Genomic DNA, 103,781 nt, shown 5'->3' with positions numbered 1-103,781 from the left:
ACCTTCCTTTTCATCCAAATAATTGAAATCTAATCCCTTCCCATATATTAAGAGGATCCACCTGTACTCAGTACTTAGCGCTAACTTTACGGACCTGGAAAGGAATTTTAGCCACTGCAAACTGCTTCATATGGTCTCCAATATAGGAGCAAATATCTCTAGTGCGTGTTTATTTTTACAGTGCTATTTTTTGGCAAGGAAGTATCTCCATAGCCGATATACTCGAGAGTTCTTCAACTCCAATGTCTGAAGGCCAAGAGAGTGCCAACATTTTGACCAACTGAGAGGCACTGCATGTTTAGGATGTCAATGGAAAATTGTAAGGCTTCCTATGACAGGAACATCTTAGAAGAACCTTCAACATGAAACTACATCATAAGGCCTTTTAGATCAGGTAAGAAGAGGAAGGCATTAAAACTGATATTGTCTTATAAGAAATAATTTATAGACCTGTATAAAAAAAAAATATTCTACAAGTCAAAATCACTAGACAGTTGATGTTCTTTTTAACATAGGAAGGGGGGGGGGGGTGACCCAATAGCTCACAGAACAATGAGCAGGTTTGCCTGCCACAGGTTAAATGATACAGTCCCTGTAAATGTAGAAATAGGCGGCAACACCATCGGCCAGGCATGCACAACGGAATCCTTCTTCCATCCAGGGCTTTGGAGCTAGAATGGAACCTGATTTTCAGTGGAGTCTGAGTCGGTAGAAATGTACACACTTCTGCTTAAAGGGGTTGTCCGGGTTCAGAGCTGAACCCGGACATACCCTTATTTTCATCCAGGCAGCCCCCCTAAGGCTAGCATCGGAGCATCTCATGCTCTGATGCGCTCCCTTGCCCTGTGCTAAATCGCGCAGGGCAAGGGCTCTTTTGTTTATCATAACACATTGCCGGGCGGCAGTGTGTTCGGTGACGTCACTGGCTCTGATGGGCGGGCTTTATCGCTGCCCTAGCCGTTTTACTGGCTAGGGCAGCGCTAAATCCCTCCTATCAGTGCCGGTGACATCATCGGGCTCACTGGCAGCCCCATGGAGAGCCCCAGTACGTCACCAGATCTCCAAAAAATGCTTTTGCCCTGTGCGATTTACAAAGGGCAAAGGAGAGCATCGGAGCATGAACTGCTCCGATGCTCAAGTCAGGGGGGCTGGCTGGGTGAAAATGGAGGTATGTCCGGGTTCAGCTCTGAACCCGGACAACCCCTTTAATATCTGTTATTAATATGATATAATAGCTTTCATAGGAATTACAACAGTTTAGAAATGTTATTCATAAATATATTTTATGTTCTATCAATCTAAGGCCCTTATTTATCTAGCACAGTGATAAGTGGTAATACTGTAGATCAGGGATGGCCAACCTGAGGCTCTCCAGCTGTTGCAAAACTACAACTCCCATCATGCCCAGACTGCTAACAGCTATCAGCTTACAGCAGGGCATTGTGGGAGTTGTAGTTTTACAACAGCTGGAGAGCCGCAGGTTGGCCAGCCCTGCTGTAGATGATCAATTCTCGCCTCTCCTGTTCTCCCCTGTCTTCTATACTATAAACAGTGATAAGCAGGGTGTTCTAGTGGTGATGGATAATCAGTTCTCACCTCTCCTGTCCCTTATACTATATACAGTGATAAGCAGGGTGTTCTAGTGGTGATAGATAATCAGTTCTCACCTCTCCTGTCCCTTATACTATATACAGTGATAAGCAGGGTGTTCTAGTGGTGATAATCAGTTCTCACCTCTCCTGGGTTCTCTCCTGTCCTTATACTATAAACAGTGATAAGCAGGGTGTTCTAGTTGTAATAGTGTTGACCGAGGCTTCGGTCAAAACTTTGTATGAATGCTGTACGGAGTTTCGTCTCTGTACAGCATTCAAATGTGTGGGCTCCGACAAGGCAAATTCGTTGAATAACTTCGGGATTTCATTTTTAAACTTTAAAATTATTTTAAAGGATTGGATCCAAAGTCTGCTTTGGGACCGTGGTACCAGTTGGTACTGAAGCCGACTTCATGTTTTAAAATGGTTTTAAATGTTAAAAATTGATGGCCAAAGTTATCCCCCGAAGTCTTGCCAGATTTCGTGAATAACTCATTTCGTCTCGCAGGAGCCCATACATTTTCATGCTGTATGGAGACCCTTAAAACGAAGTTTGGAGCAAATCGACTTTGGATCTAGGATCCAATGCTCGATTCACTCAACACTAGTAATAGGTGGAGTTATAGTCAGAACTTTGCCTTACTGCTCCACAGCACCACCCACAAGGACTCCACAACCCTTCTCAAATCACCACCCAGGCCAAGATGTGTGTTTTAGCCATCCCCTTGTCCATAAGACAGCCTGAGGCTCCACCTTCAACCTGCACCATCTGTCTAGTGGACTATTTAGCTGAAGAGCAAGGCAATCACACTGAGTGCTCCCACTTCTTCCATACTACCTCATTGTCAAATGGCTACAGGCTAAAAATGCCTATCTTTCCTGGAGGTATAGTACCAATCTGATGTTGGGTTCCTCCCTGTGTACCTAGAAGACAGTGGAAAGATTATTGTAATCACCACGGCCCCCATGATGCCCCCCTTCATTTGTCATGTTTACATTCGACAAATGGAGCAATTTTGCATTTTATGGAGGAGATGTGATATATTTCCAGTGGTGACAGCGCAACAGGGAGTATTCTTTACTACGTAATAATAAATTATGATTTTTGAGTGTTACGCTGCCATGTAACTTTCTATAAGAGAATGCCACAAGTAACATCTGCACGTGTTTTATAGGAACATAAACGCCATAACTGGATTGAGGTGTACAGCTTAAGGTGCTGTAAAGTCTATCATGTGCAAGCAGAGGGTCAGCAGCTAATTTGAGCTGTAGCCTTTTCCTAAGCAAAAATATACAAGTGAGTATGTACATATAGCTGATATTTCTATTTTATGTAGGTCACAGCTACGGTATCTTAGTTAAAGAGGACCTTTCATGGGTCCCGGACATTATCATATAACTAGTGCATTATGTGGGTCATACTTACGGCATATTACAGTGCTTATTATTTTCTATATGCGCTGCTCCGTTCGCCCGCTACAGGAAGAGACTGCCCTGTTTCTCAATGGGTGTCTCCTCCCTGGCTGTGAGCTGTCCAAACGCAGAGGAGAGCGTCACTGCCAGGGAGAAGGTGAGCTTTTTTTCTCCGTGATGCTCTCCGCTGCGATTGGACAGCTCACAGCCAGGGAGAAGGAGACACCGCCGTCTCCTCCTCTCTGTACCGATGCTGTGAATTTACATGCCAGGCAGGAAAAGTGAACGGGGGCAAAGCGGGCAAACGGAGCAGAAAATGGTAAAGCGTTGTAATCAGCGCCGTGGCTTGGATGTTAAGAACCCGGGGCAGATTCTTTCTCTGGCACCTCCTTCCCCCCCATACTTAAAAAAATTGTGCCACCTCACAATAACATTGCCCTCATTATACAACCTTCACAATAGTTATGTCCAGATATGTGCCCCCCTTAAAGTACTTATCCCTTCATTGTGCTCATTTCATTTGGAATTTACTAGATACAGGTGTATGCCTTTCCTAGTTAGAGATTGAGTATAAGGGTCAGACCAGCAAGGGACAATAAGGTGGCTAATGGGAGCATCTCTGGTGTTGGTGCATGTGGCATGTATTTTTTTGCATCTAACTGTTATGACCAACATGGATCTCTCTGTTACTTTATGTTCACCTAGTTACTAACTTTACTTGGACAGTTGCTATTCAACTGATTTGCAGCTGAATTTGGGTTTGGTTATCACTTAGCTTTGCTGGGTTGATTAGGGTGGAGTTGCTGATTGGTGAGCCTTTATATATCCAGGCTTTGCTCCATTTTGGTTGTTGGGTATAGTGTTTAAGTGCATTCCCTTCCAGACATTTTGTATAGGCTTGAGCGAATCGAGCTTCAGATCATAGCTCCGAAGTCAATTTGTTCATAAACTTCATTTTAATGCTGTATGGAGACGTATCGGCAGGTGCAGGGACGTTACACTTTAATAGCATAAGGTATACATTTCTGTTCTTGCTACTTTATTATTTTTTTTTAAAAGGGACACTAAACCTGAGGCTGTTATTGCTAAATGTTATGCCTGTGTCAAATTCTGGAAGTGCTGGTAAAACTTCAGTTATCCAGTGCCATTAAAGGGGTTGTCCGAGTGATGAAAAAAAAAAATATATAGCACTGAAAATCTGATGGGCAGCAATATATAACTAAGCTAAGCAAGTTTTATGCAAAAAAAAATATATATATTTCCTCATTTCCCTGGTTCTTTTCTGGCCATTTGTTTACATGCAATAAAAACAATCTCTGCCCCTCCCCCTGCACTGCTAAGGGAGTGAATACAAGTGCTGCCCTGAGTGACATGTCTGCCTGCTGGGAGACTCAGCAGCATGTTGTATGTGTAGGACTACAAGTCCCAGCTGTACAATTACACTGCTAAGGGAGTGGATACAAGAGCTGCCCTGAGTGCTGGGAGAATCAACAGCAACTTGTAAGTGTAGAACTACAAGTCCCACCTGTATAATGACACTGCTAATACACACAGGATCTTCCCCCTACCTTCTTGTGCAATGCTCTCTCTAGTCTGTCAGCTCCCGTGCCCAGAATTGTCACTGCTGCAGATACCCAGTCTGTGCAGCAGAAGGGGTTAAGAATCCTAGGAGAGAGCAGCCCGGCAGTGAAGGGGGCGTGGCCAGCACAGTGAAGTCTAGTTTACAGGCTTGTAAACGACCTTTATCAGAGCAGGGATCTCTCTCAACCCCAGTCAGAAATTATAGTTATGCTATAATTCTCAGTACACAAAATATGAGTTTGAGTCACACAGATACAAAAATGCCATAATGATCTGCTACATGAGCATTATTACAGTAGACATAAATAGCAAAATCAGCAGTACCAACCCTGTATTACTTCAGTAATGAAAGATTGCAAAGAGATGTCCTTGCTCCCTGAACAGCGGAATGAAGAAAATTGCAGCACTCTAGATATTAAGTCTAGGTTTATTTACATAAACGACCTTATATCTGGAGTGCTGCAATGTTCTCTATTATAATAGGACTATTTAAAGTAGTCTTTCCATGACTGGATCCATTTCCCCTTGCTTGCCATTTTCGGATTGTTCATCTAGCCTCTTCCTCTTGGCAGAAACAGTCCTCGCTGCATGCTCACTCCATGAGGGTACAGCTGTACAAACAAGCCTCAGTTAGTACACTCTTCTTCCAGTTGGGTGATGTCTGATGCAGCTCGGCATCCTTGTAAGGCTATCCATTCTACATCAGAAGTCTAGTGAACTACAGTTGCAAGAAAAAGTATGTGAACCCTTTGCAATTACCGTATTTATCGGCGTATAACACGCACTTTTTCCCCCTGAAAATAGGGGGCAAATTATGTATGCGTGTTATATACCGATATAATGTTAAGAAGCCATGTTTTTACATACCGAATGTATAACATTAAGACGGCGCAGCGCCTGCCGCAGCTCCCTCCTCATGCGCCGCCTGTCCCAGCTCCCTCTGTCATGCGGCGCCTGCCCCAGCTCACTATGTCATGCGCCGCTTGCCTGTTCATTCATAAAGTGAGATAAGCAGGCAGGCGGCGCATGAGGAGGGAGCTGGGGCAGGCGGCGCATGAGGAGGGAGCTGGGGCAGGCGGCGCATGAGGAGGGAGCTGGGGCAGGCGGCGCATGAGGAAGGAGCTGGGGCAGGCGGCGCATGAGGAGGGAGCTGGGGCAGGCGGCGCATGAGGAGGGAGCTGGGGCAGGCAGCGCATCAGGAGGGAGCTGAGACAGGCGGCGCATGACCGAGGGAGATGCCGGTCTGCGCCGTCTTAATGTTATACCTCTGGTACTACAGTAAGTACCGTACAATTAGATATAGAGTCAGATTGAATGTTTAATAGTTGCGGGGCCCGGTGTATTAGAATAGAGTCACTGCACCGGGCCCCGCCATGAGTGTTCCCGCCTCCTCTCTCCACACTTATCCATCTGATGGGGGATCTGTAGATGACACTTATGGGGATCTGTGGATGACATAAGTGTCATCCACAGAGCCCCATAAGTGTCATCCTTTTACATTATTTACCTTATAAGTGGTATTAATATTAATAAAAAAAAGTTCTGAGCTACCCTTTTTTTCCTGAAATTTCCCTCTTAAAATGAAGGTGCGTGTTATACGCCTGTGCGTGTTATACGCCGATAAATACGGTATATGGATTTCTGCACAAATTGGTCATAGATGAAGATCAGATCACATTTTAAGTCACAACAATAGACAATCACAGTCTGCTTAAACTAATAACACACACAGAATTAAATGTTACCATGTTTTTATTGAACACACCATGTAAACATTCACAGTGCAGGTTGAAAAAGTATGTGAACCCTTGGATTTAATAACTGGTTGAACCTCCTTTGGCAGCAATAACTTCAACCAAACGTTTCCTGTAGTTGCAGATCAGACGTGCACAACGGTCAGGAGTAATTCTTGACCATTCCTCTTTTCAGAACTGTTTCAGTTCAGCAATATTCTTGGGATGTCTGGTGTGAATCGCTTTCTTGAGGTCATGCCACAGCATCTCAATCGGGTTGAGGTCAGGACTCTGACTGGGCCACTCCAGAAGGCGTATTTTCTTCTGTTTAAGCCATTCTTTTGTTGATTTACTTCTATTCTTTGGATCGTTGTCCTGTTGCAACACCCATCTTTTGTTGAATTTATCAAAATGTCTTGATAAACTTGGGAATTCATTTTTCCTTCGATGATAGCAATCCGTCCAGGTCCTGACGTAGCAAAGCAGCCCCTAATCATGATGCCCCTACCACCATACTTCAGTTGGGATGAGGTTTTGATGTTGGTGTACTGTGCCTCTTTTTCTCCACACATAGTGTTGTTTTTCTTCCAAACAACTCGACTTTGGTTTCATCTGTCCACAGAATATTTTGCCAGTACTGCTGTGGAACATCCAGGTGCTCTTGTGCAAACTGTAAACGTGCAGCAATGTTGTTTTTTTTGGACAGCAGTGGCTTCCTCTGTGGTATCATCCCATGAAATCCATTCTTGTTTAGTGTTTTACGTATCGTAGATTTTCTAACAGGGATGTTGGCATATGCCAGAGACTTTTGTTAGTCTTTAGTTGACACTCTAGGATTCTTCTTCACCTCATTGAGCAGTCTGTGCTGTTCTCTTGCAGTCATCTTTACAGGATGGCCACTCCTAGGGAGAGTAGCAGCAGTGCTGAACTTTCTCCATTTATAGACAATTTGTCTTACCGTGGATAGATGAACAGCAAGGCTTTTGGAGATACTTTTATAATCCTTTCCAGCTTTATGCAAGTCAACAATTTTTAATCGTAGGTCTTCTGAGAGCTCTTTTGTGCGAGGCATCATTCACATCAGGCAATGCTTCTTGTGAAAAGCAAACCCAGAACTGGTGTGTGTTTTTTATAGGTCAGGGCAGCTGTAACCAACACCTCCAGTCTCATCTCATTGATTGGACTCCAGATGGCTGACACCTTACTCCAATTAGCTCTTGGAGATGTCATTAGTCTAGGGGTTCACATATGTGAATGTTTACATGGTGTGTCCAATAAAAACATGGTAACATTTTAATTATTTGTGTGTTATTAGTTGATGCTAAGGCTACTTGAATTATTACAGCTGAGGAGTATGCCTTCCTCTACACTGCGCATCCTCGCAGATCTACTTTCTATGGTCTCCCCAAAATCCACAAAGGGGTGTCCCCCCTTAAAGGGAGACCCATAGACTCAGGTGTAGGCAACCTCAATCAGAATTTGGGATTATACATTGACTAGGTTTTGGCACCCTTTGTGACCGCATTGCCATCCCATGTAAGGGACACTACAGACCTTAAATGTTTAGAGGGTCTGGTATTGGAGGAGACTTGCCTTTTATCAAGTGTTGATGTGGAGGCCTTGTATTCCTCCATACCTCATAGGCTTGGCCTGATAGCTGTTGAACACTTTCTCAGGTCCCGTGGCTGTCAATATCGCGCCCACAGCCAATTTGTCCTCCGTATCCTTGAATTTACCCTGACCAGAAATTTCTTCTCTTTTGACAACAAACTGTACCACCAGCTCAGGGGTACTGGGATGGGGAGTCCTTGTGCCCCATCGTATGCAAAATTATTCCTGGGCTGGTGGGAGGAGACTCTGGTATTCAGGGATGAGGAGTCGGAGGATATATCCAAAATTGGTCTGTGGGCGCGATATATTGATTATATCTTTATTTTATGGAATGATGACCGAGTTGGGTTTGAGTCCTTTGTGTTGCATCTCAATCAAAATGAGATTGGGATGCATTTCACTTGTGAGTCACACCCTACCAGCCTACCGTTTCTGGATATCAGGATTACTAAAAATACCAGGGGTGAATTAGACACCTCCATCCACAGGAAACCAAACTCTATGAATTCCCTCTTGAGATGGGAGAGTAGTCAGGAGGGGGATTCCAAGGGGTCAATATCTCTGATTTGAGGCAGATTTGTTCAAATAAGCAAGAATTTATCACCCAGGCAGCTGACCGGAGGACAAGGTTTCAACAAAGGGGATACCCCGAACATGTCCTCAGATACGCATATAAGGCAGCTTTGTCTCGTCCGAGATCTTCCCTGCTAACCTCCAATCAAACTTGTAGCCCACAGGCTAAAGTGTTACGAATTGTCACCAATTTTGATAGGGGATCTAAACAGGTTAAACAGATTGTACAACATCATTGGGAGGTCCTTAAAATGGACCCTGATTTAGATGAGGTATAAGGGGAACACCCCCAGATCACCTATAGACAGGGGCGTAATCTGGGCGACAAGCTTGTGCATAGCCACTTCTCCAATGTGATGCAATCCACCTGGCTGTGGTCTAACATTGTTGGGTGTCATAGATGCAGCAATTGTGTAGCCTGCAAACACATTCAGACAACCAAATCCTTCATGAGCTCAGTTACAGGTAAACAGTACTTCATCTTACATTTCATTAACCGAAGGTCAAAGGGAGTGATATACCGCATACAGTGTAAATGTGGGATGGAGTACATAGGTAAAACCATACGTGAGTTCAGAAGGAGGGTAGGTGAACACCTGGGGGACATCTCGCACAAACGAGATACCCCGGTGTCGAAACATGTACATATACAGTCCATAATGGTAGAGCCCAATTGATGTTTATGGGCATTGATCTTGTCAAACCCCCATTTAGGGGAGGTGACTGGGATAGGAGTCTTCTCTAGCGCGAATCGCGCTGGTTATTCTCCCTTAAGACATCTGCCCCTTTTGGCCTCAATGAGAGGCTTGATTATAGCTGCTTTATTTAAAACCCCCCATAGGTTTTCTTTATTGGGGGGACAGAACAGTAACCTCTTGAATTGTTGTATCATAACCAGATGGTATGTTACTTCATGCATCTAGATCTCTCCTATGTGAGCCCTGTTCTTTGTTATCTTGCAAAAAATGTCAATATAATCTTGCTGCGATTTTGTTTGTGGCGTAACTAAGGATGCGCCAGATCCAGCGCGCCCTGCATAGTTTCCTGTTTATCGGTCTCTAGGCAACCACCATAGCCGCTTCCCTGCATCTGAGATTGGCCGCCTGTATCATGTGATGGCGGCGCCTGGGTCTGATGTCGAGCGCGGCGCTTGCGTGTGACGTCAGAGGCCAAAGCTGACGATCGCAGGGCGGTCCCTCTAGGAAAGGCGCGCTTAGGTACTATTTAAATCGCACATATGTATGTATCCTTGCAGCTGGTAGATTGTTACTTTATCTCCCCAAACTATAGGGACACTACCTAATTAAGGATTATCACACCCTCATATACCGACCAGCATAGGAGTATTATCTCCTCTGCAGAACTGCATCCTACCACCGTAGGGTGACGGTATACAAGATTTTTTTTTACTTGTACCAGTTATTGCTGCGTTTTTTTGTTTTAGTTTTCCCTCTTTGTACCACCTTTTCCCCTGAAGAGTCGACACGACAGAAACGTGCCACGTCGGGAGGTCTAAAGGAATTGGAACTGGCAATATTTGTTATTTTTCAGCACTAGGGATCAGGTCCTGGATAGGGACAGGTATCCGGATGGGGTCGCCCTTTTCAGGGCGGGTGCTCTGTATAGATAGGCAGAATGGAAACAGTCCCCTTCCCCTAGGTTCATATATGGCACAGCTTCAAATCGCCTCTGCAGACACCATGCCCCCACAGGACGACCTCCAATCCGATGTATACCCAATCCAAGCAGATAGTCCCTCAGTGTTGATCCTAGTAGCCTGTTTGGTCTGGTAAAACTGCTTGCACCCTCACAGGTGGAGCAGATTTTCTTTATTTCACTACCAGCATTGGGGTACCAGGCTTGGACCCCCTTTTTTATGTTTGTTATGTCGATGCATCTTAGTGGTGTGTTTTAACTGCATATCAAAAGGAGATTTTTTTGTGAAGCTCACCTGTAAAATCTTTTTCTCGTCTTTTCCATTGGGGGACACAGACCATGGGTATAGCTTAGGCCATTACTAGGAGGAAACACTATGCAAATAATAAAAAACAGCTCCTCCTCCACTGGCTATACCCCCATGCTCCAACAGGAGGACCTCAGTGCGTGCAAAAGCAGTAGAAGATCAGAGACCAAATATTAACAAAGAAAAGCAGAACCAAGGAACACCGCCATCAAGCTGGTAACCATAAGGTCCCACTAGAATAGAACCAACCCCTCCTGCAACAGACAAGAATGGGTGGGAGCTGTGTCCCCCAATGGAAAAGACGAGAAAAAGATTTTACAGGTGAGCTTCACAAAAAAAATCTCCTTTTCTCGCCCATTCCATTGGGGGACATAGACCATGGGACGTCCTAGAGCAGTCCATGGGGTGGGAAGACCAGCACCTCTAGAGGGAAAACGTCCAACAGTTAAACAGGAACCACAGCCTGCAATACCTTGCGCCCTAGGGCAGCATCAGCCGACGCCAAAGAGTGCAGCTGGTAGAACTTTGTAAAGGTATGTAAGGATGACCAGGTGGCTGCCTTACAAAGATGTGATGTAGAAGCTCGATTGCGCCTGGCCCAGGAGGCCCCCACCGCCCTGGTGGAGTGCGCGGTAACCCCCGCTGGGGGAACCCTACCCCGGGATCGATAGGTCATGGTAATAGTCGACCGAATCCACCGAGCCACAGTGACCTTGGAGGCCGCCAGACCATTACGAGGCCCCTCAGGAACCACAAAAAGGGAGTCCAAGCGGCGAAATGGGGCAGTAACCAACAGGTACACCTGTAAAGCACGGACAACATCCAGAGAACGGAGAGCGCGCTCCTTGGAGTTCGCCAGAGCGGGGCAAAAGGATGGCAGGACTATGTCCTCATTAAGGTGGAAGGCGGAGACCACCTTGGCCAAAAAGGAAGGGACAGGGCGCAGTACCACCTTGTCCTTGTGGAAGACCAAAAAGGGCTCCTTAGAGGAAAGGGCGGCCAGCTCCGATACCCTCCTGATAGAGGTGATGGCCACCAAAAAGACCACCTTCCAGGTGAGAAAATTCAGGGAAATGTCCCTCAGGGGCTCAAAAGGAGCCGCCTGGAGAGAAGACAGAACCAGGTTCAAATCCCAGGGGGGCAGAGGAGGGACCAAATGCGCCACCCCCTGCAGGAAGGTCCTAACCGGACCTAGCAGAGTCAGAGAGCGCTGAAAGAAAATGGCCAGAGCGGAGACCTGACCCTTCAGAGAGCTCAGGGACATTCCCATCTCAAGACCCGACTGGAGAAAGGAGAGGACCACCGGAACAGAGAAATGAAGGGGGAAAAAAGCGCATCTCACAAAAGGCAAGAAAGGCCTTCCAGGTACGATAGTATATCTGGGAGGAAGCTGGTTTCCTGGCTTTGATCATGGTCTTCACAACAGAGTCTGAGAAGCCCCTCTTCTTCAAGATGGTGGTCTCAACAGCCACGCCGTTAAACGAAGTGGTTGTAAATTCTGGTGGAAGAGAGGTCCTTGAGACAGTAGGTCCTCCCTGAGAGGAAGAGGCCACGGAACGTCCGCCAGCATCCGAGTGACCTCCGAGAACCAGCCGCGGTGAGGCCAATCGGGGGCGATGAGGATGGTCATGATTCCTTCTGCCGCGACCCTGCGAAGAACCTTTGGGAGTAGAGGCAATGGTGGGAAGACAGATGAGTGCGAAGTCTTGCCATGGAGACACCAGAGCATCCACCCCGTACGCCTCCGGATCCCGAGCTCGGGCCAGGAACATGGGAACCTTGTTGTTGAGCCTGGACGCCATCAAGTCCACGTCCGGGCGGCCCCAACGGCGACAGAGGTCCTCGAATACGCCCGGATCCACCCTGTTGCAGCTGAGAAAATCCGCTGTCTAGTTTTCGACCCCTGGGATGTATACTGCAGACAATATTGGAACGTGAGCCTCTGCCCACTGGAGGATCCTCTTCACCTCCTGCATCACTGGCCGGCTGCGGGTTCCGCCCTGATGATTGATGTAGGCCACGGCTGTGGCATGGTCCGACTGGATCCTTACTGGGAGACCTGTTAGGAGGAGGGTCCAATGAGACAGAGAGAGGAAAATTGCTCTGAGCTCCAATATGTTGATCGGAAGGCGGGTTTCCACTTCTGACCACACCCCCTGAACCGTCCAAGCCTGGAGAACCCCGCCCCAACCCAGGAGACTGGCATCGGTGGTGACTACTGTCCACAAAGTTGGGAGGAAGGATTTCCCCGAAGTCCGATTCTGAGGGGACAGCCACCACGGGAGTTCCATGCGAACCCGAGGAGGAAGGCGGATCCGAGAGTCCAGACCCCTTGATGGATCTCCTGCTGCAGAGGCCGAGTGTGAAACTGGGCAAAAGGGACTGCCTCGAAGGAGGCCACCATAAGCCCCAGAACCTGCATGCACTCCCGGATGGAGAGACACGGGGAATGTAGAAGGCGAGACACCGACTCCCGTATCCGTGAGAACTTGCAATCGGGGAGGAATACCCAGGCTGCAGTAGTGTACATAATCATCCCCAGGAAGGTCACCCTCTGGGAAGGTTGGAGAGAGGACTTTGGGAAGTTGATCAGCCAGCCAAACTGTTGCAGCGTCTGAACAGTGATCCTGATGCTGTCTTCGGCCTGGGGACGAGCGGGAGCCTTTATCAGAATGCCGTCCAGATAGGGCAGCAGAGATATGCTCCTGGTACAGAGAAGCGCCATAATTGGCGCCAAGATCTTTGTGAATACCCGCGGGGCTGTTGCCAGCCCAAAGGGAAGGGCAACGAACTGATAATGACGGTCGCTAATGGCAAAGCGCAGGAACCTGTGGTGAGATTCTGTGATAGGGACATGCAGATAGGCGTCCCGGATGTCCACCGACGCGAGGAACTCCCCTGGAAGAAGAGAAGCAATAACGGAGCAGAGGGATTCCATCCGGAACCTCTGCACCCGCAGGGATTTGTTTAACAGCTTCAGGTCTAGGACCGGACGCACTTATCCCTTCTTCTTTGGCACTACAAGTGGCACTTTGAGTAAAAACCTGCCCCCTGTTCCTCCAGCGGAACTGGGACAACTACTCCCCTGACCAGAAAGTAAGAAACCGCTTGTAAAAGGGCCGAGGCTCGGGCCGGATCCCCCGGAACACGAGACTGAAAGAAACGTTCCAGAGGTCTGGAAACTAATTCTATCTTGTAACCGGAAGTGGGGGCGGTGCCCCTTCAGACGGAAGACTGCTTGAGAACCGCGGGGCGGGCAGAACTCCCCTGGAACTGTACCCGTGGGCACCAGGAACGTTGAGGCTTAAAGGAAGGCTTCTTGCGGGAGTCTTGAGAGCCGCCAGAGGAGGGGGCTGTCGCAGACCTGGAGGAGGGGAAGCGCTGAAAGGACTGGTTTCTAGAGCCAGAGGGGCAAGCTCTGAAGGCGCACTTGGATCTAGATTGGGGCAGGTGTGTACTCTTGCCCCCTGTAGCGTCAGAGATAATCCAGCTTAGCACCGAAGAGCCTGGAGCCCGCAAAGGGGAGGTTAGTGAGGGAGCGCTGGGAGAAAGCGTCGGCGTCCCAGACCTTCCTGCGCTGCGTGACCGAGAGGGCCGAAATCCGCACAAAGAGAGTGCTGACGTCCAATGAGGACTCACAGAGGAATGTTGTCGCCTGGGACATCTGGAGGATGAAGTTTAGGGTGTCTGCAGAGGCATCCTGCTCCGCGAGGTCCTGATGATGGCGCTGCAACCACACCGAAAGCGCCCTTGCTAACCAGGCCGAGGCGAAAGCGGGCCGCAGACCTGTGCCCGCCAGAGAGAAGATGGCTTTGGAAAGAGAGTCCAAACGCCTGTCAACGGAGTCCTGTAGGGAGGACCCGTCCAGGACTGGTATTGCCGTATTCTTAGCCAATCTGGCCACCGGCGGGTCGACCTTAGGAGGAGAAAACGACTGCTGCACGTTATCTGCCGGGAAAGGATAAAGAGTATCCATGCGCCTTGTAGCAGAAAACCGGTGATTAGGGCGTTCCCAAGCCTTAGAAATGACCTTGGCGAACTCGCCATGAATGGGGAATGTGACAACCTCTGGTTTTCTGGAGTGGAAGAGGAGGAATTCCTGGCTACTAGTAGAAGGAGGTTCCCCCTGGATGTCAAAGGTGTCACGTACCGCCGTGACCAAGTCTGCCACCATGGTGGAGAGCTTAGGTGAGGGTTGATCCTGTCCCAAGGCAAGGCAAGACTCACAGGAGCCTGTAACCGATAGTGGCAAGCAGCGGACCTTACAGGATCCCAGTGGGACCTGAAGTGTCGCTTTTGATTTTTGGGAGACCCCAGGTCTTGGCATGATGGCAGCAATCCCGGAGTCAGGGTCTCCTAAAGTTTTGCAGAACACTATCAGTCCTACCGTGACCTGTGAGGAGCTGGAGTAGCAGTCAAGCGTGGAAAGGCGCTGATGCAACGTGGAAGTGTCGGAGCTGATGTGATAGGCTCCGCCCCCCAGTCACGTCACAGTAATCGCAGGGAAAAAATAAAAAATAAATCACATGCGTGCGGGAATATGAATAAAGGCAGACCCCGGCTCTGAAAATGGCACCCACCACCAGGATACAGGGGGCAAGAAGGAATCCCTCCTCCCTCTCAACCAGCCAGCCCTCTCACAGGTAAGCCCTAAACAACCATGGTACAGTGTGAGCACAGGGGGAGGGGAAGCTGCAGGAGAGCCGATGTACTTATCCGAGTCCTGCAGTCTTCACCCTCTGTTCCGGACCATCTTGTACCATCTGTCATCTGGTACAAGGAGTGGCAGTGCACTGGATAGAGAGCAGGACAAGGTGACACCAGATCTGGTAGGCCACCAGAGCTGCAGGTCAAGCCCGGTTCCACTTATCTTCTGGGGAGGAAAAGGAGGTAGCCGGGGACGGCTATTCGACCCCAGCGCTCGCTCCACTGAGAGACCAGGGACGCACCATGCGACCCTGCGTCCTCTGTTTTGAAAAAAAAAAAACTAATAAGAGAAGAAAAAACTACAGGGACAAGCCTGCAGGAGCAGGAGTGTCACCTCCTTATCCGACACTAAGCTAAAACTGAGATCCTCCTGTTGGAGCATGTGGGTATAGCTAGTGGAGGAGGAGCTGTTTTTTTTATTATTTGCATAGTGTCTCCTCCTAGTAATGGCCTAAGCTATACCCATGGTCTGTGTCCCCCAATGGAATGGGCGAGAAATTAAAAGCTATAAAAAGCTCTCTCTCTCTCTCTCTCATTGCCTTATAATAACAGCTTTCATTAATGTCCCTTTAAACTGCTCCCTTAAAAGACCGTGGCTAGGGCTTGTCTGTCTTCCTTTTAGTGTAAACACAAGACGGAGGGGCGGTCCTTCACACTGCATGCCTGCATTAGGCTTCAGAGTGAGGAGGCGTGTCTCAGTAATCCAATCTGATTGGCTGGCAGGGAGCTGATGGCTACAGCAAGTGTGTATGGGAAGTGAGGGAAAGCAGTTTTGGCCTCAGAGAACTGGCAGAAGAGCCATCTTGAGAAGGTCCTCATATTATAAAAACAGCTGTAACTAAGGGAAAAACCTCAAGGAAAACTGGTATGTGAAGAAACTAAAGATTGCTTTATGCATAATGCAGCTGCAATTTGTTATGAAAACATGACAGTTACCCTTTAAATACTAACTGTACATGTGCATTAGTCAAGAAAATGCACCTACACATATAAAAGCATCATCTCATGAACACAACCCGAACATAAGATTTTTTGTGGGCTTATAGTACCCCAGTAAACACAAAGATCTCTTATAAAATAAGACTACAAATATGTTTGTGTATTACAGGTTTAGAACAGATTAACAATAAAACAAAACAAAAAAAAAAGTTGTAGATTTATCAACAATTGTACAAAGTTACAATACACTCCAGGCCAGCATCGTTAGCACATTGTGTAAAGTTATATGGACATTCTGCAACAACTCTTGCTTCTTCTGGCTCGGTTTTTAGAAAGTTCTGTCCAGAGGGTGAGAACACGTATAAGCACGGTTTTCTAGAACATGCTTTGCTATTTTCTTAATACTTTCATCCTGATTTTCTGGACAATCTGATGAGAAAATAAAAATAAAAATGTATCAGGTGTAACAGGGTACAAAAAGCAAGAGAAAGCATTCCATATTATATCTCAAGCCCAGAACACGGGGCTTTCTCCGGAGATAAATATTTCCACCAATGAATTTACACCAGTTTTCTGGCGTACATACAGTGGAAAACTATGGCATTGACGCTGGGTTCAGACCTGAGCGTACTTGAACGTACGCTCTGTATGCACGATTGTACGGGCGTTTGCAATCGCGCATACAGAGACAAGCAAACGCCCATTGTCGCGCGTTCCCGCTGAAGTCTATGTACGGGAACGCGCGACAAGACGCCCCAAAGAAGCTCATGTACTTCTTGGGGCGTCGGGCGTTTTACAGCGTGATCGTACGCGCTGTAAACCGCTCAGGTGAGAACCATTCCCATAGGGAATCATTGGTTCTTGCCTGTTGAGCGTTTTACAGCGCGTAGGAACGCGCTGTAAAACGCTCAGGTCTGAGCCCAGCCTTAGGCCCTTGAAGCTGCAGTTGACTTTTGTCAAGCCTTATGAATGTGTCGAAGAAAAAAAGGGAGCAGTGTTTCAGAGTTGCACCCCAGACATCTCATTTATGCTACGTGTGTGTGTGTGTTTGCCGTTTTAAAAGCAGCACCTGGATCTGAATTATTTTGTAATTGCATGTAATTAAAAGTTTTGCATAGCCACTGAGTTATTGAATAAAATGTATCTGTATAGCGCCATTTGCTCTCTCTCTCTCTCTCTCTCTTATTTCTTTGTCCTCCTCACAGAGATGGCCGCACAAACGGCCTCCTGAGCTGTGATGGGGAGAGCTGAGACACTACCCCTGAGCTGTAGCAGAAAGGACACTATCCTTGAGCTGCCAACTTGATATAAATCTAGCAAAGCAATGAATGGAGTCATCTTTGGATCCATGTGCGTTACAGGTCTGGTTCTAAGTTTCTTAGAAATAGATTGTCATGTACTATATATGATGTTATTTTCATTTTTCACATTAGTCATGGGATAACCCCTTTAAGAGGTGTGACTCCAGCAAAGAATATATTAAGACCGGCGTCTCAATGCCCCCATTTTTAGCCTACACTAGATTCCTTAACAGGGTGCACATCCTATTGATGAATCTGGTGAAGGTCATCTCCCTCAAAGTGTTTTTGTCTATGTGGTTTTATATCTTACATTTTCCCAGCTGAGACATCATGTAGCAGTTCTTGAAATAAGCTTCAGAGCAGAACATATTTGCAATCAGCACCTACAGTAAAAAAGAAAAAATATATTATAAGTAGACATTGTCTACTTTGTGACTATTATCACATATATTACAACATAAGGGCCAATTAGTAGTTACACAAACATTAAAAGGGTATTTCTCATCCGTATTATTGGGGGACCCAGGCAAGACCACCACTAGGAGGCAGACACTAAGCAAAAAGTGTTCTCCTCCCACAGGGCCTAAACTAAGACAGTTTTAGCTTAGTGTCTGTAGGAGGCGGCATATCTGCCAATTTTTTTTCTTTCTTCTAGTTATTTTTATGGGTCTATGAGTGGTCACAGCCACCTGTCATCCCAAAAATGAGGAGGGAGACCAGCAGGTCTCCTGCTTGTTCCCTCCATTGCCCATCAGCAATTGGGTCACCTTATCTACCAAGTACCCCCTTTTCTAGTCTAGCTCCCCTCCCCAAGGAGAGCACATCAAAAAAGGTGACTTAGCTGGACAGGGTGGAGCCGAAAACTGTGGAAAGGTATGTATTACCAGGCAGTCAGTGAAAACAGATGAGATAGAACAGGTTTCATTTTTTGAAGACCGTTATTCACTGGCCATCAAAAAAAAACTGCTGTGTGAATAACCCCATAGACTACCATTGTTCTTAAAACTGACGTGTGACAGCCATTAAAGAAGTTGGAAGAGAGAGAGATTGTGATCATGCTGTATAGAGCACTAGTGAGACCTCATCTGGAATATTGTGTCCAGTTCCGGAGGCCCCATTTACAAAAAGTTATAGTTAAAATGGAATGGTGCAAAGGCATGGTAAAAAAAACGGCAGAGGGTCTCATGCATAAAATATATCAGGAAAGCCTTAAAGAACTTAATAACCTTGAGGAAAGAAGGGAAAGGGCAACATGACAGAAATTTTAATTATGTTAAAGGTGTAAAAGTTCAGGAGGGAAGTGAAGTGTAACTGCCATTAAATTTGTATTTATTTTTTTGCTAATGTGAAGGGAAAGTGACAGGGAACATTTTTGTAATATACTTAATTTAGGCAAAACGTTTATTTATGCTAGATTACTTGGGCTGAAATGTCCCTTAGCAGCTCTCTTTCAAATGAGCGTTGCTAAGGGACATCCATCTTCTATCAGCATAGTACGGTGCTGAATAGAGACGGGCTGTGCTGGGAGCTGCGGGCCTCTGCCTGCCCTGCTCGCTCACAGCCTGATGGGGACAGGAGCCTGATATGTTTAAATTAAAGAGGTTGTCCGGGTTCAGAGCTGAACCTGGACATACCCATACTTTCACCGAGGAAGCACCCGCACCCCATGCCCCCCCCCCCCGGCGAATAGCCACTGACAGGGCTGACGAGTGAGCCATAAACCTGGCCGCATCCAAACATTCTTCACAAGTATATGCACTGGCATGTGAGAGCTGCAGGGCCACATCTGCAAGTTCCTCCGAGGGGACCCCCGACTCAACACCCTGACGCTCGGGCGCAGACTACTGTGTACAATGCACCTGCGCGAGATTACGGCGCTTGGAAGGAATGACGTCAGGGCAAGTGCAGTGAATAAATTAACTGGTAGGCGGTGCTGGGCTCCGGAACGATGGGCGCGGCCGGGCTCCAACAGATCATGGGACAACCCCTTGTGCTCCTTATCAAGGTAATTTACATAGCAATAAAATAGCTTTTTTGATGAATAAAAGACACACAGAGCAGTAAGAGTGGGATCATTTAATACAAAACAAGGAGACTGATGGGCACATATGAATATCTCTGTAGGATAAATCCTGGTGACAGAATCCCTTTAAAGGAGATTGCTGCCCAAGTCCACATGTGGGGGGAGGGAATACTGGCCGGGGTCCTGGAGGGAGGGTGGAGGGGAGCACTGCTCCTACTCACCTGTCCGACGTCTTCTGCCCCCCCTGACTCCAGCCGGATCACCACCTTCGGTATGTGGCCCCTTGGTCAGGGACGCTTTACCGAAAGAGAGGGGACTTTCGCTGGGGCGGCCGTGGTGATGCACTTTCTGGTGGGAGACACAGGTCTTTACAGGGACCTCTGGTCCTCCTTTTCTTCTAGAGAGCGGGAACGAATTTTAGTAACGCAGGAAGGTCTGCCTCCTACAGACACTAAGCTAAAAACGTATTAGCTTGGTCCATGCAGGAAGGGATATAGCTGAAGAGGGAGGAGCTTACACTTTGTGTGCTTAGTGTCCGCCTTCTAGCGGCAACAGCTATACCCATGGTCAATACCTGTGTCCCCCAATGAGACGGATGAGAAAATGTTTTGCTTAGTGCCACCTTCTAGTGGCAGCAGTTATACCCATAGTTTCCGCCTAGCAGTGTGAGAATGTAAACAAACAGCCCTTGCCCTGCGCTATGCCCCTCAGCTCTGAACCCAGACAATTAACCCATATGAAACATAACCCAGAGTAGTCCAGGGTGTAAAATTAATGAGTATTTGAAACTTACTTCATGATCATGGTTGCGCAGGCCAATGCTGATAGAACGACTCGCTCTAGATATTACCGCAGTCATGGCATACAGATTAATAAGAATATCTGCCACTCGCTTCAGTGCAAGCTGCTCATCTACAATTGTCTGCAAAAAAAAATAAAAAATTATTGAGAAAGGATTTGGCCCATCTCAGACATTGATGGAATATCCCTAGATATACCTTCAGATAGGAATGAGTCCCAGAGGAAGGGCGAACTGGCATAGCCCCTACAGGGAAATTTCCTTGTGGGCCGAAGCCCAGAGGCCACCCAAACCCTCCTCAAAGACATCGGCCAGGTACATAACGATCTGATGATCCCAGTATTAATTAACGTAAGAGCACCATGCACTTATGCACCTGGCCAGTGGCCTCAAGTATGCTCCTGAATTCAACTGTATTGCTATGCTTAGGACGGTGATAAAGTTGAATACTGCAGCACTGTGGTATTTGGTTCTGCACTACAGTATTGCTGGCATTGCCTACTTGTGTTGTCCCACCTTCTGTCAATTTTGATCCACCTACAACTTTTTTCGCAGGCGCAGTGAGGAAGCTGGCAGCCTGCGAGCGTCTTTCCCTCACAGCGCCTGCGCCAAATGCTAAACGGCGCAAGGTTTCACCAGGGCTGGCGGACAGATGTAAGCGCTGCCTGGCCCTGTCAATCAGGACTTGGAGGGAGGCGACAAAGATGGGAGAACGGAGCCTCTAGAAGCAGGAACAACAAGGAAGATTCCACAATTTTAATATTTATGGCTTATCCTCAGCATAGGCTATCAACATCAGATCAGTGGGGCTCCGATACTCTGCCCATCCCATCAGTTTTTTCAAAGTAGCCCCAGAACTACACCGCTCCATCCTTTCTGTAGTGAACAGATCTGGCAACCCCAGCGCTGCTCCCATTGAAGTGAATGGGAGCCGTGCGGCAGTTACAAGCAGTGTCCACTGCACAATGGGTGGTGTAGTTTTGACACCAACACTTCTCTGAAACAGCTGTTTGGAGGGAGTGCAGGGTGCTAGAACTCAGCTGATATTGATAGCCAGTCCTAAAGACAGGACCCAATCCTTAAGGGGTTAACTAGTAAGAAATAATCATGAAACATAGCAATAATGAAAACAAAGTTCTTACCTTACCAAACCTGTACAGCAGACTCTCCACTGCGCTGCCAAAATTATATGTATTCTCCTCCAGTTTCTGTGCACTTTCCTGTCAATTTAAAAAGAGTAAATCCTAGAAAGTTACTGATATCTCAGCGAAAGTGGTCAGAGAAGCAATAATTAACAAAATGGTGTCTAGGGAGCAGGACAGTTACAATACTAAGTCATATATTAAATGGGTCTACCCATCTTAGGATATTCTTTTATCTTGCTAGGATAAGCCGTAACATTATGATCACAGAACTTGAGAACAAGGGGACACAGTTTTGCATGAGACTCAAGTGAAGGGAAGCTAGAGTGTGTGTAATCAGGAAGCCATTGACATTTCCTAGCAATATGCCGTTACTTTTTGCAAAGTAATAAAAAACATTTAATGTAAAGAATCACTCACTTCAAGGCTTGGGTGCACGACTCCATCTTTTCCAGTTAACCCTAATTTGACTTTCCTCCTCATTGAGCTTCCTAATCTCTTGCCTATCATTTCAAAGGCCACAGAAAGACTCCCCTTTCTCAATTCCCTGATAAAAAAAAATAATAATTATAATATATATATATATATATATATATATATATATATATATAGATATAGATATAGAGAGAAACCAAAATGCGGGTCTCAGCAGCACAAGACAAAAATATATAGGTGCACGTCCTCTCAGCCGTGGGCTCAAGCGGCTATAAATGGATAGGCATCAAAAGGATGAGGCAGCACTCCAGGTAAAGTGAAAATGGTGGATCTTTTATTCCCTCTGCAACGTTTCAACCGTCTCAATGCGGTCTTTCTCAAGCCCAGAAAGACCGCATTGAGACGGTTGAAACGTTGCAGAGGGAATAAAAGATCCACCATTTTCACTTTACCTGGAGTGCTGCCTCATCCTTTTGATGTATATATATAATTATAATAAAAAAATTTTTTTAAAAAGGAGAGCCCACATGCATTACCACAGTATGAATGCAGACAGAATTTACATATAATACATATTACCAACTCAATACATTTCTCGACCACAAATTCCACCTAAAGGGGTCGTCTCATCATGGACAATGCCCCCATTGTCTTAAAGGTGTGGGTCCAGCACCTATACAGAGAACAGAGCTCCGCAAGTGAAGGATGTGCAGTCGCCCTCCGTTCATTTTCTATGGGGCCGGCGAAAACAGCAGAGTGCTGGCACGGCCATTTCCGTCGGCCCCATAGAAATGAATGGGAGCGAGGGGCGTGTGCGCGGTACACTCCCATTCGCTTCTATGGGGAGCCATCTTGGTGGTGGCCGGACCGGAGTCCTCCAGCCACCACCTTGCCAGGCTCTATTCTCGATATAGGTGTGGGTCCCAGCGGTGGGACCCGCACCTATAAGACAATGGGGGCATATCCTAGCGATATGCCCCCATTGTCTATTTAATAGGGGTTGTCCCACTTCAGCAAAAGGCATTTATCTTGTAGACTAATGTACTGTGATTGTCCACATTGCTTCCTTTGCTGGCTGGATTCATTTTTCCGCCACATTATACACTGCTTGTTTCCATGGTTACAGATCACCCTGTAATCCAGCAGTGGTGGGTGTGCTTGCACACTATAGGAAAAAGCACTGACTTCTCTGGTGGCTGGGACCGTGGGAGCGCACATAGGCTGGCACTTTTTCCTATAGTGATAGTGTGCAAGCACGGCCACCGCTAATGGATTGCAGGGTGGTCATAACTATGGAAACTAGACGTGTATAATTTGATGGAAAACTGAATGAAGCCAGCAAAGGAAGCAATATGGACAATCACAATACATTAGTAAGTGCCTTGTATTAACGGTCTCTACATAATAAATTCCACTTGCTGAAGTGAGAGAACCCCTTTAAAGTGTAACTGGCATTTATTTTTCTTCTTCTAAGGTCTCATGCACACGACCGTTGTTGTGTTCCGTTCCGCAAAATGGGGTTCCGTTGTTCCGTGATCCGTTTCCGTGTGTCTGCCTTTATTTTTGGAGGATCACCAGACATGAAGGAAAGTAAAAAAATAAATAAAATCTAAGACAGGTTTGCCATGCAAATGATAAGAAAAAAAAAAAAAACGGACGCGGATAACAATCTTGTGTGCCTCCGTGTTTTTTAGCGGTCCCATTGACTTGGGTCCACAAACTGTTTTCCGCGAAAATAATAGGACAGGTAATATTTTTTGGGACGGACTGGAATCACGGAAGCAGATGACAAACGGTACATTAGCCGAGTTTTCAATGGACCAATTGAAAGTCAATGGGTCCACAGAAAATCACGAAAAACGGAACAACGGACACGGAATAAAACGGTCGTGTGCATGAGGCCTAATGTGTATGGACAGTGATCGGGAACATTCTTCTAATACACTTTATTAAGTGAAGTTGTACATTTATAGTAGAAAATTTGCCATAAAATGTCCCTCATCAGCGCTGTCTAAACGAGCGTTCCTAAGGCATTCCTAATACAATACAGTGCAGTTCTAACTGTGAAAACGACTGGGCTCTTACCTGCTGCCCTCACTGCTCCCTCATATACAGTACATTATATTACTAGGTGTACCCAAAATATGTGTTCACACCCCTGCTATTTTTATACTGATCAGCGTGGCCAGCATTGACATCGAACAATCCTGCTGTATCCCCGGCGCGCTGAATAACTAACCAGCCAAGAGATACATGAGAGAGAGCAGTAAGCATTTACTATTGTGAATGCAGGGAGAGGGCTATAGGCAGGGCCGGCCTTTGGGGTGGCGCCATAGCAACAGGGGGCGCCGGCGGCCGACAGCCCGCAGTGTAATGGCGGCGGCGGCTGGGCACAGGGAGATGAGCTCTTCCATTGTGGAAGCGCTCATCTCCAGTCATCTGTATCGCCGTCCTCAGGACAGCGATACAGATGCCTGCCTGTGCTGCGGTAGGGGAGGGAGAGGCGTGTCCCTTTCACTTCTTCTGATAGGCTGTAGGCACTAGGCCGGCAGCCTATCAGAGGCCGGCGCAGGCGGCGCGATGACGTCATCGCGCCGCCTGCGCCATACAGCGTGGGACACAGGCCAGAAGAGGCCTGCATCGCATCACTGACATGGTGGTAGGTATGTGTTTTTTTTATTTATTTTTATTATGTACAATACTATTACTGGCAAAGGGTGGGGGGCTGTTATTACTGGCAAGGGTGGGGGGCTGTTATTACTGGCAAGGGGGGGGGGGCTGTTATTACTGGCAAAGGGGGGGGGCTGTTATTACTGGCAAAGGGGGGGGCTATTACTGGCAAAGGGGGGGGCTATTACTGGCAAAGGGGGGGGCCATTACTGGCAAAGGGGGGGGCCATTACTGGCAAAGGGGGGGGCCATTACTGGCAAAGGGGGGGGCCATTACTGGCAAAGGGGGGGGCCATTACTGGCAAAGGGGGGGGCCATTACTGGCAAAGGGGGGGGCCATTACTGGCAAAGGGGGGGGCCATTACTGGCAAAGGGGGGGGCCATTACTGGCAAAGGGGGGGGCCATTACTGGCAAAGGGGGGGCCATTACTGGCAAAGGGGGGGCCCATTACTGGCAAAGGGGGGGCCCATTACTGGCAAAGGGGGGGGGCTATTACTGGCAAGGGGGGGGGCTATTACTGGCAAGGGGGGGGGCTATTACTGGCAAAGGGGGGGGCTGTTATTACTGGCAAAGGGGGGGGGGCTGTTATTACTGGCAAAGGGGGGGGGGCTGTTATTACTGACAGAGGGGCTGTTATTACTGGGGGCTGTTATTACTGACACAGAGGGGCTCTTATTACTGGGGGCTGTTATTACTGGCACAGAGGAGCTGTTATTACTGGGGGCTGTTATTACTGGCACAGAGGAGCTGTTATTACTGGGGGCTGTTATTACTGGCACAGAGGGGCTCTTATTACTGGGGGCTGTTATTACTGGCACGGGGGGGGGGGCTGTTAATACTGGCACATGATTGGGGGCACTATAGGGGCATCTACTGAGGCCACAAAGGGGGGGTATTTTATATGGGCTCTCTGTACAGTACAATTTAATACTGGGACACATGGTGGGTACTATGGGGAAGGGGGGAGAGGAGTACTATGGGGTCATCTACGGGGGGCACTAAGGGGTATTTTATACTTTCAAATTATGGGGGACACTGAGGGCATCTACTGGAGCATTTTATACTGGTACATTATGGGGGGCACTAGGAGGGTGTGGAGCACTATGGGGTCATTTATTAGGGGCACTATATAGGGGTATTTTATACTGGCACATTATGGGGGCACTATGAGGACATTAGCTCAAATGGGGGCATTACAAGGGGGTATTTTTTGCACTGTCACATTATAAGGAGAATTATTACTACTGGAGGGGGCATTATTACTCCCCTATGGTATGACCCCCTAGTAGCAGCACCAGCCTCTCCCTGCTCTGCTATCCCTCTGCCCCTTCTCCAAATACTTATTATGAAATCTTTCTCATTAGGATAAACCCAACATCAGCTCCACCGAGCCCCCGGCCAAAGTGTGGAAGTGGCGTCCGAGATCCCCAAGGGCCAAGCCAAGTAACTGTAAGTTTCCATGTGAAATATGTTTGTTATACACATATAGCCTACACTGTGCCACAAGGTTAGCTCGCACAGGGCGCCTGAACACCTAAGGCCGGCCCTGGCTATAGGGACAGCTATACCATGTCACTGTCTCTATATACTGTAGAAGAGCGCTCTAAGGGACATTTCAGGGCAAGCTTTAAAGTATATCAGAAGAATGTTCCCCCTTAAATGTCCCTACACATTAGAAGAAAAATTAATTAATCGCAGTTACACTTTAAAGGAATTTTTTAAGCTTAAAAAAAATACAAAAAAAGTACCTTTGTGTGTGCATGCTTGTGATGCCACTAGGAATTATTATTCATCTTCCTGCCCAGTTGTTTTAATGCTGACAGATTTGCCGTGGGCAGAATTACCAATGTAAAGTACTACAGTTCAATACTAAGACACAGCTCTGCTACTAAGACAATTTTCTGTCTAGTATATCGTTCACTAATCATTGTAACAAGACATGTATTTCATGTTGTGGAATGCCTATACTAGAACCACTAGTGAAGAATACAAGGATTTTACATTCGTTTCTTTTAAAGGGGTTGTGCAAGAATGGTTGTTTTTTTTTGGAACCCCCTCCCCATTCCATCATACCAGTAGATGGAAGATTACTTACCTGCCTTCGAGTGCTGGCTCCCTGCTCCTTCTTCCGACCTGCTGGATCCCCTTGGACCATGTGACCATTTGTCATGAGGTAAGGGGAACCAGTCACTGCCTCGGCCAGTGATTGGCTGCACTGATGTCAAACTGGATGTTTACGGTGAGGTTGCCCCAGCGGAGCATCGCAGGCCGGAAGGAAAAGGAGCAGGGAGCCATCAACAAAAAGCAGGTAAGTAATCTTCCCTTTACTGATCCTCACCGGGGGAGCCGGAGCACGGCCAAGAGCGCTAGCACCCGGTTTTTATACTCACATTTGCTGTGATTAATGTTGTAGTTGATTGCATACATTAGCCCTGGGAGCCTGCTGTTTAAAACAGCAGGTACCCGTGGCTATGGCGGCTGCTGCACTTGCGAGCATGTGACATATTTAAAGTCCTGACCGCCGATGTACATAGTCGTAGGGCGGCCAGAAACAGGTTAAAAAAGGATTAATGATTGCACTTACTTTAATTTATCAGTCAAAATCCTTCCTGCATGCTGCATCCCTGTAAGGGCAATATACATCCGCAGGATTTCATTGGTCCCCTGAAACCAAGGAAGCATACAGAGTTACAATGCACTGGGTATTAGCAATGCTGATAATTGTCAGCAAAAGAGAGTCAAATGGGAAAAAAAAAGGACAATGGTCCATGTATAAGACCAATAAAACTTGTGTGATTTGAAAGCTTTTACTCCAAAGTTGCACTATATATGCATGCACTGCATGACATTGTAAAATACAGCCTACAATACTAATGATGTCACATCAAAGAAGCTGAATCTCCGTAGGTAATTGTCCGGAATAAACAAATCAAAACTCACCTCAAAAATAAGAAGAATGCGACTGTCTCGTAGATAACGTTCGTATGGATAATCCTTCATATATCCCAAGCCCCCAAGGATTTGCAGTGCCTCGCTGACACACTGCCATGCCCCTTCAGAGCTGAACACCTAACACAAAAAAAGAAGAAGCAGCTGGAGAGTTACCTGGACTTCTAGGTTGCCAGAATAACATGGACTAGTAACAAATTCATATACACAGAGTGCAGTAAGCTCCCTCTAGTGGTGAAAAAACACAGCTAGAATTGTCTCATCACTGACCGTGCATATGGTGATCTGTATCACAGACTCAAAGCTCTAACAGATGTATAGATTATGAATTAAATATACACAGAAGACCTCTCTGACCAACCTCTAATATTAAAGACCAGATTTTCCTGACAATTGGCAAACTGCTTACAAGAGTCTGCTAACATGCAGAGAGCCTGTCCGTGTACTGGGGGGGGGATTTCAACCAAAGCCAATCTGTCTTTTATGGGTTTGCTTTATAGCAACCCTTTTGATGTAACTTTTATAACATGCAAATTAGTTGGTAAGATTTACCCGATTTTGTCTGCAACCACCTTTACTAATGTGTACTGTAATAGGATGCTGACAGAAAAGATAGTAATGATCCTTCTCAGCCTTTGCTATTTTTTTCTGGCAGCAGTGATGTGAGATAAGGATTTTCACGTCTGAAACTTACCTTAACCATGGCTGCTTCAACTGAGCAATCTGGAAACCCAGGTCGGTCCATCATCCCAGCTGTGAGGTACGCCATGCTTTCCATCACATAAGCCTTCTCAGCCATGACAGCAAATTTCTCCTACAGAATAAAAATTATTACAAATAAACATGGAGGATGTCATCTCCATTGATTCACAGCATGTAGTTGCCATTATATTACATTTCTCATATATTGGGTATATAACTATTTGTCTAGTACATTTGAACGTTAGATGTAAGCACTACATTTACATTGAAACCTCTCTTACCATTTTTTATGTGTATAAATTACAATTATTTCATTAATAAAATCCCCTATTCTGAAGTCTCTTAACTAAAGCTGCATAAGGCAGATCACAGAACGTTCTAGAACGGCTGCCATAAAGACATGTTCCTGCAAAAAAGGAGAGCTGCCCCCCCCCCCCCCCCACCCCACAACTTACTAGAATTAGCTAAGTTTTTTTCCGTTGTAGAAGCAGCTCCTTGTGACAATAACTAGTTCTGCCATGTTGTCAAAGAGCTAGGGCTGGAGAGAGACACTAAAAGTACAATATTTTAGACTATAAGACACACCTAGGTTTGGACAACAGCAATCCGAAAAAAATATCTTCTTCCCTGGTGGTTTAGTGAATGACAATGACAAACATTTGTAATGTGCTTTTCTCACAGGGGTGCAAAGCTCAGGGATAGTTGTGCGGCGGGGGAGACTCCTTGGGAAGCCAATGGCTGCCATATACGCACTAAGAAACCTGAGCACCCGGCGGCAACCCATGGAGAGACCATATAATGTGCCGGACATTTGCACAACTCTATTTGGTGAGTGCATCTACCACCAACGCTTTCCTATCTAATGTAAGGTTTGAAACGATGGAGCACCTTTTTGTGTTGTTTTATTCTATAGCATTAGCATAGAGAGGACTTTGTTTTTCACTGCCCTCTCCGTGATCGCTCACCCTCCACTCCTGCCTGCACTGATCATACAGATTGTTGTCAGGCAGGGAAGGAGGTGTCCAGATACACACCTCTCTGTATGAGCGCTGTGCCTGATCATTAAGGAAGCAGTCAGGGAAGTCTGGCACTGCTGGACCACCGTAACTGCAGACTACATAGGCACTTTTAAGCCAGAATTTTTCTTGCCAAAATAGCACATCGTATAATTCAAAAAATACAGTACTTCCCGTCCCAGCAAGATTAAAGTGGCCGCCAAGACTCTGTATTGAATGTGGATTGCAACGGTACTTTCATATTTCAGTTGCCTCCTCAGTATTGACACAATTAATGGTAAAAATGGATTCTGAAGACTGCTTACCTGTATAAGTTCAAAGTCACTGAGTTTCTTGTTAAACTGTTTCCTTGTGCAGGCATATTCTGCTGTCATTTCTAGATTACAAAAAAAAAAAAAAAAAAAGAGAAAATGACCATGAAATAAAAAAATAAAACTCTTAAAAGAGGAATGGAACGTATTGATAAAATGATGCAAAGTAAACTGATATAACATTCAGTATTACAAATAACCAAAATCAGACTAAACATTAGGCAGCCAAATCTCACTCACTCAGGTCTTCTAAAGAGAAAAACTCATCACTTATGTTTTGATGATTATATTTTCAGGAAGTTTAAAGTTACCGACAACATAAAACAAATATTTGCTTCAGCAAATCTCTACATGGTCCTTTTGTGTACACAGTCTGAATTTTATGTCACGACCCGGAGGCTCCTATTGCATTCTCAATCTTTACTGAAAACCATAGCAGCAAAGAGAAAAAATACACCAAATCCAGCAAACCATCCCACCAGGATAACCCCTCCCATAGTCCAGTCCATAAATAGAACCTCCCACCGGAAATCTTCCTCTTTCTTTGCTGCTTCCATAGCAAGATAAGTGTGGTGTTTTGTGACTGATATTAGTTTTAATTTCTTAGATTTTTGTTTTTTTTCCCCTTATATTTTAGTACCTGCTTTTCATATGTCTTGTTGGGTGATTTATATTTGTATTTATATGTGTATTTATAGATATATTCGCCTACTGCCGTTGGGGTAGTTGTTTATCATCCTGCTCGTTTTTTGAGGGGTAGCTCTGGTGTTGCCTGGGCTTGTGCCGCTACGCCCTTCTCTTCCCCCTGTACATCCCCCCCCCCCTTGTTCTCCTGTACCTCGTTCGCGCCGGCGCCATTTTCCTGTGCGCTTCTTCTCTTCTTCTCCCGAGATCTCACGATACGAGATCTCGGCGTCTGCGGCTTATCCCGGCATCCCCGAGATTCTCGGCCGCCATCTTGCGCCTCCCTCCGGCCGGCTTCATTGGCCGGATCAGAGGTGTGTCACTTCTGTCGTGCGCGCGATTCGGGGGCGGAGTTTCTTCGGCCGTTCGCCGCCATCAGCCAGCGTTCTTTCTGCTCCACAGGTCTGTGTCTACCGGAGTGACTAACTCCCACCATGTCCCTGCCTCAACAGAACCCTGCCTCTATTCAGCTAGCTTCTGATGCCCCCAGCCCATCTATATTGCCTACTCCTGCCCCTACTGCTACACCACCATGCCCTTCACCGGCCTTACCTCAGGCCAGTTTACAACAATCCATTGCGGAGGCCATTAATAACGCCATGGGCTCCATGTCCTCAGTTATCTTGCAGTCCATTGCTCAGGCGCTAAGGGCTCAGAACCCTGCCCCTAATCCCTCTGCTGCTACTGCCTCCAGAATTAATGATTCAGATAGCTTAGTTCTATCACAAGAACGCGTGCCTAGTTCACGCAAACGAGCCTGCACGCGCCAGGCAGAAAAAGCGCGCCCTTGGAAGTCAGCACGGGCTCAGCCCGTCCCCAGTTCAGACTCAGAGTTGGAGTCCGAGGAGGAGGCTTATAGTGATAGCCATTGTGCTTCTTAACCAGACCTACAAGAGGTACTGGTAGAGGATGAGGATTTTGATCCGGAAATTCCTTTGTCACGCCCATCTACTAGTTCGGCCCCAGAGGCCCAAGGGTCAGCTGCAGTCCTTACGGACCCTCTGGGCGAACCTTTGTTCGACCCGGATTCTCTACACCATCCGCGGTCAGCTGAGTGGTTACCCTCACCACATGTGGCCCAGTATTTGGAGGACAGGGTTAGAAAACCCCTCTCTAAGGAGACGCGCAGTAAACTTAAAGCCGAGTGCCCGCGCCCCTTAGTCCCTAACAAAGTTTGCGAAACCCCCAATGTGGATCCGAAAATGATCCAATTCTTATCCAAGGTAGGCTTTAATCCTCGCAGGGGACTTGACTCGGCACTGCGTGCCTGCCAAGATAAATTGCTGGATAGCTTAGGCCCATTAACGAAAATTTTCGAACTGGCGGAGTCTGCCAGGTCCGACGGCACCCCCATTGACCCAGATGAACTGCGCGGCTGGGCTCAGCGCGCCATCTGCATGGTAGGAAATGTGAATGCTTCACTTTCCATGGAACGGAGGAAAGCTATCCTCATAAAAATTGAGCCGAAGTTGTCCAACATGGCTCTTACGGAATCGGGCAAGGAGGCGCAGGGCCTCTTATTTGGTGATACTTTCAAAGATCTGGGCAAGTTTGTCGGGGCCTTCACCGCATTGGATAAGGCCCAAAGCTCCATGCGGAAGGTTTTTCACGGGCGAGTCTCTTCCAGGGCCGGCAGCTTCAGGGGCCGTCTGTCCGGCCGTGCCCATTTCCAGACCCGTGGTGGCGGTCGAGGCTCCTTTAACCAGCGGCAGTCGTTCCAGGACCAGAGGCCGCATTCCTCCTTTTTCCCTTCCAGAGGTTCATCCGCTAGATCCCGGTCCTTCAGAGGATTCTCAGGAGCTAGACGTCCCCTCGGTAAGTTACCAGGACCGAACGTGTTTTTCCAACCATTGCATAGGGGGCAGACTCCAGCATTTTTTGGATGCTTGGTCGCGCATCACGTCCGACCCCTGGATCCTGTCCACGGTCCGGGGGTTTCACATAGAGCTGACCGTGTCTCCTCTGTTCCTCCCCTACCCGCGGCCGAGGGTACTTTCAAGTCAATCCCTAAGGTATCTGAACGCAGAGTTGTTCTCTCTCCATATGAAGGGGGCGATAGAGCGTGCTCCTCACCCAGATGGAGGAATCGTCAGCGACGTTTTCTTGGTGGAGAAAAAAGGAGGACTGTTTCGGCCAGTCATAAACCTGAGTCGTCTCAACCACTTCGTGCGATACCGCCATTTCAAAATGGAGGGTATCCATCTACTCAGGGACCTTCTGGTTCCGGACGATTGGATGGTGAAGCTGGACTTGAAGGACGCGTACCTGACGGTTCCCATTGCTCCGGACTCCAGGGACCTCCTTCGATTCCTGTGGGACGGTCAGGTTTGGCGTTTCACCTGCCTTCCCTTTGGTCTGTCATCGGCCCCTTGGTGCTTCACCAAGCTGATGAAACCGGTGGTAGCTTGGCTCCGCCTCCAGGGGGTGCGTCTGATAATTTATTTGGACGACATCCTGATTCTGGCCCAATCCCCCGACACCCTCCGGTCTCACTTACGGATGTCAATTTCCTTACTCACGGACCTGGGGTTTATCATCAACACCGAGAAGTCATCCCTTCAGCCTGCCAAGTCCTTGGAATATTTGGGGTTTGTGGTGGATTCGTCCACTCAGAGTCTCTGTCTTCCGGGTTCCAAGGTCAGGTCTATCCGCAAGGAATTACGTCATACTCTACGTCTTCCCCAGGTCTCACTCCGTCATTTAGCCCGGGTTATAGGCCTTTTGTCTTCCTCCATCCAGGCGATTTTCCCGACTCCGTTGCACTATCGAGCCCTTCAACGGCTGAAGATCGCTCACCTTCAGTCGGGAGCAGCGTATGCAGACTTGGTGACCCTGGATCAGGAGACGAGAGACGAGCTGGTGTGGTGGATCTCCAACCTCGATGCCTGGAACGGCAGAGCCATCGTGGGTCCTCAGCCGGACCTCATCATAGAGGCGGATGCCAGCCTTTTCGGCTGGGGCGCCCATTGCGAGGGAGTCTCCACGGGGGGTCCGTGGGCGGCGGACGAGTCATTACTGCACATAAATGCTCTGGAACTCTTGGCAGGATCGTTTGCCATTCGCAGCTTTGCTAGCAACAAGATCACGGCTTGCATCAAGCTCCGGATGGACAACGTGTCGGCGGTCCGTTACGTCAACGCCATGGGAGGTACTCACTCGGCGGTTTTAACTCATTTGGCAAAAAAGAGTTCTGGACGTATTGCCTGGACAAGGGATTCAAGGTGGTCGCGGAATATATCCCGGGTCTTCACAATACCTTCGCGGATTGGAGTTCGCGGTACACCTCGGATTTCAGCGATTGGAGGTTGAATCCGGCGGTGTTTGCCTCTATCGCTTCTCTTTGGGGCCCATTTGCCCTAGACCTCTTCGCGTCTCGTTGGAATTCCCACCTCCCCCGGTTCTACAGCTGGAGACCGGACCCACTGTCAGAGGCCGTGGACGCCCTACTGCAGGACTGGTCAGGGAGCCTTTCGTACGCCTTTCCTCCTTTCATGCTGATCCCTCGGGTTCTGTCTCAAATTCGTCGCCAAATGGCAGAGGTGGTCCTGGTAGTTCCCTTCTGGCGGGCTCAGGTATGGTTTCCTCAACTCCTGGAACTCCTGACGGAGGATCCTCGCCTCCTCCCGTTTTCTCAGAGTCTTCTCCTCGGCCCGACGGGCCAGCTTCATCCTCTCGTATTGGACGGCTCCCTCCGTCTCCTGGGTTGCAGGATATCGGGCCGCATTGGGAGGTCACTGGAATATCGGGAACGGCTAAGTTCCTCTTGGAGAGTGCTTGGGCGCCCGGTACCAGGAGAGCATATCGATCAGCCTGGGGCATCTGGTCTCGTTGGTGCGCTGGACGGAGTTTGGATGCCGTTTCGGCCCCTGTGACCGACGTTCTTCTGTTCTTATCCTCTCTCTTTGACGAGGGCAAGGCTTACAGGACTATGAATGTCTTCCGGTCGGCTATCTCTTCTCGTCACCAGGGTGTTGCTGGTTGTCAGATTGGCCAGCATCCCCTAGTTTGTCGGCTCCTCAAAGGCTCTCGCCTTTCTCGGCCCCCTCAACCCCGTTTCTCCTCTTCTTGGGATGTCCGTTTGGTTCTGGATTTCTTTGCACAGTGGCCTACCAATTCGGATCTTTCTCTCAGACAGCTGTCTGCCAAACTGGTGTCGTTGTTCTGTCTCGTTTCTTGCAAGAGTTTCGGACGTCAGGGCGCTAGACTTTAATGCTCTCTCTTTTACCCCGCATGGAGTGTCCTTCAACATTTCCCGCCGTACTAAAACTAACATAAAGTCGGTCTCTTATCCGGAGTTCCCCAATTCTCCGGCCCTTTGCCCGGTGGGTTGCCTGAAGGAGTACTTATCTCGCACTTCGGTCCTCCGTTCGTCTTCTTTTCCTCAATTGTTCATTTCTTTTCGTAAGCCGTTCCGCCCGGTCACTAGTGTCACCCTGTCCCGTTGGGTGAAATGGATCCTTACCTTATCCGGGGTGGACACTGCTGTGTTTTCGGCCCATTCGGTTCGAGGTGCCTCTGCTACTTCTATGGCAATAGCGGGGGCTCGCTTGGAGGATATCATGAGATTGGCGGACTGGTCTAGATCGTCCACATTCCGGGAGTTTTATTTTCGGCCAACTCCTCACGCTTTTGAGTCTGTTATCTCTGCACTTTGAACTTGCAATAGGAGCCTCCGGGTCGTGACATAAAATTACATGATTTTCCTAGTTTATGACGTAAAGTCATGATTTTATGAACGACACGGAGGCGAGTATTGCCCCTCCCTACTTGGCTTATCTTTATTGCTATGTACATTAATAAAGTTTTGTTCCCTCCCTGCTGGTGTACAGTGGTTATTTTTATTGTTTTTATTGTTATTATTATTATGATTATTATTAGTATTATTGTTATTTATCGGTTGTCTATTACTTACGGTCATTCTATGTTACCGATATCCTTTTGATTTCTGCCTGATTACCATGTGCCTTTTGATTTCTCCCTCTTAGGTTGAGGTCCTGCCTTGCGGTTACCTAGTGTTTTTCCTGTGGCGGTTTTTTCTACAGCCTCCAAGGGTTGTCGTTTACGGCGTTGTTCCGGATGGATCCTGTTTCGTTCCTGCCCGGCTCGGTTGAGTTTTCCTGTTGGACCAGAGTTGAAGGTGGTTCCGGTCCGGTTTTTCTGTTTGGGAGTTCTTCATGACAAAGAAAGAGGAAGATTTCCGGTGGGAGGTTCTATTTATGGACTGGACTATGGGAGGGGTTATCCTGGTGGGATGGTTTGCTGGATTTGGTGTATTTTTTCTCTTTGCTGCTATGGTTTTCAGTAAAGATTGAGAATGCAATACTCGCCTCCGTGTCGTTCATAAAATCATGACTTTACGTCATAAACTAGGAAAATCATGTAATTGTATGCTGAGAAATACTAGTATTAGGTTACAAAAAGCTGGAGCTGCACTAGCCACATATTCTGGTCACAACATGTCCCCTTATGGTTCTGTCAAGACCAGCTTTAGTATGGATAATGGGTCCATGGTCTACATTTTGCAGGCAAGTATAGGAAATATTCTATCTTTTTGCAGAACGGAGGTACGGCTGCAGAAAGCACAAGCATGATCCCTGTGCTTTCCACATCAGTATGCCCATTCTGCAAAAATAATAAGTCTGCAAGATGCGAACCGTGGACCCATTGAATTTAATGGGTCCGCAAAAAAACGTAGACGGCACACAGACTGCACCCGTATTTTGCAGATCAGTGGTTTGTGGATCGCAAAACAGACACAGCCGTGTGCATGAAGCATAAGTGAGCTGGGACTACCACTTTTCTCTAGAGAGCAATTAACTCAGCTACGTGTAGCGTACTATATAGGAGATGGAAGGCTTACAGCTGAATGACAAACATCCTGAGCTGCTCTTAATTGGAGGACCACTTGTCCTTAAAAGATGACTATTTCATCCTTATATGCGGGTTGATATCGTGCTTTCAGCAGGGTATTACAGGACTACCGCCACCTGCTTTCAGTGGGAGTACCAGGGATTTTGTGATATTTATTTCATAAAGTGTATTACAAAAAGGTGTTCATTTTATTTGGCACCATAATTTTTATTTGCAATTACTCAAAAATATATAAAATACCTCTTTATCCCTTATAAAAACATAACCATATACTGTACTGGCATACATAGATATAGCTATAGATATCAGTACATTATGCATGTGAACAATAGTACTGAGCTGGAACATGTGGCTCACTGATAGTTTCTGCTTCCCTCACACCAAGCCCAGGGTTTGAGACTTGGCAGAACCAATCCAAAGAAACTTACAGGACTCCATAGAGCAGAGCAAGGACTCCTAAGCAGAGCAACATTACTGGTACAACGGACACAACCCCGCAGATTAGTACTGAAATACTGGCAATGTCAGCACTGAATGGATTGAGGTATCGATATTCTGATGCATGGTGCGACTGTAAACACTAAATAAACTGATGGAAGAATGATGGCTGTGTTAGAAATAGGTCACATTACCTATCAATTTCTTAATTATTCCTGCCGAGGCACTGCCCATACTGAAGCGACCACTATTCAGAATATTCATAGCTACCTGAAATACAAAAAATATTTTTTTTTTTTTAAACATTTGAAAAAATACATTTAGTTGAAAAAGAGCAGATGATGTATGTGACAAACAGTGGAGTATGAGATGGAGAAAAGTTTACATTATAAAAAGGGAACCCAGAATGAATAATTCGAATATGGACAGAAAAAGGAACCGCTAATCATGAGGATAGAAAGAAGTAAAACTCACTTTAAAGCCTCCTCCAACTTCACCGATGACATTCTCAATAGGAATCCTAGTGTTCTCAAAATGAAGCTCACAAGCTGTAAGATTCAAGTAAATGAGGAGAAAGTCACAAAAGAGCAGCATATTACCAATAGTCGTACAAGGTACAGTCCTAGTGGGAAGAGCATTGATTGACTTTTAAGACCTGGTTTATCTAACAGACATTATTCCAAAGGCACCTCTGCAACTGGTTTAAAGGGACTGAAAAACTCAGGACAAGCAAACTGAGCCAGAGTTCTGATAAATGTACCTTCATGAATCTCCTCCATTGTTCCGGGGGCTCCCCCTAGAGGGCGTATGGGGGCTCCCCCTAGAGGGCGTATGGGGGCTCCCCATGATTTCACATTGAACTAAAAAAGGACAGTATTTAATTGCTCCCTCTAGTGGCAGCAAGAACATTGAGGGTCATTTACTATTATCCCTACACCAGAAACTGTCGTAAAAAAGTCAAACAGGGGGTTCCTACGTTTTTAAACATCATTGCGCCAAAATTTAGGATCAAGTGGCGTTTCTTAGCTGCACTCACCACTTTCCGAAAAGATGGCATGGAGGGGGACAGGCCCATCGCCCCACACATTTGTTATTATTGACACCAGTTTTCAGGTATAAATGATGACTGAAATCAATGCTATCTTCGAGCTGGTGTAGATTTAAATCTAGGTGCATGGACTGTAGGATGATGCGCTTAACTTATGATAAATTGTGCCCCTTGTCATAAATTAAGTGCATCCTCCCACGGCACAGGGGGTGTCAAAACCGGCATAGCAAACGCCAGTCTTTGATAAATGACCCCCACTATGTTTTGAATCCATGTCTACGCAGTTGAACTGGATCGCAGAGTCAGAAAACAAAATTCTGACATCTATAAAGATATATTCAGAAATTAATGTTAAAACGATGACTCTAAAAGCTGGATTCTAACAGGGAGGTTTTGATGCTTTTTTTTTTTTTTTTTTTGGATCAAACAAGGGTGGATACAAAAGAGAAGTACGAAAAAAAAAAAAAAAAAAAAAAAGCCTAAATATTACTGATCAATTTGTGTTATTCAGGTATGTACATGGTGAGGACATGTACAGTTACATGGCTCAGTTTTCGACCACCACCAATATGCACAGGCAGACTAGTGCCAAGACTCCACAAACCAGCTTCCACATCAGTGACGTCACAAGCTGCAGGACTGTATGTTCTTCTCATAGGGATGAGATGGGAAAGGAGTCCAGATTATTATGTAGCCCTATTCCTTGTACTGAACAGTCAGAATGTCACACTGATGAGAGAGAAATGCTCTTACTGTTTGATCCTCTGATTCCTAACTTATCCTCAGGCTTTCCATGAGTGACCCCACCAAACGCCCGCTCCACGATGAAGGCTGTTATTTTATCCTTTGTAGTTCCATCTTTATCTACAACATCTGTCCTTGCAAATACGGTAAATATGTCTGCCAGGCCTCCATTAGATATCCAGATCTGGAAAGTGGATACAATTTTAACATCCAACACAAAGAAACACACACATTTAACATGACGTGAATGTCTAAACTACTGATTAGGGATGAAACATCTGATGTCGATTCGCATAAAACTTTGTTTCAATACTGTACGTAGCGAGTGCTCAGTACAGTATTAGAATGTATTGGCTTCGATGAGCCAAAGTTATTACTTTGCAAAGTCTCGCAAGACTTCGGGTAATAACTTCAGAAATACATTTCTACTGTTAAAAACCCTTTACCGAACTCTGTTTCGGTTCCAAGTGGTAGACTCGCTGCTCACTGGATGTGTAGCACAGGACCTGCACTCCTGCGTAATGATGTTACACAGCCCTGACTGGAAGCAGCAGGACCTGTAAAACGTCCTCACGCTGGAGTGCAGATCCTGTCCTGTGCATCCAGTGAGCAGCAAGTGTTCCCCGCGATGCAATAAAATGGATGAGGAGAGGTTTTTTTTTTTTTTGCACAAGAAGAGTGGGGAAAGGGGGCATTAATAATACTGTGGTCTCTAATTAGGGCCTTATTAATACTGGGGGCCACTAATGGGGCATTACCAATACTGGGGGCCACTAAATGGTACATTTTTAATACTAGGGGCCACTAATGGTACATTTTTAATACTAGGGACACTAATGGGACATTTTTAATACTAAGGGGCACTAACGGGGGCATTCATTTTACTGGGGCCTGTGTTAAGCCACACACCCATGGATACACATAGGTCTGAATTCGAGCTGCTGATGCAAAAGGTAGGACATTTTTAACTAAGGGCACTTTCACATTTGCGTCAGAGTATTCCGGCAGGCAGTTCCGTCGCAGGAACTGCCTGCCGGGTCCATCAAAACGTATGCCAACTGATGCCATTTTAAGACTGATCAGAATCCTGATCCGTCTTACAAATGTACTGAAATGCCGGATCCATCTTTCCGATGTCCTCAGGAAAAACGGATCCGGCATTTTATTTTTTTTACAAGTGTTCCGGATTTTTGGCCGGAGATAAAACCGTAGCATGCTGCGGTATTATCTCCTTCCTGATCAGTCAAAAAGACTGAACTGAAGACATCCTGATGCATCCTGAACGGATTGCTCTCCATTCAGAATGCATGGGGATAAAACTGATCAGTTCTTTTCCAGTATAGAGCCCCTAGGATGGAACCCCTAGAAAAACGCAAGTGTGAAAGTACCCTTTGTTAATTGCTTCTTTTATTTCTGGTTGCAAAAATGGATATAGGTTTTAAGTAAGGCAAATGTATACACTCCATGAAAATACAATGTGTTAAACTTAGAGATGAGCGAATCGAATCCCACGAAGTAGAATTCGATACGAATTTCAGGATAAATTCGATTTGCCTCGAAGCCGAATTTCCTCGTGCTTCGTGTAAATCAATTTAACCTGAAATAGTATAAAAAACAATTTGCTCACAATGGGCTGCCAGCCGCCATCTTGATTGAAGAGCTCGGCCAAAATCCCGTGCGTGGTGACGTATAACGTGCGTGGTCGGCGAATCAGCCAAATCGAACTTTAGAAAAATTCGCTCATCTCTAGTTATACTGAAGAGGCAGCACATGACTTCTGTCTTTGATACACTGTAAGGCACAGGACCTCCGTTTTTCCAGGAGTGTTCCTTTAAATTGACATTTGTGATTGTGAAGGATTTAACCTAGAACTTTTTATGAACAAATATTACTTCTCTGTTCCTAATCAGATACAGTTATAATCAATTTCATTTCTATTTACCGTCAAAGTCTAAGGGTATACACAGCGATTTTGGGAGCGAATATGAATTGTGTTGCAGTCCGACTTGTACGTTCGCTGTGACCGTGACATGCAAATTGCAAAAAATCCAGCACTGCTGGATTTTTTTTGTGACTTGCATGTCGCAGCCAACGTGCGAGTTGCGCTGCAACCCCATTCATTCCTATGCCCTGCTATAGTGTCATCTGTGGTCGATAATTCTAATGTGTTGGCATTTGGTTGTTGCAGGTTCTATAAAACTGCTGGCATTTCAGAAAACGGGGCAATGATGTGTAATATTCAGTATTAATTAATCCATATTTTACCTTTGAGCCATTGAGGATATAATGTTTTCCATCTTCACTTAAAGTGGCTCTAGATTTTATTGAAGCAGCATCGCTCCCACTGGATAGGGAAATAAATTATTAGTATTGGCACCAGTAATGACAGATTGCCTATTATGCTCACTCTGATAATCCATATCAACCTATAGCTGAACTTTGGAATAAAAAGCATTTATCAGCTCAGTAACTCTTGAGCCTCGGGTGGCCCTGGCTTCTGTGACACAATCTTTATAATGTAGGGAATGATCAAAGGTAAGGGACCTGATAAAGCAGGACATTAGTGGGGAGAGCAGAGTCCTGCAATCCATTAGCATGGTAACGGTCTTTCCTTGGACTCGTACTCTTACAATCAAAAACTTGTATACTGAGCGCCCTAGGCCTAGAAATTGCTACCCATAGGGAATTCATTGAGTAGCCTGAAAAATCGCTTCCAAATAGCTGAAGCCAAGTGATTATCTGGAGTGATCTAACTGCAGCGATTTCACAGATATTTTATTGGCAAGAGATTTTCATGTGAGGAAAAAAAAAAAAAAAGCTAGCTATCGACTTATTCACGTCTGTATTCACGTCTGCAACGATTTCACGGCAACTTTATTATTCCAGCGATGCTTACTTTGCTGCGATTCTGAAGCTACTCAATGCATTCCCTATAGACAGTGACTTTAAAACAATCTCACAGTAATTTTTTTTGGTATTGTTAAAATAAATAAAAATCTAGGTGTAGCCTCAGTCTTAAAGGGTTTCTGTCACCTGAAAAATGAGTATTAGGCTGGCTGACATTAGAGATGTGCTAATGTCAGCTGAACATAACTATATTAGTGCCATCTCACTGCCTGCCGCAGTTATTGAGAAAAACAAACGTTTATATTATGCTAATTAGCCTCTAGGAGTATGGGGAGCGTTGCACCTAGAGGCTCCGTTCTCCCACCTCTTTTCACGCCCTTCTTCTCTTGATTGACAGGGCCAGGTAGCACTGCTCTCCTCCCACCGGCCGTGTCTGCAGTGTAAATCTCGCACCGTTCAGTATTCGGCGCAGGCGCAGTGAGGAAGCCAGCAGCCGTCGAGTGTCCTTCCCCTCACTGCACCTGCGGCGAATACTGAACGGTGCGAGATTTACACTGCAGACACGGCCGGCGGGAGGAGAGCAGCGCTGCCCTGGCCCTATCAATCAAGAGAAGAAGGGCGTGGAGCATGGACGTGTGAGCAGCCTGTGTACAGAGCTCCCGGATGCTGGGCCCTCTTAAATACCTTTTGCAAGTCTCTGTGGCCCTTCTCTCCTCTTTTGGGCATGGTGGAACGCTCTGGAAGCCGAGGGACCCGCTTCATGCCAGCAGATAGCCCGGTATTTCTCCCAGCAGCCGTCTCCCGTGCCACACGCTGGCGCCACCAAGATGGCGCCGATGGGAAGCAACGGGGCCGGACGCGTTATAGACCCGCTGACCTTCTCGGACCACGCGATGCTTCACGTTTCCTTGAATTCCCCCCTCCCTGCTCCGAAATCTTGGCAGTGGCGATTAAATTAATCCTTACTGCAAGATCTCAGTACTTTGAACCCAAATAAACTGATGATATGTTACCTATCTCGGTTGGGGCAGTTCACAAATGTGTAATCCGTGGGGAATTCATCAAGCATTGAGCGAGACGCAAGAAAGAAAGGGCAGCTGAAATCTCTCAGCTTTTAGCGGAAATAGTCACCCTTGAACAGGCCCATAAAAAGTTGCATGCGATGGCTGCACGCACTACCCTCCTTTTAGCCTGAAATAAGCTCAAGGAGAAGTTGGATTTACGTACGAAAACCATTCTAGCTAATGGCCGCAGGTACTTCTTTAAGTTCGCAAACAAAAGTGGCAAATTGCTAGCCAGATTACTCAGAGAGCAAAGAGCAAGAAATTATGTTCCCCGTATAGCCACTGCCCGAGGACCACTCCTTATTGACCCAGCCGCTATTGCAGAAGCCTTTGCTCAGTATTACCAATTCTTATACAATCTCTCACAGCCCAACGACACTACTGGGTCTCTGCACTCTGTGATGAACAAGTATCGGGTACGCCAAAGATACCTACAGACTCCCTCCTAGACTTAGAAAGGCCAATTTCTACCGAGGAAATAGCAGAGGCTTTAAAAACTATGCAACCCAGTAAGGCCCCAGGTCCTGACGGCCTCCCTGCCTCCTATTACAAGAGATACTTACCTCTTCTCCAGGCCCCACTAGCTAAAGCACTCAACGTACTCAGCACAGAGCATCCACTCCCTGCAGACATGTCACATGCTCATATCACAGTAATACATAAGGAAGGAAAGGATCCCACCCTCTGCGGCAACTATCGTCCCATTTCACTCTTAAACGTGGACCTTAAATTGTTCGCAAAAATCCTGGCCACACGGGTGGTTCGGCTGCTATCTAATCTCATACACAATGACCAGGTGGGTTTCATTCCGTCGCGTGAGGCGAGAGATAACACCACTAAGGTTCTCAATCTGATTCACCATGCCAGGATCCGAGATGCCCCACTCTGTCTCTTGTCCACGGATGCTGAAAAAGTCTTGGACAAGGTGGGGTGGCTTTCGTTGTTTGCGGTATTGCGCTACGTTGGCATCACCGGTCCTTTGGCGACATGAATCCGAGCTCTACGAGTCTCCGTCTGCGGACACGAAGGTGAATGGTGTGCGCTCTCCGTCACCCGCCAGGGGTGCCCCCTCTCCCCACTGATCTTTGTTCTTACTCTGGAACCGCTCCTGAGGGCAATCCGACAGAACCTGAATATATCGGGACTCTCAGTTGAGGGCAAAGAATTTAAGATAGCAGCTAATGCGGATGATCTGATGTTCACGCTTACTAACCCCAAGATTTATTTTCCGAACTTGATGGCGGAATTTCACACATTTCACGGCCTCTCTAATCTGAAGATTAACTGTCAGAAATCAGAGGCCTTGAATATTTCTCTACCGGACTTAGTCGCTTCCTTCCCATTCAAGTGGGCTTCCGGAGCAGTGAAATATCTGGGCACGTTTATCCCCCCCCCCCCGATCACTGGTAAAAACTATTCTGCCTGCTCTACAGGTCATGTATGGCGAGTAGGTTCCAGGAGGCGGGATATAAGATAATGTCCAGATGGTACCATGTTCCGGTCAGATTACAGAAAAATGTTCCCATCTGCGTCCCCTGTTTGCTGGCGTTGTGACCCCATGGGTTCAATGCTACACATTTTTGGGGAATGCCCAAAAATCAGTCCTTTTTGGCAGTCGATCCATAAAACATTGTCCTCAATTTTCCGGTTTAAGGTACCGAATACACCTGGTTTATTTTTATTATTCCTATCGGATCTCCCAATGAGTGTGCTTTGTAAGTCCTGTCTGTGCTCCTTGGTGATAGCGGCTTGGTCATGCATCCCTGCGAGGTGGAAGCTCTCCTTGCCTCCGATAATTAGCTGCTGGATCCAAAAGGTGGAGGAGATCCGGAGAATGGAGGAACTTACTTTGCAGCTATGAGCTAAGCATAAAGCTTTCCTTGATGCTTGGGCCCTACTGTCCTGAGAAGCTGAACTTATCAACCTTGTACTCTTTTGTTCTCCCCCCTTCCCCCAGTGTTCATTGTCCGTCAAAGTTTTGTTCTCCTTATATCATGATAAGTTTGTTGGAAGCACCTTTCAATATGTTTACAAGTATGACATCTCATTCTTCCTGGGCATTTTTGTTACGTTCATCAATATCTCCCGGCAAGGTTCCTGCTTAGACAAATCAGATCCTTTTTCAATGGGGTTCTTCACCCCATATTACAGTTGCCAGCAGGCTTTATTAAGATGACTGTAAAATGATGACCTCATTATAGTGCATCATCTTTGAAGTACTCAATGTATTCTATCTACTTTGCTGATGCACGGTTTGTTATCCGTATATATTTAAATAAAGAATTAAAATATAATTTTTTTTATTTTTTTTTTAAAAAAGGGCATGACATGAGGTGGGAAAACAAAGCCTCTAGGAGCAGGTGCAAGCCCCCCCCCCCCCCCCTGCTCCGTTTTACTCAATAAAGGCTTCAGGCAGTGAGATGGCACTAATATGGTTATGTTCAGCTGACATTAGCACATATCGCTGATGTCAGACAGCTTAATACCCATTTATCAGGTGACAGAAACCCTTTAAACCTCAGAAAGCAATTTACTGGAAAAAAAAATTGGGAAGATACGGTCAGGAAGCATCTAGGTACCATGACCGTTGCACCCAGTGACAGGCCTCACAAGCGGTCACATAAGCTTGAATGGTACTTCACAACTGTGACATTCAAGCTAATAAATCTACTGAGGCCTGTGAACGGCCACAGCAGTCATGGGACCCAGTCATAGCCGGAACCAAAAGCAGCCTGGAACATGGTAGTGGTAGGACTGCAGGCAAGTCATTTTTTTATCGAAATTTTCGAGGCATTTGCATTTTTGTGTCAGAAAGTAATAGTAAGTGGTATGAAAAAGGAGGGCGCATGCGCAGCTGCCCTCTATTCATTCCTGTGTGTGTGCACTGAAAATAGCCGAGCACTGGCTCGGCTATTTCCATCAGCCCCATAGAAGTGAATGGAGCGGTGGCCACGCTTGCGTGGTACAATTCCCATTTGTTTCAATGGAACTGCTGAAAATAGTCGGCGCTCCCTTAGGAATGAATGGAGGGGCGGCGTTCTTGCAGGCTCCGTTCTAAAGATACCCTAGCGATATGCCCCCAATGTCTGAGTGTGACAACCCCTTTAGCTCCCTAACACTTCCTATGGTGTTGACCACAATCTTTCACTTTCATGCACATAGTTGTTCTCTGTGGCTACTTCCAGCGTTCAACTCTACTGTACCTTCCTACTTACTCTTTTGGCAATTATTCCCAATATCTCTTTGCCCCACAATTTCTGGACGGCCCTTCTAAAATTACCCTTCTATATTAAGGCAACTCTGTGTGGAAGGCATTATTTTCCCTCCATTCTTCTCTTAGATAAGATAACCCCTCGATGTACCCTATAACTACATTTTATATAGGGGATGACACCTGGAGGGCATGGTGTGACCATGTGTCATCTGTCACTTCTGGAAAGCCCTATTAAAAGGGGTTGCCCCATTAATATTCTACAGTTTTCAAACCAGCACCTGGATCTGAATACTTTGGTAATTGCATGTAATTAAAACTTTATTACAGCTACCGAGTTATTCAATTAAAGCTATCTTTACAGCGCCACCTGCTGCTTCCTCTTTTTCTAATTTCTTTGACCTGCTCACTGAGATGGAAGCACATGCTCAGTTCTATCCTTCAACTGCCACCCGCTGCAGCAGAATGAACACTCCCCTTGAGCTTTCAGCTTGGTATAAATCTATCAGAGCAATGAATGAGGAGATCTCTGGATCCATGTGAGGTACAGGGCTGGTTCTAGCTTGGTTAGGGACAGGTTGTCATGTACTTGACTATGTGGGATTCTAATTTTTGACAATAACCATGGGGTAACCCCTTTAGGTACTATAATACATGTAAAGAACATATGTTGCTGGCTACAGATCAGTAATTTGTATGTTGATACTCACACCCATTCCCCCACACATCAGCAGTGGAATGCATAGAGAGGCCTTCTCCTGGAGTCCTCTCCATTATGTGTGCATGCACAGGAGTCCTTTCAATGCATTCCACTGGCGGGGAATGGTGGTACTATCAAGATACAAAATTACTATCTGAAGTCCATGGTAGGCCTATACAAGTATTACTGTAATTATTAGGGCTTTGCGGAGGTGGAGGTTCTCACAGTAATTCCCACCATTCAGCTCAAAGCAGAAAAAGCTACTGAATAAAATCAAGTTGGCCTGGCTGTAAAGTGTGAATTTAACATTTGTACATTAAAGGGGTTGTCTCATCATGGACAATGGGGGCATATCGCTTCTATGGGGAGCCAGGTTGGTGGTGGCCAGACCGGAGTCCGCCAGCCAGCAACTTGCGGGGCTCCGTTCTCGATATAGGTGCAGGTCCCAGCAGTGGGACCCGCAACTATAAGACAATGGGGGCATATTCTAGCGAAATTCCCCCATTGTCCATGACGTGACAACCCCTTTAACTACGCCTGCTACTAAATTGGGTGGGTTCCAATAACATATAGGAAGGCTATAACATATCAGTGGCAAGAAATTTCCTGTACACGCCAGTCCCCCAGCAAATTCTACTACAATTATCCAAATTTACTGAGGAGTCCTAGAAATGAAACGGTCCTGTAAATTCTTCCTTATTTTGTAGTCAAACATTCAGGGGGGAAAAAAAAAGAAATATGTAAAACCGAGCAAAGGCAACATTACCTTCCAGGCTCTGTGAGGCAAAACGCAGCAATGTGTTCTCCAGATGCCAGTTTAGGCAGATATTTTGCTTTTTGCTCGTCATTACCAGCAATCAGTATTCCCTGAAGAAAAGACAATAAAGCAGAAGTAGGTCTACAAATCTTCACACGGGATAATCTCCCATCCCTCGGCCAATCATAATAAAATCAAATGTCTGTGTTATTAGAGAAGACAAGCGAGAGGAATATCGCATTTCCATCAGCCCATCGTCATAACCCAACACATGAATGACAAGGTGAACACAGGCACATCAACGAAACAGAGAGAAGGGCTATTAACTGCCTCCAGGACCGGTCTGAAGGGCGTTGTAGTCATTATCATTTAGGCCTCAGCTATACTTGGAGATTGGTTTTCCCCATTATGAACAATGTAATACACGTAGGACACTAAGATAGTAGTAATGTAGAAAGCCGAAAATTGGTTCCAGTGCAGGCAATCAATTGGATGTGATTTCAATAGCACAAATAAAAGGATGATGGGAATACGGCTTATTAATTCACCACGGAGCAGATATCACACAGGCATGCTGGGCTTCATTTAGGAACAGTAATGCAGAAAGAAAACATTAGAGGAGCTGCCCATGGAAACCAACATCTCATCAGCAATAAAAATAAAAGGACTCATTATGAGTAAGACTCTGTTCACATCTGTTTGGAGTCTAGGTCAAATTTGACAAGAACAGCACTACATGCGGCATTATTTTCCCATCAAATCATGGGCATCATGGAGGAGCCCAGAAAAACGTCGATGGGATCTGTCAGGAACCAATGCTATTCACTGTCTGATGTATCCAGCACTGCAGAGCAAAACCTTCTCTTGTCAAAATTGAAACTCCTCTTGATTTTAAAGGGGTTGTCTGCTTTTTTAATATTGATGACTAGAGATGAGCGAACCTCTGTTTTAAAGAGGACCTTTCACTACTCTACAAATGAAAAACTAACTATACCTGTGGGCAGAGCGGCGCCCAGGGGTCCCCCTGCACTTACTAGTAAGTCTGGGCGCCGCTCCGTTCGCCCGGTATAGGCTCCGGTGTCTGCGCTCCCTCTGACTGATTTCTTGTAGGAGGCGTGTCCCTTGCTGCACTGCTGGCCAATCGCAGCGCACAGCTCATAGCCATGGCTATGAGCTGTGCGCTGCGATTGGCCAGCAGTGCAGCAAGGGACACACCTCCTACAAGAAATCAGTCAGAGGGAGCGCAGACACCGGAGCCTATACCGGGCGAACGGAGCGGCGCCCAGACTTACTAGTAAGTGCAGGGGGACCCCTGGGCGCCGCTCTGCCCACAGGTATAGTTAGTTTTTCATTTGTAGAGTAGGGAAAGGTCCTCTTTAAGTTCGGCGTCTAAAGTTCGGGTTTGGATTAGCGGAGAATCCCGATCTGGAACCGGATATGGATTCCGACTTCCGTTGTGGTCCGTGGTAGCGGAATCAATAATCGGCCATTATTGATTCCGCTACCACGGACCACAACGGAAGTCGGAATCCATATCCGGTTCCAGATCGGGATTCTCCGCTAATCCAAACCCGAACTTTAGACGCCGAACTTAAAACAGAGGTTCGCTCATCTCTATTGATGACCTATCCTCAGGATAGGTCATCAATATCAGATCAGTGGGGGCTGACTGCTGGCACTAGGGATCGACCGATATAGATTTTTTTTTTTTAGAGCCGATACCAATAACCTGTGAACGAACTTTCAGGCCGATAGCTTATACCAATATTCTGTGCATTTTCATTTTTGGAAGGATAAAAAATAAATAAATACATTTCTACACAAATCTGCTGTTAAATGAACATGTTTTATAATATAAATCGAATGCAAACAATTATGCCCAGAGCTTTATTATAATATATAGTGCCAGCACCCCCCCCCCCCCCCCCCACTGACTACCATGTCCTGCTTGCTTATTAGATCTGATATTGATGATCTAGTCTGAAGGTAGGTTATTTAACATGGGAAACCGGCCAACCCCTTTAACAACCTGCCAACTCTCAGCTATTTTCTGTAATACATTAGGGGACTGGTTACTATTGACTTTTTTTCAGATAGTATAGCTTAATGGTCATGTGTGTCTTCATTGCCATTCATCCAGCACACCCCACATTCTAAATTGTATATAAGCAGACTATTCAATCAAAGACAGCCTGAAAATATGTTAAAGAGACTCTGTTACCAGTTTATGCTGCGCTGGACTCCACACAATACACTGAATGTGCTTCTGGGACAGGTAGAATCGGGAGCTCATGAATGTGAGGACTCCTGTGCTCAGGCAGTGTAAAGACTCCAGTGCTCGGCTCTGTATACTCATTTTATAAAATACCTGGGTAAATTCAATTAAATGACCCGGTCTTTTGCTCAAGGTCTGCGTCATCAATTTATGATTCCCTCAGAAAAGGCAGCATAAAACAAGCGACAGGTTCCCTTTAATTAAAATTTACATTCGGTCAACTTGAATTCTATTGGTGATTTTGCTGGGGCTGAAGTTCACCTTGGTCGCCCAAGCAACCATGACACTCTCTGAAGAGAGCGCTCAGTGTCAGGCAGCAGGGCGAGGACCGCTTTAAACACTCATGCCTCCGAATTGGAACAGCTATAGACATGGGTCAGAAATGATAGCAGATTTCCCCTGCTTTCATTCCCAACTCAATTTTAACCAGCTATATCTCCTGATAAGTGAAGATAAAGCTATGGTTCTAATCCTGTTTTAAAGCTTAAACCAGGCATCCTCAAACTGCGGCCCTCCAGCTGTTGTAAAACTACAACTCCCACAATGCCCTGCTGTAGGCGGATACCTGTAGGCTGTTCGGGCATGCTGGGAGTTGTAGTTTTGCAACAGCTGGAGGGCCGCAGTTTGAGGATGACTGGCTTAGACTGTCATCTTTCAAACAAGACCATGTCTATACTTGGTCCCAATACAGAGATATGAGTGGTTAAAGCATCCCTCCACTTCAACTGTCTGTGACCTAGCCAGCTGGAAAGCGATTAATGCAAACCTTCCCTGAGAGTTTCCTCATATTCTAGGCACTTATGGGGTACACTGGGTGGCTCTCTATTAGAATGTTTTTTTTGTTTGTTTTTTTTCTCCTCTTTATTACTTTTACAAGCATGACTTACATGTTATTACCTTGTGCTTACTTGAAAGAACTTAAAGGGATTCTGTCACCTCGTTTTAGTTTACAGAGATCGCCGCTAGCATGTCCGCAATATACCTGTCCTATAGGGCTGTGTGCTTTTATTGTGTTTAAAAATGATTTTATAGATATGTAAATTACCCTGGTAAGGTACCCAAGGGGCTGCACTAACCTTCTTGGAGCCCAGCCACACGCAATTTAACTGTGAGCTAGGAGGACATTCGGAGGATGCAGGCGTGGCTGGGCACCAAGACGGTTAGTACAGCCCCTTGGGCACCTTATCAGGGTCATTTACATATCTATAAAATCATTTTTTAAACACAATAAAAAGCACACAGCCCTATAGGACAGGTATATTGTGGACATGCTAGCCGTGCATGTCCGCATCTCTATAACCTAAAACGAGGTGACAGAATCCCTTTAATCACCTGTGACCCAGGGAGCAAAGGGTAGCTGGGTGGGTGGGTGGGTGTGTGTGTGTGCGCGCGCGCGCACACACACACACACACACACACACACACAGACGCAGTTGAATTAACAGTAATAACGCATTAACTAGATGTGATAACTCCAAGTGTGACTGTTAACTCTGTAATATCCGTACTTTTTTTTTTTGTTTGTTTTTTTTTTTTTACTGTTGTGGAAGGTCCCTTCATCAGGCCATACACCTCATTAAACCACAGAGAATGTTGAATAAGTAGAAATGTATTTATTTTTTCGGATTTTCTAAACCTGTGGTGTGTCTTATAGTCGGAACAATACGGTATCTCATATTAAAAGGGTTGAATTTGGAGGCTGGGAATTGAAGATGTGACGTTACATTTGGAATTACAATTCCACTGTATTAATTTCTAGAACAAAAGTGCTACAATCAGATGTAACAGAGCGATATGGTTCTGACATTAGTACCAATTGCTTGGTATCCCTGGTGCCACTAATGCAAAACAGTATCTTTAGCTGCCAACAGCTGTAAAGCCACAACCAGGAGCGGACATGTAACTGCTGAGTCACTGGTTTCTTATTTTACCTTAAAGAGGACCTGTCACCACTCCTGACATTCCCGTGTTAATAGCTTCATGCATTCCCCGTGTAATAACAATTCTAGAGCCTATATTCTTATGGCTCTATGTTGTGCCATTCCTTTTTTATTTATACTAGAAGTTATGAATGAATTGCTAGCAACCTGCAGTAAGGGTACAGAGGGGAGGTAACCAAATGGGGGGGGGGGGGGGTGTATCTGCACAGACTCACTATCTAAATCAGTGCTGCCATTTTCAGACTGTGCAGGTACACCCCCCCCCCCCCCCCCCCCAACTGGTTACCTCCCCTCTGTACCCTTACTGAAAGCTAATAGCAATTCATTCATAACTTCTAGTAGAAATAAGAAAGAAATGGCACAACATAGAGCCATAAGAATAGATGTTCCAGAATTGTTAGTACGTGGGGAATGCATGAAGCTATTAACACAGGCATGTCAGGGGTGGTGAAAGGTCCTCTGTAAATGCACAAATCACTAGGCAAGTTACATTCAAAATCAAATAAATCTATGTCTTAGTGCAGTCTCTCCAGGGCACCAGACAAGATGCCAGTTAGGTCCACTGAGGTCATAGCATTTCATTTATATCGTACCTTCAGCCCTATGGCTTGGTGAGCGGCCAGAGTTACAGCTATTGAACCGTCCAGCGACGTGATCTCTCCTAGTCGAGCATACATTGTGTTTGATAACCCTAGGCCTCCTGCATGACATAACACATACACAAGGTGTCATGACACACTTGAAATAGTTTTTATACATTTGTTAAAGTTAAAAGTGTATATATATTTATTTATTTAGTGGCAAGTTGCATTTCAATGTTTAGAACAGGTATGGCCAACTTGCGGCTCTCCAGCTGTTGAAAAACTACAACTCCCAGCATGCCCAGACGGCCTACAGCTATCAGCTTACACACAGCTGGAAAGCCACAGGTTGGCCATCCCTGGTTTAAAAAGGAATATGAAGAAGAAAAGTTATAAAATGGGAAGATATATTTACTAGAATCTCCTGAACTGAAGAGGGAGGAGTGGAAGGGGAGATGAAACTGGAAGACATGGATGCAGGTGGAAGACATCTGAATGGTCCACACTAGGAAGAGTCTACCCACACAGCCCAGTTATAGAAAGAAACCTGGCATTTACAGAAATATTAGAAACTGATAATATCCTAAAGGAGATGTAAAGAGGTTAGACTCCCAAATTATGAATACACTTTACCTAATACATATCTACTCCTGCCTAAGAAGTGATTGAAATATTTTGTGATGAGAGGTTTCCTTCATAAGTCCACAAGAGATACACTGCACTAAATGATAAAATGAGCCATCATTTCAGATGAAAAAATAAATTAAAAACCTAAAATTAAATAAAAACTGGAGGATCTGGTAACAGATCTTTGAAATGCATGAGCAAATCTTACAGTAAGGTTATGACAGGTGTGTACTGGGGCATGCTGTTCTATACTCCAGTGAGGAGATAAATTACATTACGTCCCGAGACAAACCTCTAATTTGCATATACATCATCCGAATAAATGTTTAGAACCAGGACTGTAACATGGGGAAAGAAGAAATTATTAGAGGAGCTGCATATAGACCCAAGTGAATCCTCTACTTACCATACTCCTCAGGAATCTGCATGCCAAACAGCCCAAGGTCCTTCAATCCTTTCAGTGTTTCAGGAGGTATTTTGGCATTTTGATCAATCGCTTTAGAATCAACTGCAAAATACAAAATAGAACATTAAATGAAAACCACTTTAAGCACATGAGAGGCACAGAGGTTATTAAAGGAGTACATTTATTTTAAACATTTATGATGTCCGACTGCTTGTCCACCTCTACACTGTATTCTGTCACAGTGGCCATAATTATTATTGCTCAAACTGCTTTTTTTAAACAATTAACAAAAAGGAAATGTTAGCTGTAAAAGTAGGATTTTTGTCTTGCCTGTAAAATCCTTTTCTCGCTGAGTTTATTGGGGGAGACAGAAGACCACTAGTAGGCAACACTAACAAAAAAGTGTTCGCTCCTCCTCTCGGCTATACCCCTCCTGCACACAGAAGACCATGGGACGTTAAAGAGCAGTACCATGCGGAGGGAACAAGGCCCCACATAGAATTGCAGGAGGAGGACACATCCGGACCTCTGAAAAAAAGGACAGGGAGAGCCATGCCCAGGAAGGCCAGCCAGAGAGCGGCTGAACACCCAGATGCCCCAGCTGGGCAGAAGAACAGCTCCGGGGACATAAGCCACGGCTTAGGAGAATTCAGAAGAAGTGGAGAGCAGACCGAATATCCACAAGATGGACAAGAATGAAAACAAGTCAGGCGCCAGAGCAAACGGAGCAACTACGGAATATACCGGAGACATAAAACATAGCCTGGGACCAGAAGACTTCTAAGGAAGCTGATCCCAAAGGATCAACACCCCAGGAAAAGACCCCTCTGAAAACAAACTGAAAAAAGTGTCTGGATACCAAGAACCAGAGAACTGAGGACATGACCAATCTTGCCCCGCCCCCCCCCCATGGGAAAGAAGTAGTGGTGTCAGAAGGCGACAACCCCCAACTCCATACCAGGCTATCAAAGCACTCCAGCAGAACCATTAACAAATCACGGCAAGAGAACCTGGATGTCAGGGATGACCATGGCCCACAAGAAAAGAATATTGAGGGAGAGAAGAGACACAATAGGAACAAGGCAGTGGAAAAGACCCCAAAAAACGCAAACAAATTGGGTAATAACCTGGTAGGAAAAGAGTGTCCTCAGGGATCAAAAAAGTCCTGTTTAGACCTACAGCTTTGGCTCATAAGAATGTTCCTCAAGGTGAATGACAATGTGGTAAGCAGAGACATGGAGGAGGATGGCCCTTAAGCTCCATAACAAGAGAAGAGAGAAGCAGTCTGATACCTATGGAAGGGTGCCTGAACTGGCAGACCTAACCGAAGGCTAAAGAAAAAGTACTGAGGCCAAGGGAACAGGTAGAAGCAACATACATGTCTGAAAACATTAAAGTTGCGCAAACCCATCAGACACTAATCGACCGCCACTGCAGACCAACTCCGCCTAAAGAAGAAGAGAAGGAGGCTATGAGAGGAATGTATAAAATGGCCAGACCGGAACCAGATATGGGATAAATACTGCGGCAGGAATGTAGCGCGGACATCGAACGCCAAAGTCCCAGAAAAATAATGGTAACGGAACCATACTACCGGCGCAGATACTCCACAGCAGAAAGGGGGCCTACAAGAACCAAACGGCTATGGAAACAAGCAAACAGAAACAGTATCTGGATAAGTAGAAGAGGATGATACAGTTCAGTAGATCTATCAGTCACCGCCTCAGGAACACCATACATACCATGCCTGGTAAATGTATTGCAGAAAACTAGGGGTGCACCGAAATTCCGGCGTCCGAAAATGGGCCTAATCCATTTCGGCCGATATTGGTACATATCGGCAGAAAATATGGTTGGTTATATACGTTCGGGCGGCGGCGCCCCTCATGCTGTGCCTCCTAAACGCTTGCCGCTCTAAAGAATCTCCGGCTCAGTGCTGCGCAGCCTGCTGTGTCTGCTCTGTGCTTCTGCTGTTGTTAGTGTAGCGTGGCCGAGCTCTGTTCGTTCCGCGGTACAGGAGCTTTTGTTTCCTGTACCCGGCCGGACTGACAGGAAGTGCTCACTTAGTGTGCACTTCCTTTCAGTTCGGCCGGGTACAAGAAACAAATGCTCCTGTACCGCGGAACGAACAGAGCTCGGCCACGCTACACAGGCTACACTAGAGGTGACAAGGGAGGGGGAGGGGGGGGGTAGAATGAGAGTGACAAAGGAGGGAGGGAGGGGGAGAGTGACAAAGGAGGGAGGGAGGGAGGGAGGGAGGGGGAGAGTGACAAAGGAGGGAGGGAGGGGGAGAGTGACAAAGGAGGGAGGGAGGGAGGGAGGGAGGGGAGAGTGCAAGGAGGGAGGGAGGGGAGAGTGACAAAGGAGGGAGGGAGGGAGGGAGGGAGGGGAGAGTGACAAAGGAGGGAGGGAGGGAGGGAGGGGAGAGTGACAAAGGAGGGAGGGAGGGAGGGAGGGGGAGAGTGACAAAGGAGGGAGGGAGGGAGGGAGGGGGAGAGTGACAAAGGAGGGAGGGAGGGAGGGGGAGGAGAGTGACAAAGGAGGGAGGGAGGGAGGGGGAGAGTGACAAGGAGGAGGGAGGGGGAGAGTGACAAAGGAGGGAGGGAGGGGGAGAGTGACAAAGGAGGGAGGGAGGGAGGGAGGGAGGGGGAGAGTGACAAAGGAGGGAGGGAGGGAGGGGGGAGAGTGACAAAGGAGGGAGGGAGGGAGGGGGAGAGTGACGAGGGAGGGGGAGGGAGGGGAGGGGGGGGAGGAGTGACGAGGGAGGTAGGGAGGGAGGGGGAGAGTGACGAGGGAGGGAGGGAGGGAGGGAGGAGAGAGTGACAAAGGAGGGAGGGAGGGAGGGAGAGAGAGAGTGACAAAGGAGGGAGGGAGGGAGGGAGAGAGAGAGTGACAAAGGAGGGAGGGAGGGAGGGAGAGAGTAGAGTGACAAAGGAGGGAGGGAGGGAGGGAGAGAGAGAGTGACAAGGAGGGAGGGAGGGAGGGAGGGAGGGGAGAGTGACAAAGGAGGGAGGGAGGGAGGGAGGGAGGGGGAGAGTGACAAAGGAGGGAGGGAGGGAGGGAGGGAGGGGGAGAGTGACAAAGGAGGGAGGGAGGGAGGGAGGGAGGGAGGGGGGAGAGTGACAAAGGAGGGAGGGAGGGAGGGAGGGAGGGGGAGAGTGACAAAGGAGGGAGGGAGGGAGGGAGGGAGGGGGAGAGTGACAAAGGAGGGAGGGAGGGAGGGAGGGAGGGGGAGAGTGACAAAGGAGGGAGGGATGGGAGGGAGGGAGGGAGGGGGAGGGAGGAGGGAGGGAGGGAGGAGGGAGGGAGGAGGGAGGGGGAGAGTGACAAAGGAGGGAGGGAGGGAGGGAGGGGGAGAGTGACGAGGGAGGGAGGGAGGGAGGGGGAGAGTGACAAGGGAGGGAGGGAGGGGGAGAGTGACAAGGGAGGGAGGGGGGGGAGTGACTTTTTTTTTAAAATAACCACTTTGGGTGGCATTGTGTGTATAATATCTATGTATCTGTTTAACTTTATATTTTAATTCCCTTTTCTTTTTTTTAAATCTATAGCTGAGGCATAGTCCTCTTTCAGTGACTTTACAATGTCAGCGGTTTGGAAATATTTATTAAATTCATGAAAAAGAATTATTAATAAACCATCATTAAAAAAAAAAGTATTTTAAAAGTATTTGGGCAAAAAGGCAGTTTCGGTTTTCGGTCAAGGGCATCCTGAATTTTCGGTTTCGGACCAGAATTTTCATTTCGGTGCACCCCTACAGAAAACCGCACGAAATGCCAGGGTTGATACCCCACATGGAGGAAGGGGATGCAGCAAGAACTGCCAGTGCCACGCCCACTGACAATGTATCCTGTAAGCCAGAACCAGTGACTGTTATCCCACTTCGTCTTTTCATACTTACCTGCTGCCAGCGTGCCGTTCACTTTCTGGATTCTGGCTGGGGGCGGCCTTCATCTTGATTGAAGTCTTCTCCCGGCCAGGCCGCACGCTAGACTGAACGCGCACGCCGCCGCGCATGTGCCATGGTGACTTATTTCTGGCCAGTATAGTACAGAGCCGGAGTGCGCGTTCGCGGCTCTGTACTATTCTGGCGGGAAGTAGTCACCATCGCGCATGCTCGGCAGCGTGCGTGTTCAGGACAGCGAGCGGCCCGGCCGGGAGAAAAGAAGGAGTCTTCTGCACAAGCGTGGCCACCGGGATTCTGGAGAAGAGCGGTGGCCGTAACCAGGGGAGACCGAATGACAACAATGAGGTAAGTGGGGATGAATTTTATCCTAAACGGTGGGAATTTGTTAATCAAATATATTTACAAAAAAGATCACTGTCAAATGATTTAACAGTGATCATTATGATGGGAATAACCCCTTTAAAGGAAGAATGCAAAAACTCCCCCTGGGAAGAGGGTCACACAGTAGTAGCCACAAAACAGGAGTAGCCCAAAAATCTACTGCCAGCCTCATAGGGAGAGGCCATACCAGCACCCATGGCCTCTCCAGAGGGGACTCCACCTGAAAATCAGGTCAAACAGCAGTAGCCAACATGAACGGTCGGTAGCGCAAAACTCCACCAGTAAAAAGAAAACTGGCAACCCATGCAGACGTTTCACCTACTGAAAGAGTGTGGACGCCGAGCATACCAAGGAAAAACAACAAAATTAGAATGCTCCGCGTGGGGACTCAAGGCACGAGGACAGGCAGGTCATGGGTCAACACCTTGGAAAGATAGAGGCTGCCACGTAGGCAGAGAGGGAAACCCGACAGATGTACAGGGTCCACGGGTAGTGCAGAAACTACTGGTTGTGCAACTACTCCGTTAATAGAAGGAGGGTAATACAACAGGACCTACAGTATGCGATTGTGGTGCAACTAGTCCACCTATAGAAGGTGGAAATTCAACAGGACACAAGATAACCGGGATTAGTGCAGGTATGGGGTAATGCGACAGAACATATGGTCTCAGGTGGAAGTGCGATTACTCCACCTAAGGAAGGAGAGTAATGCTACAGTCTGTATAGGATCCAGTGGTAGCACAACTACTCCATGGAATGAGGATAATGTCACAGAATGTACAGTACCCAGTGGAAGTGTAAATACACCTACTATGGAAGGAGGGCAATGCTACCGGGAAGATATGATCCAGTGGTAGTGCCAATACTCTGCCTATGGAAGAAGGGTTATGGTACAGGACTTACAGCATGTCCAGTGGTGAAGTAAATACTCCGCCTATGGAAAGAGGCCTTGCTACCGGATGTATAGGGTCCCATGTGCAAATACCCTGCCTATGAAAAAAGAGCAATGATACAGAATGAATAAGATCCAGTGGTAGCACAAATACTCCACCTAAGAAAGGAGGGTAATGCTACAAGCTGTACAGTATCCAGTGGAATTACTCTGCCCAAGGAAGGCGAGCAATGCTACAGGCTGTACATTATACCGTGGTAGTGCAATTACTCCACCTATGGAAGGGGGTAATGCTACAGGATGTACAGTATCCTAGTCGTAAGTAGCTAGTGGTAGGGCAAGCATGCCGCCTATCCATTGCGCCACTGGCTCCGCTGTAGATGAGAGGACACAGTCTAAGCCTGAACGTGGGGCACTACAAGCACTAAAATAACAAGCTGGTCACACACTGCTATAGGGCAATGGGAACCAAGCCCAAAATAGAGGCGGGGCTTCAAGGGTTAATAAATAATAATAATAGCTGTGGCAATTACATGTAGCCCCAATCAACCCTTTTAAGAGTGATAGGTAATTATTTTTCCCCCAACCACAGAAGCACTGGGACAAGGAAAGGGGGTTAAGTAGGTTGAGGGCAGAGCTCAGTGGGCCGAAGATATGGGTGCAAAAATTTCGCGCTCTGAGGGTACAGTCCCCGCCCCCCAAACACTCTGGGAGAACACGGCATAGTAGACTGCAGAGCCAGGGCCTCGCATACAGGTGGGGCCGACTGGAAGAACTTCAATCTGGGAGAGCAGAGCATGGAGGAGCGGGAGAGTCAGGGGGATCTTTCCCTCCGAACAAAGGAGGTCGGGAACAGGCGTACCGACGCCCAGTGAGAGAAAACAGCGGCCGTCCAAGGAGGCTTGCGAGCGCTGGGGTACCGCCAGGCCTGGTGGAAGGTGAGGGGGCTTGGGACCGGAGCCGGACTGAGGCCTGATGTGAGGCCAAGGTTTTAGAGAACACAGGAGAAGGGGACCGAGCAGAAGGTTAACCCCTAGAACCCAGTAAAGGGAAGAGAGGGGGGGGGGGGAGGTTAACCCCTGGGGGAAGGGGGGTGACAGGGGCCAGCAGGGAACGGTAAGCAATACTTACCTAGATGGTTTTTGCTCACCCCGATTCCAGCAGTGTCACCTTCCTCAGTGTGCTGCCCCTTGGGGAGGGTGGCTACACCGCCAACAGGGGGGACTTATGGAAGTAGCAGCAAGGTGGCACTGTACCTGGCGGGTAACAGAGGATCCACTGTTCCTCCTGGTCTTCCAGAAGTGGGGAACAAGCAGCAGGCTTGAAGACCCACTGGTCTCCCCCCTCAAGTCTGGGGAAAACAGGTTGTTGGAGGCCACCTGTAGTCCGATCGGAAAAAGAAGAAAGAAAAAATCTTTGGCAGACCTGCAGGAAAACATGTCTGCCTCCTACGGACACTAAGCTAAAACTGATTGGCTCAGTGTCTGCAGGAGGGGTATAGCTGAGAGGAGGAGCTAACACTTTTTTGCTTAGTGTCGCCTCATAGTGGCAGTAGCTATACCCATGGTCTTCTGTGTCCCCCAATGATACGAGCGAGAAATGTGATTTAAAGAGCCTCTGTCAGCATGATCAACCCCATTAAAACAAGGCATACTACCTGATAGGTATCATTTTAATCAGCATCATCAATCCTTTCTTTTGCCTGCATGGTAAACAGCTGCAGACATATATGTGTTCTATTGATATGCAAAAGAGCACATTCAGCACCAGGGGGCAGGACTGAGTCCCTGGAGCACTGCTTTTGTATTGCTCCTGCACACTCCCCTCTCCTTGACTGACCGGGATAGACATCAAGCAGCAGATGCAACCATGTTTCTCATCTACAGGTCCTTCTAAAAAAAAATAGCATATTGTGATAAAGTTCATTATTTTCTGTAATGTACTGATAAACATTAGACTTTCATATATTTTAGATTCATTACACACAACTGAAGTAGTTCAAGCCTTTTATTGTTTTAATATTGATGATTTTGGCATACAGCTCATGAAAACCCAAAATTCCTATCTAAAAAAATTAGCATATCATGAAAAGGTTCTCTAAACGAGCTATTAACCTAATCATCTGAATCAACTAATTAACTCTAAACACCTGCAAAAGATTCCTGAGGCTTTTAAAAACTCCCAGCCTGGTTCATTACTCAAAACCGCAATCATGGGTAAGGCCTCTTTCACACGGGCGTCAGTTTTTTTGCCCGGATAAGAGCCGGGTGCGTTGCAGGAAAATGCGCGATTTTCCCGCGCGAGTGAAAAATCGCGCATGTTTGGTACCCAAACCCGAACTTCTTCATAGAAGTTCGGGCTTGGGATTGATGTTCTGAAGATTGTATTATTTTCCCTTATAACATGGTTATAAGGGAAAATAATAGCATTCTGAATACAGAATGCATAGTAAACCAGCGCTAGAGGGGTTAAATAAAAATAAAAAATAATTTAACTCACCTTAGTCCACTTGATCGCGAAGCTGGCATCTCCTTGTGTCTCCTCTGCGCTGAGCGGCTGAACAGGACCTGGGGTGAGCTGCTCCATTAAATACAGGTTAAGGACCTTCGATGACATCACTCCGGTCATCACATGGTACGTCACATGATCTTTTACCATGGTGATTCACCATGATAAAAGACCATGTGATGACCGGAGTGACGTCATCGAAGGTCCTTAAGCGATATTTAATGGAGCAGCTCACCCCAGGTCCTGTTCATCAGCAGAGGAGACACAAGGAGATGCCGGGCTTCGTGATCAAGTGGACTAAGGTGAGTTAAATTTTATTTTTTTTATTTATTTTTTTAACCCCTCTAGCGCTGGTTCACTATGCATTCTGTATTCAGAATGCTATTATTTTCCCTTATAACCATGTTATAAGGGAAAATAATAATGATCGGGTCTCCATCCCGATCGTCTCCTAGCAACAGTGCGTGAAAATCGCACGGCATCCGTACTTGCTTGCGGATGCCATCCGATTTTCACACACCCCATTCATTTCTATGGGGCCTGCGTCACGTCGAAATCGGACAATATAGAGCATGCTGCGATTTCAACTGAACGCACAAGTGATGCGTTAAAAACAACGCTCATGTGCACAGCCCCATAGAAATGAATGGGTCAGGATTTAGTGCGGGTGCCATACGTTCACCGCACGGATCGCACCCGCACGGAAAACTCGCCCGTGTGAAAGGGGCCCAAGACTGCCGACCTGACTGCTGTCCAGAAGGCCATCATTGACACCCTCAAGCAAGAGTGTAAGACACAGAAAGAAATTTCTGAACGAATAGGCTGTTCCCAGAGTGCTGTATCAAGGCACCTCAGTGGGAAGTCTGTGGGAAGGAAAAAGCGTGGCAGAAAACGCTGCACAACGAGAAGAGGTGACCGGACCCTGAGGAAGATTGTGGAGAAGGACCGATTCCAGACCTTGGGGGACCTGCGGAAGCAGTGGACTGAGTTTGGAGTAGGAACATCCAGAGCCACCGTGTACAGGCGTGTGCAGGAAATGGGCTACAGGTGCCGCATTCCCCAGGTCAAGCCACTTTTGAACCAGAAACAGCGGCAGAAGCGCCTGACCTGGGCTACAGAGAAGCAGCACTGGACTGTTGCTCAGTGGTCCAAAGTACTTTTTTCGGATGAAAGCAAATTTTGCATGTCATTCGGAAATCAAGGTGCCAGAGTCTGGAGGAAGACTGGGGAGAGGGAAATGCCAAAATGCCTGAAGTCCAGTGTCAAGTACCCACAGTCAGTGATGGTCTGGGGTGCCATGTCAGCTGCTGGTGTTGGTCCACTGTGTTTTATCACGGGCAGGGTCAATGCAACTAGCTATCAGGAGATTTTGGAGCACTTCATGCTTCCATCTGCTGAAAAGCTTTATGGAGATGAAGATTTCATTTTTCAGCACGACCTGGCACCTGCTCACAGTGCCAAAACCACTGGTAAATGGTTTACTGACCATGGTATTACTGGGCTCAATTGGCCTGCCAACTCTCCTGACCTGAACCCCATAGAGAATCTGTGGGATATTGGGAAGAGAAAGTTGAGAGACGCAAGACCCAACACTCTGGATGAGCTTAAGGCCGCTATCGAAGCATCCTGGGCCTCCATAACACCTCAGCAGTGCCACAGGCTGATTGCCTCCATGCCACGCCGCATTGAAGCAGTCATTTCTGCAAAAGGATTCCCGACTAAGTATTGAGGGCATAACTGAACATAATTATTTGAAGGTTGACTTTTTTTGTATTAAAAACACTTTTCTTTTATTGGTCGGATGAAATATGCTAATTTTTTTAGATAGGAATTTGGGGTTTTCATGAGCTGTATGCCAAAATCATCAATATTAAAACAATAAAAGGCTTGAACTACTTCAGTTGTGTGTAATGAATCTAAAATATATGAAAGTCTAATGTTTATCAGTACATTACAGAAAATAATGAACTTTATCACAATATGCTAATTTTTTGAGAAGGACCTGTATACCTGAGAAAGCAGTATTAGCTTTCTAAGCTAACAGGTCTATAGCCTGGAGGTATACGTGTTCTTCCTTCCATATAGAAGGTCTCAGGTTCAAATCCCAAAAGAGACTTGTAAACTTTTTCTTGAGTTCATTTTTATCTCCCTCATTTAACACATAATAAAAGGTGTAAATTAAATTTTACTGATTTGCCTAGCGAAATGGGCTGATGCAAGTAATGCTGTACTTGCTCGGCTCTCAGTAAGTGTATATCATGTTATGACACTGTTCTAGGATATATTTTACTTTTCCTGATACTCCAATATAATACTCCCCATATCTAGCTCTCCGTGCATGATTGCATCTGCTGCTTCTGCCCTCACCATGCTGAAGTCTTGCCCAATGCTCAAATGTGGTCATTTGCATATGAATAAAAACACTGATATTTCTGCAGCTGTAAAACACAGACAAAAGAAAGTTATCGCTTTACTAAACATAATCAACTTTACCAAGTAGTATCTTTGGTTTAATAGGGTTGATCATGCTGACAGAGGCTCTTTAAGAAATACTACACTTATGAAAATAAGCCAATGCCATCGTCTCACCTTCTTCACTGAAGAACTTCTCCACGGGTCCTACAAGCTGATTGATTTCGTCCAGCTCATCCTTGCTGATATCTGGATAAGGAAACACTTCTTCCTGGTAGACAAAACAAGAAAACTCAGCTTTGTGAATGTGGCTAAACAATAAATCCCGAGTGAGACACATGCAGGTTTATTTATTGTCTGTATGTCACAATGGTGTCCTTACGCTACTTTCACACTGGCGTTTTGGCTTTCCGTTTGTGACATCCGTCATGGGCTCTTACAAGCGGTCCAAGACGGATCAGTTTTGCCCTAACGCTGGGTTCAGACCTGAGCGTTCTGAAACGAGCGCTCTGTATGCGCGATTGTACGGGCGTTTACAATCGCGCATACAGAAACTGGCGTTCACACATTGTCGCGCGTTCCCGAATTTCTATTTGCGGGAACGCGCGACAAACGCCCAAAAAAAAGCTCAAGCACTTGTTTGAGCGTCGGGCGTTTTACAGCGCGATCGTACGCGCTGTAAAACGCCCAGGTGAGAACCATTCCCATAGGGAATCATTGGTTCTTGCCTGTTGTGCGTTTTACAGCGCGTAGGAACGCGCTGTAAAACGCTCAGGTGTGAACCCAGCGTAATGCATTCTGAATGGAAAAGGATCCGCTCAGAATGCATCAGTTTGCCTCCGTTCAGCCTCCATTCCGCTCTGGAGGCGGACACCAAAACACTGCCTGCAGCGGTTTTCTTTCCGCCATGTGGTGCGGAGCAAGACGGATCCGTCCTGACACACAATGCAAGTCAATGGGGACGGATCCGTCTTTACTGACTCAATCTGCCACAATAGAAAACTGATCCATCCCCCATTGACTTTCAATGGAGTTCATGACGGATCTGTCTTGGCCATGTTACAGATAATACAAACGGATTTGTTCATGACGGATGCAGATGGTTGTATTATTGTAACAGATCCATGACGGATGTGTGAAAGTAGCCTTACTTCAAAACCTACAGTACAACTCTATGATATATAAGGTATCTGCTGGTGGCAGACTATCAGATGGATATAAATAAGCTACATGATAAAAATGACCTCCGTCTCCTTCTGCTATTGGCACATTCCCTCCCCATCTCTAGACCCACTGAGGTTCCCCATAGGTCAGATGTCTGTCACGGCTGGATCCTGGCGCAGAGGACCTTCCCCCAGTGCCTCCAGGGCTGCACAAATTTCAGGCTGAAGGAATCAAATTTTCCCTCAAAATTTACAACTGGCATTTACATTTTTTTGGGGTTGTTTTCTATTGATGTAATAATTACTTTTTATCGAATGCTTCCTGAAACAGAAGAATCATACTTACCTGCTCCCCGCTGCTCTGCCTCCATTGCGTCAGTGTTCTGGTCCCCAGGGTGTTTACATCCGGCAGTGCATGGGCATGGCATGCTCTGCTGCAGCCAATAATTGGTTTCAGCAGTGACGTTGCCACAAGCGGCACATCACCTCTGAAGCCAGTCATTGGCTGCAGCAGAGCATGTGACCACGCCTACCCACTGCATGGGGACTGGAACATGGACAAAAAACTGAGGCAGTGCGAAGGACCAGAGCGGTGGGGAGCAGGTAAGAAGAAGGCCTCATGCACGCGACCGATGCGTGCATCCGCTCCGTCATTTTTCACAGTTTAGCGGAGGTCCCATTCATTTCTATGGAGCTGTGAAAAAAAACTGATAGTCCTGCGTTTTTTCTCCGCGTCCGTGATTCCAGTCCGTCCAAAAAATATAACCTGTCCTATTCTTGTCAGTGTAAAACGGAGGACAGACCCATTCAAGTCAATGGGTCCGTCCCAAAAAAAAAAAAACAGATGCACAACTGGTATGTCATCCGCGTCCGTTTTTTTTCTACAAGACCTTGGTGCAATAAAATTACACTTTTCGTTAACCTTCCTTTTTTTCCCCTTGTCAGACAAAAAAAAAAAAAAAAGGAAGACACAAGGAAACACAACTAAAGCAAAATCGGACACAGACCACTGAAGCCAAATCACTGACAGTGAAAAAACACTGTCGTGTGTATGAGGCCTAAATCTTATGTTTTAGGAGTCAGGCTGCGAGCATTAGATAAAAATTTATTTTTACTGGAAAACCCCTATAAAGGGAACGTGTCATCAGAAAAATGACCTATTGTTTAAATCACACTATTATGTTTAAGAATTTTTGATTATGTTATTTTTAATTTTCCATGTCAATATCTATATTTAAACAAAAAACATAAAATCCTGCAGTTTCCAACAGCAGGTCATTTTCTGATGACATTCCCTTTAATGCTTTATAAATGCTGTTAAGAACAGGAAATAGAATAAAACAAATCTGCAGAAAATAAAAAGATTATCTGGTTTTACCTGGCGACACATTTCCTTTAAAGTGACCCCGTCGCCTGTACTATCCAGCCCTCACTGAGGGCAGCGAGGTGTAGTGGCAGAACCTCTGATTTTATAGAACAGGCATGCTGAACCCTGCAGAACGTGCCAGCTGTCCCCACCCTACAGCGCTCCCGGACTGTGCTGCAGGGATCGGCATGTCAGTAATATGACCGCCAGCTCAGAAGTGACAGGTGAAATCAGAGGGTCAGTCACTACACTATGCTGCTCTCAGTGAGGAGAACATAGTCGAGGGGACAGGTTCCCTTTACCTGCTTTAATAAATACTTGTATTTGCCATGAAATAAAATTTCTGGAGTATTTTTCTTAGGTTTCTACACTGTATTGTTCCGGTTATTCCTCCTGGAAATGTATGAATTGATTAGTGGGCGTTACAGTTGGAAATGTGTTCCTAAACACTCTGACAGTGTCCAATGTGCAGGGACCCCTGCCCCCAATCAGAAATCTCCAAATACAACAGGACAGCAGCAAGGAGTTAATGAGCATTTCCACCAAAAATTTAATTGGCTGTACCGTCACTATGCCGCACAGACCTCTTGCTAGGCCTGCAGGGGTACATGACACAGGGATTCTCCATTTGACCCGTCAGGACTTGCACTAGGCATAAGAAGTTTAAATCCATGCATATATTTTTACTTTAACATACAGGCAAAGTTCATTAGCGATCCTCCCAGAGAACCATTCCAAAAGCTCCACATAGGTCTCCCTAGGACACTCATCCCATGCTTAGAAAGCTGGTTGTGAGTATGCACAAAGAAAAGTCCAGCTCACCCAATTGTCCAAACACCTGCGTGCACGGAAAAGGCTGGTGAGCCTGTATATCCTTGATATGAAAGCACAATGAAATTCCAGCACTCACGATTTTGGTAGCTAAAATCTTCGTCTTTTATTCAGGCAGTAGACATATAGACAGGACATCCACCCACAAGTGTAGCAACTTTGACGCGTTTCAAACAGTAGTTCTTAGTCGTAACAATGAGCAGTGTCTCCTCTGGTACCTTTATACTAGTCTAAACTAAAAAGTGATTACTCTCCCCTCACCTGAGGGGCGGGGGAGCAGAGGAGGCAGGGAACAGTTAGAATTTTGGAGCACCTCAACTACATAAAAAACCCGCACAGTGTGAACACATCCAATGCGGCTAAACACTTTATCTGCAAGCATGAAAGCCAAGTGCGCAATTTCAAAGCCTTTGCAATTGAACAGGTGAAATTACCCAGAAGAGGAGGAGATTTTAAACGCCTAGTGAGACTTAGAGAGGCTTTTTGGATCTTCAAGTTGAACACTAGACATCCAAATGGCTTAAATAAGAAAAACGAACTCATGTATTTCTATTAACTCGTGACTTTTCTATTTTTTCACTCTTTTCATCATATTCATTTTTTCACTTCAATCAATAGTAGTAATGGAGATATAGGACCTATGTCAGAATTAGCAGCATAACACTAACATATATGGATCCATGCAAATAAGTTGGTTATATATAATTAATGTGGTGTTCTATTGTTATCCTGACAATTGATATTCTATGACAATTTTAATATGCTCACTGTTTTTACTTATGGTTATTTTTCACTTCAGATTTATGTAATAATCAGTGACTTTATATACAGGTCCTTCTAAAAAAATTAGCATATTGTGATAAAGTTCATAATTTTCTGTAATGTACTGATAAACATTAGACTTTCATATATTTTAGATTCATTACACACAACTGAAGAAGTTCAAGCCTTTTATTGTTTTAATATTGATGATTTTGGGATACAGCTCATGAAAACCCAAAATTCCTATCTCAAAAAATTAGCATATTTCATCCGACTAATAAAAGAAAAGGGTTTTTAATACAAAAAAAGTCAACCTTCAAATAATTATGTTCAGTTATGCACTCAATACTTGGTCGTGAATCCTTTTGCAGAAATGACTGCTTCAATGCGGCGTGGCATGGAGGCAATCAGCCTGTGGCACTGCTGAGGTGTTATGGAGGCCCAGGATGCTTCGATAGCGGCCTTAAGCTCATCCAGAGTGTTGGGTCTTGCGTCTCTCAACTTTCTCTTCCCAATATCCCACAGATTCTCTATGGGGTTCAGGTCAGGAGAGTTGGCAGGCCAATTGAGCACAGTAATACCATGGTCAGTAAACCATTTACCAGTGGTTTTGGCACTGTGAGCAGGTGCCAGGTCGTGCTGAAAAATGACATCTTCATCTCCATAAAGCTTTTCAGCAGATGGAAGCATGAAGTGCTCCAAAATCTCCTGATAGCTAGCTGGATTGACCCTGCCCTTGATAAAACACAGTGGACCAACACCAGCAGCTGACATGGCACCCCAGACCATCACTGACTGTGGGTACTTGACACTGGACTTCAGGCATTTTGGCATTTCCCTCTCCCCAGTCTTCCTCCAGACTCTGGCACCTTGATTTCCAAATGACATGCAACAGTCCAGTGCTGCTTCTCTGTAGCCCAGGTCAGGCGCTTCTGCCGCTGTTTCTGGGGAATGCGGCACCTGTAGCCCATTTCCTGCACACGCCTGTACACGGTGGCTCTGGATGTTTCTACTCCAGACTCAGTCCACAGCTTCCGCAGGTCCCCCAAGGTCTGGAATCGGTCCTTCTCCACAATCTTCCTCAGGGTCCGGTCACCTCTTCTCGTTGTGCAGCGTTTTCTGCCACACTTTTTCCTTCCCACAGACTTCCCACTGAGGTGCCTTGATACAGCACTCTGGGAACAGCCTATTCGTTCAGACATGTCTTTCTGTGTCTTACCCTCTTGCTTGAGTGTGTCAATGATGGCCTTCTGGACAGCAGTCAGGTCGGCAGTCTTACCCATGATTGCGGTTTTGAGTAATGAACCAGGCTGGGAGTTTTTAAAAGCCTCAGGAATCTTTTGCAGGTGTTTAGAGTTAATTAGTTGATTCAGATGATTAGGTTAATAGCTCGTTTAGAGAACCTTTTCATGATATGCTAATTTTTTGAGATAGGAATTTTGGGTTTTCATGAGCTGTATGCCAAAATCATCAATATTAAAACAATAAAAGGCCTGAACTACTTCAGTTGGTGTGTAATGAATCTAAAATATATGAAAGTCTAATGTTTATCAGTACATTACAGAAAATAATTAACTTTATAACAATATGCTAATTTTTTTAGAAGGACCTGTAGATGCATGAATTTTCTATTGTAAAACATATGAGCAGTGCCTCACCTGGAAAACAAGAGGTTAAAGTGTTCCCTGCCTCCTCTGCTCCCCCGCCCCTCAGGTGAGGGGAGAGTAATCACTTTTTAGTTTAGACTAGTATAAAGGTACCAGAGGAGACACTGCTCATTGTTACGACTAAGAACTACTGTTCGAAACGCGTCAAAGTTGCTACACTTGTGGGTGGATGTCCTGTCTATATGTCTACTGCCTGAATAAAAGACGAAGATTTTAGCTACCAAAATCGTGAGTGCTGGAATTTCATTGTGCTTTCAGAACTCAGAAAGCTGGCTCTGGAATAATAATGATTTATAAGGCAGTGCGCCCCTGTGAGAACCTGGAATGTATTGTATTACACTGACAGCATTATGTCAGTGTAATTCATTAGATTCCTGGACTTTCAGGGTCACATCATTATAATGTGATGCGGTCCTGTCAGAGGAGTGGAGGTCAGAAAGGACCTCCGACTGAAATACGCTGCGAGTTGACACCTGGCTGCAATTATCAGGATCAGGGGTAACGCAAATTCTGGTCACTTAACCCATCAGATTCTGAGGTCAATAGCGACCACATCATCTAAGAGGTTTGTCAGGGAGAGGGCTCCCTCTGTCTTCCAATCTGGACCCCTGGCTGAAATTGCAGGGTTCTGGTCAGTTGTTATGGCAGCCTTGGTCCTTGTGAAGGCTCCAAAGCATGCCATAGGAAGGGAGAGTTCACATCACTGTTTCATTTTCCATTCTTCTGATCCATCAGAAGAACAAAATAATAAACAGCCGTCACGTTCGGGTGTGGGAGGGAAATGCCACACCAAACATAGGAGGGAAAGTGGTAAGGGAATAAGGCCTGAAAACTAGGTAAAGGAGATGGACACTAGTAAAACCCTAATCAAAGTCCCGACTAACTACCAGTATGAACAGAGACCCCAGAGGTAGGTGAGTTTATACACAGGAATATCTAGTGTCCTAACTCACCCTATAGGACCCTGGTACTAATGTCAGGACTGAGACAACCTGTTCCTCCAAAAGGAAGGACAAACAGGAGTCTACCTCAGGCCTTAATACAAATGACAGGGAAATGCAACACATAAAATAACCCAAACAAAATACAAAAAGGGAAAGAAAACACTCAAGACCATAATAGCCACACCTGGGAAAAGAAGGTGCGGCAAGCACCAGAAACAACACAGACGTGATTTGATCCAAACAGAAAACATGTCAGATCAAACCACGTGTTGCCAATCTCACCGATCTCCTGACACCTGTCGCGGGAACGTCCGTGACACCAGGATCCTGTAATTAAAAAAAACGGATCCTGTTGCACATTTGGCATCAATTTGATTACTTTCTATCTGAAATCATTTTTTTATACGAAAAAAAAAAATAAGTACTGCATGCAGACTGAAATGGCTCAAAAGGATTTCAAATGTGCAACAGGATCCATTTTTTTTTCTGTTCTTCTGACAGAACTCTACTTAAGACAGCTTGTTAAGCCCCGCCTGTGACACAGCTTAGTAGAAAGCTATTAGAAATCTAAAACTGCAACAGTACACTACTGGAGTCTATGGATCGCGTGTTAAAATTCTTTTTAAAAAGCTCAAAAATTATAATAATTCTAATCACTTCCAAAATTTACATGTAAAAATAATAGAAAAAACTAAATTTGTATCGCTCTATCTGAAAATGTTACAGCTGACCGGCATGGATGCCAGGAGTCAGACCTCCACCGATATTGACCTACCCTGTACCTGAGGCATAGACACTAATTATATTACCTACTCAATATTAAAACATCACTGTCAGGTGGGTCATGAGGACGGGAGTTGAGGAACACTGCTCTAGGGAATCATTCACTCTCTCTATAATCCTGCCCATGTTTTCTCTACTCTCTCTGTGCATAGACAGATTCGAAGAAGAAACTACTTAAAAGATTTATCATCATCTTGAAAGAAGGTGGACAAGTGAAGATCCTAAGGAGACCCTACATTTACACGTGTTTGTGTCTTTACCCCCCCTTGTTTCCATTCTGACACTACTTTCCTCTTCTGGTCCACAATTATTGGCTGAGGTGGGTCATCATGTATTGGCTGAGCGGGCCTTTCAGGCGTGTTAAGCCGAAGCAGAGGTGGAGAGCAGCCGGGGATGAAGCAGTGTCAGAATGGTAGGGGGATCAGTGGAGGTGAGGAATGCTTCTTTTTTATTTTAAAAGTTTTTCTATACACATGAATTTGGCCCTGGCATTCCTTTTACCCGTTTCAAACAGCAGAGGCCCGGGCTAATGTCTGTGACCTGCAATAATGCTGCAGGCGTTTAACAGTTTAATCAAGTGTGACCACAGCATCTAAATAGCGAGAAACCCAGAAGCGTGCGCTTCCGGTTTAGGACCAGCTCGCCCATACAACAATCAGGTAAGCCATTTGTTTGTTCTAATAAGTTGAGTCTCTCTGAAGAGACCCAGCATATTAAAGCTGCAGTTCTTAAGGAGGCCTGCAGGTGACAGGCCTCCATTAGGTGAACTACAAATAGAGCTTAGACAAAAACATAAATCTGAATACTGCATATTGTAACCGCCTAGAGGGGCAAAAAAAAAAAAGTTAATATATAAAAACTGAATAACTCCCTTTTCCCAGAATAAAAAATACATAAACAATTAAAAAAAAACATTATTGGCATTGCCACGTCCGAAAACGCACGTACTATTAAAATATAAAAACTATTTATCCCATGCAGCGAATGACGTAGCTGAAAAAAATCAAAATGGCATTTTCACCATTTTTCCATAGTTTCACTTACCCTAAAAAATGTTATAACATGTGATCAAAAAAAACACACACACACACACACACACACACACTCCAAAATGGTCCCTCAAAAAAAATTTCCCACACAGCTCGGTAGACATAACTATTAAAAAGTTATGGGGATCAGACTATCTCAATGTAATAAAACATTAAAGGGAAACAGTCAGCGGCAAAAGTCATCCCGAACCGCCAGCAGTACCTTCACCCTGGGTTCACACCTGAGCGTTCCTCAAACGCGCGTTTTACGCGCGTTTTTTGTAATAGTAGACGCGCGTTTGTGTCATTGACTGCAGTGTCCTATGGCCACAAACGCGCGTCAAAACGCCCCAAAGAAGCTCAAGTACTTGTTTGAGCGTCGGGCGTTTTACAGCGCGTTCGTACGCGCTGTAAAACGCCCAGGTGTGAACCCTTCCCATAGGGAAGCATTGGTTTTCATGTCTTAAGCGTTTTACAGCGCGTTTGAACGCGCTGTAAAACGCTCAGGTGTGAACCCAGGGTCAAGTAGCCGGCAGTGAGTTTCGAATGATGATTTTCTTACTGCATTCTGATGAGGCAAAAGTATGAAAAACTATCTTTTATCCTCCGTCCGCGCTATTTTCCATTCAGACTTAAAGGGTTTCTACCACTTGCATATTACATATTTGGTGATCAGACACTAGCGATCCGCTAGTGTCTGATGTAGCTTACAAGCTAATTATTACCTTAATCCGTTCGGCCCATACCTCAAAAAAAGCACTTATATCTTTATGCAAATGAGCCTCTAGGTGCTATGCAGGCGTTTTTCCAGCACCTAGAGGCTCCGTCTACCTTGCAGTTTGCCGCCCAGCGCCTCGCTCCAGCACGCCCATCTCTTACCGTATTCGATCCTCCCCCTGCTTCAGCCTTCAGAAATCCCGCGCCTGCGCCGTTCGTCGCGGCATTCGGCGCAGGCGCAGTCAATGTCTGACCGCTCCGTGCTCAGACATTTCCACTGCGCCTGCGCCGATGTCATCGCGGGATTTCTGAAGGCTGAAGCAGGGGGAGGATCGAATACGGTAAGAGATGGGCGTGCTGGAGCGAGGCGCTGGGCGGCAAACTGCAAGGTAGACGGAGCCTCTAGGTGCTGGAAAAACGCCTGCATAGCACCTAGAGGCTCATTTGCATAAAGATATAAGGCTACTTTCACACTAGCGTTCGGGCGGATCCGTTCTGAACGGATCCGCCCATAATAATGCAGACGGAGGCTCCGTTCAGAACGGATCCGTCTGCATTATATTAGCTAAAAGAAAGCTAAGTGTGAAAATAGCCTGGGACGGATCCGTCCAGACTTTCAATGTAAAGTCAATGGGGGACGGATCCGCTTGAAGATTGAGCCACATTGTGGCATCTTCAAACGGATCCGTCCCCATTGACTTACATTGTAAGTCTGGACGGATCCGCACGCCTCCGCACGGCCAGGCGGACACCCGAACGCTGCAAGCAGCGTTCAGCTGTCCGCCTGTCCGTGCGGAGGCGAGCGGAGCGGAGGCTGAACGCCGCCAGACTGATGCAGTCTGAGCGGATCCGCCTCCATTCAGACTGCATCAGGGCTGGACGGCTGCGTTCGGGTCCGCTCGTGAGCTCCTTCAAACGGAGCTCACGAACGGAAACCCGAACGCTAGTGTGAAAGCAGCCTAAGTGCTTTTTGTGAGGTATGGGCCGAACGGATTAAGGTAATAATTAGCTTGTAAGGCTACTTTCACACTAGCGTTCGGGCGGATCCGTTCTGAACGGATCCGCCCATAATAATGCAGACGGAGGCTCCGTTCAGAACGGATCCGTCTGCATTATATTAGCTAAAAAAAGCTAAGTGTGAAAATAGCCTGGGACGGATCCGTCCAGACTTTCAATGTAAAGTCAATGGGGGACGGATCCGCTTGAAGATTGAGCCACATTGTGGCATCTTCAAACGGATCCGTCCCCATTGACTTACATTGTAAGTCTGGACGGATCCGCACGCCTCCGCACGGCCAGGCGGACACCCGAACGCTGCAAGCAGCGTTCAGCTGTCCGCCTGTCCGTGCGGAGGCGAGCGGAGCGGAGGCTGAACGCCGCCAGACTGATGCAGTCTGAGCGGATCCGCCTCCATTCAGACTGCATCAGGGCTGGACGGCTGCGTTCGGGTCCGCTAGTGAGCCCCTTCAAACGGAGCTCACGAGCGGACAGCCGAACGCTAGTGTGAAAGCAGCCTAAGCTACATCAGACACTAGCGGATCGCTAGTGTCTGATCACCAAATATGTGATATGCAAGTGGTAGAAACCCTTTAAAGTCAAGGGGGCAGAGACTTTTTTTTTTTTTTTTTTTTTTACAATACCACCCCATTTGGAATATTTTGCCTGCTTCCGAACTACATTGCATGCCATAATAAATGGTGTAATCAGAAAGCACAACCTGTCCTGCAGAAAACAAGCCCACAGATGGCTGTGTGGATGGAAAAATAAAAAAAGTTATGGCTCCGTGAAGACAAATGAAAATACAAAAATGGAAAAACTTCAGGTACCCAAGGGGTTAAAGACAGTGGTTTTGTTTACTAGCATTTTCTCCCTATAGAGATTGTGTTGGCAAAATGCATTAAAAAAAAAGCCAAGAGTTACAGCATGGTGGGGGAAATGTATCAGAACTGGTGTAAAGGAAAACTGGCTTAGTTGCTTATAGCATCCAATTATTTTATATAATATATATATATATATATATATATATATATATATATATATATATATATATATATATATATATATCCTATGGAATATAAAAGGTGGAATAAGATTGGTTGCTATGTATTGCGCCAGAAAGACAAAAAAAAAAAAAAGCCACTTAATGACCAAAAACACCAGTAACAAAAAAAATTCCAGCAAAAACCTACAGTATGTATGAAAGCACCGTTTGACTTGCAATATGTTGTGGCTTTGGAGCTCACAGAACAGATAAGGAGGGATAAATCACACTTGCAGACACAAAGCTGTGTCCAATGGAAAACTACTGTATAAGATCACACGACCACCAGCATAGGCCAAGACTTCTGAATCAGGTGACCTCTGTCACATACAGCTACACTGCTCGGCGTAGGGAACTATCTGCAGCTTGTGGTCAAACTGAACAAAACATGCACCAAGTATAGTAAATACAGTAGTAATACACCATTAAAATAAAATAAATAAATACTTGCACCCACAGGGTGATGCTGCACCTCATTCGTTTGGTATTACTCTCCCAGGTTCCAGCACCATAGCCGAAAAGTAGGGCAGAAAGGGAGAAGGGTGGGCACAGTACACCGTCATGGTCCTGATTATAGAACCCCACAACCAATGCAGGTGACAGCAGAGAACATCTAGCCTTCACACACAGCAGGTACCACAGGGCAGCAGCTTGCCAGTCACTCATTAATCTGACAGCACATGACTGGTCTACGGTTATGGTGGAGGTGACCTGCACACTATCAAGCATTCAGAAATCTCCCATGTGATAAGAGCAAAATACCCCAGCCAACAGCTGCACAGAGAGCCACGAAAGTGTGTCAAAGGTCTCTCCGCCAGCCCTGCGCCGTGTCACAGTCATCACAGCCTCAGCTGCACTTCATAGTTTACTTTAGGGTTGAGTTACAGAGCCTACAGGCCTTTACACGTAGTGTAGGCAGGAGAATAATAAAGGGAAACTGAGTTCTGCAGTACACCGCGTCCTTCTACCTTTGGACTGGCACTTGCCTTGGATCCACCAGACCCAAGACCAAGAAGAACGAAGGTCATTTATAGACTCCCTACTCTAGTTTTTGGCATAAAAAAGGCGCATGGATACGTTATACAAATCTTTTAATGCCCAAGTGCCTACATTTTAGGTCCACATGGCAATTTTACGCTGCTCTCGACACTGGTGAATGGTGGGGAGGTGTGAGGGAGTGGCGGGGGCATCAGTCTCGGCAAATTTACGGCAGGAATGACAAATGAAATCGACTCCAGGCGGGGGGGGGGGGGGGGTATAGATTTCAATCCAGGCGCATGGACTGGCAGAGGATGCGCATACTCTACGACAAGGCCCGAGTCTCCTCATAACTTAGGGTACTTTCACACTTGCGGCAGTGTGATCCGGCGGGCAGTTCCATCGTCGGAACTGCCCGCCGGATACGCCGATCTGCCGCTGACTGAAAGCATTTGTGAGACGGATACGGATTCGTCTCACAAATGCATTGCAAGGACAGAAGATCCGTCTCTCCGCTTGTCATGCGGACAGACGGATCCGTCTTGTATATTTTTTCACATTTTTACCGGTCTGCGCATGCGCAGGCCGGAAGGACGGATCCGGCATTTTGAATGCCGGATCCGGCACTAATACATTCCTATGGGAATAGGCAAGTCTTTAGTTTTTTTGGCCGGAGATAAAACCGTAGCATGCTACGGTTTTATCTTTTGCCTGATCAGTCAAAACGACTGAACTGAAGACATCCTGAATGGCTTACTCTCCATTGGGAATATGCCTGATCAGTTCTTTTCCGGTATATAGCCCCTGTGATGGAACTATGCCGGAAAAGAAAAACGCAAGTGTGAAAGTACCCTAAGGCACATTCTCTGGAAGCGCAGGGGATACTTACAGAGCACTCTAAATTAAAAGTGTACCTGTACCTTTAAAAAAAAATATTTGATACATCAGTGATATATCAAAGGTTTTGATCTGTGAGGGTGCGAGTGTCGAGACCAACTGCTTAAAATGAGGAGTTCGAAGCCCCCACAGAGAGCGATGTCTCTCCTCACTGATGAAGATGGGCAAATAGAAAAATCTATGAAGATGTCGCAGTCCGTCTCCAGTAGTGAGTAGAGATGGCGCTTTTCTCTTCCCGTTTTAGCGATCAGTGGGGGGCCTCAGAACTCAGACTGATCATATCCTTTAATATGTTGATATGAAATATGAAAAGTTTTTTAGCTTTTTTTTTTTTTTAAGTAAAGGTACAGAAAGGGATAAGCCAGACCTTTACATCTGCAGGCGTCTGTTAGTTGGGACCCCCAGCGATTACTGCAGCCGAGGGTCCCCAGTGCTCATGTGAGCAGACCCTCTAGAGCAGTGATGATGAACCCTTTAGAGACCAAGTGCCCAAACTAAAACCTAAAACACAGCAATTTAACCTAAATACTAATATAGTATATCTTCCATGTACTTTTATCATTTATCTATAATAGCCTGCCTATATTCAGCACGCCCGGCGCCCCGTTTATAGCGCACGCCCCGTTCATAGTGCGCCCCGCGCTGATGAATGGTAGGAAAAGTCTAAGTCATATTGGTACACATTAGACTTTTTCCAGAGTCTGGATGCCCACAGAGAGGGCTCTGAGTGCCGCCTCTGGCACCCGTGCCATAGGTTCGCCACCACTGCTCTAGAACAAATACATAGATCATCACTGGCACAACCGTTGTAGATCCACAGTAGACGTGTCCAGATAATAGTCAATGCTTCGCCCCATCTGCATTTACTAAATGGTCCTCCGTTATTTTCTATGGGCGCCTCATATATCTATATTTCCCTTGCAGCTGGGGGTCTCAGCGCCCCTGTGATGATCACCAACTATTATAACTATCAGGTTACCTGCGTACGGAGGGGATTTTTCTACAAAGTGAGAATCTGAAGAAAGAATAAACTTGCTTCAGATTTAAATAGGTTTTAAATCTCTATCCTCAGAAAAGGTTATCAGTATCTGATTGGTGGTGGTCTGACCACTGCTGATCAGCTGTTTGAGAAGGCATCGCAGTAGCTCCGTGGCCTTCTCTCTGCTCACCAAGCATATCGCAGTACACAACAGCTGTGCTTAGTAGTGCAGCTCAGCCCCATTCACTTCTATTGGGCTGTGCCTAGGCCGGGGGCGGCTCTAGCTGTGGAGCCGGGGAGCAGTCAGGCCGGCTCACTCTCCACCCCAGGCTCAGATCTCTTTTCCTGATCGGGCATGGTTGCTACATTGCATCTCCAGCTCACTCTCCACTACGTCCTGATGCTCGCAGTGTGAGAACGTGGTACGTGGAGACACGCACTATGACCTGACGTTGTGCTCATCAGGTCACAGTGGAGAGCGTGTCAGACCTGCAGAGTAGGAGGTGCCCGAGCAGGAGCCCAGTGCCAAGACGGATCCGTCCCCATTGACCTGCATTATGGGTCATGACGGATCCGTCTCGCTCCGCATCCCAGGACGGAAAGCATGCTGCGGTTTGCTCTCCGGTATGAGAACAGAATGCATTTTGGAGCGTTTCGTTCTGTTCAGTTCCGTTCTCTCCCCAATGACAATGAATGCGGACAAAGCTGAAGCGTTTTTTTTCCGGTATTGAGACCCTATGACGGATCTCAATACCGGAAAACATTAACGCTAGTGTGAAAGTGCATGCAACTTGAGTCACACACCTAACTCCTCATTCCAATCCTGTCACTTCTGATACTTACACTGGAACCAACAACTGCAGAACCACAACTCCCAGCATGCCCCGAGTGCCACAGTCTGTCAAAGTATGCTGGGAGTTGTAGTTTTGGCCGCTGTGGGAGAAAAGTTTCTGTAATTAGCAGGTTCCTAGCAGGCGAGGTTGACTTTACCTTGGCAATGGAGCCCAGGAAGAGCTGCTTAGCGTACGCCAGACTCCGGGGCCCGGTGTGTACAAGCCGGCGTAACTCCACCGGACGGGCCCCCCATCCCCAGGCAGCTCGCCCGAGCTGGACACACAGCCGGTTCATTCCTCTCATGTCAATGTCACGGCCAGCAAGTGAGTACTCCTGGTTGGACGCGGCCTGCTACGTCATCAGTAGGCGCGGCTGCCGCCTGGTCACGTGATCCTGCAGGGTGTCTATTTGTTTTGAACTTCCCCGCTGGGAAACTACAGTTCCCGGCATGCAGCGGGAGGCGACCTGGGCGCTGAGGTAGTCACTGGGAGACTGAGGGCTGCACGAAGTTCACATCTCCTCATTTAACTGCACCAGGCTTGGGAAAAGATCCTTCATGTCACTATGTTGTAATGTTTGCAATGGCAAAATTGCAGCTGTATGAAGTAACATCTCCAGTATGTGACCTGCCATAGTCATAAAGTCCGTCAAATCACCATAGACTTAAGACTGCCTTTTTCTCCAGTCTTAAAGGGGTTATCCAACCCCCTCTAATGCCTGGGCCCCTCATACTGGTCATACTTACCCCGCTCTCTGGCACCTGTGCTGCTTCTGATACCCGCACGGCCACCACTGCATCTCCCCTTTGTGCGGATCAGAACATCCGCCGATAGGGGGGAACAGAGAATAGCAGGTCGCGACGGGTACAAGCCTCCCTAGCATCACCCGCGATGCTAGGGAGGGTTGTTCCTCTCGTGGCCTGCTATGGCGTTCCCCCCACCTTTCCAGATGTTTTGATACATGCGACACGGCGGCAGCCATGCGGGCATCAGAAGGAACACGGGTGCGGGGGAGTGGGGTAAGTATGACCAGTATGAGGGGCCTGGGGACCTTGGGGGGAGTTATAGAGCTTGGATAACTCCTTTAAAGGGGTTCTCTGGAGCCTTACCTGAATTCCCTCTTTCAGCTAACCCCTGGAAGGGAGTTTCCACATTATTTACTGTTCTGCTGCGCTGCAGATTCCGCGATCTCAGCTGTGATCACATGACCGTCTTATTGGCTGCAGGCTCCTCCCATGAGGTGCTGATTGGATCTGTTCCTGTGTCTTCCTGTTCAGCTTCATATACATTATGGAGCTGAACAGGAATACACAGGTGCACATCTTGTTAGGGCCTCAGCCAGAAGAGCCAGCAGCCAGCCGGACATGATCACAGCCAAGATCGCAGAATCGGCGGCACAACGCAAGGGTAAGTACTGCTGAAACTCTCTTCCTTTTATAGGTTAACTGAAAAAAGAGAATTTAGTTAAAGCCCCGGAGAACCCCTTTAAAAACTTTTTCCAAGAGATTTTTACTGATAATCTATCCTCTGGATAGGTCATCAGTATCTGATCGGTGAGGGTCCACTGATCAGCAGTTTGAGAAGGCATTAATGTTCACAGTAGCTCCACAGCCTTCTCTCATTGTATCGCGTACATTGTATAGTGGCTGTGCTTGGTATTGTAGCTCAGCTCTAGGGCTGCAGCAAACTATTATTATAGCAATCGAGTATTCTACCGATTATTTTTACCAATAATCGAGTACTCTAATAAGAAAAAATGATTTAATAGACTGTGTGCGATCAGCCCAAGTGCATCAGTTCCCTCCAGTGCCATCAGCTCCTCTATCCACCAGTGCCCTCAGCTTTCCCCCTGTGCCATCACCTCCGTTCCCCCAGTGCCTTGAGCTCTCCCCTACCCCAGTGCCTTCAGCTCCACTCCCCCAGTGCCATCAGCCCCTCCATGCCATCCATTGCCATGTCCCCCAGTGCCTCCATGCCATCCATTGCCATGGGATGTCCCCCACTGCCATCAGATCAGCTCCTCTATGCAATGTCCCCCATTCCCCCAGTGCCATCAGATCTGCCCCTCCATGCCATGTCCCCCACTCCCCCAGTGCCATCTGCCCCTCCATGCCATCCATTGCCATGTCCCCCTCTTCCAGTGCCTCCATTGCCATCTGGTCCCCTCTCCTAGGGCCTCCATGCCATCCACCATGTACCCCACTCCCCCAGTGCCATCAGATGAGCCCCTCCATGCCATGTCCCCCACTCCCCCAGTGCCATCTGCCCCTCCATGCCATCCATTGCCATGTCCTCCTCCCCAGTGCCTCCATGCCATCCATTGCCATGTCCCCCTCTTCCAGTGCCTGAGCTGCTGCTAGGCCACGTGACCAAGGAACATGTTGTCACTGACTTAGGAAAAGCTGAAGATGGATGACGCTTGGTATGCTCAATCCTTGTCCCCTCAAACTCTGGATGTTTTCATCCGCGCAATGAGGAGATGCAACGGAGGCGGGTGCGATGCGGGTGTCGGGGAGCAAAGTAAGTAAAATCTGTGTGAGGGGCCCAGGCATATGGGTGAGCATTATAGGTCTTGATATTCCAGAGGTGATAATTAACTTTGATTTCTGGAAGAACACAAGCTGAAAGTGGCAGCGTTATGGTCTGGGGAATGTTTTTGTGGTATTCTTTGGGCCCACTCATCCATGTGGAAGGCACTCTTAGCCGATCCTTGCAGATCACGTACACCTATATATGCTGATTGTCTTCCCTGGTGTGGACAGGAATGTCCACCGGCTAGAAATGTCCAACATTGGTTGGAAGAGCATGACCAAGGCTTCCAAATACTACCCAGGTCCCCTAATTCCCCAGACTTGAACCCAATTGACAGAATAACAAAAGAAAAGGAGCCAAGCCTGGGAAAACAGTGAATCATCCAGGCGAAGAGAGACAACAAAATAAACAAGCAGGAGGGACTCACCTAAATAGGACCAGAAGTGTAGCAACCAGAATGGCGCTACCCCAGGCTTGCGTCCAGTGCGGCTATTCATCTTAGCTGTTTGGTGTATCAATTTATTTCCATATTATCATTTTTTTTATATATATTGGTTCTTTGCAGTTGAGTAGTGACTCACCTTCCATTATTATTATGTACATGTAGTGATCCCAGATTAGGTTACTATACCTTACACGTTCCTGTGATCTTTTATACTTATGTATTATTGACCAGTGTGTCCCTCCCAGGGTGGCGCCGTTTTTTCCTTCTCTGTTCCCTTTTTGTTCCCTGTTTTCTGGCATCACATGCATTGTATTGCATTTTTACTTATTGTCTTGTCATATTACTACAAATAAATATTTATTTATTTTTCATTATTTGGCATTATTTGGCTCCTTTTCTTTTGTTATTCTGCCATTTGTACTCGGGAGCTTGTGCCGAGTTATCCTTCAGGGGTGGCATTAGTGGATACATTAGGTGGGCACTGTCCCCCTCCCTTCTCTCTCCAAACCCCTGGGGTCTCTTCGTTTTTTTTAACCCAATTGAGCAGCTGTGGGACCACCTTGATCATAGTGTTCGCTCTGTGGATCCTCGTCCATGCACCCTCCAGCAGTTGTGGGATGCACTGCAGTCAGCATGGCTCCAGTTACCTGTGACACCCTACCAGCACTTTACTGAGTCACTACCAGCCGTCTAGCTGCTGTCCGTGCTGCACACGGGTGTCACTCTGGATATTAGCAGGTGTTCATAATAGTGTGACTCAACCATGTATCAATCTGCTCAGCTCCTCCTGCTCTACAAAATGCTACCTTCTGCTCAAAAACGATGTTCATCATGACAGATTTTCTTTCTATGACAGCGGCTTTAACAGATCCAGGGGGTTGAAGGGTAGGAAGGGCACGTAGACATTGTGCTTCATCTGTGTCCAGGCTGCTTACATTTGATTTCAGTGTTATAGCCCCTCTGTGCCCTTGTTCACACATACTATATGCAGAATTGTGGAAATTGGACTGAAATCCAATTTCACAATCTACAGTACAGTACCATGCAAGCCAATTTTAACAAACCCCATTCACAACCCATGTAAAAAACAAACAAAAAACATTCTTCTACGCATTTTCTAATCTGCAGCATGACTTATCTGTTACGGAGACTCATCTCATAGAGGGGAGTTTTGAGTGGGGGACCTCCTATATCACCTCCATATTCTCTAATACCGCTATCTGCCAACGCGCTTCAGCATATGCAGATAGCCACCCCCCAGGGCCCATCATGTCCCAGGTTTATAGGATTGCCAAGTGGTGTGGTGCGGCCCTTAATAGTTTCTATGTGTGACGGTGCTCCTACCTGGATACCGTCGCTCCCCAGGGTTACGCTCCAAAGCAATAAAGGGGAATAGTTGAGGTAGTAGATGGAGAATAAATCGAGTCTAGATCTTGATAAAGTTCAACGGCTTTACTTACATAAACTTGCATCCAGACAATATTTAGGCTCTCTTTTGGTTCCAGCAGGCTTTGGCATAAACTGGCAGGTAAACTTGATAACTCTGCTTTCTATCTCTGCAGTGCTAAACTCGGTTAAGTCTGGTTACTGGACTTTCGGTCTGTTCTGGTATCTTTGGATTGGGGTCCCTTGGGCTGTTGACCCCCTACTGACACTCAGTAAGTAAATTAGCAATGAGTCATGGTGCTCTATGAGCTGCTTCCCTTTGAAAGGAGAACTTTCCCCTTGCTGCTACATCTTCTATACATCTGCTTCCATTACAAGTTTAGCTTAGACTCACTAGACTTCCTGCAGCCCCTACCTTGGGTAGGAAATGGGACTGGCCCACTTCTGCTCAAAAGGGGAAGAATGGAATGGTAAGTTCCATTCTGTCTAAAGATCCCTCACTCTGCCAGATACGCTGCCACCTGCTGGTGAACCAGGCACATTACACTAAACAGTTTCATAGCAACATTATGAATACACAACGTAGGAGGACCTGGAACAAATACATAGATGACATTATGATTAGCAATTAAAGACAGTAGCAGGGTGAAGGAATGGTAATACCACTCTGGGGTATTACACATATATTTTTGTGTAGTCATTATCAGTACCACTTTAGTGTAGGGAATAGGGTAAGCCTTTAGGCTTTAAAAGGCTATATGTAACATTTACATTGTGTTCACTACAGAGTCTCAATGGGATGACATATACAAATGTTTTTTTCAGAAATTAGAGAATTAGTTTAGAAAAAAAATGTTTAGTCTAACATGGCATATGCAATGAATTGCATATTTCTAAAACATATACTGAGGGGCCTAACACTACTCCACTGGGTCCCTCTTAATGCCTGACAGTTTCCACTTTTCTCCATCACTAGAAACAATACAATTAATGAGAACCCGTTAACTTTCCTGACATACCCAAGTCTACCAAACTTGCCCCCCCCCCCCCCCCTCCATTTTAGTTTTAGTTTTTTTTCTGTATGAAGAGGCTGCGGTGCTTCGTAAGCGCCACAGTCTCTTCCTAGGCCATATGACATTGTTCACATGGTCTTGGTGCAGGTGATTGGGGCTGAGCTGCCATACCAAGCACAGTGCTATCAAATGGACAGAACTATGCTTGGTAAGGAGCAAAGAGTCTGCGGCGCTCACTGGAACATTGCGGTCTCCTCAAACAGCTGATTGGCAGGGGTGCCAGGAGTCTGACCCCCACCATGTCATAACTCTCTGAGTACAGCTGTCATAGATGTTACCTGCAGTCCTATGTAACACCCCACATAACACAGTGAACTATTTTGTTATGTGGGGTGTTACATAGGACTGCATGGAACATCTACTACATTATCTACACACAGAAAGTTATCACTGTTATCTGGGCTGTTACATAGGATTGCAGCTGACAAATATACATTTTAGTTGCCAAATTTTAAATACATATGATTATGATTAAAAAAAAAGATTTGGTGATACGCAGGTCACATTAGTGAGCCAGCTCTACATATAGGGGAATACAGCACCACATACCTCTTACTTCCAGTGACATCTCCTGTCATGTAGACCTTCTCTTTCCTCTTCTTCTCCGTTTGACTCAGACCACCATGACAAATTATTTCAGCCGCATCTCGTCTCTACAGAGTTTGTTACACAGACACGTTAGATTTCTCATAATTGGGGTCATTTATTAATCTGGTGTAAAGTAGAACTGGCTTAGGTGCCTATAGCAGCCAATAAGACTTCACCTTTCATTTTCAAAAGGAGCCGTCAAAAATGAAAGGTGGACTTCCGGTTCCGGCGCCAGCATGAACGGCCACACTTCTTAGAGCTCCGATATACACGGCTTGACTACCCTCTTATCTCCCCAACCTTCCAGTCTCGTAAGTGTACAGAGATTGGGACCACCTTACAGTATCTCTCGTACCGAGTCATATGGACCGGTACATCATTCCCATGGGGGGTAAGACAAGACAACAGAGCCAGCAAAGGGTGACAAGAACAACCCCGCTCACAAGCAATATGGCGGATCCCGCCACCTCAACTGCGCATGAAGAAAAATCACCATTGCTACCAGAGAAAGACTCCGTAGACAGCGTTTCACCGCAAGAGGCGCTAAAGGTAGATTACAAAAAGCTGGCGCTTGAAGTGGCAGTTACAATTCTCCCAGACCTGCAAGAATCGCTTTCCTCTACAGTCTCAGAATCGCTAGCAAATCTACACCAGGCCATAGCGGAACATGGCAGACAACTAAACGCGGTGGATGAGAGAAATAACACACTGGAAAGTAAATACAATCACCTACAAGCAACTCATGACAAAACGCTTCAAGAGACCAAAAGACTGGGCGAAAAGTTAGACGATTTAGAAAATCGCTCACGGAGGAACAACCTGAGTTTAGTGGGCCTGCCCGAGTCTATTCAGATGCAAGAAAGACCTTATACCTATATGTGAAAAAGAAATACCACAATCTCTTAATCTGCCTAGTACCTGCAAAATACTGAGAGCGCATAGGGTAGGTCCATCATCCCTTTCATCACAGCGCCAGGATAACCCAGATTCTAACACCTATCCGGCTCTGGCACATCGACCTAGACAGGTCATAATGAGATACCGTTATTTATGTAAAAAAAAACGCCATCCTCTGGGCATTTAAAAGAAGGAAAACACCCCTGGAACTCCGTGGGCACAGGGTGCTGCTATTTGAAGATTTCTCAGCAGAAGTCACAAGAAGGAGGAGAGAATTCTCAAGTTTGTGCTCTGATCTATATCGACAGCAGATCAAATTTGCCCTACTCTACCCCGCTATCTTGCGGATTTACAACAAAGATGGCTCCTTTAATATCTGCCACAGATGGTGCCTTTAACTTCAAGGAACAGACCTCGCGAGATAAAAGGAGGCGCAGAGACAATACGGGAAGAGAATTTCCAACAGCAGCAACAAGAAATGAGGTGGAACAAGATCACAGAGATCCTAAAGAACATGAGAAAAGATCCACGTCTCAAACAGTTACATGAACTGATCATTATCACATCTGGTGGAATATTAAAAAAAAATGCTTTAAACCTCTAAAAGGAATGGAGGGCGGGAGAGAAAGTCATTATATAAGTTGAGCGGGAAAAAAATCAAGGGGGTGGACACAGATCGGTTCAGTATAAAGTATACATAATGTTTGTTTAAATTGATAGCCTCGAGCTGCCTCCCAGCATGCTCTACCTATAGAGCTGCATGTAGAAGAGTGGCTGGTGCCTCAGGTGCTTTTGGGGGAAGAGGGGAGATCATGCTGGGAAGAAGAGAGGTCCAAACCTTTTGTCTATTGAGAGACCAGTTCATGATAATGGTAATTTTTGTTCCGAATTTTAGTACAAGTTGTTACAAGGGGAACGTTAACTCGTCTCAATGGTCATATCTTACACTAACACATGACAAATTTGCTTACATCAAATACAACCAATCGCGACTTTTAACATGACGAAAATTATCACATGAAACAACATCAAGGGTTTGAGATCTCCACATAAACGTTTAATGGTGTTGAGACATCTCAAAAGGTTAAAAGCAGATATAGCTTTAATTCAGAAATCACACCTAGCCCAGGGGGATTTCTTTTGTATGCAAAAGATGTGGGTGGGCAGGGTGTTAGGATCTCCTTCTAGAGGTTCCAAGGAAGGAGTACTGATTCTTCTTCATAAAAAACTAATCCATATGGTCTTATCTATCACAGAAGATCAAGAGGGGGGACTCTTACACATCCTTCTTAGTTCCCCAACAGAAACTCTGAGCATTTATAATGCTTATGCCCCAAATGACACCAACACTAGTTTTTATGGAGAGCTGAGAAATACATTACTTAGTGACACAATGACCCTGCGGATAATAGCTGGAGATATGAATGCAGTTATGAATCCACAGTAAGATCGGCGAACTACACGAAATAGGTCAGATACCCCTAGAGCCAGAGATAAAAATTTTATGAATCTGGTTTTGGAAACGGGCCTACAAGACGCAGGCTATATCCCGAGGGCAGGGAATTCACACTTTCTCAACTGTGCATGACTCATGGTCACGTCTAGATTACTTTTTAGTGTCAGAGAATATACTACAAAAAACAGCACATATTGATATAGGCGACCTGGTCATATCAGACCATGTTCCAGTTATCTTGGAAATCACAGACTTCATCCCAAGAGGATCAGACTATATCTGGAGATTCCCATCTGACTTAGCACAAAATGAAAACTTCTCAGAAATGGTAAACCATTGGTGGGGGGAATACTGGGAGACAAATTTGTCTGTAGGAGATCCTCTACTGATTTGGAGAGGTAGTACTCAGAGGTAATATAATGGCATATGTTAAAGGGTTAAAGAAAAAAACACTCACAAAACATAAAGAACTAACAGATGCACTGAGAAACTCCTATACTCAGTTTCAACAGCACCCCTCATCATATCACAAATAAAAATGTCTAGAAACAAAAGCAGAGTATGACAAATGGCAACGACAAAAAGAAGGATTGAAGGGAACAGAGAGAGGGGCACACTTATTCAAGTATGGAAACAAATCGGGTAAACTTTTAGAGTCCCTAGCAAAAGGGCGTAAAACCACCTCCTAATCCCAGCACTGAAAAATATCCAGGGAAATCTTTGTCATCAACCAAAAGTGATAGTAGAGATATTAAAAGATTTTAATAAAAACTTATACTCCTCCCAAAATGATAAGATAGAGACTGGGGGAATGTGGCTAGATAGCTTATCGATGCCAAAAGTTTCACAGGAAGATCTAATAACACTGAACCAACCCATATCAGAGGAGGAAGTTCAAAAAGTAATACACCAATCCAAACACGGTAAAGTCCCGGGACTAGATGGGTACACAAACGAATTTTATAAACTATTAGGTCCTAAAATCACACCCATACTCACGACTTTATTTAATCGTATTATGCAAGGTCAGCCAATACCCCCGGATATGAATACAGCATATATCAAAGTCCCCCCCAAACTGGGTAAGGATAACACCATAGCAGCCTCATATAGTCCAATATTGCTCATAGATAATGATCTCAACTATCTTTCAAAAATCATGGCAGATAGGTTATCCTCCTTTCTACCAAAAATAATATCTTCCCATCAAACAGGTTTTGTACAGGGAAGATCAGCTGTGAGTAATATCCAGAAGGTGTTAGCAACATTAGACGACATCAAAATTAATCCACATCTACACCCAACCCCAGCCCTTCTTGCTGTTGACACGGAAAAAGCGTTTGAAAACGTAAGCTGGAAGTGGTCATACAGATCATACATTAACTCATTATACCACTCTCCATTAGCTAGAATATTCATACCAGGCTTCCTTTCTGAACCCTTTAATTTACAAAAGGGGACTAGACAAGGGTGCCCCCTGTCGCCATTACTCTTTAACATAGCCCTAGAGCCATTATCAAAAGCGTTGATGTCTTCCCACATCAAGAGTATCACTATCGGAAAACATACGCTTAAGCACGCCTTATTTGCAGATGACTTATTGGTATTTTTGACACAACCACAAAAATAACTTTTTGACCTCCTCTCCCATTTCGGATCCCTATCTGGTTTCAAAGTAAATAAAACAAAATGCAAAATATTAGACCTGTCACCATCCCAAACCTTACACAAGTGCCACTTAAAGGACACAAATGTTATATTAGCACCAAATTATATAAAATATTTGGGGATCAAAATAGGTAAAATTCCGGAATCCCTCTACACACTGAACTATCCCCCATTATTCAAGAAAATACTAGCTGAACCAGGGGTCGAGTGGAGGGGGAACGCATGGGAACGGCGTTCCTGCACTTTTTTCATGGCAGGAACGCCGTTCCCTTTCAGCCTCAAGCCAGGAGAACGCGGCTGAATCAGAATCAGATGGAGACGGAGCGCACTGTGCAGGGCAGGCTAAGGGAGGAGGGGCAGCTTCAGTTGAGAGGAAGCTGTCTGTGCGGTGCTGCTGCCTGCGACTGCCTCACTGTGACTCCTCTCATGATGTGTAGAGGTCATGAGTTCGAATCCCAGGACAAACTTTTGTAAAAGTGTTTTTTTTTTTTTTATAAGACTTCTACTGATACCTAGTTTACTGATACCTAGTGTACAACCATACACATGACAGCTGCCCACTGTGTATGGATGTAGCAGAGCTGGGTGTGTTGGGGCAGCTGTCATGTGTATGGTTGTACACTAGGTATAAGTAGAAGTCTTATTTTTTTTTTTTTTAAGCAACTACCTTGACAGCTTTTATGGCTGTGAGGGTAAATGCCTTGCCTCTAATGTGTAGAGGTCATGAGTTCAAATCCTAGAACAAACTTTTCTAAAAGTGTTTTTTTTTCTGATACTTCTACTGGTACCTAGTTTACTGATACCTAGTGCACAACCATACACATGACAGCTGCCCCAACACACCCAGCTCTGCTACATCCATACACAGTGGGCAAAGTTAGAAAGCTAGACAGCTTTCATAGCTGTGAGGGCATATGCCTTGCCTCTTATGTGTAGAGGTCATGAAATCGAATCCCAGGACAAACTTTTCTAAAAGTGTTTTTGTTTTTTTTTTAGTCCGCAGCTACACAAATTACAGCATGCTAGATTTTCTGTGCTTTTTTATTTTTTGGAGAGGGGGGGGGGTTGCAGTGGATCTTGGGTGAGTTCCCACACTTTTTTTCCCAGGACTTGACCCCTGAGCTGAACTACACTCGTGGTCAAACCTACCTACAGTATATCCTTCTTTGGTAGATGTCACTTAGTAAAAATTATGAGTTTCAGCAAATCCCATGCAAACTTTACCAATCTTAGTGAAACACAAATATACCCAGACAATTGTGAAGGCTTTTAGAACATTTATTTGGCAATCCAAGAAAGCAAGAATATCAATAAACACCTTAACCAGACATAAAAGTAGAGGAGGATTAGGATTTCCAAATATAAGACATTACAACCTGGCGTGTCTAATGAGACATTGTTTAGACTGGATTCACATGACAGCGGAATACGCAGTTCTTTATATCGGAAAAGAACTGGCTAGACCATGGAGTTTAAACGCCATATTACACACCAAATACTCATTACTACCAAAAAACATAAACTATAGCATTGTTTTGCGAGATACAATATCCACCTGGAGAACAATGAGAAAAATTTTCAACTTCCCAGTTCTGATTTCTAAAAGCATGTCACTATGGAAACACCCAGGCAAGGAAAATGAATAAACAATTCCTACAATGGCCAGAAAAGGGAATAACAGAAACTAGACACATATGGAACCAAAGATTTTACACATTTCAAGAATTACAAAACACTTATCAGATACCATCCAATCATTTCTTTGCTTATCAATAAATCATGGGATTTTTATGCCGCAGAGTGAAAGATCTATTGGCAGAGTTCTTTTCCAACCCCCTTTTGATTCCTTTACAAATTCTGGAGGAAATAAAAACACTTTGACGTCTATATATACCGCCATAAGAGAAATACACTCTAGAAAAGGAGATTCTCGCCTATTTAAATCTTGGCTTAAAGAGTTCCCAAATCTGACAGACTCAGGACACCTGGTAGATGGATGAATCTGATTCCAAACAAGGCATTGGTAACGCCGGGTTCGGACTATCTTCCCTCTTACTCAGCCAAGTGGGCCCAGGACTTGCAGGTGGATATCTCCTCCGACCAGTGGCTTAGGATTTTCCGATTTGCCCATAAATCTTCCATTGCCAGTAGATATCAGGAGGCCAGTTACAAAGTGCTGTCGAGATGGTACTACGTCCCGACCCGTCTCCAGAGGATGTTCCCGTCGGCATCTCCTCTATGCTGGCGATGTGACTCCCAACAGGGCTCCCTCCTACATATCTTCTGGCAATGTGACAAAATCAAACCTTTCTGGGACACGGTTCATGAGACCCTGGCCTCCATTTTTCCCTTTTCAATTCCTAACACACCGGAGTTTTTCTTGCTCTTTCTCTCGGATTTGCCATTGATTCTGTTTCGGCGGTCCTGTCTACGTCACCTGGTCATAGCGGCTAGGTCATGTGTCCCTGCGAGGTGGAAGTCTGCCTCTCCTCCCTCCATGGGAATGTGGATTCAGAGGGTTGAAGAGATTCGGAGAATGGAGGAACTCACTGCATCTTTGCACGGTGGTAACAGAGCTTTTGTTGCTATGTGGTCCCCTTGGTTCACCTTTCAGGACTCTTCGGAGTATCGGAGTCTGTTGGCTTGAGAGTCTCGTTTGGATGCTCCTGTACACTTCTCTCACCCCCCCTGCTACCTTACCCTTTATCCCTTAATGCCTCCCTGATGTCCCTGTCCTGTTGGGCCCCCCCCCCCCCCCCATTCATGATGTTGTTCATTGAAATTTTCTTTATTTTTTATGCTGAGGCCATGTCTTCTTTGGCCCTTTGTTTCTCCTTTTTCTTTTATTCTATATGGTACATATCAGATGTGTCACGGTGCTTTGGTGTGACAATAGGCTGCATATCAAACATTGTCTTATGTGCTGTAAATGTTGGTGCATTGTTAGATTATGCTTAAGGTTGACAGTCGGCGCAGGCCCGACTACTACTTTTTGTTGTATGTGATTCAACATGCCATGATTTTGTTTCCTTTGCGAAATAGAAATAAAGAATTTAAAAAAAAAAAAAAAAAAAAAAAGAAATCTGATTCCAAAACATGCGTGCAATGAGATTTGGAGAGAGACACAATTTAAAATAATTCATAGAGCCATCTACGGCTTCTATACTCCCAGAGACCCGGGCAAAGCAACAGATGGTAGGATAACACAATGCCCAAAATGCCTGAAACCCAACACAGACGTTACTCATGGATTATGGTCCTGCCAAAAAGGTGGGGGAGTTCTGGCAGAACTTCCTAACTATGATAGACACCAAATGTCACATAAAAATTCCTATGGACCCAGGGACCATCCTATTTCATATAGGGGGGGGGGGGGGGGGGCAGATGCAATATTCCACCAGCAATAAATATACTAATATTGGCAGCCAAAAGGTGCCTGCTTAAACACTGGCTTGAACCAGACATCCCATCAAAAAAAGAAGTTCTGCAACATACAACAAGGTGCCTAACATTAGAAAGTATAGAGACGGAATGTAGCAACAAATGTTCCTTCTCTAAAAAGTGGAGATTATACATATCAGCTTTTCTCAACCCAGATGAAATTCTAGCAACCATACATCCTTTTATACACACTGAATGGTTTCTAAAATGAGGTCCTTGGTAGGAACTATACAACAAACACACTAAACACCGTAAAGAAAAATAAAATGAATAATGGACAAAAAAAACTGGTTGTAAGCAAAATAACTCTTTATTTGTTTTTATCAAGGGACAACAGGAAAAAATTAGGTCACACTTTCAAATGACTATGTTTCGAGATGGGGTTGTTTAGGGAGGAGGGTGGGGATGACAGGTTAATAACAAACATACAATGTTCTAGCATATGAGATATATCTTGTACATTTCCTTTGTTTCTGATATACTTTGAGTGAAAGTCACAAATGTAAAACTGATTTTTTTTTTTATATGGAACATTGCCGGTACTGCGTTATCGGAAATCATATGTTGCGATTATTGTTTTCATTGAAAAAAAAGAAAGGAAAAAACTCAAATAAAAATTTTGAAAAAATATTTAAAATTAAAGGTGGAATCTGTTGCTATGGGTAACTAACCCAGTTCTACTTTACACCAATTTGATAAATTACCCCAAAGGTCCCTATAGTGTCTACAGCAGTTATAATGTCCCCTAGAGTGCCCCCAGTAATAATAACACCCTATATTGTGCTCCAGGTAATAATGCCTGTATAGTGTCCCCCAAAATAATGTCCCATAATAGCAATGCCCCCACACTACCCCATATAGCAATTTCCCCCACACTGCCGCATACAGTAATTTCCCCCACACTATCCCCATACAGTAATTTCCCCCACACTGCTCCTAATTGCTCACTGGGACTATGCAGCTTAGATAATGTGGTGTCTATGAAGGACATATGGTGGGGCTGCCAATAGCTGTTGCTTTATTTTTATAACCTGTACAATAAAATTGACGTAACTGGATCAAGTATCATTATATCTGCAAGCATGACTTCTGAATGCCAACTGGAATGACACTTTGCCCCCATTATGCAACATACAAATCAGGAGCGGTTTGGATATTATCATAATTAGTTATAGTCCAGTACTACAACCTGTCATAGTTCATATTCCTCATTAGATGTGCGCCATCCTGGGGAATGCATTCAATGCCGGCATGCTGATCTTCAGAATGTGTTAATCGCTGCTATACCTACTTCCACCTACAGATGTCACTCTTGTAATATTGCAGTATGTTGCTTCCACCCACCCACCTGCCAACCTGCTCTCCATTTACACCAGAGATGCATAACCTTTTTTCGTTCAAGGGCCACATTGTTGGACTGAACTGATTCTAAGAGCTGCAATAAAACGTACTTATTATAAAAGCCCCATTCATTACATGGCGCTGTACATATGAAAAGGGGTATAGATACATAATACAGACGATTGCACTAAGCATGCACAAACTGGTACAGAAGGAGAGAGGGCCCTGCCCACGAGGGCTTACAGTCTACAAGGTATGGAGGAAGGACACAGTAGGAGAGGGTAAAGCTGGCTATGACGGTATAGAGGCAGCAGGGTCACTGGTTGTAGGCTTGTCCGAAGAGGCGAGTTTTCAGGTTTCTTTTGAAGAATTCCACTGTAGGTGAGAGTCTGATATGTTGGGGTAGAGAGTTCCAGAGAATGGGGGATGCACAGGAGAAATCTTGGAGGCGATTGTGGGAAGAGGTGATAAGAGGAGAGGCGAGAAGGAGGTCTTGTGAGGATCGGAGATTACGCGTGGGGATGCATCGGGAAAGTAGCTGAGAGATGTATGGAGGGGACAGGTTGTGGACGGCCTTCTATGTAGTTGTTAGTATTTTAAACTGAATTTGCTGAGCAATGGGGAGCCAGCGAAGGAACTGGCAGAGGAGTAACAGGGTTAGAGGTGCATTAGTCAGGCAGCAGAGTTGAGGATAGATTGGAGGTGTGTGAGGGTGCTAGATGGCAGGCCACATAAGAGGATGTTACAGTAGTCTAGGCGGGAGATGATGAGGGCATGCACAAGCATTTTTGCAGACTCCTGATTGAGGAATGCGCAGATGCGAGATATACTTTTGAGTATGGAGCGGCAGGTGGTGGAAAGGGCTTGGATGTGCAGTTTGAAAAACAGTGCAGAATCCAAAGTCACTCCAAGGCAGTGGACTTGGTTGACCAGGGAGAGTGTGCAGCCATTGATCGTGATAGATAGGTCTGTTGAAGGGGGGTTCAGCAAGATGGGGGAGATGAGATATTTATGGCATATTGAAATATAGGCCACCAATATCTGACAGGTGTTGGTTCCACTTTCAGGACATATCAGACGCCCAGATGAAGCAGAGCAGGTCGGGCATTGTGATGGATTTTATGCACAAATAAACAAGAATCTTGTAAGTAAATTAAGTGCTTTGGTGAAAAGTTTTTAGTGTATATATTCCATGTTAATTTTCTTCCAATGGTGGGGCATATAAGATCTGAAGCTGCCCGTCGGTTAAGAAATACCGGAGCAGTTCCTGGGAAGAGGAGAGGAAGGAAACGGTGTTACCACATTCCGGGGGGTTCGGTTTTCTATATGTCTGTATAGCAGCCTCTTGACTATATTGTGGCGCGGGTCCAAAACTATTTATTACATATGACCACCTCTCTGTCTCATCTACTAATTTATGGGAGTGCCACACAAGGGTCAGGAGACCCACATTCTGTATGAGGATTTCAGAGACAGCCACAGAGTGCACTATTAGTACTTACCTGGCCTTGCACCCATGCTGCTCAGCCACCAGACACAGACAAGCACGCTTGTGGCCTAAAAGCTTGGGGGCCAAATAGAATGGCATTTTGGCCCCTGGTTGTGATCCATGATTACATATGACTCTTTTAGAAAAATGTATTGCTACCTGCACACCTGTATATAAAGCCGAGCGCTAATTAATTTACACAGACCTATTGAAATGAACGGGTCAGGATTCAGTGAGGGTGCTATGCGTTCACGTCACGAATTGCAGCTGTGCTGAAAACTCGCTTGTGTGAAAGGGGCCTTAGGGTTCAAATGAAGACGCAGCTAATACTCAAGAAGGCGGTCACCATCCAGTCCTCTGTCATTTCATTTTTTTGTCAGCAATGAATGGCAGGTAAATCTGTTTTCCATTAGGAGAGTAATGGACCAGAGGCAACGAGCACTCTTCTCCATACAGCCTATGCTATAATTACTCATGAAATCGTAATGTCTCAGATCATGCATGGATTTCTCACCTTTTTGCGCAATGTATTCCATTTTTCGCTAATATCAGTACTGCCTTTTGGCCAATTCTATTCAATTATTCTTTTTTTTTCTTAGGATAAATATATTTCATGCTGCATGGATAAGAAAGCTTTTGAACTTACCACTTAGAATGGAAGCAGGAACCTGCAGCAGATGAATCGTATAACCGCAGCCATAAATTTGGTTTCCTCCTGCAAACGGTGAATCATTTTACTATGGAGTCATTTTAATACAAATTACGCTATGCAATGAAATAAAAGGAAATATTGATTTTCTGTGAGGACTTAGAAGGTCTCTACGATGTGTTATTAGCAACGCGGCTTTCATTTATTACCCAAGAGGGATGGAAATCAGCTATTCTCCTCTTGATCAGCTTATTGCAAAAAAATTAGTTCCCAGGGAAATGGTCTGAATGCTCCAAGGATGAGAAGAAAATGATAGATGCAAATATTACCAACCTAAGCTTTCAATGGATTCCTGTAATGGGCAAAGATCACATCATCAGGTCAATCTTGCCTACTGACAATGTGTGCACATTCGGAATTACTTTCCAGATTGTTGAGTGATTACCAGGGATTAATAACTGCCCTTTCTCTATTTAATGGGATTGGGACATACACAGATCTCATAGGACCCCATAAAAAATGTAGCATGGACCCTCCTGCCTCACCAATTTCCCAGTTGTCAATCACTCCCAGGCAATGTGGAATGTAAAGCAAAATACCCCAGATTTTTAAGCAGAACAACTTTATCCGACTTCTGTGTCAAAAAGTGGAAAAGATGCTTAAAAAATATGGCGCTCATCCTGCAACAGCTAATTTTTCAATGTATTTACAGCAGACAACTGACATAAATACACTGATAAATTCTCCAGCTTCGCTTCACATATTACAAATCTGGCTGCCTGAAGCTACCATTAGGGGGAGCTCAGCGCATAAGAATTTTTTGCAATGCAATGGAAGCTATTATGTCTTTGTACTGAGTTCCCCCTAGTGGCAGCTGCACAGAAATGCAGTTTTTCATCTCAGAACGTAAGAAGCGGAGAACAAGGAGATCAGTGGTAACCCCCGAGGACTTGTAGCAGTCACGCAGTTTGTCTTTATTGAAGGAATTCTATTTATTGGCGATAAAGATTTATTCAAAAGCGATATCACCTATGTGAAAAAGTAAAAAGAAAAACTTAGTATGGGCCCCCTGCACCTAATGTCCCAGTGCAAGTCAATCACTCCCAGGCAATGCAGAACGTACGCAATCGCCCAGATTTCTGACAATTTTATTTTTTTTTATCAAGTGGAAGAAATTGTATTTAAATACAAATTGTAATAAAAAAAATTGCATGTGGTCTCCGACTATTATGTCGGAAAAAGTGGAGCAGGTGCTTCAAATATATGGCGCTCATTCTAAAAACCATATTTCACCATGTATTTACACCAAAAGACTGTCAAAAATACCTTGATAAATCTCCTGCTTCTCTTCTATTATAAAGCTAGCTGACTAGCTGCAGCCACCTCTAGGGGGAGCTCAGTGAATAAGAATTAATACAACTACCATGGAAGCTGTAATAATCTCTTTGCATCTCCCCCTAGTGGCGGATATGTCGAAATGCAAGGGGAGAAGGTCAAGTTCTGTGTGCCCTCCCCTCCCCACATCGCAGTCATGTAGTCTGTCTCTATAACAGGTAAGCCACTGACTGTAGAGTTTTTATGCAACCATTAAAGGACTTGTCTAGCTGATATTATTTTTTTTACTTCCACCCACCCTGCAAGACCTGTAGGGAGGAGCATACTTATCTGATCCCCAACACTCGACTCTGGACATCAAGTGTTGCATGTCAACATCCAGTATGCATGGGGCGCATGTGGGCTGCTGCCGTTTGTGGCAGGCACAGCACTATGAAGTGCCTTTTGCACTGTGGCATTAGAAGAATTTTGATATCTCTGACTTTTAGTCTAACCAGACTGTCTATTACTCTGTAATTCCTCTAGCGCCATTCTATGGAAACAGTAGGTTTAAAGAGCACACCAAATGCTTCAAATAACTTCTTTATTAACTTCACCTTTTCTCCATATAACACTGCCGCCTCCGCAGCAGATAGTCAATGTACATAACACGTGTTGAAAAGATATCACAAAATGGCGGTACGCATAAGACGGTGGTTCAACTGTTCACTCTTGTCATCCAACATAAAATGGTGGATTTATTTCTCTCTTGAGTATCTGTACTCTCACTTTAAGTTATTTAAGCACTTTATGATGGGCTCTGAGAGGTATATCTGAGGTCTAACTAATAGGTTACTTGCAGTATGCAGTTAGCAGTGACTATTTGCAGACTGGTATGGTTGTATGCAATTTAGATTGCAATATGGAATCTGAATGCTTGCAATTTGTATTTGCAATTTGTAGCTTGCAATTTGTATTTGCAATTTGTATAGATGCAATTGGTGGAACTGTAAATAAAGCGGCAAATGGGAGTAAATAGGTTTTGGGAGTAAATAGGTCTGGTCGTCAAACCCGGCCTTCTTGTGTTTCCTTATGAACTGTAAGTAAACACATATATATCTAGTTCAATTCTAACAATATAAACATATAACTGTTTTAACTACCTATTTTGGCCTCTTGTTCCCATAAAACTCAGCTCTCAGTGGAGTGAATGTCTCTTCAGCTCCTGTCTCTGGTGAATAATGACTCTAGCAGCAGGAGCTGGGGAAATTCCCAGACAGGCTGTGTGTGAGGCTGGCTGTGATTGGTGAAAACTCTTGTTGTATGAGAAGCTGGCTGTGATTGGTCTAGACTTCTGCCCAGTAACAACAGATGTGATTTCTGTTGTTTCTGCTGTGTCACTGAGCTTACTTTACATTACAAAATGAATCTTAAAGGCATGTTATCTTTTTCTGCTTCTGTGAACACAAAATATAACAGTTATACGCCATCCAAAACATGATGTCACAGTAAATAACTCTGTTTTTGTCTTTTACACAAACATAGGAACTGAATTAAGGCTATTGGCAGGTCTAGCTGTATACACATATAAGCTATGCTATCAATCTAGGACAGGTCCTAGCTGGCCAGCTACACCGCCAATGGCTGGCTGCAGAGGGGATGTGTGCCCCCAAGCGGCACTGTTGCTTGGCAGTAACAGTGGTTGGTTTGGCTAAAGTGACATTGACCCCAACTAAATTAAAATTGTTCATTTAGTAGCTAAGGGAGAACTTATTTTTTCACATAGGGTGGAATAGGGCTGAACAGCAATTTTCTCTCAATAAATGAAACCATCATTTAAACACAGCATTTCGTCTTTAATAGCGTTATCTTTCTGTAATATTAAAGGTAGTTTGATTATTTGAAACATTCAAGTGTGACAAATATACAAAAATAGAGGAAATTGGGAAGGGGGCAGTCTATGGCGATAATCATGTGTCATCTACCAGTAGTCCACAGAAGGTCAGTAAAGGAGGCACCGCTCACGGGATTTCGTGTTAGATCTTCAATCAAGATAGCAGCGACCGGCTCTTTGTGCTTAAACGGAGGCGAGTATGATTTTTTTAATTTTTTACCGCCATTCAGGGAAAACCGATTCCTTCCCAGGTTATGCACATGGGAAGGAATAGTGCAAGTCACCAGTACATACTAAATTGTAAAATACTGGGTAACACTGACATGGAAAAGGACCTAGGAATTTTGATGAATCGCAAACTAAGCTGTAGAAGCCAGTGTCAGGCAGTTTCTGCCAAGGCCAATAAGTTAATGGGTTGCATCAAAAGGGGCATAGATGCCCATGATGAGAACATAGTCCTGCCACTTTACAAATCACAGACCACACATGGAGTACTGTGTACAGTTCTGGGCTCTTAGGAACAAGGCAGACATAGCAGAGCTGGAGAGGGTCCAGAGGAGGGCAACTAAAGTAATAACTGGAATGGGCGGACTACAGTACCCTGAAAGATTATTAAAATTAGGGTTATTCACTTTAGAAAAAAGACGACTGAGGGGAGATCTAATAGCTATGTATAAATATATCAGGGGTCAGTACAGAGATCTATCCCATCATCTATTTATCCCCAGGACTGTGACTGTGACGAGGGGACATCCTCTGCGTCTGGAGGAAAGAAGGTTTGTACACAAACATAGAAGAGGATTCTTTACGGTAAGAGCAGTGAGACTATGGAACTCTCTGCCTGAGGAGGTGGTGATGGTGAGTCCACTAAAAGACATCAAGAGGGGCCTGGACGTATTTCTGGTGTGTAATAATATTTCAGGCTATAGCTACTAGAGATGGGTTGTTGATCCAGGGAGTTATTCTGATTGGAGTTGGGAAGGAATTTTTTCCCCCCTAAAGTGAGGAAAACTGGTTTATATCTCACAGTTTTTTTTTTGCCTCTGGATCAACTTGCAGTATAACAGGCTGAACTGGATGGACAGATGTCTTTTTTCAGCCTTATAAACTATCTTACTATGTTACTATGCTACCACGAAGCACAAGGATATTTAGCTTTGCGGCAAATCAAATTTTCCTGAAATTCGGATCGAAATTTCCTCTTATCTCGTCTGCTGCTTTTAGATTATCATCCAATACACTGTGCCAAACATATGCAGTTGCAATCCAGGGAGAACAACTCCAAATTAAGCCAAAATTGAATATATTATTGACTGAGATGTTAAGGTCAGCCTGTAGTTAAAAAAAAAAATGAATGATGGTTTGGTTTAGAGGAGTCATTAAAGCCTCATTCACATGTTAGTGTTTTGGTCAGTGATTGTGAGCCAAACCCAGGATTGGAGCCTCAATTACAAAAAATGAATGATGGTTTGGGTTAGAGGTGTCATTAATGCCTCATTCACATGTCAGTGTTTTGGTCAGTAATTGTGAGCCAACCCCAGGATTGGAACCTCAACAGACATAAGGTATAAGGGAAAGATCTGCTCCTGTTCTGTGTTTAGAGCTGTACGGTGGAGAAATAGCTGATACTGTTTCTGTACACATTACTTTATTAGAACTGTTATTCTGAATTTTGCCACAAGAGGCCGCTGTTTCCCCACACAGCTAACATACTGCAAGTAATTGAATATGCATTGAGAGGTGTGGTTAATAGCTGAAGAAGAACCAGGAAATGACTCGGCAGACATGTTTTGCAGAGACAGGATCTAGAAGGCAGCATCTAGTGGCATCCAGGCGTCAGTGAGACCTGGAGTGGCCAGAGTAACTGTTGGAAGTGCCTGATGACTGTCAGCAATCCAGATGTCGTCCAGGAAAGAGAGGGTCGGTTCCCGGAAGGCTGGAAAAGCTGTGGAAAAAAAACTACAAACCCTACAGGGCCTCATTGTGGATGGACAGACTGGTTATTTGGTTTAAGTCATCATCGGATGAAGAACATCTCCGGGGCAGTAAGCCAGATCGTGCACGCACCACACTATATTGTGGGAACCTGGAAGAAAACTAGAGACTGTGATCTAGCCTGCAGTTAGTCAGTTAGGAACTCTGGGTGAGACAGGCTGCAAGGATCGCGCTGCAAGGATTGTGCGACAGGCTGCAAGGATCGCGCTGCAAGGATTGTGCTACAAAAATTCTGAAAGTACCCAACACCAGGACCTACTAGTTATAAGTTTATAGTTTGCTCCTGGATCAACAAGGGACTTCACTGCAAACTTCAGCTACTCCAGCGTCTTGACTGGGAGTATTACGGACACGTGTCACAGTGTCGGTTTAGGAAGAAGGGAAGGGAAACTATTGTATAAACCTGTAAGATTGTGAGCTCTTGTGCTGCACTGTGGGCCGCCTGCATCTGACACCCCACACAATTGTTCCCGTTTTCCTAGGGTAATAAGCGGTTTGGCGTGGCAGTGATAGTTGTGCCAGCAATAGGTAAATTATCGCAAGTGGCGTCTGTCGGTCATCTTGGGGCGCCGTGCTGTGCAGAACAGGGGTCTCGGCGTCCAGGCTGAGCGTATGTAACTTTATTATATGTTCACTACATTTGAGATTGTGTTCAATACTACTGTTCAGTAACGTTTCTGTTTTTATAAAAGCTGGTGTCAGTGTTGCTTTCCTCGTCTGTGACTTCGCTGTAACCTTGGGAGCCCCCCCCAGTTCACAGTCTTACAACTTGGCATAGTTGGCAGGATACAGTGGCCGTTATGGATGGGAACGCGGCGGGAGATCTTCCCCCCGGCAGCAGTGGCACCGGAACAGGACCCTGCTCAGTGTGCGCCAGTTCAAGGCCAGCATGCCCCTTCCATGTCCGAAGTTAATGGCAGAAACATGATGTTGCAGGGCTGGACTGAGAGGGCGCGGAGTGCGGTAAAAATGTGTAACCTAACCCCCAAGCTGCAGACCAAGGTTGCACTGGGAACCCTAGAGGGTTACGTTAGACGGACCGTGGTGGTGAGGCCCGAGTCTGGGAGAGAAGCCCTGGAAAAAATATTCTCCTTGCTAGAGAGAGCCCAGTGAAGGCATGCCAAAGTAGTACAGTTGCTGAGCCCTATTAGATGACCTGTATGCCAACAGCCCCGTTATGTGGCACATTTAAGTGGGGTGGCATCCGAGAGGTTGAGGTCGCTGGATGATTGGGAGAGAGTGAATACTGAGCAGTCAGCAGATCCTTCCATGTCAGATGTGCCTGATGTCCCCAGTGTTTCTGGGCCTTTCACTCTGCGAAGCTCAATAAGGGCCAAAGCTGATGTACCCCCACAGCGCTATACACGGAACGAGTGTGGATGGGGAGGGTTGCCAAGGGCAACCTCTAGTGGGGTGGAATATAAGATGGAGAAACAGCTCATACTGTTTCTGTACACATTACTTTATTAGAACGGTCATTCTGAATTTTGCCACAAGAGGCCGCTGTTTCCCCACACAGCTAACATACTGCAAGTAATTAAATATGCATTGAGAGGTGTGGTTACTAGCTGAAGAAGAACCAGGAAACGACTCGGCAGACATGTTTTGCAGAGACAGGAGCTGGAAGGCAGCATCTAGTGGCATCCAGGCGTCAGTGAGACCTGGAGTGGCCAGAGTCACTGTTGGAAGTGACTGATAACTGTCAGCAATCCAGATGTCATCCATGAAAGAGAGGATCGGTTCCCCAAAGGCTGGAAAAGCTGTGGAACGGAGCTACAGACCCTGCAGGGCCTCATTGTAACATAGTAACATAGTACATAAGGCCGAAAAAAGACATTTGTCCATCCAGTTCGGCCTGTTATCCCGCAAGTTGATCCAGAGGAAGACTCCTCTCTAGTAGCTATAGCCTGTAATATTATTACACTCCAGAAATACATCCAGGCCCCTCTTGAATTCCTTTATTGTACTCACCATCACCACCTCCTCAGGCAGAAAGTTCCATAGTCTCACTGCTCTTACCGTAAAGAATCCTTTTCTATGTTTGTGTACAAACCTTCTTTCCTCCAGACGCAGAGGATGTCCCCTCGTCACAGTCACAGTCCTAGGGATAAATAGCTGATGGGAGAGATCTCTGTACTGACCCCTGATATATTTATACATATTAATTAGATCTCCCCTCAGTCGTCTTTTTTTCTAAAGTGAATAACCCTAATTTTGATAATCTTTCAGGGTACTGTAGTTGCCCCATTCCAGTTATTACTTTAGTTGCCCTCCTCTGAACCCTCGTCAGCTCTGCTATGTCTGCCTTGTTTACAGGAGCCCAGAACTGTACACAGTACTCCATGTGCGGTCTGACTAGCGATTTGTAAAGTGGTAGGACTATGTTCTTATCACGGGAATCTATGCCCCTTCTGATGCAACCCATTATCTTGTTGGCCTTGGCAGCAGCTGCCTGACACTGGTTTTTGCAGCTTAGTTTGCTGTTTATTAAAATTCCTAGATCCTTTTCCATGTCAGTGTTACCGAGTGTTTTACCATTTAGTATGTACGGTTGACTTGCATTTTTCCTTCCCATGTGCATAACTTTACATTTATCAGTGTTAAACCCCATCTGCCACTTATCTGCCCAAGCCTCCAGTCTATCCAGATCCCTCTGTAGTAGTATACTGTCCTCATCAGTGTAAATTACTTTACACAGTTTAGTGTCATCTGCGAAAATTGATACTTTACTGTGCAAGCCTTCTACAAGATCATTAATAAATATATTGAAGAGAATAGGGCCCAATACTGACCCCTGAGGTACCCCACTAGTGACAGTGACCCAATCTGAGTGTGTACCGTTAATAACCACCCTCTGTTTTCTATCACTGAGCCAGTTACTTACCCACATACAGATGTTTTCTCCCAGTCCGAGCATTCTCATTTTATATACTAACCTTTTATGTGGTACAGTGTCAAATGCTTTGGAGAAGTCCAGATATACGACATCCATTGATTCGCCGCTGTCAAGTCTAGTACTTACCTCCTCATAGAAACTGATTAAATTAGTCTGACATGACCGATCCCTCACGAAGCCATGCTGATATGGCGTTATTTGCTTATTTCTGTTGAGATGCTCTAATATAGCATCTCTCAGAAAACCTTCAAACAGTTTACCCACAACAGATGTTAAACTTACCGGCCTATAGTTTCCAGGCTCTGTTTTTGGCCCCTTTTTGAATATTGGCACCACATATGCCATGCGCCAATCCTGTGGGACATTCCCTGTCAGTATAGAGTCTGCAAATATCAGAAATAAGGGTCTGGCTATGACATTACTTAATTCCTTTAGGATACGGGGGTGTATGCCATCCGGTCCTGGCGATTTGTCTATTTTAATCTTTTTAAGTCGCTGATGTACTTCTTCCTGGGTCAGACAGGACACTTTTAATGGGGAATTTATTTTTGCATTCTGCATGTCATCTGACAATTTATTTTCCTTAGTGAATACATTGGAGAAAAAAATATTTAACAGCTTTGCTTTCTCCTCATCGCTCTCTGCGACTTCCCCCTCATTACTCTTTAGAGGGCCGACACCTTCAGATTTATACTTTTTAACATTTATATAATTGAAGAACATTTTAGGGTTAGTTTTACTCTCTTTGGCAATTAATCTCTCGGTCTCTAGTTTGGCCGCTTTTATTTGTTTTTTACATGTTCTATTTTTTTCCTTATAGTTTTTCAGTGCTTCCGTGCTCCCCTCCTGTTTCAGTGAATGATATGCTTTCTTTTTGTCATTTATTGCTTTCTTTACAGTTCTATTTATCCACATTGGTTTCTTTTTGTTCCTTAACCTTTTATTACCATACGGTATGTACCTCTCACAATGAGATTT

General features: G+C 45.6%; 1 protein-coding gene across 1 annotated transcript; it reads right to left on the bottom strand.

The window, feature by feature from the left end:
• Positions 1-16,251: 16,251 nt before the first annotated feature.
• Positions 16,252-78,096, bottom strand: ACAD9 (acyl-CoA dehydrogenase family member 9). Its single transcript, XM_044302148.1, has 18 exons — positions 77,897-78,096; positions 62,928-63,021; positions 52,654-52,755; positions 51,633-51,739; positions 46,834-46,934; positions 40,511-40,589; positions 38,255-38,429; positions 36,928-37,001; positions 36,648-36,723; positions 29,455-29,525; positions 28,126-28,245; positions 27,423-27,551; positions 27,067-27,146; positions 21,798-21,924; positions 21,378-21,455; positions 20,230-20,358; positions 17,724-17,796; positions 16,252-16,541 (listed from the first exon to the last, which is right to left on the bottom strand). Exons 1-18 carry the CDS (start codon positions 78,041-78,043, stop codon positions 16,441-16,443), a joined length of 1,863 nt encoding a protein of 620 aa, XP_044158083.1. The 5' UTR covers positions 78,044-78,096; the 3' UTR covers positions 16,252-16,440.
• Between the last annotated feature and the right edge of the window lie 25,685 nt (positions 78,097-103,781).

The sequence above is a fragment of the Bufo gargarizans genome, chromosome 7 (assembly GCF_014858855.1).
Source record: "Bufo gargarizans isolate SCDJY-AF-19 chromosome 7, ASM1485885v1, whole genome shotgun sequence".
Classification (NCBI taxonomy): domain Eukaryota; kingdom Metazoa; phylum Chordata; class Amphibia; order Anura; family Bufonidae; genus Bufo; species Bufo gargarizans.
The sequence above is the reverse complement of the archived record's forward strand: the minus strand, read 5'-3'. Positions and strand labels throughout refer to the sequence as shown.

Bases quoted from the DNA above. Each gene is read 5' to 3' on its own strand.
- ACAD9 (XM_044302148.1), bottom strand. From the start codon at position 78,043: ATGAGAGGAATGAACCGGCTGTGTGTCCAGCTCGGGCGAGCTGCCTGG. The intron at 29,526-36,647 runs GTAATGTGACCT...TTTGTAATCTAG, and splicing joins AATAATTAAGAAATTGATAG to AAATGACAGCAGAATATGCC. The intron at 27,147-27,422 runs GTGAGTTTTGAT...CCTTGGTTTCAG, and splicing joins GCATTCTTCTTATTTTTGAG to GGGACCAATGAAATCCTGCG.